Source organism: Loxodonta africana, chromosome 9 (assembly GCF_030014295.1).
Source record: "Loxodonta africana isolate mLoxAfr1 chromosome 9, mLoxAfr1.hap2, whole genome shotgun sequence".
Taxonomy (NCBI): domain Eukaryota; kingdom Metazoa; phylum Chordata; class Mammalia; order Proboscidea; family Elephantidae; genus Loxodonta; species Loxodonta africana.
The window spans coordinates 37,556,480-37,700,658 of NC_087350.1; the positions used below are offsets into that span (position 1 = coordinate 37,556,480).

Sequence of the window (144,179 nt, forward strand, 5' to 3'; positions counted from 1 at the left end):
GAGGAAATGGATTCCAGAGCTGCTTCAGTGGTTCTGAGAGCTGACTACTCATTAGAATTACCTGAGGCAGTTTTAAAGTTTATTGCTGTTGCTGTTAGATGCCTTTAAGTCCTTTCCAACTTATAGCAGCCCTATGTACAACCGAGGAAACTCTGGTGGTGTAGTGGTTAAGTGCTACAGTTGCTAACCAAAGGGTCGGCAGTTCGAATCCGCCAGGCATTCCTTGGAAACTCTATGGGGCAGTTCTGCTCTGTCCTATAGGGTCGCTATGAGTCGTAATCAACTCGATGGCACTGGGTTTGGTTTTGGTTTTTGGTTATGTACAACAGAAGGAAACACTGCCCAGTCCTTCATCATCCTCACAATCACAGCTATGTTGGAGCCCATTGTTGCAGCCACTACCCCAAACCAACTCATTGAAGATCTTCCTCTTTTTAGCTGACCTTCTAATTTACCAAGCATGATGTCCTTCTCCAGGGGCTGGTCCTTCCTGATAACAGGTCCAAAGCACACGAGAAGTTTCACCATCCTTGCTTCTAAGGAACATTCTGGCTGTACTTCTTACAAGACAGATTTGTACTTTCTCCTGGCAGTCCATGATATATTCAATATTCTTTGCCAACGCCATAATTCAAAGGTGTTAATTCTTCTTCAGCCTTCCTTAGTCATTATTCAGCTTTCTCATGCATATGAGGCCATTGAAAATACCATGGCTTGGGTAAGGCACACACCTTAGTCCTCAAAGTGATGTATTTCTTTTTAACACTTTGAAGAGATATTTTGTAGCAGATTTGCCCAATGTAATATGTCATTTGATTTTTTTCTCCCTTAATAATATATTTAATTTTCCAAGTCTTTAAACTTGTATAAAAGAAGTCATACATATTTTTCTCTGACTCGCTTTTTTCACTCATCATTCTGTTTCTGAGATTCATTCATATTGATATGTATAGCTCTACTGCATTTAAAAAAAAATTATTGCATTTTAGGTGAAAGTTTACAGTGCAAATTAGTGTTCCATTCAAAAATTTATGCACAAATTGTGTTGTGACATTGATTGTAATCCCCACAATGTTTCAGCACTCTCCCCCTTTCCACTCTGGGTTCCCCGTGTCCATTCCTTCAATTTACCTGTCCCTTTCTGCCTTCTTATCTTTGATGTGGGCAGGTGTTGCCCATTTGTTCTTGTATACTCAGTTGAACTGTGAAGCATGTTCCTCAGGTGTATTATTGTTGGTTTTGTAGGCCTGTTTAATCTTTGGCTGAAAGGTGGACTTCAGGAGTGACTTCAGTTCTGAGTTAGCAAGATGTCCAGGGCCAGAGTCTCAGGGATTCCTCCAGTATATGTCAGACCAGTAAAGCTAGTTTTTTTTTGTGTGTGTGAATTTGAATTTTGTTCTACTTTTTTCTACCGCTCTGTCTGGGACCCTCTATTGTGATCCCTGTCAGAGTGCTCAGTGGTGGTAGCCACGCACTATCTAGTTCTGGGCTCAGGCTGGTGGGGATTGTGGTTCATATGGTCCATTAATCCTTTGGACTAATATTTTCCTTGTGTCTTTGGTTTTATTCATTCTCCTTTGCTCCAAACATGATGAGACCAAATCTTGTATCTTAGGTGACCTCTCAAAAGCTTTTAAGACTGTAAACACTACTCAACAAAGTAGAATGTAGAACATTTTCTTTCTGAACTATGTTATGCCAGTTGACCTAGATGTCCTCCAAGACCATTGTCCCCAGCCCTCAGCTCTGGTAACTCAGTCCCTCTAGGTATTTGAATGTGGCGAGGGCGCTTCTATGACTTTGCTTTGATCAAGTTGTACTGCCTTCCCCTATATTGTGTGTTGTCTTTCCCTTCACCTGAGTTAATTTGTCTACTATTTAATTAGTGAGTTCCCCTCCCCACCCCTCCTTTCCCTCGTAACCATCAAAGATTGTTCTTTCTGTGTGTGTAAACCTTTTCTTGGATTTTTATAATTGTGGTCTCATACAGTATTAGTCCTTTCGTGAATGACTGATTTCACTCAGCTTAGTGCTCTCCAGTTTCATCCATGTTGTGAGACGTTTCTTGAATTCATCATTTCTTCTAGGATCTCAAATTTATTGGAGTACAATTTTTATTCTGTTATGATCCTTTTTATTTCAGTTGGGTCTGTCGTAATGTCCCCCAACTCATTTCTTAATTGGGTTATTTGATTCCTCTCCTGTTTTTCTTTTGTCAGTTTGGCCAATGGCTTGTCAATTTTGTTGGTCTTTTCAAAGAACCAGCTTTTGGTCTTGTTCATCCTTTCTATTGTTTTTCTGTACTCTTTTTCATTTGTTTCTGCTCTAATATTTCCTTTCTTCTGGTGGCCATGGACTTCTTTTGCTCTTCTCTTTCTATTTGTTCGAGTTGTAGGGCTAACATTTTGATTTTGGCCTGTTCTTCTTTTTTGATGTGTATTTATTGCTATAAATTGTCCTCTGAGCACTGCCTTTTATGTGTCCCAAAGATTTGGTATGATGTATTTTTATTCTTGTTTGATTCTAGGAATTTTTTTATTCCCTCTTTGATTTGTTCTATTTCCCAGTTGTTTATAAGCCATGTGTTATTCAGTTTCCATGTGTTTGATTTTTTTTTCCTTGTTCTTCCTATTATTGATTTCTATTTTTATGGCATTGTGATCACAGAGAATGTTTTGTATTATTTTGATGTTTGGATTTTATTGAGTTTTCTTTATGGTCTAAACTGTGATCTATCCTGGAGACTGTTCCATGTATGCCAGAAAAGAATGTACACTTTGCTGCTGTTGGGTGGAGTGTTCTGTATATGTCTATGAGTTGGCATTGGTTGGTTTTGTCCTTTAGATTCTCTGTAGCTTTGTTGAGTTTCTTTCTAGATGACCTGTCCTTTACTGAGAATGGTATGTTGAAGTTTCCTACTATTATTGTGGAACTGTCTATTTCTCTTTTCAGTGCTGTTAGAGTTTGTTTTATGTATTTTGGAGCCCTGTCCTTGAGTATGTAGATATTTATTAAGGTATGTCTTCTTGGTGAGTTGTCTTTTAATAATTATATAATGTCCTTCCTTGTCTTTTATGGTATATTTTGCCTTAAAGTCTGTTTATCTGAGATTATTATTGCCTTTTGCCATTTTTGGTTACTGTTTGCTTGATATATTTTTCACATCCTTTCATTTTTAATATACTTATTTCTTTGTGTCTAAGGTGTGTCTCTTACAGACTGTATATTGATAGGTCATAGTTTTTTACCCATTCTTCCACTCTCTATCTTTTTACAGGCACGTTTAAACCATTTACATTCAGTGTGATTATTAATAGATACAAGTTTATTGGTATGATATTATTGTGCTTTTTTTTTTGTGATGCTGCTGAAGTTTTCTTGGTTCCTCTTACTTTCCTGTGTGAGTTCCTCTTGTTTGTGAGTTTTCTTTTCTTTTCTTTCATTATTATAGATTTTGTGTTTACAGAGATTTTATGTTTTTCTTCTTTTTTATTCTGATGAGTAGGTTTGTTAACTTTCTTTGTGGTTACATTGAAATTTACCCTTATCTTCCTCAGTTTGAACCAGCCTTCCTTTACTTGATACCGCCTTGACTTCCTCTCCATTTGAAAGTTTTATACCTACACCATTTATTCTCCCCTTCTATTGTTTTAATGTTGTCATCATTTACAGGTTGATGTCTCTGGTTTATTATTGTCTTTGCTTTATTATTGAAAGCTCTTTACCTAGGTCGGTATCTAGCTGACACTGTTTTGTGCCCCAGACTCCAGTTGTTGTCTGATGTTGTTGGTTTTCTAATTGAAGGATTTCCTTTAATATTTCTTGTAAACATTGCTTTGTTTTTGTGAATTTCCTTCATTTCTTTATATCTGCTAATGTCCTAAGTTCACCATGATATTTGAGCAAGAGTTTTGCAGGATATTTTATTCTTGGTCTGGAGTTTTATTCTTTCAGAGTTTTATATATGTCATCTCATTGCCTTCTTGCCTACATGGCTTCTGCTGAATAATCAGAGCTTAGTATTATTGTTCCCCCTTTGTAAGTGACTTCATTTTTCTCGAGCTACTTTCGACAGTCTTTGTCTTTGGTTTTAGCGAGTGTGGTTATAATATGCCTTGGTGACTTTCTTTTGTAATCTATCCTATATAAGGTTCATTGAGCTTCTTGGATGGTCAATTTTTTGTCATTTATGATATTTAGGAAATTTTCTGCCAGCTAATCTTCAACAGTCTTCTCTGTGTTTTCCATTTTCTCCTCCTGTTCTAGAACTCTAATCATGCACAAATCTTTGCTCTTGATTGTGTCGTGCATAATTCTTAGGTTTTCTTCTCATTTGATTTCTTGACTGCTGCTTCCATAGGCATTGATTGTAGATCCAAGTAAAATGAAATCCTTGACACCTTCAATCTTTTCTTCATTTATCATGATGTTGCTTATTGGCCCAGTTGTGAGGATTTTTGTTTTCTTTGCGTTGAGGTGTAATCCATACTGAAGTCTGTAGACATTGATCTTCATCAGTGAGTGCTTCAAGTCCTCTTTGCATTTAGCAAACAAGATTGTGTCATCTGCAGGTCGTTAATGAGTCTTCCTCCAATCCTGATGCCACATTCTTCTTCATATAGTCCAGCTTCTCAGATTCTTTGCTCAGCATACAGATAGAATAAGTATGGTGAAAGGATGCAACCCTGACGCACACCTTTGAAAGCAAACTGTCCTCAAAACACTCCTATTGAATCGGAATCTCTGTTTTCTTTTTAATTTCCCCAGGTGATTCCAATGGCTTAAATGCACCTGTAAAAAGGCAGAGAGTGGCAGAATGGGTAAAAAAGCATGACCCATCAATATATTGTCTGCATACCTTAGACATAAATAGTTAAATATATTAGACAGGCTGGCTAAAAACCACAGTTTGGGTCATCTGATATTTAAGAGGTTAAAATATGGATTTTTGTGTAAATTTTTCTTATTTGTATAACATTGCAGGGTTCATATTATATATATATATATATGTAGGCTCTCAAGTTTGCCAATCAGGGTAGATGACTAGGTGTGACATTTACCTTAGGTACACAATTGTTGTTGTGTTAGTTGCTATTGATTTGATTCCAACTCATAGCAACCCGTATGTGCAGAGAACTAACTGTTCCATAGGATTTTCAAAGCTGTGACCCTTTTGGAAGTAGATCGCCAGGTCTATCTTCCAAGGTGGCTCTGTCAAGCTTTGAGCTGTCAAACTTTTGGCTAGTAGTCAAGAGCTTAACCTTTTGTACCACCAAGGGACTCCTAGGTACACAATAGGCAGCTGAAATGTAAGACCAGAGCCTGGAAGATAAATTTAGGTTGTGGTCATAGGTCTGGATATGTATGTGTAACTTTAAAATGTGGGAACAAATTCAAGCAAGCAAATCCAAACCAATTGTTTGATGTTGTCCAATTAAAATGATTAGTCAAAAAAAAAAAAAACTAATAGCTTTTACAACCTTCATTATTACCGCATTTTATATTTGAAGTATAATATGTATTTATGCATACTCATAGTATATTCAAGATGTAAAGCACCTGAAGAGTTTTTCATTCGAAGGTACAAATAGGAAGCTTCCCTTATTTGAACATGGATGTTCTGATATCATCATAATTTTGAATGATACCCACAATGAGCACGGTCAGTTACAGAACACACTTTCTGGCATCCCTGAACTTGTGCTTTCATTGATTAGTGTACTGATTTCCTATTGTTACTGTGACAAACAACACAAACTTGGTGGTTTAAAACAACACACATTTATTGCATTACAGTTCTGGAGGTTGGAGGTCCAAAATTAATTTCACTGGCCAAAATTCAGAGGTGGGTAGGCCATGCTCTCTCCTACAGGAGAATTCTTTTCTTTTCAGTTTCCAGCTTTTAGAGCTGTATTCCCTGTTCCTTGGCTCTTAGCCCCTTCTTCCATCTTCAAAGTCAGTAACATAGCATCTTGCTTCAGTGGTCACTTTACCTTCATCTTCTGAAGTCAAACCTCCTTCCTTCTGCCTTCCTAAGGACACTTATGATTGCATTAGAAGCCACTCAGATAATCCAGAATAATCTCCTCATCTCAAAATTCCTTAATTTAAGCGTATCTGCAAAGACTTTGCCATCTAAGCTAATATTCACAGGCTCCAGGGATATTTTTGGTGGCCATTATGCGCTGTGGTTAAGAGCTACGGCTGCTAACAAAAAGGTCAGCAGTTCTAATTCACCAGCCGCTTCTTAGAAACCCTATAGGGCAGTTCCACTCTGTCCTACGGGATTCCTAGGAGTTGGAATCTACTCAACAACAGTGGGTTTGGTTTTTTATTATATCTATCGTGATTAAATATAAGATAACCGAGGGAATCAAAACATTTTTGATCATGCACAAATTCAGGATGCCAGCAATGAAGCTGAAGTAGGAATTTGGGTATTTAGTTTTCCAAATGCTGAGGCCAAGTTCAAAGTCAAATTGAAGATTTTGGTCAAACACTAAGGAAGAAATTCATCCCCTATACACAGCACATAGATTATAACTCTTTTTATTAATTAAAAATGTACCAAAAATTTTTACTAGATCCTTAAGTATTTTTCTTCAATTATTATCGAATCTTAATAAATCTTCAATTTATTATTTGCTATTGTTTAACTGGGATTTATCTAACTGTTCACTATTTTTCTGTTTTATAAATAATATTGCATTCAAAATAGTGGTTCATAACTTAAACGTATTTGATTGTTTCCTTAAAATAAATTCCTTGAAGTGGCATAACCGGGACAAGGATCTGAATATTTTTATTGTTTTGATACAATTTGCCAAGTGTTCCCGCTAATTCTGTAAAAAAACAGGTTCAGTTCTCTGCACCTTTACACGTACTATTATTGGGATGAAAAAAAAGTGCCACTCTGCTGATAAAAACTCTAACATGTTGATGCTTATTTTGCGTTTATTATTTTATGTTTATTGGGGGATAATCAATTAACCATCTGGGTATATAGGGGGTGGGGTGTACTACCACCTGAGAAATTTTCTTTACCGACAACCATAGTTTCACTAATTTGACAGACTGACTTGCGCCTCTAAATTTCCTTTGTAAAAACAGTCCAACTGTATGATTTTGCTTATGTCAAGTTCAAAAGCAGGAAAAAGAATCTATGACATTAGAAATTAGGATACTGGTAATGGCGGGAGGAAAAAGGGGGTGGTGATTGGCGGGGTACACAAAAGGGGCTGTAGGGTGCTGATATTGTTCTATTTCTTGACCCTAAAGGTGGTTATTTTGTTTTGTTCATTTTATGACTATTTATTGAGATGTATACTTATGATTTTTTGCAGTTTTCTATACATGGTATACTACACTTTATTTTTTTTTAAATAAATTTAAAAAAAGCACACACAGAAATTAGTACACTTATATCAATGAATGCTCAGTTTAGGGCACAATCTGCTTATTGGCAGTCAGATCTCTTTGCTCTGAAACCTGATTACTCACTGGAACCTATTATTTTAGTGAAATAATTAAATTAAATGTTATTTAAACTGTCGAGTTATTATGGAGGAAAGGAGAGAGCTATTCCTATGAAAACTAAACTGAAGGCTTCAGAAACAATAACATCAAGTTGCTAGGCACATTGCTATCTAATATGTCCACGAGACAATTTAAAAAAAATAGGAAAGTATAAAAATCTCAAAGTAGTCTACATTCATGTTGCCTCATAGATGTCTTCTTCAGTGTCTTTAATTTCTCCTCTTGAAGGAAACAAACTGGAAATCATACACAACTCAGTGTGAGTGCTAATTTTACAAGATTATTACAAACTCCAGGCAGCAGACCCAGTTCCAAGAAATGGCCTGGGCCCACAGGTTTAGCAAAAACATATTCAGACTAAAACAATTATCTTAAACATACTTTAGCCTTCAAGAGGCAGTTGTTCAAACAAAACAAGGGTGTCTCAGTCATCTAGTGCTGCTATAACAGAAATACCACAAGTGGATGGCTTTAACAAAGAGAAATTTATTTTCTCCCAGTCTGGTAAGTTAGAAGTTCAAATTCAGGGAGTCAGCTCCAAGGAAGGCTTTCTCCCTCTGTGCGCTCTAGAGGAAAGTCCTTGTCCTCAATCTTCCCCTGGTCGAGTTGCTTCTCAGGTGCAGGGACCCTGGATCCAAAGGACATGCTCTGCTCCTGGTGCTGCTTTCTTGGGGTATGAGGTCCCTAACTTTCTGCCTGGTTCCCTTTCCTTTTATCTCTTTAGAGATAAAAGTTGGTACAAGCCACACCCTTTACATTGGATCAGAGATGTGACCTGGTAAGGATGTTACAATCCCACCCAAATCCTTTTTAAAATAAAATTACAATCACAAAGTGGAGGACAACCACAGAATACTGGGAATCATGGCCTAACCAAGTTGATACACACATTTTTGGTGGGACATAATTTAATCCATGACAAAGGGGATACTGAGTGGCTTAAAATCAGGAAATGTGTGCATCAAGGTTGTAACCTTTCACCACACTTACTCAATCTGTATGTGAAGCATATAATCCAAGAAGCTGGACTATATGAAGAAGAATGGGACGTCAAGATTGGTGGAAGGCTCATTAACAACCTGAAATATGCAGATGACACAAACTTACTTGCCAAAAGCGAAGAGGACTTGAAGCACTTACTGATGACAATCAAACACTACAGCCTTCAGTATGGATTATACCTTAAGGTAAAGAAAGAAAAAATCCTCACAACTGGACGAGTAAACATCATGACAAATAGCGAAAATATTGAAATTGTCAAGGATTTCATTTTACTTGGATCCACAATCAACACCCATGGAAGCAGTTGTCAATGAACCAAATGACATATTGCATTGAGCAAATCTGCTACAAAAGACCTCTTTAAAATGTTAGAAAGCAAAGGTGTCACGTGCCTGACCCAAGCGGTGGTTTTTTCAATCACCTCACATGCATGCGAAAGCTGGACCGTGAATAAAGAAGACTGAAGAAGAATTCATGCCTTGGAATTACGGTGTTTGGCAAAGAATATTGAATATGCCATGGACTGCCAGAAGAACAAATAAATCTGTCATGGAAGAAGTACAGCCAGAACGCTCCTTAGAAGCAAGGATGGCAAGACTTTGTCTCACGAATTTTGGATATGTTATCAGGAGGGATCAGTCCCTGGAGAAGGACATCATGCTTGATAAAGTAGAAGGTCAGCAAAAAGAGGAAGACCCTCAACAAAATGGACTGACACAGTGGCTGCAACAATGTGATCAAACATAGCAAAGATTATGAGGATGTCACAGGACTGGGTAGTATGTTGTCCTGTTGTACATGGGGTTGCTATGAGTTGGAACTGACTTGATGGCATCTAACAACAACAACATGCTTTAGTCTACTTTTCCTTTTAGTGACTTTACTAATCAGTTAGTGTCCTAACTGATTGTATCAGATAAGAGGTTCATCTGACACATTTTAGCATCACAAAACCAAAAACCCAAACCCACCACATAGGGTTGATTCCAACTCATACCTATCCTATATGACAGAGTAGAGCTGCCCCCATAGGGTTTCTGGGGCTGTAAATCAAAGGGTTGGTGGTTCAAATCCACCAGGCACTCCTTGGGAACTCTATGGGGGCAGTTCTACTCTGTCCTATAGGGTCACTATGAGTCAGAATCGACTCGACGGCACTGGTTTTTGCTGGGTTAAATCTTTACAGTAGAAGACTGCCACATCTTTCTGCTGTGAAATGGCTGGTGGGTTCAAACTGCTGACTTCTTTAGTTAGCAACCAAGCGCTTTAACCACTGCTCCTCCAAGGCTCTTTTAGTATCACAAAACAAGGAGGAAAACAATGATAGAATATATGAAGAGCAGGAGAAATGAGAGGTGAGGAAATTTTGCTAATTGGAGAAGTACGGCAGATGAACAGTAGGTAGCCCACAAATAGCCATGTTCACATACTCGGTGTCCTCAAATTCGGCCTTCCACCTCCATCTTCAGCACTGACTTGGCAGCCAAGCACGGATTCTCTCATCACATACGAGATTCACTTTATCCAAAGTATTAAAACCCAAACAGAGAGAAGAGCGACATAGTATCTTCTAAAGTTGTAGTGATCAAATTCAAAGGGATATATCCATTGTTGGGTTAAAGAATAGACAGACTAATCCAACCGTGTTTAATCCAAAATAGGAGGGTATGAGGAAAGATAGAGGAGATATGACTGAGAAGGACAGAAATTCAACTTCAATAACTTATCCAGGACTTCAAAATCAGAAAACGTTAAATTTTTTTCTTCTTTTTATATCATTATACAAGTAGTTGTCTTAGCATTTTTGAATTATTACCACTTTACCAGCTGCCACCAATTCATGGTGACCGCATATGTGTCAGAATGGAACTGTGCTCCTCAGGGTTTTCAATGGCTGACTTTTCAGAAGTAGATTGTCAGGCTTTTTGTCCAAGGTGTCTCTGGGTGGATTTGAACTTTCAACATTTCAAATATCAGTCGAGTGTGTTAACCATTTGTACCAACAATTTATACCTCACCTATTATCCCAAGTTCAGGTTCCAGCCCCTCCACTGCTGCGTAACTCTGGGGTACAATAAAAATATGCAACTCTGGATCATATCTTGAAGTATGTAGATCTCCTTGCCCCTGTGCTCCAAAAAAGTTGTTTTTTTTTTTTTCCTCCCTCTCTATAAAGGAAGGGAAGCAATCAGATAAAGACTTTAATCCATGCAACTGTTCTCAGGAATATATTCCATGAGTAAAGTTCTAGGGACAGGGTGATGCTTACCTCAAAAATTAAATCTCAGGAGGTAATAAAATCACTGTGGTTTTGGTGCAGAAAGGCATGCCCTTCAAATAAGGTTAAGGTTAGGAAATTGCTGGTCCTGTCGTCAAAATGCCTTACCTGTAAAAAATGCTTGGTAAATATTTGTTGAAATGAAATGGGGAGGGGTGGTAACTTGCCTCCAAGGCTGCTCCTTTTGCCTACATTCAGTAATGCCTGGTATAAATAAAAGGACTTGTCCTCACATAATTACCCAGTAAAATGTGATCAAGGATGAGCACAGAGAGTGAAACGACATGCCAATTGTATTATGAAGCCTTGAGCTGTTACTGCCTGGGCATCAAAAAACTACTGCTTAAATGCAGAAACAACTGTGAAGCTGGGAGAAGAAAGCAGCAAAACACAGCTGTCTGGGCAGGGCTGGAGCACCACTCTGTGAGTTATGTAACAGGTGTTGTGTAATTGTGCATTTAATTCAACATTATGCTGAGCAAAAGGACAAATATTATATGAGCTCACTTATATAAAAAGACAAAAAAAAAAAGGACAAACGTACAGACATCAAAGTTTATTAGTGGTTACCAGGGGCAGGAGGTAGGGGAAAAGGGGGAGTGATGAAAAAAATCACACTGATTAAGGGTAGGGTTGCACAACTGATTATTGTAATTGCTGTCAATAAGTTGTACTCTTGTAAAAAGTTGAACTGGCAAAAGCTGTGTGATATATTTACAACAATGACACACACAAAAAAGTATAACTGCTGATGCTGCTTATGTACAACCAAACACTTCATAGGATTTGAGTTTGGAAGTTTAGGGTCATTATTTCCTGGAATATCCCAATTAACTGGCCTAATAATGTGTTTAGTGCTTCTGTTCTACCTCCCAGTTTTTCGCATAGTGCCTGGGGTCTTAAAACCTTCCAAGCAGCCATCCAAGACGCAACAATTTGTCTCTATTCACTTGGAGCAACAGAAGAAGAAGGAGAGTCAGGAATAGGAGGAGGATATGAAATGTGTAGCTAACGCCTCCATGAACAACTGCCTCCTTCACCATGAGAGCAGAGCTGGATGGTACCTGGCTACCATGACCATTTTGGCCAAAGATCTGATAGAAAAATCCTGATCAAAAGGGGAAAAATGCAAAACAGAATTTCAAATCCTCATGGACTCTAGACTTTCTGGAGACATGGAGGGTGGATGAACCCCTGAAACTATTGCCCTGAGATAATCTTTAAACCTTAAACCAAAAATATACCCTGAAGCCAAAACACATTTTTGAGAGAGAAAACAACTAGATTTTCAGAGAGTAAGAGAAAAGAAATGAAAAGAAAGAAATAGAGAAAGGAAGGAAAGAAAGAAACTGAAGTAGAAATAACGCAGAAGTTTCTAGCAGGCCTTCATGCACGAGACACAGGAGAATCAAAACCTGGGGATGCCATTGCCTTAGAATCTAGGGGGGGAGGTTGGCAAACTACAGGCCATGGGACAAATCTGGCTCGCTACCTGTTTTTGCAAATAAATACTTATCAGAACAAGCCTATACCCATTCATTAACCTATTGTCTATAATTCCGTTCATGCTACTGCTGCAGAGTCCAGTAGTTGCAACAGAGACCATTCGGCCTCAAAACCCCAAAATATTTATTATTTATCCACTTACAGAAAACATTTGCCAATCCCTGCCTCAAAATGAATAAAAGATTAAACTTAAGTACTTGTGAGGGTGACTATTCACTTAGAGACCCAAAGCAGCCAATTCTTGATCCTACTGGGGAATTCTATCATGGAGATGAGGGCAGGGAGAATAAACAGGAATAAGAACCAGAGTTTTGGAGTCAGAATGGCCTGAGGTCAAATTCTGGTCTTGCACTGACTAGTTCTGTGATTATGAACAACTTCTTTACCCTCCTCACATCTGTAAACTGGGGGTCCCAGGTGGAGGATGGACAGAAAAGTCAGGCCCCTGCACCTGAGTTGGAGTAACTATTCAATAAATCTTAGTTCCCCTATTTATATCCAGGTGGAGTTGGCAATTTTCGCTGGGGCGGGCTGGGGGGATGCTATTCTTAATAAACAGAGTTAAGAGTATCCAAAGTTTTTTTTTGCTGTTGTTTTGTTTTGTTTTTAATCTTGTCCCCATTGTAACTTTTACCAGAGCTTCAATCAGTAAAACATTGTACTTAAAATGGTAGTAATGTAGTTTAAAAGAAAAAAAAAAATTAATGTTCCCAGCTTGAAACATCGAAGAATTTGAATCGTTTGGGAATTCTGTTTAAATGCTTTCTTTGTGCAATTGCCTATATCAATAGCAATAAATACAGACAAATTCCATAAAGAGAAGGTGAGTTTTAACAGATGGTATCACCTTTTTATTTTATCACCTTATTGGTAATTGTGGTAGTTTTGTATGACAGAGCACCTCCGAGTACCCTGGAACTCCTACTGACTGTTCTGCTATAAAATAAGATATGAAATAAAAATAATTCAGAGCTTCTGAAATCACAGTAGGTCTGCTTATGTAGCACTGAAATACACTTCATGGATTTGATTTTTTTTTTTTTTTTAGTTGACTTGGGTTAGGGTCTAGAAAGAGGGCCTTTCTTTGCCAAACAACACCCTGGCCAAAGTCCTGTCTTCATCAGCTTCTTCTGAGAACAAGTGCCCTTTTAAAGTCTTTTTTAATCCTTCTAGTCTCTGATTCCAAGTCTGTCAGAGAATGGAAAGTTACATAGTAGCATGAAAAGACAAAATGAAATAAAATAACAATAATAATAACTGGCCTTAGAGGCCAGCGCAGCTGCGCAGCATACCCTTATGGCAGGATTTAGCTTTGTAAATTAATTCGTCTGCAAATAGTGCAGTGTCTCCAGGTGCAGCGTCGGTGCTAGAGCGCTGGTTTCTTAAGGATTTAAGTTTAAAGTCAAAGGCTTCCTGCCCTAGGTGTTACAAATAAGCAGTGTCCTTTGCTTTTAGCTCTTAAGTTTGTTCATCCAATCATATCCCAGTATGCAAATTAACCATAGCCCGTTGAGATAAAAAGGAACAAATAAAGCCAAACGCTCCATCAGAACAAATCTCTGAGCCTGTCACCTGTATTCCAGGAACCGGACCAGAAATGTCGTCCTCAGACGTGCCCGACTTACCTGTCCCACTCACCAATTTGAAGATTCGGTACACTAAGGTTAGTACACTTTATATTTGCTGCTTTGCCTCGGGTTTATGAAAACTACATTTATTTAAAGCACCGAAGGTCAATTTAAGTAAACTTGTGTAGCAAACCCTTTGGAAATGCAGAAATGAAAAGGCTTGCAAAATGCAGATCTGGGTTTTGTGTTTTGCCCAAATAGTGAATTGTAATCATATCAGACAACTTCTAATGAATTCATTTCTTAAAATGTTTCCAAGTGATAGGAATTCTTTTCTGAGTTGAAGGTTCTAGTGCAGGGCTCAGTGGATTTTACTAAGCAGTTCTATTAACTTCGGTGTAGCCTGGGGGACATGTTTGATTAGAGAGGCAAATATTTAACTCATTTGAAAGAGGCATACAAGTAGGAAATAATAAAAAAGAAGAAACACAGCATGCTGTAATAACATGACTTTGTTAGATGCATAATTTAAACTAGCGTCAAAATTGAATGACCTAAGTCTGATAATTGGATGAAAGCTTCTGTTTCCAAAAACCTCAAATGAACTCAAATCATTTAGTGCATTTTGGGAAAGAAAGGATTCTTATTTAGTTCTTCAGATACCTTTGTTTCCATTGGGTGCAGATGGTGTCATTGTTAACAGATAAATATTTACAGAAACAAGAGCAGGAACCAGGTCCACACTTACAAACCCACAGCTAGAGAGAACTAGGAAATGGATCCTGCTTGAGGCGTTCTGAGATTATCTCTGAACTTTGCCTCTTTCTCATTGTTGCATGTCTGCCTTCCTGCCAGAATCTAGAACACACACACACACACACACACACACACACACACACACACAAAAAAATGTAGCCAGTCACTTTATCAAAGTTAGCTTTATGGTGTGATGCAGAAGGCAAGGTAAGACATGAACTGTTGCAACTCAGGAGAGAGCCATTTTGTTTTCTGTATTAACCAATGAAAAATCAAGAGCATTAGGGTTTAATGGTAAAGGAGAAGTCTCCACTGCTATTTACTCTTTTCCTTACTTGAAACTGTGGCTGGTTTTGAAATCCTAAGGTCTGTTATATCTTCATTTTCATAAGTGCAGCGAATGTGGAAGTTATTCAGCTGACTGTCTGTTTTCCTCAGGAAAGTGTCAGCAGAGATCATATTGTGCCTTTAACATGATTGACCAGAGCTATAAAGTTTATCAAGATATTATTTTCACAAGGTTTATGAAAGGAGTGTTTTTCCATTTAATTTGGTTACAAACGGGAACATGAAAAATGAGGTGAGTCCATACTCCCAAACAATGAATACTTGGCAAAGGTGTGCCCAAAAGATGGCAAGACTCCAGTCTCCCCCACTTGCTTACCTAAGGGTTGTCCTTCATAAGAAATGACGATTTAAAGTACAAACATTTAAAAAACATACAAAGATCAAAATTGGTGGTAATGGTTGGATTATTGCATTACTATCATTAGGGAGAATCTTTTTTTTTTTTTGGCTAAGCCACCTGGGAAGATCTTTGGTAGTCTGGACATCACTGTTTAAAAAAAATTGGCTTTGCAGAAGTTTACGTCTTCCTTGCTTGTGCGTCTAAGGCACCTTTAATGGGAATATTTTTCCTGCTGAATTACAAAAATAAGCCTCATTTAATAGTCATTAAGCATGTAACGAACAGTACTAGACAAATGAGATAGTCCTTAAAATTTCACAGGCACATGACTAATGTGGTTCCTTTACACAGAGAGATGTTTTCCAGTTTGAAATCTCCTGTCCACTTAAAAGTCATTGCACAAGAATGCCCCTCTAGGGAAACTGACTGACCTAAGTGTTCAAAAGAAGGCAAGATTCAAAGAGCAGACATTTGCTCTTGATTTTAAGGACATTTCTGGGTAAAAATACCCCATGCAAGCCAGTGAATTTTTATTGCCCACACATCTATATAAATCTGTTTTGCTCAGATGGCATTTTATTGTTTGATTTGTTGGCTTCAGCATTTTCACACTTGGAAGACCACCAGTTATTTATGTAATTAAATCTAAACGGTTGAGCTTTTTCAGATGTCAGGCACTTTCATTTTCTCTTTACTGTCCCACCAAAAGAATTGTTGTGAACTTGCACTTGCAAGAGGAGTTGAAAAAGTGATGGTTATTAACTGAGTTTCCTGGTTGCAAACCAAGCAAGCAAGGATTTTAGAGTGTCTGAGAAATTCCCATTTGTGGTTAAGCCCTAAACTAAATCCTAAATTATCTTTCTCTTAATATTTTAATGCCATTCCTTATTTTCACTAGAATAAAGTCGGTGGGCAATGGGGAAGGAAGAGACAAGCAGGACTGAGTAAAAAAAAAATATTAAAATGGGGTAGAAGAGCTACTTGTTCTCAACTTTAAACTGCTTTTCACCCAAACAAAAGAAGTTATTGATGCATTCCTTGGTGTGACTTATTCTCTAGTACTGTCTCATTATTTCTTTATTGGAGTGGATAGAACAGAGATCAAAGTTTTAAAACACTTTCTAAAATGATACTAGCGTTTTTGACATTTAAAGCCTCAGTAACATCATTATAATCAGGGACGGATTACCCAATAAGCAAGGTATGCGTGGGTTTACTTGTCTTTATTTACTAATCTGTAGTGCGTAATTTCACATGGATTTCACCACATTTTTGTTGTGAAAAACGTGAATTTGTGCACTACAGATTAGTAACTAAGCACAAGAAAACTTGTGCGTACCTTGCTTGCTGGTTAATTCACCCTCCTGATTATAATACACGTAAACGCGGCTCCATCCCAATCCTTGTTATTTCCCCGTTCCAATTCTAAATGGGGGCCCTGGTGGCGCAGTGGTTAAGCGTTTGGCTGCTAACCAAAAGGTTGGCAGTTCGAATCCACCAGCTGCTCCTTAAAAACCCCATGGGGCAGTTCTACTCTGTCCTATAGGGCCGCTATGAGTCAGAATTGACTGAACAGGTTTGGTTTGGTTTTTTATAATCTTTGTCGTATTCATTTTTTCAGAATCCTATGCAGTTTTTCCAGAATTTTCTCTTTTGTCCATCCTTTCCTAGACTAGTTTCCCACAAATTTTCCTCTCATCTCATTCTCTTCTCCTAATTTTTTTGTCACTCTTTCTTGCACAGTCATGTCCTATATAACAAGGATTGCACTGGAGCGAAGTTCCTAAGGTTTAGCCAGGATTTTAGGGATCAAGAATTTTCTCTTACAGCATTTGGTAACTTTATTTGTTTTCCATTCTCCCTTTACAGCATTGTCTTTTGCCTTAAAAAAAAAAAAGAAAAAAGGAAATCCAAGAGAACAAGTTTCTAAGACAGGATTCAACCCTTAAAAATGTTAACTCTTTAAACTTAGCTCTGAAACTTAACTCATTAAACAGTAGTTTGTTCATACTGGAATAGATCTTCATCAGCTAATGGCATTTCACACACACACACACACACATGCACACACACACACAGAGGAAATATATATGTTTTGTATTGTAGCTAAAATTCATTGTTTTATTCTGTGCCACGGACTGTATTAAACTCTTTGCAATGATTTTATTTCTTCTTCACAATAATCCTGTGAGGAGGCTGCTATTCCCATTTCACAAATAAGAAAACCGAGGAACAAAATCACTTCGCCACCAGGGCTCCTTTGAATGTCTAACTAATTTGTCTTAAGTTGGAGTCCTGGTGGCACAGTGGTTAATGCTAGGCTGCTAACCAAAAGTTTGGCCGTTGGAATCCATCAGCTGCTCATTGGAAACCCTATGGGGCAGTTCTACTCTGTCCTGTCTGGTTGCTATGAATTGACTCCATGGCAGCAGTAGCTAGTGAGAGGCAAAATTTGACGTTGAAAGCCAACGGCAATCTGAGCCCTCAGACCGAGAAGTAACTTGTTTAAGGTCTACACAGCTACTTGGGTTAGCACGTTGCCAGAATCCTGTTCCGTCCTTTATTCTGACTTTCATTTGTCCATGCTTGATTACTGGAGGGGCCATGACCATGAGCCTTTCCAGCTGCTGCTCAGCCGTTCTCAGGCCAGTGGGAGGAAGTTTTGCTGCCAGTTTAGAAAAAGGCAAACAATAGGGATGGTTGGAAGCAAGCATGCTTTCAGCTTTGATCCAAGAGGTGGAATTTGGGCTGGGAGAGGCTGTGGTACAGAGGACTTTGAAATAGGTGTACTGTATCTATGCAAACTACATTTCTTCAACTCCTATAGAATAAATTCTGGCTGGAGTAGGAGGTTACTTTCCTAGTTTTCCGATATTATTATTTAACCCACCTAGGTTAAAGGTACACTTTTGATAGCGAAGAGTTATGAATCATTGAGCACTATGGGTGAGGCATAATGTTTTTTTTTTTTTTTGAACCATTGTCTCTTATTAAATTCTTACAACAAATTCAGGCCACATGCGTTCCCAAAACCCATGCTCTTCACTCATTTCAGTCTACATCCTCCACCTCACCCTTTCTCCTTTTTTCCTTTCCCTTATTTAATAGCAAATCCTGGCGGCATAGTGGTTAAGAGTTCAGCTGTTAACTAAAAGGCCCGCCTTTTGAATCCTACCAGGCGCTTCTTGGAAACCGTATGGGGTAGTTCTGTTGTGTCTTATAGGGTTGCTATGAGTCGGAATCAACTCAACGGCAATAGTTTTTTTTTTTTTTTTTTTCCTATTTAACAAAACGTTGAATGGCTTTTCTATGCTAGGTCCCATATCAGAAGGCAAATATGTCTCTTGCCTCTTGGGGCTTATATTCTAGAAGCATGTAGGGGGAGGCATAGGACAGAAAACAAGCAACTGAGTGCTTTAATCACATGTTCTGATACATACTAAAAAGAAGAACATTGAAAGCTTAGAAAATATGAAGGGAAGAGCTTACTGTTGATGAGGTTGTAATGGAGGCTGTCTTTGGGGAAGGGACATTTCAAATGAAGCTGAGGGATGCACAAAATAAGATGGTCATGTAGACTGGGGAAAGCCACAAAGATTCAGATAACACGTGCAAAGACCCTGAGGACAATAGCTTGGAATGTTCGAGGAACTATCAAAAGGCTAATATGGTTGGAGTAAGAGAGAGACTGGGTGAGATGAGACTGAAGATGGAGGCAAGGGCCAGTTTAGTTGATGGATTTTATCTGAGGGAAACCACTGAGGAATATCAGGACAGGATTTATGTTCAAGGCAAAGCTGATTGTGCTGGGCACTGCTTTCATTTGGGACAACTTCTCAGCTCCCTTCTGAGGCAAGCAAATTCTGTTTGCTTGTGGCCTGGAAGCAGTTGAACAAATGGATGGCTGCATGGTACGGTAGTTTAATAAGATAAACCTGGCTTCGATTCCCTGCTCTTCTACTTACTTCACATTAAAACCTTGGCTGAGATTAAAATCTCCTTGAGTTTCAGTTCCCTTATCTGTAAATTGGGAACAATAATGACTGCCTTGGAGAGTGGCTGTGGGGGTTAAAGGAGGTAATTTGTGGAAAATGCCTGACGACTTATTCTCGTCTCCCTTTAACCTTCTCCTTCCCAAAATGGCTCCAAGAATTCTAAAATGATTCAGTTCCCCATGGTAGATGGGACTTGTATTGTTTGTCAGAGTTCAAAGCTGCTTTCATATAAAGTAAAACCTGCATAAACGGAACCTGTGTAAGGCGGAAATCTCTCAGAGAAGGGACACTCAAATGCTTTCCATTAAATAGAGATCTATAGAAAAGTGGTGACTGCAGCCCGTCAAAGGCAGAAAACTTGCAAGACCCAGGAAAACAAGGCAGTCCCGTCGAGTTCCAGCTCTCACGGGTTTCACTGTATTTATTTCATTTGGGGCCCATAATTACCTGATAGGAGGGAGCTAGAGAAAATGTTATTAGTATCCTGTTTTAAAGCTGAGGAAACAGCCCAGAGAACTTGAGTGGCTTCATCAAGTTCACAAAACTCCTAAGAGGGAACTGGATTCTGAATCTTCTCGTTTCAGATCTGATACTTTTCCACGTGATATCATATTTTTTCCCCTAAATACTAAAATTAGTGGTATTGAAATCTCATCGGCTGTCTCTAACGAGGGCTTTCACACTTATTACTTCACTTGTATCATCCATTCCTTACTCTGACTGAGGGAATGAAGTTTGGATGGTGGGAGAGAATAAGATGATTTGGGTAGTGGCTCCCCAGAGTGGATGGACCAACAGAAGAAGGCACTCTGGAGTAGTACTCACATTTGAATGTACATATGAGTCCTTTAGGGGTCTTGTTGAAATGTAGGTTCTGACTCTGTAGGTCTGGGAAGAGGTCTGAAATTCTGAATTGTTAATTAACTGCTGTAGGTTGTAGGTTTTTCTGATGCTACTGAAGTGGTGTGCTCACCAGCAGCAATGGTCTAAAAGTTTGGGGTCAGCCTTTTAATTTTCCTGCAGCGACCACTACCCCGTTATTTAGGGAAATGGTTTCTGGTTCCTCCCAGGAACTCAACCACACCCAGCCAGATTAGAACCATTTACCTTCCCCTTGAGAAAGTGCCAGAGCATGGTCACAAACGGGAGACCTCTGGAGTTATTCATTGATTTATCTCCTGGGAGATAATTATTCACTATGAATTTAATATTTTAATGACAGAAAAGTCTGTCTGTGATGTGAAATAGTTTTTATTTTAAGGACAAGTCTCTAGGAAGATTTTACATCAACCCATATCCGAGGACTGCTGTCTTGGCAAGTTGTTTTGTTCTCAGGGACCTGCCTGGCTTCATGAAAATCGAATCAACAAATATCCTAGAATAAATAACATACATCCTAAGAAAGGGTATCATCCGCATTTCATAAGGACTCTGGATACTACCACTGTTCATATGATTTCTTTTATATGAACTTCTCCCAGGGCTTTGAACTGGCTCATTCTGGTTCAAATCCTGCTGAGAGTTTGCATTTTTACCCCCAGATATACTGAATGAGAATCTACAATTTCACAAGATACCCAGGTGATTCTTGTGTATACACAGTAATTTTAACAATATGCCCAATTTAAAACAAATTCTTGTTGAAAAGTAGACTCTGATGCAGTATATCTGGGGGGTGGAAATGCAAATTCTCAGCAAGGGTTAGAACTGGAATGAGCCAGTTCAAAGCCCTGACTTCATCTAACAGATTTGTCACTAACTGCTTGCCAGAGTGAGATGACTGGGCAAGAAAAGTCTTAAAGAGCATTAGAAATAACTCTTTGGAAGAACAATCCAAAGTTAAGGGTTTCTCTGTGCGTGTGTTTTTTTAAGTTGCCGCCAAGTCATTTCTGACTCATGGTGACCCCTTGTGTGCTGTCAGAGGAGGGCTGCACCCCATAGTTCTCAGGAGATGATGTTTCAGAAGTAGGTCACCAGATCTTCCTTCTGCCATGCCTTTGGGTGGACAGACTTCCAACTTTTTCACCGACACATGATTACCGTTCGTGTAATGCCTTACAGAATGGCCTGGTTAATCTGTAAGATGATGTAATACCAGTCAGCATAAAAGAAACCTCGTGGGAATACAGGCATTGTTAAAATAGAAGTACGCTTGTCACAGAATAGCAATTATTTGGCTTAGGGCGGTGGTAGTGTTGGTTTGGGTTTTCATGTGGCCAGGGAATACATTGCGTGTTTACCAGATTTAAGTGGCAGATTAGACAGAGCCCTGTTCAAAAGAACTTGAGCAATGATTGCTTCATAATCAAATATTCAATTAAAATTCACTACTGAAAAAAATTTGAGAAAATTAAATATTTACATAAATCTGGGTTTTATAACACTGGTATATTTTGAGTGTGTGTGTGAAAAAATGATGTAGCATCAGCATCTGACCTCCTCTAACCTCACAAGGGGGAAGGAGAATCATGATCAACACCCCAAGGCTGATTCCTATGAGGTGAAGGTCAGACCTAACTCCTCTCTCCACCATCTTTACCAATTCTGACACCAACTGTCCCTCCCACAGCACTCTTTACTTCTCTGCTGGGTTCGATAATTTATTGCAATGGCCACACAGAACTCACAGACCATGCTCACAGTTATGGGGTTTATTACAGAAGTACCCACTGCCGTCGAGTCGGACTCAAGTAACAGGTTACAATTTAGATTCAGGAACATTCAGGATACAGTTCTTTGATCAGGACGGCCTCTTCTCATGTATGCCTGTAGGCAGGTGTCTCTGTGGCCCTCGACCCTCGGCCAACCTCTACCCTGCTCAGGCAAGTGTTAGAAAGCCCTTTCAGCTCTGCTGATAAGTGCCCAGAGGCACCCCACTCCATCAGTAAGCCTCGGCCCAGAGGTGCGTTAGCTCTGTGGGTTGCCAAGCCTAGCTCTACCAAGTTCCTGGAAACACCCTACTTAGCCAGCAAACCTTCTGCCCAAAGGTGCTCAGCTTTCTTGCTCTGTGGGCTGGGAAGCCCACCACTCTGTCTTCTGCTGGTCTCCTGCCTCTGCTATTACAGATGTTAGATCTCTCTCTTGGTGTCCTGTTTCCAGAAGCTTCTCAACGCAGGGACCCTGGTTCCAAAGGATGCACTTCACTCCTGGCTCTTCTTTCTTGGTGGTGAAGAGATCCTCCCTTGCCACCTCTGGGATTGTTCATTTTAAGCCTAGTGGGATGGCAAAACTGACCAATCTCCTCGTTAAGGTTCCATACATCTTGCTTGCATGGTCCCACCTCCATAGGGTGCCATGCACCTTATTTACCTTATTGCCAAACTATCCAATCCTCTTAGTGGGCCACAACCACCTCATTTGCATAGTCTCACCCAGTTATTTGGTTGGATTTACATAGACTATGCTAGAAAGGCCATAATTAGTAATTCACTGCACCACAGGATATGTGTCAAAAATTCCCCCAAATTACAGGCATAGCCTGTAAAGGATACAAGGTGTTGCTAAATATTACGGCTTCTAATATTGTAATATTTCTGATACCTTTATTATAATGCTGGAATACTTAATGGAAATTTGTTCGATGGGAATGTGTGCAAATATTGCAGCTCTCAAAACTATTCCTGAATAGCCACCTTCTCCACCTCAGGGCCTATTATCTGACTATTTCAATTCCTTCCCTGGTACTTTTTAAGAACCTGGAGGAATACAAATAAAAAAACAACTGAGTTATGCTCTACATTTTCATTAAAAAACATTTTCATTAGAACAGAAAATTTACATTCAAGCAATTGTATTATTAGGTTATGATACTGGTAAATATTAGATATGTACAGAAATTTCTGGTACTCCTACATCTTATCTCTTTGATACAAGGTACATTTAATATACCAAAATTGTTGACAATTATTTTTGTTATCTGTAGTACAAAGTGAAAATATGGCTCCAAACTGAACTCTTTGGCATCTTTTCTTTTTCCCTGGCTGAGTTGAAAAGGCTGGAGAAATTCTTCAAACAACAAGGAAGAAAGAGTATATGCTCATATTACTGAAGTCAGGTTATAATATAAAACAGAAATGAAAGGAAAACTATACTCCTCCTATTTTGTTTTGGTCACTCTATCATTTTGTTTTCATTCCTTTGACTGCCACTAAATATTTTTCTTCCCATCAGTTATTTCCTCCTTAATTTCCTTTTATATTTTTCTACATTGAATGCAAGTGTTTTCCTTAGCTGCATTGGATTTTGCTGAGAGTAATTCCAGTGATGTCCAAGGCTGTCCTTCCAGAGATGTCATGGATTGAATTATGTCCCCCAAAAATGTGTGTATCAGTTTGGCTGGGCCATGATTGCCAGTATTGTGTGGTTTTCCTTCATTTTGTGATTGTTATTTTATGATAAAGAGTATTAGGGTGAGATTGTAACACCCTTACCCAGGTCATATTCCTGATTCAATGTAAAGGGAGTTTCCCTGGGATGTGGTCTGTACCACCTTTTATCTCTCAAGAGATTAAAAAAGGAAAGGGAAGCAAGCAGAGAATGAGGGGACCTCATACCACCAAGAAAGTAGTGCTGGGCGCAGAACACGTCCTTTGGACCAGAGGTTACTGTGCTGAGGTGCTCCCAGACCAAGGGAAGGCTGATGACAAGGACTTTCCTCCTGAGCCAACAGAGAGAGAAGGCCTTCCCCTGGAGCCAGCACCCTGAATTTGGACTTCTAGCCTACTGGACTGTGAGAGAGTAAACTTCTCTTTGTTAAAGCCACCCACTTGTGATATTTCTGTTACAGCAGCACTAGATGACTAAGACAAAAGTTATAGCTTTGATTTCTTTAAATGTTTAATACCACACATGATTTGGGTCAGAAATTCTTTTACTATTCACCCTTCATTCCCCACCCTCCAAGGTTTTTGGAACCTTGGTGAGCTCCTAATGTTGAGGAGAGGAGCCCTGGTGGTGCAGTGGTTAAAGTGCTTGGCTGCTAAACAAAAGGTTCATGGTTTGAACTCACCAGCCTCTTCTCCAGAGAAAGATGTGGCAGTCTGCTTCCATAAAGATTACAGCCTTGGAAACCCTATGGGGTGGCTCTACTCTGTTCTAAAGGGTTCCCAGGAGTTGGAATCGACTTAATGGCAACAGGTTTTGGGGTTTACACTGAGAACAGACTTACACATTTACAACACTTATCACTTATTACCAGTGGAGTTCCTGGGTAGTGCAAATGGTTAACAAACTTGGCTGCTAACCAAAAAGTTAGAGGTTTGCATCCAACTAGAGGTACCTTGAAAGAAAGTCCCGCTAATCAATTTCCAAAAAAAATCAGCCATTGAAAATCCTATGAAACACAGTTCTATAGTGACACACATGGGATTGCCATAAGTCAGAATTGACTGGATGGCAACTGGTTTTCTGTTTGTTTTTGTTTTTCAATCACCCACTATTTAGCAACCAAGTATCTTAGGTTTAGAAATTCACAAAGATGACAAAAATGGAGAATCTCATCAGGCCCCTTCTCACTTGGCATATCCTAAAAGAAGTGCTTTGTGCATTGAAAATGTGATCTGTGAAAATCTCTCTGCCACCAAGAAAGTGTTAGCTTCTCTTACAGGATCTAGAACAACTGGGCCAGGTGTGGCCCTTTGGAGGTGATGTGAACTTGGAGCTCCTGCAGTATCTGTTGGAGGGATTCAAGGATTCTGCTTTTTAGTCAACAGGCTCCAAAATCCAATATCAGAAAATATGGTCTTTATTTTGCCCATTACCCAAATTTAGCTTAATCCAAGCCCGAGATGTTTTGATGAAAGTGCTTCTTTATTTAGAATTGTAGCTTTATACCAAAGACGTTAAGACATATTAGCTTTTACTTTGGAAACGTTTTTTTTTTTTTTTTTTTAAATTGTGACTTATTCTTGAATACTAAACTGCAACCAGCAAAGGGCTACTTGTTTATCAAATGTAATGTGATGTATCTTTTAAAATATGGCATATCTAAAATTTACAGAGTAAAAATCACTTCTTAAGTTATCACAACATCCCCATTAATTGTTTTCCCACATAAGGAATGCTTGAAGTCCAAGAGTATGCAATCAATTCCAACTCATGGCAACCCCATGTATGTCAGAGTAGAACTGTGCTCCATATGGTTTTCAAAAGCTTATTTTTCGGAAGTAGTTTTCCAGGCCTTTTTTCCAAGATGCCTCTGGGTGTACTTGAACTTCCAGTCCTTCCATTAACAGTGAATGTCTTAACCACTTGCCTACCTGGGGACACCAGAGTATGCATAAACCAGTTGCCATTGAGTCGACTTCGACTCATGGTGACCGCATGTGTGCTGAGTACAACTGCCCTCCATAGCATTTTCATGGCTTGACCTTTCAGAAGTAGATTGCCAAGCCTTTCTTTTGAGGTGTCTCTGGGAGGGTTTGAACTTCTGAGCTTTCAGTTAGTATCCCAGAGCTTAACTGTTTGTGCCACCCAGGAGCTCCTAGAGTATGTATAAACCCATTGCCATCGAGTCAGTTTCTGATTCACAGAGACCACTTCACTGGTAGATTCAAACTCCTGACATTTTGGTTGGCAGCCAAGCCCTTAACCGCTGTGTCACCAGGGCTTCAGGGCATGCATACGGAAAAGCCAAACCAAACCCATTGCCATCCAGTCAATTCAACTCACAGCAACCCTATAGGAATAAACCAAAACCAAACCCACTGCTGTCGAGTCGATTCCGACTCATAGAGACTCTATAGGACAGAGTAGAGCTGCCTAATAGAGTTTCCAAGGAGCGCCTGGAAGATTCGAACTGCCGACCTCTTGGTTAGCAGCTATAGCACTTAACCACTACGCCACCAGGGTTTCATAAAAAAAAAAAAAAAAAATAGGGTTTCATAGGCATCTATAATTTCCAGTCAATATTGTGAACTTAAAATTCATGTCTATTGTAAATGTGTAATATTCAAAAGTATCCTTACTCCAAAATTCATAACTAGAATATAGTCAATATAATGGCTAAGGACAGAAGAATTTTTGCTTTTATAGCATGATACGTTTTTCCCAAAACTCATTCAAGGCAAAGAGCAAATGGAAAAATGAATGTTGTCACCAGTGTAGATCATTCCCCAGGGCCTAAAATAGGTTTTATAATTATTATCATAAACATCTGTAAGCCTACACTTCTCCATGTAACCATTTTATATGACTACAGTAACGATGATTATCAAAAACATTGGGTCGCATGGTTAGCTGGAGGACAGATACCAAAAGTGAAGCTAATAAAATTAAAACAGAAAAAGAAAATTAAGGTAGTTTCAACCAATAAATTCTCTATAAGAAAGAAAAGAAAAGAGCAATACTTGCCATTCTAGCTCAGTATGTACGCTGAGTTGTGCTTTTATGCTGAAAGCCTTCTGTTTGTGGGAGAACATACCACACTTTGTGATTTGAAGACTGCGCTGCTGTGTCCCACTGAAGCCTTCTTATCTCACGGCTGGATTATTAAAATTGTCTCCAGACAAACCCCCTGAACTCCTTCACATCAATTTTGGGTACTTTTTTGGTATTCCTGAAATGCTTATTTGGTTGTTTTACTCTCTTACTATGTCCAGCATAAAGTAAGTCCAAACTTCTCACTGTGGAAGTCAACATCCACCACAAACTGACTTTGTTTTCTTTGTCTGACCTTATCTAAAACTTACTTCCACTGGAACTTTCTGTTTAGGGCTTATCTTTGACTGTGTTACAAGTATCCTAAGATTGTTCTCTTCCTCTGCTCATTGTTCTTCTTTTCCACTAATCCAAATCCCATTTTGCAGGCTGCATTCTCCCAACCCACATCTCTCTCTTCCATGAGTTCCTCTACTCAATGAATTGATTGAAGTACTGCCTCGGTCGTTTTGTTCTATGACCTTCTATTCTTTTACAGGCTGGTCTTGATAGAAACACGTTCTTCTCTTAGAGTGTAAGCCCCTCGAGAACAGCCATGGCTAATTAATCTTGAAATTTCTCTTAGTACCTTGTAGAGTATATCTCCTATTTCCCCATTGATTGATATACAACTTTCTGATAACACAAAAGTGACTGTGTGGGATTATGTGAATGTAAGCACAAATTCAAACAAAAGCTAGGTATCAGTGTTGTATATTAAAGGTTAAAACTGAATAATGCAAAACAGTTCCTGGTAATTTGGAATCCTCTGCAACCAATTTTTTCAGTTATCTTAAGGCTGCCAGATAAGCTTGCCTTATTACTTTCGGTTAACGCTCATTTGCAAAACATTCACTAGCGTTCATCTGAGGGGGGGTTATAGGTACAGTTTAGATGCAAGATTAATAAGGAAGATAGATAGTGCATACATATTGTAATGTAACTAGCCATTTTTTTCCCTAAGCAAATTTCTTTTAAAATTCTCCTGAAAGTTACCTTTCAGGCAGTAAAATAAGGTACCAGAAAACAGTCACTTATGAGACCAAATCATTCAGTAGCCCTAAATGAGCCTGTTTAGAATCTGAAGTGGAAACTAGAGAAAATGGTTTATAAGTATCCAGGCCTCCAAAGCTTTTACTTTTACCTCAAATTTTTTGGCTGTTTCAGATAAAAGCAACTTATTTGAGATTATATCCTTCAGTTTGTGTTTTCAAGTACTGAAACAATCTCATACTTTAATGAAATTTAAAAGTATTGCCTTATTTCAGTGTATGTGAGTGTGTGCACGCATGCCCGCATATGCGTGTGTGTGTGTGTGTGTGTGTGTGTGTGTAAGTAAAATGTCTTAAACTGCCAAACAAAACTGGGAAGAAAGGGAAGAAGTTGTAATGCTTTGGTTTGTTAAAAAAACAGTTGTGTCAAGTTGATTCCTGCTCATGGGGACCCACGTGTGTCAGAGGAGAACTGCGCTCCACAGGGTTTTCAATGGCTGGTTTCTCAGAAGCAAGTCACCAGGACTTTCTTCCAAGGTGCCTCGGGGTAGACTCGAACCTCCAACCTTTCAATTAGCAGTGGAGACTATTAACCATTTGCACCACCCAGGGACTCCTGTGGCTTATTAGACATTGTGTAATGCCAGCTCTGTAAACCATTTTTAAAATAGCTTGCATATTTAAATTCCTTTCTATTTATTTTCTCTCATCCTGGCAGATCTTCATAAACAATGAATGGCATAATTCAGTGAGTGGCAAGAAATTTCCCGTCCTCAATCCAGCAACCGAGGAAAAACTCTGTGAGGTAGAAGAAGGAGATAAGGTGAGTTTCCTAGCACTGGTTCCATTTTATGCCAGGTTTCTTTGTCTCTCTCCATTCTGAGGCCCCAAGCTCCATTGCCAGCTTAAGAAGGCATGTCATTTAAAATATGGCTTCTGGGGCTGTCTAAAGAAATTTTCTAAATCGTGCTTGGAGCATAGAGGGCCCTCAGTAGCCATTTAATGGTGATGAGCCTGTGCTTTGGGGTGCTCCGCTTGATTCTTTTTGTGCTTATTTTTCTTGCTTGTTTTTCAATTGAAAGAGTATCCAGGTTCACTGTACCAACTGCAAAAGACATGACTGACCATAGATTTAAAAATAAATCCTTTTCTCATATTAAATTATTCTTTTTAAGTTGCTAGATGAAACTTAAACAAAAACTTAATATGGGATTTTAAAAACAATACATCGCTAAAATTATTTCATTAAAATCATTGATTAATATGGATCAGTACCTTTAAAACTGAATTTTAAAAAATTTAAAATAAGTAAGAAGTTAAGTGTTGTCGTTCTCTAGCTAATAATAATAAGAACAAAAACCAACTTTTGTTAATAATAGCTAAAAAACAAACAAACAAAAAGCTCTAAATACTGTTTTAACTTCATACTCAAAGCAACCCTAAGAAGAAGATAACTATTCTCAACACTTTTTAGTAATCATGATGAAAGGGAAGAATAGAAAGGTTGTATAACTCACTCAAGGTGACTGTTAATAAGTAATGAAATCAGCATTCGAATGCTTCCTTCTGACACCAGAGCCTGTGACTGGCAGGGCTACTGGCTTACCTTGTGATTACTGTAAAAATAAGGTCATATTAAATGACCTCTGGGGAAAGGCAAGTAAAAGTCTACAGAAGTTTTATCTGAAACATACCTTAAAAGTATATGTGTTCCTAAATCTAATTTAATATATTTTTTTCTAGTTTTTAGTTATCCAGATGTTACCAAGCGTCAAGTCGCCATAACATAAAATACGGTCAGGTCAATTCTTTTTTGTTGTGTGAAAAGACCATTGGAAGATGAAGTCAGTAAAGCCTAAGGATCATACCATTCATTACACTATGTTTTAATTCATTGTAGCAATCACATGTTCTGGGCCTGTCTCTATTATTTCACTACTGTCCCCTCAATAATGAAATTACTAATTTTAATGCAAAGAGCCCTGGGGTGGCCCAAACAGTTAAGTGCTTGGCTGTGAACAGGGAGGTTGGTGGTTTGAATCCACTCAACAGCTCCCTGGGAGAAAGTCCTAGTCATCTGATTTGGGAAGATTTCAGCCTTGAAAACCCTGCGGGGCGGTTCTACTCTGTCACCTGGGGTTGCTAGGAGTCCACGCACCTAACAACAACAATCTTAATGCATTAAGCCATACAGACCTATTCCGTGACAGCAATAGACCAAAGGAGCTCTTCTGGATTTGGGGAAGGCCATCAGACTCAGGGTGCAGTGTGATCAGAATGAAGTAAGACTGATTTCTGAGGGGACAGGAGTGCAGAGTTCAGCCACAAGAGTCAACACACTGAGAAATAGAAACAGAATAGAATTGAGTCAAATGTCACTTGCTTACAGACTTCACTTTTTGTATATACCAAAGAGTTGATTGGTGCATAAATTCTTCAAGGGTTTCTCACTACTTTCAGAAAACAAATCCACGTGCAGTGTTCCTTATAATATTTTTCAGCCCTTGTTCCATCCACACCCCACCAATCTGAGATCCAACTGCACCCTGTCCAGTGCTGTCCCCCAAACATTGCATGCTGGCCATCGCCTCTCTGCTGGGTGTTCTGTACAGTCCTCAAGGCCTAGTTCATATCATCATCTGTAATAAGAAAATAGAGGTTCTACATTTTTACTTACCCTCTTTCAGTTTCTCTCTCTTTTTGTGTAAAATGAAGACATAGACAAACTTTGGGAAGTAAATAGGAAAATATGCAAAAGTCTTTAACAGTGCTGAGCACTTAATGAAGCCTCAATCATTACCAGGTCTTACGTTTCTAAAGCTATCTCCAATATTCCCAGATAAAATTGTTCTGCTTTGTAATGTTATAGAAAATGTCATTTGCCTATATTATAACCCCTGTATTTCATAGCTATTGGCTAATTCGATTGAAGGAATATGCTTCTTATAGAGATCAACACTAAAAAGCAGCTAAAAACAGTTGTCATCAACCTCGACTCATGGCAACCCCATGAGTGTCAGGGCAGAACGGTGCGCCAAAGAATTTTCAATGGCTTATTTTTCAGAAGTACATGGCTGAGCCTTTCTTCTGAGGTGCCTCTGGGTGGACTGGAACCTCCAACGTTTTGGTTAGCAGTTGAGCACATTAACCATTTGCACCACCCAGAGATCAACACTACACTTCACATTTATGTCCTCAGTACTTGGCGCACGATAGATTCTGAATCAATGTAACATTCTTCTCCACCAAGCTTTCAATTTCCATACACCCCACACACTTGGGAAGACACTTGAGGATCCAGTACTAAACTTACTATTAACTAAGGCAGTGACTGTCAAAATTTAGCTTGCATCAGTACCTCCTAGAAGGCTTGTTAAAACACAGTTCACTGTACTCCATCCTCAGAGTTTCTTTTAGTAATTGTTGAGTGGGACCCCAAATTTTCACTTCTAACAAATTCTCAAGCGATGCAGATGTTTCTGGGTGGGAGGGGACTATACTTCGAGAACCAGTGAACTGAGATATTGACCCATACGTTGAATCTCTTCTCAAGTGTTAGCATTTCATAAGGTTTATGGACTTTAACGAGGAAGGAAGTTGATGACTGGAAACTGTGCTATGGCAGAAACTCTACAACTCTATGAAATGTTCTAAGCCCAAACTTGGGCAAAAAAATATTGTTCATTCCTGGCAAGATGACATAGGAAACTCAGAAACTTGTGTCCTACAAGCCATTGCCAAAAATAAGAAAAAATAAATAAATAAACCAAACCCGTTGTCGTCGAGTTGATTCCAACTCATAACGACCCTGTAGGACAGAGTAGAACTGCCCTATAGGGTTTCCAAGGATTGCCTGGTGGACTCAAACTGCCGATCTTTTGGTTAGCAGCTATGGCACTTAACCAGAGTTTCTGCCAAAAATAAGAGGAACATTTATTCTTCACATTCAACTTTTATCAGAGATTTCTAGAGATCCACACATTCCCTGACCTCAAATGTCCCTCTAGTTGCTTGAGTGGCTCTGGGAAGCCTGGGAAATATGTGAGAAGCTTTAATAAAGGGCAAGGTGAGGACAGAGTAAGACCCTGACAGGTGTCTGCTCTTTATTTGCACTCAAGAGGGAGGCTGCAGATCATCTGCTTTCAGTTTGCAATTAACAAAAGAAAAAATATTCGTAATGTTTGAGCTCTGGAGTCTTGAGCATCTAGCTCTGCCACTGTCTTCCGGGATTAGTTTCATCAGTGAAAGGACTCTGAGCCTGGAGTTTCAGAGGAAATTGTGGAAGGTAGTCTGAGGACATTCTTAGCATTTGTGAGATTTGCCTTTTTGTCAAGTGTAGCAAGGGAAAGCTGATGATCGAACCCGAAGCTTCAAAATGTTTGTCATTTATTCGCTCTGTGCTTACTGACAAATTATTCCTGCTCAGAAAAGAGCAGGGCTGTCTGCCCAAATGTAAATTAAGCACACTCATTTATATACAGTAAAGCTACAGTTGGCAGGATATTTGATCACTGGGATTAAATTGTTCATGGTATAAACTGCCCACGGAAAGCCACAGTGTGCTTAACATTCGGCACTCCTGTTGCAGCCCGTTCCTTTTGGAGTGATCTACTAACTGTTCTTTTCAAATAATCGTTGCTGTTCTCACAGTTTTGCCGACAAATGTGCAGTAACCTCCAACAACGCTGCTCAGTGAAAGGTACAAATCTTGTAAATTACATGGTCACAGTAAACCCGATATTCTAGAACTGACGCTTAGAGAATGAGCCAAGAGGGTTTAGGGATTTAATTTAGGAGTAGGGTGGTGCGAACAATGGGCTGTATACCGCCTTTCAGTGGTATTAGAAAGAAAGGAGGAGGGGCAAGAACAAATGGAGGTTACAAAGCAAAGCCCAGATGTGGGTGGGAACTGTTTTCTTTTCACTTCAGTGATTCTTTTAGGCTACATTGACTAATCTAAACTGCTTTTAATACCAAAGCATGACCTAGCAAATGATGGTTGAGATTAAAAGCAAGAGTCCATTTAAGTTAAGTGCCTATGACAGGTGTAAAACTAAAACTGGTCTGATAGCTACTTTCTCCATTTCTGAATGAATTTAATATGGAAGTGTACAATCTAGGAGTAACTGAATAGTTAAGTAAGTGGTACTTTCTTCGCTATGCTTCAAAGGCATTGGGTGTTTCATCATCGTTTGAATTGTCTTCATACATTCAAGCTTGTGGTTCCTTACTTAAAAAAAAGTTTTAAACATTATAAGGCAAAAGTGTTATTGATGATGGCAAATCTTAGAGTTCATGTACCTGATTGTTTTCTGGTTAATTCACAAATTGTTATCCCTAGAAATACCAGACCCGAAATAAAAGTGTTAGTTCTAGAATAAAAAAATTAAAAAAAAAAGCCCTTGTACCTAATAATTTTGATTAATATAAAAACTCTTTGTCATATAATGGAATATATTAAAATATGATTTGCTATATAAATATAAATATGATTTATATCACCTTTACCATAATCTTATATAAAATCAATGAGTTTATAAGATAGTAAGCAAAATTATTAAGTGTTCATTACCTGCCTTTTGTTGGCCCAGAACAGTGAGAAATATTATAGCTTATAACAGAGACAGCAGTAAATACTCCCTGCAAAGAAGATCATTATTAGGAAACAACCTTGCACAGCTGTTTAAGAGCTGGATTTTAGGGTCAGATATAGGATCACACTCTGACTCTACCATCTGCTGGCTCAGACATTCAATATCAATGAGCCACAGTTTATTCACCATGAAAGAAGATCCATAGTACTTAACTATAGTGGTAACTTTGGGACTTGATGAGCTAATAGCTGTAAAAAGCTTAGCTTAGTGGCTGGAGCTTAGTGGACTCTTAACTAGTAGCTATTATCAAGCTGGATTAGTCTGGCAAGGGTTTAGGAAGATTGTGATATCTGAGGTGGGTCTTAAACAATGTGTAGGATTTTGAAAGGAAGGCGGTACGCTGGGAGAGAATTCTAGGGAAGGAGAATTATGGGAACACGGGAGAATAAGTTTCGGTAGATAAGTTGGGGCCCAAAGACCTTGAACTTTGCCTGGAATTCTTGGTATCCCAATCTCCAAAGAGTAGTGGTGAGAGAGCAAGGGCTCTACACGAACTGAGTTCTGCCACATTTAGCTATTGACCTTGGGCAAATCTCTTCTCTCCCTTGCTTCAGTTTCTTCATCTGTAAAATGAGGAGCATATTATCTCATAAAACTATTGAGAATTGAATGAGCTGATGTATATGAAATATTACAACATTACTGGACACATAGTAAGCAGATAGCAGCTGTTAAAAATAATTATTTGTTCTAGGAAATCAACCGCATGCTGCATTCATAGGCCCATCATTCTATAGATAAGGCATTGGGCTTAATTTCAACATACCGACTGTGTAAATGTGCTAGACTTTGGCCTAATGAAGATACAGTGACCACTTATAAGACGCTCCAGTCTATTTTATAGGGTCATTGCCATTGGATTTGCTGATACAGTTAGCCTACTGAATTGAATTACCATTTTTCTTGCAGGCAGATGTTGACAAAGCAGTGAAGGCCGCAAGACAAGCTTTTCAGATTGGCTCTCCATGGCGTACTATGGATGCTTCCGAAAGGGGACGGCTACTATACAAGCTGGCTGATTTAATTGAAAGGGATCGTCTGCTGTTGGCAGTGAGTATTAGCCACGTTGGACAGGTAGTAAGAGCTTTAGAAAACATTTACTGTTTGAATTGGAAAGTCATTAGGTTTTTGTAGTTACTATGTGTGCTGTACAAACAAAATATAAAACATTTCAACTTCTAGATTTTATACAGAAATGTTAACATCGAACTTATTCTCAAATAATAATCTGCACTCCAGGATGTAGTTTCTGCCTCCATAATTGATTCCCCAGTCCAAACTCTGCAAACACTGAGTTAAACCAAATTTCACAGATGTCCTTCCTTTACTCTAGAACTTGTCAGAGCCCTTAACAAAGTCATGTGCTGTATGGAACTCTTAGACTGATACCCTGGGTTCCTCAGACTTGCTTGATCACTGACCTCTTTTAGTGGAAAATCTTCTGGGGTTTGTTAAGATTTCCCAGAATATTTTTCTAAAATAAATCTTATTTCTCCTTAGTCTGTCCCACTAAGACGCTTAATAATTACTACTTTTTCCCTTCCGAAAATGTATCTGTTCATTTGATTAACTTAGGATCTTTTTACAGGTAGAAAAAAGGCAAAGAATTAAAAAATCCAATTATTTATGTATTTGTATAAGTTATCTTTTTATATATACTGCTCTTAAAAAATATTTTACCCATTAGATGAGTCAGCATTTAATATGGGAAGTGTGTGCATCCTTGTTTTCTTTTTCTCAGACATGTGTTATAAGGAAATCAGTTTAACCACATACCAATACCAAGATCAGGTTTCAGAATAAATGTTTATTGTCTTTAGAATCTTAAAGAGGCAGTAAAGAAGAAGCCTACAATCTTTTTTAATCAGCAGTAAAAGCAAACAAAATAAACCCATTGCCTTCAAGTCGATTCTGACTCATAGGGACCCTATAGGGCAGAGTAGAGCTGCCCCACAGGGTTTCCAGGGAGTGCCTGGTGGATTTGAACTGCCGACCTTTTAGTTAGCAGCCAAACTCTTAACCACTAAAGTACCATTTATTATACAATGATTTAGCATAATTCAAAGTATGCAGAAATACAGAGCCAGAAGCTATGTGCAATAAAACTACATTAACCAAAATGTCCTGCAGGAAGAAAGCAGGATTTACTAAAACTTGGCTTCTCTCATTTATCTAATCTGTGGTTTATAGTGTTGAATGCCTCTGTCAGCAGAAGTTTCTAAGGGAAAAAATAGCAGACATACAGAAACCATGTTTGATTTAATTTTGAGATGATAGACAGTATAATCCAAAGACAGAAGATGGTATAACAGAACGTGTCATTCCCTCAGCTGCAGATTCCTGCCAGGTAACCACCCCAGCAGAATATTAGGTCTCAAAGAGCTCTTTAAAGTTCTGCTGACTAAAAGAAGGAAAAGAGAAGATAGACTATTCTATAATAGTTAGTGCACCAGACTAGAAAAGGTTCAACTTTACAGCTTGGCCATTCAAATGATAATTATAACAATAGCAAAACTGAGAGTATCACAATTAAAAGGAAAAAAAAGTCTCATTTTGTGAAGAAAATTCTGTGTATGTAACAATTTGAATAATCATAAAAATAACCATATTTGAAACATTTCAATTCACCTTAATTCATTTCTAATTTATAATCTAGACACTATGGCTCTTATCCTAGACTGGAGCATTCAGGGATGAAAGGTCTAGGTGTTACTCAAGTTTGTGTGACTAGACTGGTTATATCCAGATGGACAGCAAAAATTAAAAAATAATTATTGAAGCATCATTAATAGTCACTGACACTAAATTGTCACCCTCGGTTGTGAAGCTGACAACTAATAGGTTCTTGCCCTGCAGACTAGCAAATTGAAGCGAGCCAGACTCAGGATTGGAAGAACAGAAAGGTTTAGTCAAAGTTTGCAAGCTGGGAGGCAGGCAGGGTCTCATGACCTAAGGCTACCAGCTCCCTTATATAGGCAGATTTGCTCCTTATATAGGGAGTGGCATACATATTTATGAACAGTGAGGGGAGGATCTTCAGTCCTACAATGTGTGCGCAGCGCACATAATATTTGTTTTTGCTTGCGCAGCTCTAAAAATACTGTGCACAGCCCTAAAAAAATGGTGATGGCTCTCTACTGCCACCCCAGGAAGGTCCTATAGTGGGTATATTTGGAGTTGGTGCACCTGCACCTCCGCCTCCTCCCAGAAGAGAGGAAACCTGGTGAATCAACCAATCATGGTAAGGGGTTGTGAAAGTTGTAACAAAAATGTAACAAGAGTAGGCTTTTCTAAAAAACAACTATTATGGGATGGTCAATAACCCTGTGCCCGCTTCAGTTGGATTATACAGTAAGTGAAATCCTGTTGGAGCTCTGATCTGCCTAAGGAAACTTGTCCTTAGTTTGTACAACAGAATTTTCCAAATCTTTAAGTTTTGTTTTCATTTTGCACAGTTCATTTTTAAGTCCATCTCTTTCCTCTCGCATTTTTACTATGAGCGGCAAGGAGAAACCACGTGGCAATATTAAGATTTTGGTTAGAAGTATCATCAGCCAGATATTCAAGTTCATCACTTACGAGTTCTACCTTCAACCAAATATTTGAACTTCTTTCAAACAAGTTCATTTCTACTCCATAAAAGCATCACCCACCTCCATTATCCAGGCACATGTTCATCATTTCCTTTTAAAGCCTCGCCAGAAGCACATGTAATGTTCACATTTCTAGCAACACTCTGTTACTAGCGCCATGTATATTCTCTAAGACGACAGAGACTTTCTCTGTCACTTCCTTCTGAACCCTCACCAGAATTGCCTTTGATGTCCATAATTCTACCAACCGTCTCTCAAAGGCAGTCTAGGCTTTTAGTATAGGTATCTTAAAACTCTTCTAACCTCTACCCATTACCCAATTCCAAAACCACTTCCACATTTTTGGCATCTGTTAGAGCAGCACCCCACTTCCAGTACCAAATTCTGTCTTAGTTATCTAGCGCTGCTATAACAGAAATACCATAAGTGGATGGCTTTAAAAGACAGAAATTTATTCTTCCACAGTTTAGGAGCCTAGTAGTCCCAATTCAGGACACCAACTCTAGGGGAAGGCTTTCTCTCTGTCTCAGCTCTGGGAGAAGGTTCTTGTCTGCTTTCAACATCTGTGGGCTCAGTATTCCTTAGAGATCTCCATGTGTTTTGGCTTCAGTCTTCCTCTGGGTTTAGTAGGTTCTCAGTGCAGGGACCCCAGATCCAAAGGACATGTTCCACTGTCAACTCTTCTTTCTCAGTGGTAATGATACTCCACCCCTCTCACTCGCTTCTCTCTCACTGGGCTGCTAACTGAAAGGTAGGTGGTTCAAACACTCCAGCTACTTTGTGGAAGAAAGTCTACTTCCATAAAGATTACAGCCTTGGAAACCCTATGGAACAGTTCTACTCTGTCCTATAGGGTTGCTATGAGTTGGAATAAACTCGATGGCAATGAGTTAATATAAAAGATATGATTCAAGCAAGGGCACTGTTTAAGTAAGGGTGTGATTTGAGTCATACCCTCTTGTAAGGCTGTGACTCAAGATATATCCCACACTGATCCTGCCTCACTAACATATACAGGCTAGGATTTACAACACCTCAGAAAATGGAGGGTAATTATATCAGATGACAAAATGGAGGACAATCTCACAATACTGGGAATCATAGCCTAGCCAAGTTGACACATATTTAGCAGACACAATTCAATCCATGACAATTGGTATTCTGGAGCACACTGATAATATGATAGGAGGAGCATTATGGTTTAGAAACCAGAATCCAATTACTCTTTCTACCTGGATCTTGCAACAAGACCTTAAGCAAGTTATTTTAACTGTTTTGTTTGTTTTCATTCTCCTCTTTTTAAACAAGGTTAGACAAGATGACTTATAGTATTTATTCCATATCCAAATTTCTATTGAGGAGAAAAACCAAACCCACTGCCATCAAGTTGATTCTTACTCAAAGCAACTCTATAGGACAGAGTAGAACTGTCCCGTAGGGTTTCCAAAGCTGTAATCTTTACAGAAGCAGACTGCCACATCTTTCTCCCTCAAGCAGCTGATGAATTTCAACTACTGATCTTTTAGGTAGCAGCTAAGTGCCTTTACCACTGCGCTACCAGGGCTACTACCAAAATTCTATAACACATAATTATTCAAAATATTGGAGCTATATATATTCATAAGGACGATGGTGGTGCAAGGTTAAAGCACTGAGCTGCTAACCGAATGGTTGGTGGCTGGAACCCATCAGGTGCTCCACGGAAGAAAGATGTGGCACTCTGCTTCAGTAAAGATTACAGCCTTGGAAACCCTATAGGGCAGTTCTACTCTGTCCTATAGGGTCACTATGAGTCGGAACTGACTTGATGGCAATGTGTTTTCTATATATTCTTTAATCTAGAAATTTTAGGGAAGTTTGGATTTGAGGTTTGATCTCTTTTTCAGACATTGGAGTCAATGAATGCTGGAAAACTATTTGCCAATTCGTATCTGATGGATTTAGGAGGCTGCATAAAAACACTACGCTACTGTGCAGGCTGGGCTGACAAGATCCAGGGTCGAACAATACCAATTGGTAAGTAGCTTTGAGAAACCACCAGGGATAGGGTATGGCAGAGGAAATTACTGCAGAGATGAATAATTCCAAACTCTTCTTTTAAAAATGCCAACCAAACAAAGCAAATTTATTTTCTCCTTGACTTTGAGAAAATTCAGTTCTGAACCTGAAAGCTCTGTTAAGATTTATCAAATGGCTTTTAAAATTGTTTCAGCATAATCCCACTGTATATTTTAGCAAACGCTGAAGTAAGCACGTTCTTTTGGCCACAACTACTGATTTAAGACAACTGGCTCTCTAAGGACCCCAACTTTTCAAAGGTGGTCTCTGAACTTATATATTTGGGTTGTATTCCAATAGTGACATTTATAACTATCTATAATGTAATTATTTAAGCCTCCTTTCTTGTTACAGAATGAGTCTGTTATAGTGGTCTGTACCTGGTCTAACTCAGTGTAATCAGACCAGGGTAATTCAACAAACTAATTCATGCTGATTTGTTTCAAATAGCTTTAGTCAGAACAAGATGGCACTGGGTTTATAGCTGACTTAAGAAGTCATGTGTGTGAATATGTGCGTATGTCTCATTTTAGTGAAGGCATGGGCATGCTGAGATAGAAATGTGAAAAAGCACCAACTTGGAAGACAGTATGGGTGGAGTTTAATCCATATAAACTTATTGACTGTAGGATTACAACAACCTCCAGTCTGGTCCTGATGTGCACTTCCAGACTAATCGGAGCATCCAGTAGGTTTGATGTGATATCTGGGAAGTTAAAAGGGGAGAGTGAGGCCATGGTGGTCCCAAGGAATTTGGTTCTTTCAGTAACTGTTTATTTATCCTTTGACAAAAGGGAGGTGCCATTTCAAGTACAAATAGACCTTGATAAGGAGAGTTCTTGCTGTGACGGCCAGGAGGCATCTGTGGGAAGGAACTAGAGCAGAACAGAAAATAAAGCACAATGTAAAAAGCTCAGGTTGACCACATCAAACTTTGAGGTTTATGACTCAGTCAAGTTCAGGTTGAAAGGAGTATCTTTTTTTCTGGCTTTTTATTTTATTTTTTCATGAATTAAGAGTGTTTGCTTCTGTTGTTCAGTAGGTACAAAAAGAACATTTTAGAACAAGCCACTAGGAAAGGCTATATATCGCATTGCTTTTAGGGATTTTTTTTTTTTCTACTATTTTCTAATTTTACTATTTTTTAAATTCTATTACTTTTTTTTTTTTTTTTAAAGCTTATTACTAGTAGAAGTTATAGCAGCTGTAAGTACATTTTATTATGGTTCTTCTCTTAGCCACACACCTCCTACTTTCTTTCTCTATAAAACTTTGAGAATAGAATAATATAGAAAGCAGCCCTCTTACTCAGTGAGAAATAGAATCAATTACCTTTCAGATCTGTACGAATAACTTCAAATATAAGAATCAGCACATAGTCAAATCCTATGAGGCAGAGGTCAGACATACCTTCACCCTCCAGCCTTCATTACCAATTCTGACACCAGCCGTCCCTCCCACAGCACTCTCTGCGTTTCTTCTGGATTCAATAATCTGTAGCAATGACCACACAGAACTCACAGACCATACTAATGGTTAAGTGGTTTATTAAGGAACAGGGTACAACTCGGAATCAGGATCAACAGGCTAGAACTCAGGGTCAGCATTAGAAAGCATGTAGGCAAAGTCTCCCTTCTTCAGTGTGGGATAGCTCTCTCAGCTCTTCTTGACCTTGCAGGCCTCCTCTTGGTCCTTTCAGAAAGGCTCCTCTCAGCCCCTCGGGACAGGCTCCTCTTGGCCCTGCCATTTATCAGTGCTGGCTCTGCCTCTGGGCCCCTTCTGAGCCTGTTGCTGTCTTCAGTGTTATAGCCCATGACCATGTTATAGCTCCTTTAGGAGATTCCTTGCCTCCTCTCTCTCTCTCTGCTTCTTCTCTCTTTTCTCTTCTGCTTCTTCATGCTACTTCTCTTCCTGCTTCTTTCTGCCTCAAAAACCTCTGTGAGCTTCGCTGCTTATATACTCCTTGTCAATTTCAAGGCATGGCCCCATTCAGCTGGGGCCACAAATTGGCCAATCCCTTCTTGGTAGGCCACAGACACTTCATTTGCATAGTAGGCTATAGTCACCTCATTTTCATAATCTATTGACTAATCCCACAAGGTGCATACCAATCACAGGGCAGGCTGTGGCCCAGGACCAGGCAAAAATGTATCAAAACCTGTCTACAGCTTCCCCAGGAAATGTCAATCAACCTGGACAAAAGTGACAAACCCTCTGGGGTAGAAAGCCAGGGCAAAGGTAACTCATCAGGGCTGAGGGGAAAAGATTTCTCAAGCAGTTTTTCCAAAGAATCAAGGTAGAAGACCACATAAAGAAATTCATTTCACCACAAGATATTTTCAAGTTTTAAGCATCTTTGCTTTGACCTCAGTTTCACAATTTGTATCATTCCAAATTACTATTAAAAAAAAAAAATTTAGGGGGCTCAAATTTTCATTTTGTAAGTACTGGGAGTCTTTTTTTTTTTTTAACTTTTTGCTTGCACCTTCCTCTCACATAAGCCTTAAACCATCATTCCATGAATGTCAAATATATTTGTCTAAATATGATTCTATGTTTTATTTTCCAGATGGAAACTTTTTTACTTATACAAGACATGAGCCTGTTGGTGTGTGTGGCCAAATCATTCCTGTAAGTTGGTCTCTGGTATAATTTTCAATCTTAATAATAAAATTCTGAATAGTTCTAAATCTATTCAATTTAGTGATGAAGCATCCTTCAACACAAATGGATCCTTATATATTTGCTACATGCAGAGCAAATTGTAGGACATGTTGAACCTGAGTCTTCCTGTGACTTAACTTTTAGGATATGAACTTGGTTGTCCAGAAACAGTGGTGTCACTAGGCTTGGTGTGACCCAGTGCTGAAACTCCTGGTGTCCACCCCACAGGGACTTTTACCCATACTAGACCACACAGAATCCTTAGTAATGTTTATTATCAATTTTAACTCATAGAATAATATGTGATAAATATAGTTTTAAATTGCTTAAGTGTAATGTTCTTGGAATCCCTGGTGGCGGCTGCTAACCAAGAGGTCGGCAGTTCCAATCCACCAGGCACTCCTTGGAAACTCTATGGGGCGGTTCTACTCTGTCCTATAGGGTTCTATGAGTTGGAATCGACTCAATGGCAGTGGGTTTGGTTTGGTTTTTTGGGGTAATGTTCTTAGATTATATGAATACTAACAAAACTGTTGTACAAAATCTACATTGAAGTACAACGTTATTAGCTACATTATTAGTGACTGAGCAAAAGCCTTCTTTTCCTTTAATTACTACTTCATTCTCAAAAAGGTTGTTGATATAGGTTCACAAATTCTGATTATTACAATATTTAGCTAAAGCACCAGAGAATTTGACAAAATCAGTGACTATGTAAAACCATTGGCAGCAACAAAAACAACAGCGAGTGCTCGTAACACATGCACACGAAACCACCTGATTCAAAGCATCGTTGTAATGGGGTAATAATGACAGCTCTGACCGGAGCATGTTAGAAAAGTTCAAAAGGTAAATTAGCATACAGTTTTAGCCTTGTAGGTATATTGATACATGTAAGCTGGGCTTCCTAAAAATGTTTTGTTGTTATAACTAAATACAGGGATATTTTTATTAAAAATAACAAATTTCTGCAGAAGAACTGCACAAAAATTTTATAGACAGTCATTTTGGTGTCATCCTCTCTCACAGTGTCACCTGGTATGGTCTATACCCCCCCTAGTGATACCACTGTCCAGAAACCTGTCTTGATATATCCCTGGAGCATGTTTCAATACTACAACATCAACAAACCTTAACCTTTTACTCTATGGGTTCTTTCGAAAAGCAAGTCGTATTGCATATTCTTTGTAAGATCCATGCTTTACATGCATGTGGCAAAGTGGTCATCGCCAGACCACCTATCGCAGGACACCATTTTAGGGAAATGTCCTAGGCCCTACTACTCTCCAGCACATTTTATCTCCATGTTGGGACTTCGCATCATGGAGAATAGTAGCAATCGGATTGTTCAAACCCTAAAAGAATTTCATTTTTGAATTTAAAATTCCCGAGAAAGTGCCAGAGGTATTTGGAGCACTATAGGGAACGTATCCTCCCCTTAGATAAGAAGCTCTGATGCTTCACATTCCTCTCAGAGAAGGTAGGATTCTAAGGCATCAGGACGATTTCCTTTTAAGCCCAAAAAACAGGAGATGACCTAAATGATTTCACTTTGGCTGGCATATCCAAAAATGCTAACTGAAAATATGGTAAGGGGTCCTGAAGTTCTTAGCGATGACTAATCTTTTGCTCCAATGAGATTGGAATGCATCAGCATTTTGAATTATTCATTAGTTCAAAAAAATCAATAAAAACTACATAAGCCTGAATACTAATAATAGCTAATATTTATTGTACTGTAGTGAATGGTGGAACCCTGGTGGCGCAGTGGTTAAAAGCTTGGCTGCTAACCAAAGGTCAGCAGTTCGAAGCCCCCAGCCGCTCCTTGGAAACCTTGTGGAGCAGTTCTACTCTGTCCTGTAGGGTCACTATAAGTCAGAATCGACTCAATGGCAAAGAGTGTTACAATGAATTGAGTTTTACAGTGAACTAGTCACTTACTGGAAACCCTGATGGCGTAGTGGTTAAGAGCTACAGCTGCTAACCAAAAGGCCGGCAGGTCGAATCCACCAAGCACTCCTTGGAAACTCTATGGGGCAGATCTACTCTGTCTTATCGCTATGAGTCAGTAATCGGCTCAACAGCAGAGGGAGTCACTGACTGGTCACTATATTCATAAGCACTTGGCCTACTTTCTCAATTAATTCTCAGGACAGCCTTCTAAGGTAGAGAGGACTGTTTTCAGCATTTACAGCATGACAACACACAGAGAGCAAATAACTTGTGTGAGTTCACATGGCTGGCCAGGGATCGAGCCAACCCTAGGCTTCTTGCTTTTTTAACAACGTATTAGTCTTAAAAATAAGTGCTATTTAATAATACTATTGGGTAAAGAATTACAGTAAATGACCTACTAGAAGAAGGGAATAATTACACTTTTTAAATGCAGGTAACTTACAGAATGTTTAATAGTAAGGGTGGAATCTCAAGCCATGCAGTGGTATTTTTCATAATGGGAAAAGAACTCAAAACAACAGCAGTTGAATAATTTCAGAACTCTTTCCTGCTCCTTCCCCATATCTAATTTATTTAGAGCTTTTTAGCATTCACAATTTGCTTTTAGCAATGAATTTAAGTAAACTATTCCAGATGATTACACAAAACTACTACAGTTACTATTTAACATCTACAAGGTGTGTAAAATGTAAAAGTTTGATTAGCAAATGTGCTCTCCAGCACTAAAAAGACTCTATTGTTCTATATTCATCATAGTGGAATTTCCCGCTGGTTATGCTCATTTGGAAGTTAGGGCCTGCCCTTAGTTGTGGAAACACCGTGATTGTCAAACCAGCAGAGCAAACCCCTCTCACGGCTCTTCATGTGGCATCTTTAATAAAAGAGGTAAGTGTCCTAAATCGAAATAGACACAAGAACTCAGGAGTCCTAATTTATAATGGAAAGACCTCCTTTGGCGCTATAGTAAACTACATTCTCAGCAAACGGCTCCTTGTCCAATGGTGGGGACGTCTTTAGCATGGTTACTGGCTTGGATTTCTGGCAGTCAACCCAAATGAACTGCTTCTCAGAGATGCCAAACTCCAAGGCTCAGTGTCACACAGTCATCTTAATGATCACTTTTCTCTTTCTTTTGCACATGTCTTGAGAACACAAATTCCTGTTGAAATTCATTTGGCTTTCTTTCAAATGTTAAAGTGTAAGTTGGTTTGTAACTGCCATGAATGCTCTGCAAAGTTGTTTAAACTAGTCCATCCAAGGAGTCTCTGGGTAGTGCAAAGAGTTAACCCTTATTTGCTCTGCTGCTCATTGAAAAATTGGTGGTTAGAGGCCACTCAGAGGCACTTCACAAGAAAGGCCTGGCAATCTACTTCCAAAAATCAGCTATTAAAAATCCTATGAAGCACAATTGTGCTCTGACACACATGGAGTCACTGTGAGTCAGCATCAGCTCAATGGCAGCTGGTTAGTCCACCCAGACGCTCCCTGGTTTGCAGCTGCAGCATCACATGGCTTTCTTCCTGTGTCTCTCTGCCTCTGTGTATCTTCTCCTCCTCTTTTATAAAGACACCAGTCCTATAGGACCAGGACCCAACCTGCTCCAGTATGACCATGTCACCCTAATTAATAACATCTTCAAAGACCCTATTTCCAAAAAGAATCACACTCACAGGTACAGGAGGTAAGATTTCAACAAACCTTTTTGGGAGATAAAATTCAATTCATAACACAGACCACTATCTTTTTGAGTTACTATTATGAGATTAAGGAGCCCTGTCAGTGCAATGGTTAAGCACTCAGTTACTAACTGAAAGGTCGGCACTTTGAACCCACCTGTGGCTCCAGGTTAGAAAAGATCTAGCAATCTGCTCCTGTAAAGACTACAGCGTAGGAAACCCTATGGGGCAGTTCTACCCTGTCCTGTAGGGAGCTGTGAGTTGGAATTGACTCAAGGCCTACCACCACTGCCACATTCTGAAATTTGAGACAGCTGTCATTAGAACAATGCCTAAGTCAAAAGTGGATTTATCATGAGGAGAAATGGTCCCTTGATACTGAACATTTGAGGTTATTTTATGTGGACTAAGAAATTAAATGATAATAATAATAAAATAATAAAACCACTTAAGTGAATTTTTCTTAGTCGGTTGCACAGTGGTTAAGCACCCAGCTGTGAGCCAAACAGTGGTGTTTTGAACTCACCAGCCCCTCTACCCTCCATCCCATAAAGGCTGCAGCCTTGGAAACTCTATGGGACAGTTCTACTCTGTCCTCTAGGGTTACTAGGGGTAGGAATTGACTTAAGGGTAGTGGATTTTGGAGGAAAATTTACAAGATTCGCACAGAGACAGCCTCAATCTCATAATCTCCTCTTCTTTCATAGTATTAAATTCTCTGTTCTGCTGTAAGTTTTTTGTTTTATGCCTTTTAGGCAGGGTTTCCTCCAGGGGTGGTGAATATTGTGCCCGGTTATGGGCCCACCGCAGGAGCAGCCATTTCATCCCACATGGACATTGACAAAGTGGCGTTCACAGGATCAACAGAGGTGAGATCATTTACTCAGCCCGGCAATAATGAATGCCAGCCTCTCCAGCGGTCAGAAGCATGCTTTGCGTAACAATTTTTGAGCCGACACTTCCTTAAAACAAAAGTGCTCTCTAGTGATTTATTCCTGATTCTCGCCTTCACGTATGTTTATAGAACATAAGCGGCTGTGATTTGGAGGAGACGAAATATCTGCAGCAAACTCAGGAGACCAGAGTAAATGGTTCTTAGCGTGTTTATTATCTTCTCTGCCAGTTAGGCCTTGGTGTATGATTAGTAAGGTTTACGGTAGAAAATATAAATTAGGCCACAGTGATTTGTATGAATGAACGTAATTTTATTATTGTGTAGGTTCTGAAAATTAAATAGCAGAGCCTGACCCTCAGCTCCTTATTTGGGGGCTCTCACTTCCCTGGACATCCTGAAAGGGAGCCAGAAGCCCAGCTGCCCTGGATGTTCCTTTGGGCCCAGCCTCACTTCTCTGCCTTCTTTCTGGCTCCAGCTTGATCATCCAGAACTTGAAAGAACCCAGCCATGGGCACTGCGAGGAAAGACAGGAGGAACAAAGAGAGAACAGTTTCTTTCTCTGTTTGGGAGAATGAGTTCCTATCTATTGAGATTTTCTGTCCTAAGCAAAGGAATGGGGTGAAATGACACTGTATCAAGCAGAAACATTCTTAAGTCATTCTGTTAGACTATGTGGCATTGTTAAATGTTCAGTGGAAGAAATAATGTGTGCTTCTTTTTGTATGCAGTATAGAGGATGAGTAAATCCTGGTGGCGTAGTGGTTAAGTGCTACAGCTGCTAACCAAAAGGTCGGCAGTTTGAATCTGCCAGGAGCTCCTTGGAAACTCTATGGGGCAGTTCTACTCTGTCCTATAGGGTTGCCATGAGTTGGAATCGACTCAATGGCAATGAGTTTGTTTTTTTGTTTTTTTTTAATAGAGGATGAAGGGTCAAAGTACCCCCATCTCATAAAACTGCTAACACAAATCAGAAACAAGGCAGCATGGGGTAAGTGCACTAAGATGTGTAGAGAGTGCTGGGAGAGGGTTCACAGGATGGAATGATGATGTCTAACTGTGTGCTAAAAATTGCTCTGGGTTTTGAAAAATGATTCAGACAGAGTCTCTCCAGTGCAAATCTATGTTTAGTCTGCTTTTATTAATTGACTTTTAGGGGTTTGTTTTACTCCCACAAAATCTTTAGAAAAGATGAAAGCATTGGCAGATTAGTTAATACTCTGTATTCACAGTAGCAGGAGCCCTGGTGGCGCAGTGGTTAAGTGCTCAGCTACTAACCAAAACACAGGCAGTTTGAACTCACCAGCTGCTGTGAGGGAGAAAGATGTGGCTGTCTGCTTCCCTAAAGATTACGGCCTTGGAAACCTTATGGGGCAGTTTTACTCTATCCTATAAAAAAAAAAAAAAATTTTTTTTTTATAGAGTCACTATAGGTCAAAATCAACTCAATGGCAATTTTTTTTCTTTAATGTACAGTGGCAGGTAGTTCAATGACCACATAAAATTTAAATATACACTCGGTAAGCCTCTATTTATCTTTTGTTCAGTCTGAATGGAAACTTTTTATTAAGATCTGATAGGAGTTTCTATGTTAATGGGTTGCTATGTTCTTAAGCCAAGTCTAATTTGAAAAACAAATTTGAAAAACATTTTGCTGTGTTACCTAAATAAAAACAAAAAATGCAATCCTCTTCATTTTGGTTGTTACACAACAAGCTTATGCAGCTGAAATCCACATCTTTTAGCCTTTGAGAAATCCTAATACTTGTTCTGTGGTATAGTAAAAACAACCCAAAGAATTAAAATAAAATAAATCATTTTTTAAAAAAAATCATATTAGTGGATTGAGGTTTCAACTAAAATAATGAAGAATAATTAATTTTAAAACAGGCCAAGTTTTAGAGACAAAAAAACCAAAAATAACTACAGAAAATAACCTTGATGGTAAGAGTTCCACAAAGGAAAAAAAGAAAATTCTAGAAACAATGTCTTTCTCTGAAGAGAGGCAACTAGCATTAAAGAAAAATCTAGAACAGTAGATTCCAGCCAACTGAGACAGAAGCACAGAGTACAGATCCAATTTCTTACTTCTAGCTATACTGTTCAAAGTTATAGCATGAGAGAGAGAAGTGTGTCAGCCACCACAGAAGGGAGCCCACAGTGGTAGATCCTACTGAGGAAAGTGTATGGTGGTAGGACATTGTCACTGCTACCAAGGAGCTAACAATCTGTTGGGAAACTTTTGTGTACACAAATGACACAATCTGAGACAGACTCTGAAGTAGTCCTTACAAAGGTGCCAGATCTTGAAAGTTTCCATTATGAATGGTTTTCCCAAATGAAATTTAACTGTGGCACACATTTCCTATAAATTTGAAACTCTAAATGAACCTGTCTTCATGAAAGCAGATTAAACCTCCCCTTTGTCTCGCTCCGTTTCAGGTGGGCAAAATGATCAAAGAAGCTGCCGGGAAAAGCAATCTGAAGAGGGTGACCCTGGAGCTGGGTGGAAAGAGCCCCTGCATTGTGTTTGCTGATGCTGACTGTAGGTATCAGCCGCTGGGCTAACTTTTCACCCGGCATCTTTGGTGGTATCTGATAATGCCATACAGTGAACTTGAATTTTACAGAAGGGCTTGCTTTGAACATCAAAGCATAAGGCATGAATCAGAGTCCAAAATTACTCTTGAAAAATCTCATAAATAGTCCTAAAGTTATAGCCTAAAGGCAGGTCTAACAAATACACCCTTTCTCCCTGGTTTGGAAGAGATTACTATTTCCTCAGCAGAACCCCAAAGTAGATGGTTTGCATTTAGGGGTTGTATTAGTTTCCTAGAGCTACCTTATCAAAGAATTGCATACTGGGTGGCTTAAAACAATAGAGATGTGTTCTCTGAGAGCGCTAGAGGATAGAAGTCTGAAATCAAGGGGCACAGGGCCATGGCCACTCCCAAATCCTCTAGCAGAAGATCCTTGCCTCTTCCAGCTTCTGCTGGCCCCACGTGTCCACTGGCTTATGGCAGCACAACTCCATTCTCTGCCACTGCGGTCACACAGCCATCTTTTCCCTGGGTCTGTGTCTCTGCATCTTTTCTCCTCTTCTTGTAAGGACACCAGTCATTATGGGTCAAGGTCCATCGTAATGACCTCGTCTTATGCTTTATTACATCTGCAAAGACCCTGTTTCCAACTAAGGTCATGTTCAAGGGAGCAGGGATTAGGATGTCCACATATCTTTTGAGGGGACAAAATTTAACCCACAATAGGGGCCACGATGTTTGTTTTGGTCTTTAATTCTGTGCTGTTACTTATTAGCACGCATTAAGCATGATGGGATAGATGCCCATCCTCAGACACATTGAACTGGGCCCAAATGTGGAGACAGCCGCTGCACATTTGTCATCTCCCTTCACTCTGGGCTGGACGCTCATTAAATAAATGGCCAGAAGAAGACGGCTCGTACTATTTAAATAATTTCTCTTTTTTTTTCCTAGCAAGCATAATTGCTTTCACATGTGTTAAATCTACAGTTATAATGGCGCTCCACTATGCAATAATATCCTAGGATCATTCTGATTATAGTACCAAGTGGACCCCCAAAATTCTCTCTCTAGCAGTCAATAGACTATCAAACATTCATCCAATCTTTTCTTTAATGACTGCATTATCAGCATGAGACTATAAATACAATGGTTTACGGAAGTGCCAGTGTTGCTGCTGTGGTCTTCACTGAATTTTTTTCTTGTAGAAAATATTACCTTATTATGTTTTCTACAAACATAGCAAGATTCCTGATTTTACCAAACGTTTCTGTAAGCTGTGTCTGCTACAACTTAAGCGGGTGTGACTAGTTCACAAAATAACTAAATAACATAAAAAATAACTAAAACCACACCCAGCTGCTATAATGCTGAATTAAATCTTCAGTATTTAGAGAATTAAATACAATGAATTTTTTTTTTTCTTCCTGTTTAGGACCTGATGAAGCAATCTAAATCATTCTTTTAAGGAACATTTTTCACCATCTCAAAAAATTAGATAAGAAGTGTTTGTAGGCATAAATGAAATAGTATGGCATTCTTTAATAGTAGTAGATTTTGAAAAACATCTTTCCTAGATAAAGTTGTAAGGTGAGGGAGAGACTGAGTATTAGATTTTTTTTTTTTCATGTATATCACTTGTCTTATTGATTAGGGCATTTAAGAACTCTCTAAATTATTTAATGTAATGAAACCTTTCAGATTTTCTTTGTTATCTAATTAAAACCTGAGGCTGGAAAAAAATATTCCACCATAAAACTAGTTATAAATGAAAATATTTATAAAGTACACTTGCAACGAGATTTGACTTTATGAAACTTTCCATATTCTTGGTAATGCTGACATTAAATTTATAATACCGGCTACCATTTTTTCAGATTTTCCTATGTGCTGCTATCCTTTCCATAGCAAATAAAGTATCAGAAAGATTAGCCACCTGGCTGATAAGAGGTAGAATATATTGAGCCCGTGTCTGACTACCCAACTCACAATCTTTCTATGCCATCATATTGCCTCTTAGACATACACATAAAAATACATAATCTTTAGAAAATATCACTTCTTTAACATGCTGTCTTCTTTGCAGTGGACAATGCAGTCGAATCTGCCCACCAGGGATTATTCTACCACCAGGGCCAGTGTTGTATAGCTGCATCCAGACTTTTTGTGGAAGAATCTATTTATGACGAGTTTGTTCGAAGGAGTGTTGAGCGGGCTAAGAAGTATGTTCTTGGAAATCCTCTGACCCCAGGAGTAAATCAAGGCCCTCAGGTGGGTATAAAATAGAAGGAATTCCATTATCAGGAGACAAGAATAAAGTACAGGCAATCCCGGAGTTACCAACATCTGACTTTTGGGCAACCCTTTGCCAAAAAAAAAAAAACCAAACCCGTTGCCAACAAGTGGATTCCAATTCATAGTGACCCTATAGGACAGAGTAGAGCTTCCCCACAGGGTTTCCAAGGATGGTTGGTAGATTCAAACTGCCGACCTTTTGGCTGGCAGCTGTAGCTCTTAACTCCCATGCCACTAGGGCTCTGAGGACAACTCTTACTTGCCCTGTAACGTTATGTAAATTTGAAAGGATTGAACCAGCCCCTACTCACAACAAATTCTTCATCGCACTCACCTTCACTGGTTGCATGTGTAGCTTTTCAATCATTGAAAAGGCTTAGAGCCTTTTCCTGCGCTAAAGTAAGGCTGGATAAGACCCTAATGCACCTGTTACCAACTTACAAATGTGACTTAAAGGCACAGCTAGAAACAGATCTCGTTGGTAACCCCGGGGCTGCCTGTATCCTCTTTTTCCTTCTTTCTTTGGCCTAGTTTTTTTATTGAGTAAGATTACTTCATGTCTCCACATCTTTCTAGGTAAAAATACTGTACCCACCTGGTAATTAAAAACAATGCATCTATCATGCAACAGTAAAGGAAGCATCCGGCTTTTGTGTTGCCCAGTTTTCATGCCTAGGAACAGTTTGAGGCATGCTGGGTATTAAAGGTGTGAGGAAAAATAAAAGAATGCTCTAAAAGTCTTATTTTCCTCAATCTTCACCCCTCCTGATCCCTGTACACAGTTGTCTATCCACTGGAAGGTGGGGGCACCAGTAGTTCCGTGGGAGGACTCTCGCCTTCCGTGCTGGGGGTCCCCTGGATTCCTGCTAATGCGCCTCCTGAGCGGCCACCACCGGTCTGTCGGTGGATGCTCGCGTGTTACTATGATTCTGAACGGGTTTCACTAGAGCTTCCAGGCCAGGACAGGTCAGGAAGCAATGCATGGTGATCAGCTTCTGAAAATTAGCCCATGAAAAGCCTGTGGATCACAACGTCTGATCCCCAGCCGATCATGAGAACGGCACGGCCCTGAGCAGTGTTTTGTTCCGTAGTCCACGGGGTCACCATGCGTCAGAGGCCAACTCAACAGCAGCTACCAACCATGCACTTGGAAATTCTTATGCAGTTGTATTATTTGTTCCCCGGAATCAGCCCTTTGTCTTAGCTGCCGTCCCACAGATCTAGACAGCTATCACGTCTCTCAGTCCTCTCCAAAGTCTTCAGTTATTCTGACCTTCTTATGGTATGAAGGGTATCCTAAAGGATCTCAGTTCCTGGGTTTGAGGCAAACTCCACATTGTACTTGTTAAAGCCCACTTATTCCTTAGGGCTCCTGATTTTCTTATGTATACTAGCATCTGTGAGGGTGTTTCCTTCTTACCCAGCTTTCACTTTTCCTTCTTCCTCACACAGCTCTCTGTTCATTGTCTGTTGTTCAAGCTCCTGGACCTTTGGTTCTGAATTTTCTCCTGCCCTTTGGAGTTCTGTTCTAGAGCAGCGGTTCTCAATTTAGGGTAACTTGGGCCCCCAGGTGATGTTAAGCAGTGTCAGTAGATTGAAAGAGAAATATATATGAGATGAGGAGAGGAGAGGGGAGGGGAAGGAAAGGGAGGGGTGGGGAGGGAAGAGGAGGGAAGGCAACATCTAAGTTATTGCTTACCCAATGTTCAAGGGTGTTGAACTCTGAGTAGGCAATACTTTCCTCTTATAGAGCATCTGCGGAATTCAACCAGAAGCTCAAAAGTTGAACTAGAATACCTCATTACTGCTACGAGAACAGAGTTAAATTACACTTTTAAAAATTCCAATCCATAGGATTCTTAAGTACATAATCCAGTGATCTAACTGCTTAACAGAAGACTTTATCAATTAATAGATTTTTATCATGGGTGGGACTGAATAGGTAGGTATGTTAGGATTTTGAGAACTAAGGATTGTGAAAAGCCCCCAGGGCTTCTTTAACCTTGAAAATATTCGTCCCTTGTTAGGAGAAAAGAGCTTCTGGAAAAGAGGCTCCCCCTTCACTGAGCTTTAGCGTATTGCTTCACCCACTGGTGGAGGAGCAAACTGGGGCTTTTTAAATATATTCAAAATCTTCCTCACTGTAACAAAACATTGCAGAGAAAATAATCACCGATGATATTTGTTTGGGAAAGAAACATTTAATGAAGTTTGTTTTTCTTTTGAAGTTTGCAATCTTAAAGCATTTGGGGATTAGAATAATGCAAATATATGTGTATTTGTGTGTGTATATGACATATATATATACACATACAGACATACATGTATGTTTGTGCATGTATATGTATGTCGCCAGGTATCTACTCTGGTCACATGCAGAGAAAAGTTATGACTTGGGAAACACATATCGAACAAAAACCCAAAGTCATGATTTGGTGGACATAGTGAGATTAACGTCTCATAATAGACCAGGGAAGCCTCACGGGGAGGTCCGTGGATTCTTGACTGTTTTCTGACAAACCAGAATATCTTAACTGGGCTGAGAGCACCTAACACCAACCTCTTATTCTGAGTGTATGAAGAATTGTGTGATAGATTAAATATAACTTCTTATTAAACTAAAACCATTTGTCCTGGAGTCAGTCCCGACTCAGGGTGACCCCACATGTGTCAGAGTAGAACAGCATGCTCCACAGGGTTTTCAGTGGCTGATTTTTCAGAAGTAGCCAAGTATGGTGCCCAATTATAGAAAATGTTTTCTGGTTTCAAGCAGCACTTAATACAGTTTGAATATGGGAGCTGGGAGCTAGGCGTGTGCATTTAGGAATAACTTTATGGAACCTTTCTCTGGGCCTTGGAAAATGGGGGAAGTGTGCAGAAGACAATGAAGATGGTGAAAAGCACCTGTTTAGGTAGTGAGAAAGGAGTAAACTGCTAAGCATCCCCCACCTTTACCCCCTGGATCCCCTAGTCTTTTTTTCTTTTCTTTAAGCCTTAGCCCCACCACATCTGAGACAAAGAGGCAGCTGTCACCAGGGATTTGGAGTCAGGGAGTCACACAATCTTTCAATCTCCCAAAGTAAGAAGTAAGGCAATGATGGTCATTGTTGTTGTTTTAATGTGCCCTAGAGCCAATTCCAGGAACCCTGGTTACGCAGTGGTTAAGAGCTACAACTGCTAACAGAAAGGTTGGCAGTTTAGATCCACCAGTCACTCCCTGGAAACCCTATGGGGTAATTCCACTCTGTCCTGTAGGTTCGCTATGACTCAGAATTGACTGGAAAGCAATGGGGTTTAGAGTCAATCCTGACTCATACTGACCCTATAGAACAGGTTGAAACTACCCCATATGATTTTCAAGGCTGAAATCTTTACTGGAGCACCTTACCAGGTCTTCTGCAGAGCCACTGGAGTGTTCGACCTTTCAGTTAGCAGCCAAGTGTTTTAACCATTGTCCCACCAGGGCTCCTTTGAGGCAATGGGTGGCCCCCAATTCTACTGCATGGGGAGAAAGTCGTGTTCCTAGCTTTCCCAGCTGAAACTCTGGACCCATTTTTTTTCCTCATAAAAAACATTGTTTAAGAAACCATCTAAGTGGTGTAATACTTGCCATATATTTAGATTTAAATAACATTAAGATGGTGACAGTCAGGTCAGGCCAGAAACTGCAAACATATCTCCTGACAGTTCCAGAGGGACCCGAACCAAGGAGGATGGGCAGGCTGTGGTCAGAACGTGGCGTCAAAGGGCATGGACCGGGCCAGAGGGCAGGGTTCAGGAACAGAGCCCAACAGAAGGATAAGAGTCTTCTTAAAGTACAAAAGGATTTGATTTCCAACTGCTGTATCTGATTAAACCCAGCACTGATGTTCCCTTTTTCTTCTTTCACTCCTTTCATTTGAGTTAGGACTACAGTGTCCAGGTAAATATATTCGAATGTTAACAGGCATTTATCCTAGAGTAAATAAATAACCATTGTCTGAAAAGGTTTATCTGTTTTCTCTATTTGCTTTTCTTACATAACTGTAAACAAATGCTAAATACAAATATCTTTAAGGTTCCTTTCCAGAAAAGTCATGAGGATAAAATACAACCAAAGAATGAATCACAGCACCCACCAGCTGTTTTTGTTCAATATTTGACATAATAACAATAGTCTAGCATTTTTGAACCCTACATTAACAGACCAGACAATGTGTTATCCTCACAAGTTGCTAACCTCTCTCATCTCCCCCTTTTCTGGTGATGTTTTTCAAATAGATTGACAAGGAGCAATATGTTAAAATACTTGACCTCATTGAGAGTGGGAAGAAAGAGGGAGCCAAACTGGAATGTGGAGGAGGCCCGTGGGGGAATAAAGGCTACTTTATCCAGCCCACAGTTTTCTCTAACGTTACAGATGAGATGCGCATTGCCAAAGAGGAGGTAAATGGTTTCTTTCTGTTCTGTTCCCTTGTTGTGGTGTTTTGTCTGCATGTGTGTATACAAAGTGTCTGTTTGAAATTCTCAGCTCTTTGAATATCTTATCAGGAAATGTTACTTTTCATTCTGTTATTGATAAAGGTTTAAGGTATTTGGGATCAAGACTAAAAATAGTAAAGATTCCATTTAGCTGGCCAAGAATTTCCAGCCAAAGATGGATCAGGAGGGGTAACGCTTTCTAGGTGTTTCTTTCACAGCATTAAGGTAATGAAAAGACAATTCCATCTTCATGTGGCTTTTTCTTTTGAGATAATATATTTGAAAATAATTTTTAAAGGATAAAGTGATATGCAGTTACAGGTTTTGGGGTTTTTTTTTTTTTTGAACTTTTTTTTTTTTGCATGATAATTGTAGGTTCACAGGTTTTGCGTAATATAAAAAGGTCTCCTGTAATCACCACACTGTTCTCCTTTATAGCCCCAGCCAATGGCAGCTGGTGTCTTTAAACATCTGCAATTTTTTGAGAAATTTCCGTGTTGGGACAGTGCTGATCATTAGAAAGTTCTGCCTTTGGCTGGCTAGACTCTCTCCTCTTATGTTGTGCCTGCTGCTTCCATATTTACCTTCTGCCCTTTTTCCTCATACTAGCCATTCATATATTCGAAAAGAACATTCATCCTCTTTATCACTCCCCACCTTCCATGTACTCTTGGCCCCATATTTTTTAGCTCTTATACTTTCTAATTTTCCTAGGCAAATACATTGTAGTTTAATATTGGGTGATCACAAACTATTTAACATCAGAAAAAAACAAAAAAGATCCAGAGATTTGATAAATAACTAGGAAAAGACAGCTTGCATTTAGAAGTTATAAATAATCTACCCCATGGGCACTAGGGGGTTTTAATAAATGTATAGATTGATTTACTGGCTTTGGGCCATGAAGGTGATAAAATAAGAAGGCACTGACAACTCGGATATATTGAATCATAACCCTTTCATTCGTTAAACTTGTGTTTAGCATCTCTGATACGGCAGAAGACCTGGGAGGGTTATCTTCCTTGCCCAGACATTAACATCACATGAGGGAAAAAGTGCAGAATCAGGTTTGCAAACAGGAAAAAGAAAAGTAAAAGCAAATGCATAGGGATAATCAAGCGTACTTAGTTTCTCAATGTCAGTTCAGTCCTGTAGTTTTGGCTTTTATTGACAAATAGTTGTCTGTCTGGTGAGATCTGAGGTTGTATATTTTGATTAATTTTAGAAAAAAACTAAGGGAAAAATCTTCAATGAAGGAAACATTTGTTGTATTCTTACAACGTACGTAGTAGAACAGCTTGCTTGCTACTTCAAAGTAGTACCCTGGAGCCATGCGATGTGTTCAATTTAAATTTTGTTTTGTTAAGCTACTTACTGCAGTAAAAAAAAAAAAAAAAAAAAATTGCAGTAGCTGCTGTATATCTGGTTCTCAGGTTGTAATATAATGATTAGATTTACAACTTTTGGATTTTTACTTGGCTCCATTGACAGCAGGCCTTACCCCCATGACTCTTTGCTCAATGGCGAACACCAAAAAACATTTCTCTTTTTTGATTTTTACCTTCCCTCATTCACATTTCCCAGAAGACCCTGTTCAGTCAGTAACACTCAGAAAGCCCTCTTTGTTTTAAATTTTAATAATTGGTTTAGAGAAATTTAATATAGGAATTTAATCTTTAAAGGAAAATCCAGTTCTTTTTCTCCCACTTGGGCCTGAGTTGGGCTGCGCTAATTCAAGATCTGGTGAAAGTGAAAGAGTAGCTGAAGCTGGAATAAGCCAAGTGTGATTTCCGTTTTCTGTTCCGTGATTATAGTCGTTGCCAATGAACTCATGCTTTGATTAGTACAGGGTGACTGGGGATTTAAGCCCTTGTAGTAAGGAGCCATTCCTTTGGTATATGAGAGTTGCACAAGATTTGAGTACAGAGTAGCATCAGGACAAAAATTCATGTTGCCTTACTAACTTGGTTTCCCCCAACACTGTGGTTTCTCTGGCACCTAGCTAATTATGGAAAGATCTAAGTCCAATAGACTGTATCAATCCATCACAGGTACACTGATATTTAAAACACAGTATTATTAATCATTGCCTATACAATCGTTTATCTGGTAGAACAAGCATTGCTTTCTCTGGATTACTGTTTGTGTAGTAATTTGGAAGATGAGGAAAACTTGGGAGAGAATTAAAAATGTTCCTAAACAGGAAAGAAATTCTGAAGCTAATGGCTTAATGTACCACCATGAGTTCTTCGAAGCCTTCATTCCAACATCTAGAAAATGAATATTGCCATTTTTGTTTATACCCACCCTGTTCCAAAGAGGATGTAACACATGACTTACTAGCAATCTGGCAGTTACCTGCTTTGATTGTTACACACAAACTTGAAATAAGTAGGAAACTCTTGATCATTTTAGGACAGCTTGCAGGGGAAATTAAATCCACAATACAATTTAAAATATTTAGTCTTAACCTATTTGATTCATTTCATTTGTTTCCTGTGGTATAGATATTTGGACCAGTCCAGCAAATCATGAAGTTTAAATCTTTAGATGATGTGATCAAGAGAGCAAACAACACTTTCTACGGTTTATCGGCAGGAATCTTTACCAACGACATTGATAAAGCTATAACAGTCTCCTCTGCGCTGCAGGCTGGGACAGTGTGGTAAGTGAACCCTAAGTAACACAGCCTTCTCACTGGTAACCACATTAACAGGTTACCTTGAGCCTCTTCAGAGCTGGATTTTTCATTTGGAATCACATAACCTGCTAGAAACTCAGTTGATGCCTTAAAAAAAAAAAAGGAAATTAAAAAAGTAAAACAAAATCTTCTTATCCAGTTACTTGAAATTGCTTGCCCAAAATATTTTATTGATGGGGTCTTTCTAGCCAAAGGAAGAGAATCAACATTTAGTTAATATTTCCTCTCTGCTAGGCACTGGATTCTGTACATTCATTAGCTCATGTTATCTTAGAACTTAACAGTTCTTCCAAGAATATAGAATGGCAACATGTTATCTCAAATTTATAGACAAAAAAAAAGTTTATTGCAGTTAAGTAATTTATCAGGATCACACAGTAAATGACAGAGCAGAGACTCAGAAGTATTTCAGACTCTAAAGGAGTGGTTCTCAGTCCTAGTTGCACATTAAGATCACTGGGGAGCTTTTAAAAGTAGTTTTTAAATAAAAGACCCAAGCCCAGCCTCAGCCATAGAAATTGACATGATCCACGTGTTTTATGCATTCTCCTCCTTAGCCCCAAATCAGTTTACATATTTTTAAAGTCCATGATTCTGCTGGTCCCTGGTTCTTCCTACAATAAGATGTTTCTTTCAGGAACTCTTAAAAAAAACAAGCAAATTATTAAATAATCCGTACGGCTTTTTTTTTTTTTTTTTATGGCTAGTGATTAATGCAGAGTTCTTCTATATGGAAAAATCATTAATAAAATTCAGCATTACTTTTATATGTATGTATGTATGTTATTTCCACTTATTGAAGCCTTACCATGTACCAAGCACTGGGACAAACACATTTTATACACATCCTTGCTTAGGCTTTAAAACACTATTGAGTATTATCTCCATTGTGCAGAGGAGGAAACACAGGCTCAGAGAGGCTAAGTGGCTTTCCCAAGATCACACAGCTACTAAGGGGCAGACCCAAGGTTTGTAACCATAGGCCCTCCCTTCTTTACCACAAGGAAGAAGGATCACAGAAGAGTCAATCAGCAGGGCTGATCATTTTGATCTTACAGTTTGCTCTCACTGGATATTTCTCAGCTCTCTGTTTACCGGCACTGAAGTGGTTTCATTTCCATTGTAGAGCAAAAAGTGCAAACTGATTTTCTGTACTTTTAACAAAGATAAGTATCATTTTTTTTTTTTTAATAGAGAATATTATATGACCGTATGATAGAGTAGCTTATTATGACATCTTTCCACTGAGTGTCTTGGGAATCCCATTAGAAACGTCTATACTATCAAAACGGAGGGGACCATAGTCTCATCCAGTTATGTCCTAGAACATAATAACATTCTGGCACTGTTCCAGAATATAATAGCTCCTTGGGGTTTTCAAGACAACTGTTTAATTCCAGAGTGGCTGAGATTTTACCCAGTAAATTCAAAAGTAAAGATCTTATTATGCAGTTTAAAGAACAATTAGATAACCTGTCTTTTTTTTTTTTTTAATAATATTTATTGTCTTTTTGGTGAAAGTTTACACAGCAAATTAGGTTCCCGTTTAACAATTTCTATGCTTATTGTTCGGCAACATTGGTTATGTTTTTCACAATGTGTCACCATTCTCAGTATTTCTACTCTGTTTGTTCTGTTTCCATTAATCTAGCTTCCCTGCCCCCCGCCCCCTTACCGTCTCATCTTTTTTTTTAGGGTAAACGTTGACCGTTTGGTCTCATATAGATGATTACTTAAAGAAGCATTGTATTCACAGGTGATATTGTTTATCTTATGAGCCAATCTGTTATTTGGCTGAAAGGTGACCTCCAGGAGTGGTTCCTCCAGCTCCAAGTTTAAAGGGTGTCTCAGGGTGATAGTCTTGGGGGTTCTTCTAGTTTTTACCAGTCCAGTTAGTCTGGACTTTCTTAGGAATTTGAGTTTGTTCTACACTTTCTCCTATCTGTCACGTTCTATAGCATCCCTGGTCAGAGTCGTCTGTAGTGGTAGCTGGGCACCATCTAGATATTCTGATCTTAGGACAGATGAGGCTGTGGTGCCTGCGGGCTATTAGTCCTGTAGATAGTTTCTTCAAGTCCTTGGTTTCCTTCTGTCTTTTTTGTTCCAGATTTGTACAGGCCAAAAGTTGTAAACTGTCTTTTTTAAATGTACATTTATTTAAGTGACTATCTTCCTAATGGAAAGACATGGATAAGATGTACTTCAGGAGACTAAATGCTTTAACTGAGAAAACGCTGGAATATTATCTTAGTGCTAAAGTAATGACCAAACTCTCCTAATACAATTGATCTGGAAGTCACACTTATTATACTAGCATGAAAGGAGGAAAAAGTATAAAAAGATAACATTTTGCTCCTTTAAAAATATTTTTTCTCTTCTCTACAATGAGAATCATGTTGTTAATTAGATGTTACTGTTCACATTGACCACCAGGAAATTTAAAGAACAAGAAATAGTTCATGGCCCTCATAACTGCATTCTAACTTCCCCCCTAGTTTTGATCTTCTATCATAATTTTTTCTTTAATTCAAAATATTCAAGTGCTCATACTTATATGTACTCAAACATCTTTAAACACATTCTGAAGTATGTCAGGGCATAAAGAAATTACTAATCAAATCCAATTCCTACCAAGGTCTCTGTTGAAGAAATTTATTGAACCAAATAATTTAAAAAATGAACTGAGTAATACATGTTGCAATTGCAAAAGAATATTGATTCTAGCCTGTTAAATACCCAAGCCTCAACAGAATTAAAAAGCTTACTGAATGTAGAGAGTAAAGAACACCTATCCAACAGCCTCAAGACTCTAGCAAACTGTATTCTTCCTCTTGTGACATATTGACTATTCTTTCTTTTATAATCCAGACTACTGCTTCCCAGGGACATGATGCACTACCAGAATGTCTATCCAGGTGCACCACCCTATTTGTTTGTAGAGAGTACAGATACACAGACTTAGACTTCTGCATTCTAATTTACAGTGATACTTTCTTATTGCACTGCAAAAAAAAAAAAAAAATTTTTTTTTTTTTTTTTTGCACTAAATGTGGTATATTGAAATTAATGGAATTCTTAAGATGCTCTTTGAATTTCTAAAATTCCAAACTTAGAAGTTATTTCATAGGTTAAGTATTTGTTATAATGGACCTCCTTTCTTTTCAGGGTGAATTGCTATAGTGTGGTAACTGCCCAGTGCCCCTTTGGGGGATTCAAGATGTCTGGAAATGGACGAGAACTGTAAGAATACCCTTCTGTTAAAATAAGCACTTATATTCATAAAAATGCTTGCCACTCCTAGGGAATTAATGCAGAGTCATCTTCTTAAATAAAGTTTGCCTTTATTCTTTTTTGGAGATCCAGACCACCGAATAGTTTATTGGATGCTGCTTTTAACCAATAGGTTCAAAAAGGTGATGGTAGAAGGGAAATGTAATTTATTAAGGTCCTACTCTTCACAAGTGACCACATTAGGCACTTTACACGAGTGATTAAAAGATGTTTCTGCTTTTAGAACTGTTTGTTTTATATATGAATGTAAATCTATTTGGAAACCATTTTCAGAAAAGGGATGGAAACTATAAACTGACGATTATAAGAAGTGTGCAAATATAAGTGCCTATAACTCTTAAATAAGTAAATTAAAAAAAAAATTTGAGTCAATTCCAACTCATAACCTCATATGACCCTATAGCACAGAGTAGAACTGCCCAATAGGATTTCCAAGGAGTGTTTGGTGGACTTAAACTGTTGACCTTTTGGTTAACAGCCAAGCTCTTAGCCACTGTGCCATCAGGACTCCAAGTAAGCAAATTAAAAAAAAAAAAAAAATTTTTTTTTTTATTAGGTGCCTTTATTTCAAAAAACTTTCAGTGTAAGGCAAGTGATTCTCATTTGTTGAAATATTATTGATGTATATTCAAAAATTTTGATTTATCTGAATGAATAATTTTTGGTACTAAAATCTAAAGTGAAATTTTACTAAGAAAGCAATATATTTTATAGTCATGACTAGATTGAAAATATGTATAAAAATGCATTTATACACTCTCAATTACTTTTGAAACCAGGATATATAAATATTTTTTAATGTGCACCAAAACCAAAAAACCAAACCCATTGCCATCCAGTACAGAAGGCAAGCCATATCCTTGGTTAATTTTGTTCACTGAATTTTGGCCATTTGATTTTTTAAAGCTTTTCTTATGCTTACTGATACATTAAGAAGCCATGAAGAAAAAGACACATCATGTATAAACTTTGTAGAATCAAACATACTGAAGCTGCCTGTTTCTTAAATAGCAAACAAAAAGGTGGCTTTCTCAAGTTTCCAAAGGTCATGAATACATTAAATAGCCATGTACTTCATTATTTATCTTAATAAATCAACAAAATTATCATGAAACAAGTATCTTTGTGGAGCCAACCTCTTCTTCAATATACATTTAAGTACTTTCTATTACACACGGTCTTGGAAACTCTGGAGAGGAGCCCTGGTGGGTAGTGGTTAAATGCTCAGCTGCTAACTGAAAGGCTGGTGGTTTAAACCCACCAGCTGTTCCTCAGGAGAAAGATGTGGCAGTCCGCTTCAGTAAAAATTACATCCTTGGAAACTTTATGGGGTGTTTCTATACTGTCCTATAGGGTAGCTATGAGTCAGAATCAACTCGATGGGAATGGGTAGGTACCCTAGAAATATAATGCCCACAAAACTGTGGTGGCAGGAGGATATGTAAAAAAGATAGTACAAAAGAACCTGCACTAACTATGAAATATATAGTAACTCATTGCTGTCTAGTCAACTCCGACTCATAGTGACACTATAGGATAGAGTAGAACTTCCCCCATAGGGTTTCTAATACTATAATCTTTATGGAAGCAGACTGCCACATGTTTTTCCCACAGAGTGGCGGATGGGTTTGAACTACTGACCTTTCGGCTAGCAGCCAAGCAGTTTTACCACTATACCATGAGGGCTCCTTGAAATGTGTAGTAATAGAAAATCCATACCTCATGGAAGCAGAAAAGCAATTAATCTGTAATGCGAAGTATTGAAGGACAGAAAACTTAGGCATTACCTGAGGGTAGTATGACATCCCTCTGACCCTCAGTGTTCATTAGTCAGGGATTGTGGGTGGAAATGGGTATTGGAGAAAGAAGTTTAAGGCCTCTACGATCCTTTTCAGGTTTTAAGATTCTATGGTTCTAACCCAGTGAGAATTCAGTGGATAAAAACTTAACGGCAGTTAATAGAGTAAGAGAAGACCTCACAGAAGGAATGGGACTTGATCTAAGACTTTAATAAGTAGAGAAGAGGATGTACTTAGAAGGAACATTATTTATGGCATGTTGAGGGGACTTTTGAGTTTGGTTGGTTGGTTGGATCTATGGATATGGGAAGCATGATTTCAGAGTTAAATATGAAACAGATTAAGAAGTCCTAAACTTAAGCCAGTTGGTTGGTATTTTATTAGTGAAGCAGTGAAAAGCCATGGATATCTTTAAAATCTTGGTGGAGAGGTAGAGAGGCAAATGATCAGGCAATAAAAATTACATGATATTGTAGAGGAAGTAAGCTTTGGAGTCTCACACACCTGAATTTGACTCCTGGCTCCCCTGCTTGCTTGACACACAACCCGGTTCAAGTTACGTAAAATTGGAGCCTCTGTTTTTTTCTCCATGTTCAAAATGGAGATGTTGACACTTCTCTTGAGAAGGCTTTGAGTTAAATGACATAATGCATGGAATTACAACAAAGTGGGGATTCCTTCCTTACTTCCTTTTCTTTATAATGTTCTTTATTGGAGAATCCCTTGGCTGAACTAAGTACTTTGCACAAAAAGCTAGAACAAAGTTCAGATCTCTGTGAAAGGTTGTTCGTTGCTGGCCCAGCTATCTAACAGTTCTATCTGGGAGTATTAAAAGTAACATAATCAAAAGGACTAAATAACTAAAGTAGGCCACACATGTCAGTTAGGTCGAATAAAATTTGGCCAGACTTTAACTTTGAGGCACAAGGAAATCAAAAAGAAGGACTGAAAACAGAATTCAGCCATCAGTAATTTCCTAAACATCTGGACTGTGGGTATTGATCATTCTCTTCTTTAAGACACGAAGGAAAAGGTTATGCTGCAATTTTTTACTTCAATAATTCCAGCTGAGAGTGCTATAGTCAAAGTCTACCTGAAACCAAATTTGACAAACTTAATAAACAAGTCATTTACTGCAAGGTGTTCAAAGAGAATCACTGAAGCACTAACCTCAACTGATCTGCGAGAGTTCAATTACAATTTGTCTTCAAATGTAGAAAGGCAGAATAGATCAGCTGGGAGCAGAGTCCTCAAACAGCCACAGAGGGTGATGTGCGGACCCCAAATGGGTTTGATGGTGACACAGTGCCCAAAACTGGATTTTTCATATCTGATCACGGTGCTGGCACCAGAACAAGTTCAATGGCAGAGATTCCTCTCTTTGAGTGACTGACCTAATTTTCACTTAGATTAACGTAAGATACTTGAGACTTTGCTACTATGCCATTTCAAGCTGAATTTATTCTCAGAACCTCACAAGATCCTTTTTTCCTGCTGCTCCTTTCAGAAAAGGAGAGTATAGAAGGGGTATGTGACTGGGCTTATACGGAGAACTCAAATGAGTATTTTTTTTCCTGATTGTATTTGCCAGGTCAATTCAGGGCACATTATTTCTGTGCCCACTTAATTAGTGCCAGGCTCAGTGCTGGGTACAGAATGAAAAACAGATGTAACTTGTTAATACCAGATTCCCAGTGTGGTCCCTGGTTGAGGAATACGGGGCATTATGTGGGAGTTTGTTAGCAATGCAGAGTCTCAGGCTTCACCCCAATCCTGCTGAAGCCGAATCTTCATCTTAATAAGATCCCAGGTGATTTATGCACTGAAGATTCTAGAAGCACTGATCTAGTAACTCATTGACTAGTAAGAGAAAGAAAAATACAAATGAATGTTTTTATATTATATCATAAATATATATGTGTGTACATAGGAATACTAAGCAGCAGGACCTATTTTAACCCAGGTATGACAATAATCACACTTATTACTCTTTTGAGAGTTTCAAGTGTCCATTAACTCAAAATACAGTAAAAAACCTGTTGGCAAAATTCGTGAGTTAATTTATGTAACTCGTTGAGCTAAAATACTGGTTAAATTTTATACTTTAATGGATTTCAGACAACTGAGGCTAAGCCCTTTAATTCCTTTAGAGAGCATGCTCATTGCAGCTTTTAGAAGGCATTTGCAGCAGTTCAATTGGCCAAGAAACTACTCAGTGTAAGGGGATTAGGTTACCCAGGAGAAAAGGTGTCTTCTGCATACCTGTCTGCATCACAAGGAGGGAGGGGTAAAAAGGATTAAGATCTTTTTCTTCTTTAAGCCTACATGTGCATGGGTTTTATCATTTTAGGAGTACATTTATGTACAGTAATTTGATCCTCTCATCAAAACAATAAAGAGAATAATTTAGCCCAATCCTTTTTTGTTATCTCCTCCACAAAGGGAAAATTGAAGTCAGCTTCCAAAACTGGTAGGAGGTCCCCATAAAGATAATTGATAACAAGGTGCCGGAGTTCAAATTGGTTGACTTGGATTTTGGACTCAAAAGTTTTATAAGCAGATTGCAGGGTATTGAAGAGATTGCATAAAGGGGAAAAATCTAACAACTGCAAAAAGCCCAAAGGCCTGAATTTAAGCCAATCTATTAGCAAAATAATACCTATCATCATCATCATATTTTTCAAAGCTAACAATAAAGGTCAGGTTTTTGTTTTGCCAAAAATAAAATATATTGTTAAAATGACAGCGAGAAAACATATTTTTGAAGCCATAAGAGGGCATGCTGGCACTCCTGAGCAGGAAAAGAGAAGCAAGGTCCATTTTCCACCATCTCACAACTTCTGTGCCCGTCACACATGGTACATACAAGCCGTACTTGAGCGTAGAGTTTTACTGTACTTCTCTTGGGTGATTATATATTACTGCTTCTCCTCTTGTACTGTATCTGTCTTACTTATTTGAATCTAAATAGAAATTAGAGAAATTCTTGTTGAACCGAACCATCTTTTGTGGCTAACTTCAGTGGTCAGCTCTTTTATAGTCAAGTAGAACAATGTAAAGAACGGGTGATTTCTGTGACGGTCAACTCAGAGTCCATGATTATTTAAAATGCAAGAATGTGCCTCACGGAAGGATTTCTGTAAGGCCAGATATCTTATGGTTGACTAGTCACTATTTCAAATTCCTTTGTGCTCTGCATATATTTTCCATTGACTCTAGCCAGATAAGCAGGAACTAACTCGTACCAAATCATGGACTGCAAAGTACATTTGTTTGCTGTGCTAAATTCTCTCTATGCCCCCCTGCCTCTCTCTAGGGGAGAATATGGCTTACATGAATACACAGAAGTCAAGACAGTCACGATGAAAATTTCCCAGAAGAATTCGTAAAGAAAACAATGAGAGGGAAGAGAAGAAATTTCAACTGCTAAGCATCTCCTACAGTCGTTGATAATAGTGGAGTTTACATCCAAAACTTCTATCCTTGATTTTTTTTTAAATAAGTAAATCATGTTAGCATTAATATCGCACATAGAAAACTTGACATCTAGCTTATTCTGAAAGATTCATTTGCCTTGTGATATGGGACCCTAACTCCTGTCCTAGATAGGTAGGATGGATTTGGAAGAAAGATCTCTCTAGCTCTGTAATCGTCCGAATAGCTCTTTTCTTTGTAGCTACTTGTCCAGGATAATCATTTTCTAGAGGAGGACCAGTTGTCATTTAGCATCTTTTCCTTAACAATCCCTTGAAGTACTTAACATACATGTTAACTGCAAGTAGGGGTGCTCTGTGCTCAGTAGTTGTGAAATCATTGCTGTCTCTTGAAATGTTTCCTAGAATGTGCTGTCTGTCTGTCAAGAGAAGTAATGCGTGAAATACTTAGCTGTAATCTGAATATAAACCTCAATAAAAACAACCTTGCATGATTCTTGTTAAGTCTGAATTCTTTAAGCAGAGTTCTGGTTATGGTGATTTATTTTCCCTGTCACTCAAAAGCAGTATTACAGTTAAATTGAGCATAAAGATGGCTTTAAAAATAAAGGCCTAATCCACCCATTCTCCAAAGGGTGAAGAAACATATTTTACACTCCTGAGGAAACATATTTCACTTTGCTGAGAAACTCTTGAAGACCTTTGTTTTCACATTTGAGATGAATGGCTTTAGTCAATCAGCAATTATCTTATTGAGTACCTACGAGTTCTGGAGGCTATGTTAGGTGTTGTACCAAACAGATGACAGTGGATGGTCTATTATCTCAAGATGCTTTCATGGTGAAGAAATACACAGTCCCAAAAAGGAAAGGAAGGCAGTAGAATGGAAATGAGAATTCTAAGAACAATATGAGCCCAGTAATATACCAACAGGGTAGTAATGGAATCTAACTATGGAAATAGGGAATGACCTTGTGAAGGAAATTTGACTGAATAGGAGCCTTACTGATGAGCAGGTATGAGGAGAATAATGAACATAAATCCAAATCCCCACTTTCTATTTCTCTGCTACAAACTGCCCGTGTAGCACTTCTTCCTCTGATCAGAAGCCCTTGGAGCTAGGTCAGGTCTCACAAGTTAAAAGACACAAACCTCCAGACTGTAAGTAGGCCCAAGACTTCATACCCCAGCTGCAGTTTTGGGAGTCCCAATGACACCCTCGCTTCTTACCTTCTGGCTTCAAATTTGGGGTTTTCCTACTATCTCCTTCAGGATATCTGCTGTCAACTCGGGGATCCTCAGCACCCCCTCACTTCTGAATAGTTTGCTCCACTACTCTCTTGGGTTCAATAGTGCACTAAAACAACTCACAGGACTCATGAAAAGTACCATACTTACAATTATAATCTTATTATAGGAAAAATGATACAAACGAAGGCAGGGCAGGATCTGGGAGGGTTCCCAATGCAAAGCTTCATGTCCCAAAAAAGGACACGTGACCCTCCCACTCACATGGACATCTTTCACCAACCAAAGCCCATGGAGCTTCCATGTCAAAGCGTTTATTAGGGCCTCATTATGTATTCGTAATTGATTGAATCAACCCACCTCCCCTGAGGTTGGTCAGATGATAGCATATGGTGGTCTTTTTGGCCGGTCAGCCCCTAACTGAGTCAGTTCCTTAGGATAAACTCTCAGGGGTAGTCTGGAGGCTTATAGAGAACAAAGGCACCTCAATTACTCAGGAAATACCAAGGGTTTAGAGTTATCTCTCAGGAAACAAGGGCGAAGACCAAATTACTTCGGGTAAAGGTAATATAAACCCACAGCAGGTTTACAATAAATAAAAAGGAAAGCGTCTCTCAACATAGTCGTTCAGGACATCTTCCATTAGGAGGAAATGAACAACAACAAAAAAAACCTTGGAAAATCCTGTATATTTTCCTTACTGAAGTATCAAAGTGCATATTAACATAGCCAAGGTTCTGAGAAGCCCTGCAACTTGGTTTGTTTGGTAGAGTGTTTCCCAAATGTATGCAACCAGAGAACTTGCTTTTCCCCATCCACATGTGAGAAGATGCTACTTTATGCAACGAGGTATCGCTGACTGCTCTGAGGAGAAAGCTCGGCCCCAAAAGGGAACAGTCAGAAAAATGCCCTTTTTGTGAAATTGGCTGGCCCATACTTACATACTCATGTCCTCATACAAAGAGGTTCTGTTGGTGCTCCCATTCTTCCTTTATGAAGTGAGACGCTCAAGTGAAATCAAGTATAATTGTGTATTTCCATACCCATTGCCATCCAGTCGATTCCGACTCATAATGACCCTGTAAGACAGAGTAAAACTACCCCATAGGGTTTCCAAGTCTGTAATCTTTACAGAAGCAGACTGCCACACTTTTCTCCCACAGCGTGGCTGGTGAGTTCAAACTGCCAAACTTTTTGTTAGCAGCCAATTGCTTGACCACTGCACCACCAAGGCACCTATTTGTGTGTTACTATATATATTCTGAAACAGTCTTAGATCATTAATGTAAAATTTAAGCCAATTAATTTTTAGGATATAGGAGATCATTGGTGGTTCGGTAGTAGAATTCTCGCTTTCCATGCATGAGACTCAGGTTCAATTCCCGGCCAATACACTACATGCAATCTACCACTTGCCTGTCAGGGGGCTTGCATGTTGTTTTGATGCTGAACAGGTTTCAGTGGAGCTTCCAGACTAAGATGGGCTAGGAAGAAAGGCCTGGCAATCTACTGCTGAAAAGCAGCCAGTGAAAACCAATGGATTACACCTGCCTGATCCAAAACCAATCATGGGGAAGGCACAGGACCAGGTAGTGTTTTGTTCCACTCGGCACAGGGTTGCTATGCATCAGGGGCCACCTCAACGGCAGTTAACAACAACAATTTTTAGCATAATTTTTTTTCAGATTCAGCTTTCTATAAAAATAATCAAGTTTGTTGTTTTACATTTGCAGATACTTCAGTGCTAGTGCTGTTAGAACACAACGTTAGCAGTCACAGTCGAGTACCACCATCTGAGAACAAACTAAATTCACTAGACAATGAAATTCATTAGCTTCTTTGACCTTAAATAATTATAACTCCAATTAAAATATCTTCTCAAACTTGTGTGGGCCTATAACATTTGCAATCTGGACTATCTTTAAGATGTAGAACATAATTACTATTTTGAAAACTGGAGGAATCAAAACCTTAGAGAAAAAATGACAGAAGTTTGGACGTTGAGAAAGAAAAATATCCAAATACAGAAGAGGGTTGTGTTTTCCTAAAACCAGACCACGTCCACCTTTTTCAAAGATTTGTTTAAAATCACGTACAAATAAATTAATAAGCAGACAAGTTAATATTGTAATGGCACCCCACCAGAACAGTTTTAAATGTATCACAAAGAGAGCCGAACACAGAGCAAGACAAAAGCCAGAAGCAAGTTTAAATATTTAAAAATGAAATCCCCGTTGTATAAATAAGACATTGCAGGATTAAACAGAAAATTATCTGTTTTATATTGGCTCATTCTGAACCTCTCGACATTATTTGTACTTCTTTACCTCCAACTTCTAAAGCCATATTGGCAATAAATCCTAAAGCCCTGACTTTAGTAAGTTAAAGAATATCTTAATAGCATCTGTGCTAAAGGAAATACAGGAAGGATCTTTATCATGAAGAATTCAGTTCTGTAGTCTTAGTAGGTACGATCTCATTGCCCTCAATAGCCACATGGTAGGAAGTGTTTTCATCTCAACAAAAATCAAACTAAGTCACAGAAGTTGGGTGTAACTTGTTCAGGCAGAGACGATGTTAGGGCTTTCCAAATATATGGGTTTCCAAATATCTGTCTATTTTTTTTCCAATTTTCACAACAAATACAAGGAGAAATAGGTTAAAAAACTGGAAATAGCCAAGGAGAAATAGATATTTTTTTTTTCTTAAATCCTTATGAGACAGTTTCACAGAGCCAACTCAGAATTTTAGCCATTTCTTTGTATGATTTGTTTCAAAGGGAGTGATAAACCCAAAAGACTTCTTTCTCTGGACAGCACATATAATTCTTTTTAGGATCTCATTTCACTGGACTTTTAGCAGTGCAATCCTACACAACGCGCCAACAACTAAACTCTTTTCTTTTGGTGGTTTGGGGGAGGTATGACAGAATAACCAAGTTACATTTTCACACGAACCACAAGATCCCAATCAGAGTTTCATTTGATTATTTACTTTTGGGTTGTTGAGTTTTCTAAAGCTGTTTTGAGCCTTCCCATTTTGAGAGTGAAGGAGATGATGCCAAAATTTCCTGGATACCAAAATTCTGTCATGGCCAGGAGGGATGAAAAGCTTTCTGGGTAGCACCCTGGGACTCTGGGACTCTGGAAGATATCATCCTGAGTCAAGACAGGAATAAGAGGGAAGCAGCCCAGTTCTCACATTGACATTCTGTAGGAGAGTAGAAATGGTGTCTCTCTGACAAGTCCACAAAACTCTCTGTGGATGCTTGGGCCAGCTCTAAATCATGTCTCTTAACTGGCCCTCGGGTTCCTGGTGCTGCATGTATCCCAGAGAGAAAACAGTCACATCCACAGACATCTGGGTAGTTCCCAAATCCCTAGAAAGTCAGCTTTATCTCTTGATGAAATGTCTGTGCCGAAGACATAGCAACTCTTTTGGTACGTTTACATTAGTTAACAATTGTGTTGACTAGTTTCAGAAGCATTTAGTTAAAAATAATTGGTTATTTTTGAATTTCACAGATATGTTCATAGAAGACTCAACTGTACTATCCTGAAGAGATTTCGCCAGAGTTTTAGGATTTGGTTTTTATTTTGTCAAGTCACTTTCTTAAGGAGTGATCAATCCTTGTCTTGAAAAGTATATTCAATATGAAAACACAATACCGATAAAACTGGCAACTGATTTTTTTAGTTTTATTATAAAATAATAATTTCAAACTTTTATAGGAGATATAATAATAGCTCCTTTATTCACTAATTTTTGACATTTACCTACATTTGCTTTGTCACTCTTATTCTCTACATTAATAACATTTTTTTTCTTGAGAGAGTTGAGCATTACTTTCAAACATCATGTCCCTTTACCCCAAAATACTTCAGCATGATTTTTTTTTCTAGATTTTTTCCTAGATTTTCTAGATTTTTTTCACAGGACAGTACAATTATCTAATTCAGGAGATTTAACATCGACAAAATACTAGTATATAATACATAATCTTTTTTTCAATTTTCCCCAGTTACCCTATTAATGTTCTTTATGGAATTTTTTTCCATGATCCAAGTCTTACTCCAGTGTTACATATTACATTTAGTTATCATGGTTTCCTTTTGTTTTAATGTTATTTAATAATGAGAATATAAATGAGATGGAACTAATATTCAATCAGATTGGCTGGTACAGCCTTGGCCTGAGAGGAAAACCTAAGGCACATACCAAACTTAGTTCAGAGAGTTCTCGAGTTAACTAAGAACCAGAGTAAAGGAGGCTGAAAGGTTTTAAAGAATAAATACATCATATCAAAATGTGGTTATTAACCATCTACTACCATGATAAACAAGATGACAATATTTATGGAGGCTGAAAAAAATAATGTATCTTCTCCTTGGACAATTTTGAAGACAAGTTATGTTTCTCTTGGGGATGTCTGTCTACCCCTGTGTGTATTTCTGCAATATTGCCCTTAGTTATATCATTTCCTAGCTTACTGATTTGAATATTTTTTTTCTTGATAACATTTAGGTTGCATACATTTTGATGACATTTGACAACCTTAATTTCCATTAGTTTCTAATCCCTTAGCCACTTTTATTAGCCACATAGAAACACTTTAAATAACTTCCCTTCCAAAGTACATATAGTAGAAAGATCTTGATCTTTGAAATTAAAAGCTAACAAATTCTGGTTCCACCACTCCCTAGTTGTATGATCTAAGGTGAATTACTAAACCTTTCTCATACACTAATCATCCAAAAGATTACGGCGGCAATTAAATTTTGAGAAGCAATATAATACTCTCTATAATCACATGGTGCTTTGGAACCCAGCAGTCTGGTTACAAAAGTTCTGTACTCACAGGCCTTGGGATTTGGGACAAATTACTCAAAGTCCCTAAGTTAGTTTCTTTAGTTGTAAAAAGGAATTAATAACTGTGCCTATTTAATGGGGTTATTCTATTAAATGAAATAACATTTGTAAAATGCTTAGCAGTGTCCCTAAAAAAAAAACCCATTGCCACAGAGCCGATTCTTACTCATAGTGACCCTATACGACAGAGTAGAACTGTCCCATAGAGTTTCCAAGGAGCACCTGGTGGGTTCAGACTGCCGACCTTTTGACATAACAAGTACCTGATAAAGGTTACCAATCTGCTGACCAATGTCTTGGAATTAATAATAGCATCAACAAAAACATTAAAGTTTCTTATAGGCGCCAAGGTATCCTTCTCTTGGCCTTGACTTTGTGTCTTTTACAAGACCTTCTCTCCATCATCCTCTGTTCTAACTTTTAGGCTAATAGTTAACCAGTTGTCAGGAGCAGATTATCCAATAGACAAGGTAAGCATAGTGCTTACTTTGCTTACCAGGTCATCTCTAGTGACCATTTCACATTTATTTCACCACATCAAAGATTCTGCTTCTAGGTATGGCTGGCATCTCTTTCCCAACCCCACAGCTCTTTCCTACAGAATCAAAGCCTTTTTTCAAATTTACAGTCCCTGACAGGGATGGATGACCCAGTAAGCAAGGTGAACATGAACTTAAAAAAACCAAAACCAAATCCACCACCGTTGAGTTGATTCCGACTCGTAATGACTGGGTTTACTTGTGCATATTTACTAATCTGTACTACAGATGATCTGGTAAGCAAGGTAACCACCATGCTTATCTTGCCTATTGGATAATTCGCCACTGTCAGTTGTCGTCACGTTGACCTTTACTCATGGCAACCCCATATGTGAGCTGTGAGAAGAACTGTGCTTCATTAGGTGATTCATGACTGATTTTTCAGAAGTAGATCCCTGAGTAGGCACCTCTGCGTGGACTCGAAACTCTGACCAAGCCTGCTAACCATTTGCACTACTCAGGGACTCCTCACTTAGGACCCCTTAGTTTTCTTCAGACAGTGTGGTTTGTCCCTCTCTTCCATCTTTTTTTTTTTTTTTTTAAACACTCCCTTGAGATAAAGGTTGAAATTCATCATCAAAGAATGAACAGGGTGGAGAAGAATGTGAGCAAACAACTTGGCTTAGAGATTAGACATTGAAATACATTAATGCCAACATAGGGTTAGTTCTAATTAAATGAACTCAACTGCCTTTCATCCTGAGTTGCCAGTCATCATCATTAACCTTCAAGCTAATCGTCAGGGACAGCAGGACTAAGTGAGCAACAAACAGAAAAGGCTGGTTTCAGATTCAGCCCAGGAGCCCACAATGACATTGGTTGCTTAATGATTGATTCCGGGACTCAGCCCACATGAATTCAATGGAAAGGATTAGCAGACTTAAAAGCCCAAGGCTTAGTATTTGTGTTCAATGTTCAGTCATCCCAAATTCACTTAACCAGAAAATGTCAGAGCCAGAAAAGAGCTTCGTGTTCTTCTAGCTCAATAACTTCATTTCACAGAGACATGGAGAAATCAAGTGACACTTGAAAGATCACTAAATTATCAGTGGCAGAGTCTGGCTAAATATGCTTTGTGGTCTCACTCCTAGTTCTGAGCTACTGCCTTTGTCCCATGTAACATTCTAGGAGTTTAATTAAAATTTCATTAAATCGGAAACACCCATTGCTGCATTTCATTTGTAGGTATTTTATTTATCATATCTTACTCCTTTTGTCTAAAAAAAGGAATAGTCCTCAAACAATGCAAATTAGCTTCACTCACTTGCAAATCTGATTGCCCTGATTTAGGTACAAAAATGAAAATTGATGCTTTAGCTACAAAAATGCAAATCCAGCATATTTATTAGTCAATAGTTATGGAGATCCTACAGTGTACAAAATATTCTGGGGTGAAAAATAAATAATGGGTATTAGGCCCTTATTTTGTGCAATTTGGTTCTAGGTACTTTTACAGAGGTCATTTGCATCAAATAAAAGTAAAAGATCCCACCCTCGAAATGCTTAAATCTAATAAAGGGGAAAAGACGTACAAACAAAATCTTGAGAATAAAAGAATAGGCAAAGTGTCATCAGATTGATAATAACAAAAATATGCAATAATTTGGAGGAAGGACAAAGGCTTTTCCTTAGAGTGGCTTTCACGGATTTAGCAGCATTTGGCCCAATCTCTGATGTAGGGTAGGACTTGAACATGTATAAATGAAGCAGGCAGGATGTTCTGGCCTAGAAAGAAGTAAACATGGAAACCAAAAACCAAACAAAACCCATTGCCTCCGAGTCAGTTCTGACTCACGGCGACCCTACATGTTATTACAAAGTAGAACTGTGCTCTATAGGGTTTCCTTGGCTATAATCTTTATAGAGCCAGATTGCCAGGGCTTTCTTCCATGGTGCCCTTGGGTAGATTCAGGCTGCCAACCTTTGGGATAGTAGCTGAGTGCAAACCATTTGCACCACCGAGGGACTCTTAAAAGTAAGAAAGCTCAAGGTTCATATGCTGAACAGTGAAGATTGTATTTGATTGGAAGATAAGTCTGGACAGGCAAGATCATGGAGACCTTGGATTGATTCCAAGTTAAACTATAAAGAGTTCATTAATCAGACAAAGTGGAATCTTAGGATAAATGGTAAATTCATTGAAGTTAAATATTTTTAATTAAAGTTTTTATTTTGAAATAATTTTAGATTCACACTCAGAGAAATAATAGAGATGTCGTGTATCCTTTACCCAGTTTCCCTCAAAGATAACATCTTGCAAAACCATAGCACAACATCACAACCAGGATATTGACATTGCAAAAGGCAAGGTACAGAACATTTCCATCACCGTATTGATAGCTTCTGTTGCCCTTTTATAGCCACAGTTACATTTTATTTATATGCATTGTATTATATCTTATTCCTTCCCGTCCTCACCCTCTCCTTAACTCCTGGCAACCACTAATCTCTCCGTGATACCTAAAATTTCATCATTTCAAGAATGCTATATAAACGGAACCATACAATGTGTATGCTTTGGGGACTGGTAGTTTTTCACTCAGCATGATTCTCTGGAGATTCATTCATATCATTGTATGTATCGAATCATAATACAGAATCACACATGACTGTATTTTACTTCTTGCTATGGGAATTCTTCTGGCAGATCTAAAGACAGATATGTTTAGAGAGAAGAAGTTCATTTATTTTTTTTGAATAACATCTGAATAGAGTTGACAGATATTATCATTGGGCCCCAGTCAGATATAAGTACAGAAAGATAGTGAAGAGGTGGGTGAACGGAAGAATCTGTTGGTGAAAAAGTGGGAGATTTTATTTCTCTGCTTCTGGAGGTGCAATGACTCACTTCTGAAGTTCTGAGTTAGACCTGAAAAAACAGAAGGGACAGCTCTTCCAGAATCCATGTTAGAAACAAAATAAAATCTTAAAGGGCACAGCGCAGAGCACCCATGCGAGAGAGACAAGCACAAACAGGTCAGGAGGTTTTCAACCCTGTGTCTTCTTCACCAGTTTCCTTTCATGAGTCCTTCTCGGAAATCCAGAAGCAGAAAGCATGGGACTTGTTCACTGGGACCTTTTGACATATTTGTCCTCACCCTACAAAACAGACCGGTCCTTTCCAGCTTCTCCTTCAGCTGGAAGAAGTTGGTTATCCCACACGAATCTGGTTGTTTTCCCCACTAATTACTGTATTAGATTCAGAGTCTTTGGGTTGTGCAAAGAGTTAACATGCTCAGCTGCTAACTGAAAGGTTGTTAGTTCGAACCTACCCTGAGACACCTCGGAAGAAAATCCTGGCAATCTACTTCCAAAAAATCACCCTTGAAAACCCCATGGAGCACAGTTCTATTCTGACACACGCGGGGTCACTATGAGTCAGAGTCAACTCCATGGAACCAAAAAAAAAAAAAAAAAGAAGCCAACCCTCAGAGAACTCAGCAGACTCCAGACCCTCCCTGCAAAGCCAGAGGAGAAGAGCCCCTTGTCATAAGCACAGACCAACAGCAACCCTTTCTGAACATTTAGTACCTGCTGGGAACTATTCTAAGTGCCTTCAATGTATGATTTCATTTTCTTCTCACAATTACCTTGTAAGACTAGCACAGTTTTCCTCATTTAGTATATGAGGGAGCTGTGGCTCAGAAAATTTAACTAACTTGACTAAGTTACACAGCTGGTAAGTAGCAGAGCAAAGATTAAAGTCACGCAGTCTAACTGCATAATTCCCACGTATTCAATAAATCATAGTAACTGGGCATCAGGTCCAGCCAAGCAATAATAAACTACAGAATATTGTAGTGAAATTTTATTATTATTATTTTTTTTACACCAATGTTTCATGAAAAGTCACTGAGGTTTTTCCATTTTCGAATATATTTTATTTCTCTCCTGTTTTTAGTATTTAAGTCCAGACTACTCAGAAAAGTCTATTGTATTCTTACTGAGTTGTGCTGGGAAAAAGACCCATAAATTGGTGTTTCTGTTGGCAGGTAAATCCCTAAAAACATAAACTGCTAAAGAAGCCCTTTCATGTCTTCTTTAGTGCCCATCTTCACAAAGAGACACATGAAGGAAGACGGTGGACTTCTCAGGCATTGACCCTACCAGTTACAATTTACCCAAATGACCCTCTGTCCAGCAACACTCAAAACAAGCATCTCTACAACTCTAAAGCTCAAAAAAAAAAAAAAAACGCTCAAGGTCTTATTAAGTCAAGTAAAGTGATCATATGCAAACAGTTAAGGTTGGAGGTTTAAATCCACCCAGAGGAAGAAAGGCCTGGCAATCTACTTCTGAAAAACCAGCCATTGAAAACTCCTTAGACCACTGCTCTACCCTGACACACATGTGGTTGCCATGAGGAGTTGACTCAATGGCAAAAGTTTTTGTTTTTATTTTTTCTCATAATATTTCAATACTTTTAAGCTACCCTTAGCGGAATTTCAAAAGTCAAAGAATTTTATGAGGGATCTTCTCTTCCAACAGTAAAGAGAGTGCCAGTTTGGGGGCAAATTGTGCCTTGAGAAGAGGATGGAGGAGGAAGTCCTCAGATTTAAATTTTTTTTTTTTTTTTTGTATCTGTAGTTAAATTATGACTAAGAGAAATATCAGGGTATAGTTTGGAGAAAGAAGGAATGAAGACAGGGAGATTGTAGGCACAGATATTGAAGGATGAGGAAGAAGCATATTTTATTATAATGGCAACACTGATGTTTCTTCTTTAAGACTTTGGTCAGTGGTCACCTCTACCCAGAAGCTTTCTCTATAGCCCTCTTCTAGTTAGTTGGCTCGGTTAACTGAGCTAATAAAAATTAACTCAGTTAACCTTTCAACTAGAGCTTATCATTCTCAACCTTCACTCTCTGTTTACTTACCTGTTTAACACACTAAACTAAGAAATGGCAACCCAACAGCTGAGGCTAGGCTTTTATTATATATTCCTAGATCTAGTGCAGAGCCTAGCACTTGTTAAAAGTTTAAATAAAATATATAGAATGGACTTGTCCTCTGGCATCCTGGTGTTTTGCAAGTTCTTGGTTACACTTAAAAAAAAAAAATGTTTTCTGTGTAAAACCCAAAATCAAATATGTTGGATTTGCTGTGACTCTGATTTTTTGCCATTTGCTCCTCCTGACCCTCTAAACCTAGAGGCAAAGGAAAAGGATTAAAGAGTTGAGGCTAAGAGAGAGGCAGAACCACTGAGTATCTTGGCCTCATTTTTCTCATCACCCCTTAGGCTGCAGGTGAATAAGAACGATCTAAACAGATTAAAAATGCATCCTTCTTAACACAGGCAGGCATGCTGATTCTTAATAAAAATACAATGTGATTTTTGCAAAAAAGACCTAACTTTAGTATCACACAGACTTCTTTCGAAGAGCCAGCTCCTGACTGTGATGTGAATTATTGCGCTACTACCGATAAAATAATCTGAGTTTTACCTGATTCATCTCATCAGTAAGTGGGGTCACAATAGTGCCAACTTGAGAAGATTGTAAGAATTAACCCCTGCAAGTAATTAATTTAGCTTATAACTAATTTAGCATGGTATCTGGAGCCCTGGTGGCACAGCTGTTAAGAGACTGACCACAAGCCAAAAGGCCAACAGTTTGAATTCACCAGCTATTCTTTGGAAATCGTATGGGGCAGTTCTATTCTGTCCTATAGGGTCGCTGTGTGTCAGAATCAACTTGATGACAGTGGGTTGTGGTGTTGTAGCACGGTATTTGGATCATTGTTCATGATTCAAATTGACCTTCAACCATTTCAGGAGGTAGAATATAATCAAGAACCAATGGTTCTGAAGGAAGAAGTCCAAACTGCACTGAAGGCATTGGCAAAAAACAAGGCTCCAGGAGTTAACAGAATACCAACTGAGATGTTTCAACCAACGGATGAAGAGCTGGAAGTGCTCACTTGTCTATGCCAAGAGATTTGGAAGACAGCTAACTTGCCAACTGACCGAAAGAGATCCATATATATGCCTAGTCCAAAGAAAGGTGATCCAACTGAATTTGGAAGTTGCTGAACAATGTCATTAATATTGCACACAAGTAAAATTTAGCTGAAGATCATTCAAAAGTGGTTGCAGCTGCACATTGACAGGAAACAGCAAGAAATTCAAGCTGGGATTCAGAAGAGGATGTGGAATTAGGGATATCACTGCCAATGTCAGATGGATCCTAGCTGAAAGCAGAGAATACCAGAAAGACGTTTACCTGTGTTTTATTGACTATACAAAGGCATTTGGCTGTGTGGGTCATAACAAATTACGGGTAACAATGGGAATTCCAGAATACTTAATTGTGCTTATGAGGAACCAGTACATAGATCAAGAGGCAGTCATTAGAACAGAACAAAGGGATACTTCGTGGTTTGAAGTCAGAAAAGGTACGTGTCAGAGTTGTATCCTTTCACCATATTTATTCAATCCATATGCTCAGCAAATAATCTGAGAACCTGGACTATATGAAGAAGAATGGGGCATCAGTATTGGGGGAAGACTCATTAACAACCTATGATATGCAGATAACACAACCTTGCTTACTGAAAGCGAAGAGGACTTGAAGCATTCATTTACTGTTGAAGATCAAAGACCACAACCTGCATTATGGATTATGCCTCAACATAAAGGAAACAAAAATCCCCACAACTGGACCAATAAGCAACATCATGATAAATGAAGAAAAGACTGAAGTTGTCAAGGATTTCATATTACTTGGATCTGCAGTTAGCACCCATGGAAGAAGCAGCAGTCAAGAAATCAAAGGATGCATTGCATTGGCCAAATTTGCCGCAAAAGACCTCTTTAAAGTATTGAAAAGCAAAGATGTCACCTTGAAGACTAAGGTTCGCCTGACCCAAGAAGCCATGATGTTTTCAATTGCCTCATAAGCATGTGAAAGCCGGACGATGAATAAGGAAGCCCAAAGAAGTATTGAAGCCTTTGAATTGTGGTGTTGGTAAATAATATTGGTTATACAGTGAACTGCTCAAAGAATGAACAAATCAGTTTCAAAAGGAGTATAGCCAGAATGTTCCTTAGAAGGGAGGATGGTGAGACTTCATCTCACACACTTTGGACATGTTATCAGGAGGGATTAGTCCCCGGAGAAGGACATCATGCTTGGTAAAGTAGAGGGTCATCAAAAAAGAGGAAGACCCTGAATGAGATGGATTTGACACAGTGGCTGCAACAATAAGCTGAAGCATAACAATAATCGTGAGGATGGCACAGGGTTTTGTTCTGTTGTACATAGGGTGTCTATGAGTCAGAGTTGACTGGACAGCACTTAACAACATAATTCCTAAAAGTTAGCTCAACTGTTGTAGAGAACATTTTTACTGTATTTTTTATGACACTTTCATGCACATTATTGTATTTGATCTTTGCAACATCTCGAGAAGTGAGCTGGGAAGGTATTGTAATTCCCCCTGGATATATAAGGAATCTTAACTTATAATAGGTTTACTGTTTATGCAGGTCAAGTTAACACAGGTAAGGAGTGATGGCACAAAAATTATGCTGATATCTTCTGATTTCATTAGTCTAAGCTGATAGACAGAGCCCTCAAATCAGCAAAACGGGCACCAGGCAATGAAAGATCTATCTAAAAATAAAATACAGTAAATTGTTTTTTCAAAACTTTGCTGTACTTATAAAGCCAGAGTATGTGGGTGAAGCAGCTAAGACAAAGTTCACTATTAGGGTTGGGAGGTAGGTGTGAGGGGAAGGGAGAGGAAGGGAGACAGCAGCAAAGAAAGAAAAACAAGTATGAACAGAGGAAGGACATTTCTTTTTCATATTGCTCATAGATTTCAAAGGAGGTCTGCCTGGGGAGGGGAGGCAGGTAAGGGTTACTGGCTCATCCCTATTGAATGAAGACTACGTAATATCACTTGCAAATGTTTTCCCTTCAAAAGTCCAAGTTTAACCTCCTAACTCTTGTTTGTTCCTTTGTTGTTATTAGCTGCTGTCAGCCCCGACGCATGGGCACCCAGGACCAAATGAAGGCAAGTGAGGGCCCTAAGCATTGATAATCTGGGCTGCACCCTCCTATGCTTACTCAACGATTTGAACAGGATATATGAGTTACATGCATACATGTATATGTGTGTGCGTGCGTGTGTGTGTGTTATCTACTCATGATAATTAACTTCTTTTTAAATGCAACTATACAATTAGCAATTGAATGCAAAAGTTGTGATTGCCATCTTAGCAGAATGTCATCACTGGATTATAAAATTTTAGTGAATATGGAGCACTAACATTCTTGCTATATGCTACATTTTCTACGAAAAGAATAAGCAGGTTGGGGAGTAGCATTTGTGAACAGCTCAGAGAGCTTCTTGCTTGGTGCCTGAGAATTTGATACCAAATCCCTTCATATTTGATAGATGGGCAAAGACTTCTAAAGAAGGTCTGAATGGTGTTGGCAGTGGGACGCTACTGAAGTTTCTGAATCTTTCATCCAAACAAATGTGAGAAGTAAAATGGTCATTATTAAAATGCCGTAAAGCATTCCTAGAATGGGATTTACAGCACAGAGCATTCTAAAAGGTAAATGTTAGCCCACAACCTTGCAAACCTAGAGACCTTTGCATATCACTGAAACAGAGGTCTGTCATCGTCTCTCTCCAGGCAGAAAGGGCTGGGGATAGATGAAAATGTTTAGCTACAACCTGCCCCTGGGGTGATTGCATGTTTCCAACAACATCAGATAAAAAGGCAGTCCTGACTTTATTGGCACAAAGTGTTATTAGGTTGTCAGGAATCCTGTGATCTCAAACTGCAAGAAAAGACAGAAAATAACTGTGCAGATGATATTAAGGGCTTGCAAGATATTCTCTCCATTGGTGTGTTATCACTTTTTCCCTATTCATTTTGAGTCACACTGTGGAGGAGAAAAAAGCTAGATATGATATCCCCACAAGGCAGATGGTACAATCTAAAGAAAGGGAGGCTGTCTTAGTTATCCATAATAACCGAAAAAAAAAAGTGCTGCTATAACAGAAATACAACAAGTGGATGGCTTTAACAAACAGAAATTTATTTTCTCACAGTGTAGGAGGCTAGAAGTCCGAATTCAGGGTGCCAGCTCTAGGGGGAGGCCTTCTCTCTGTGCTGGCTCTGGAGGAAGGTCCTTGTCTCTTCCGAGTTTCTGCTCCTCGACAATCTTCATGTAGCTTGGCATCTCTCTTCACTCATCTCTGCTTTTTAGCTTGCTTTTTCAATCTCTTTCACATCTCAAAGAGATTGACTCAAAATACACCCTACACTAATCCTGCCTCATTCATGTAACAAAGACAACCCATTCCCAAATGGGATTACGACCAAAGGCACAGAAGTTAGGAATTACAATACACATTTTGGGGGGACGTAATTCAGTCCATAACAGAGAGGTTTTACCAAGCTTATGAAACAGCCCCATCTCCTCTTCTGCTGCTCTATTTTTTTTTTTTTTTTAATCTACGGCTATGAAACTTTATTTTTTTATTGAACTTGAGATGAAAGTTTACAGGACAAACTAGTTTCTCATTAAACAGTACACACATTGTTGTATGACACTGGTTAACAACCCCACGACATGTCAACACTCTCCCTTCTCAACCCTGGGCTCCCTACTATGAGCTTTCCGCTTCCCTCCTACCATCCAGTCCTTGCCCCGGGACTGGTGTGCCCCTTTTGTCTTATTTTGCTCCGTGGGCCTGTTCAATCTTTGGCTGAAGGGTGAACCTCAAGATGGCTTATTTTTTTTTTAGAAGCAAAGAAATGTAGGCAACTATGAGTTGGAATCGACTTGACAGTAATGCTTTTTTGTGTTGTTTTGTTTTTATGACATAATCATACCCGACAGGTAATAGGGAGACTTTTACATTACATTTCCATAAATCATCTAAATTTCAATTAATTTTCTAGAGCTTTTTGGTTGTAACAGGTTATTTGCCATACATTTGAAGAGGAAGTCAGAATAAAAACCTGCCAAGTCAAATGCCTCCATATAGAAACAAACATCGACTTTCTGCTTATGTCGTAAAGCTATAAATGGGAAGAGATCTTGTCTACATTTAACCCAGTCCTGTCATTATGTAGATGAAGACATTGAGCTCACCAGAGGTTAAGTGAGATGGCTGCTGTCCCACAGCTAGCTAGTGACAGCTAGTCATGACTAGAATGCAGGATTGCTGATTGGTAGGCTTAAGCAATTGGCTACTAACCAAAAGGTCAGCAGTTCGAACCCACCGTCCTCTCCATGAGAGAAAAGACCTGGAGATCTGCTCCCATAAAGATTACAGCCTACGAAAATGTATGGGGCAGTTCTACTCTGTCATATAGGATCACCATAACACATAATCTACTCAATAACACACAACAACAACATGACTTTTTCCAGAACCAAACTACATTACCACCTTTATAAACATAAAATATTTGCATTTGCAGGTTGGAAGTGGCTTGAGAGTTTTTGGTATACATGTTGTTGGTCATTGTTTTGTTTTTTCCATTTAGCGAGTGTTTAGGAAATCACCTTTTGTCCGTTCTCATTTCACATGGTATGGGAAAGTCTATACCCATCCTCCTCCTCCAACTCCAGGAGTGGCATGTAACCCAGTTCTGGCCAATCACAGTTCTCATCTCCTGGGGCTTGGTGATTGGTTAAGGGTTAGGCACATGGTCCCAGCTAAGCCAATTAGATCACTATCCAGGGCTCTTGCTGGGACTATAGAGATCAATTGCTAATAACTTCCGACATGTAGACTAAATGAGACTAAGCAAAGTAATTGCTACACAACTTTAATTTTGCCTCTTATTGGCCCCTAAAATCACCTTTAGTGAGAGAAGATCTTTTGACCCTACATGAAAAATCCAACAGTCCAGGTGGATTTATTTTCACTCTTAGGGAATAAAAAGTCCTTTGTATCTTTAAGATATAGTTCTGTATTTAGAATGTCAAGTCCCATTTAATATTCAAACTCCCACCTTTCTTCAAAAGCACAACTATTTGTTCTGCCCTAACAGGAAATCGTGGTAGACAAAAAGGAACAGATTGGAAGTGTGAAAGCATGGTGTTTCCTTATTTCTCTCTTTCCCCAATTTGTACATTTACTTTCTCCTCTGCTGGTTAGCTAAGAGGTTCAATGTTCAGATCGAGGTAAGGGTGGAATGAAAGGAGAAAAAGAAGCATGGTAGCAGAAAGCTTCTTATTTGACTGATATTGTTGTGAGCCGGCTTTGTGCTCTGCTTCTGGGTGATATTTAAGGCTGATTTAACCTTGTGGGGGAGCTCCTGGGTGGTTCAAATGGTTAACACAGTTAACTGAAAGGTTTGAGGTTCAAGTTCACCCAGAGGTACCTCAGAGGAAAGGCCTGGAAATTTACTTCTAGAAAATCAGCCACTGAAAACCCTATGGAGCAGTTTTACTAACATATATAGGCTCAACATGAGTTGAAACAACTAGACAGTAACTTGTTTGAATCTCCATTTTTTAATTTTTTTTTTCCATTTCATTTTCATGGGTTCTTTGGTGATCTCCAATACTGGAGGTCTCATACCTTCCATTCCCTCCACCAGTTGCCATGAATTGGCTTTAACTTCAACGTACTACGGGAATATAGGAAAACATACAACAGTCTGACTTAAACTTAAGAAATTTTATTATAGCCCATGCCACCATCACAGAAAAATTCATTATATTTCAAACCCAGATCAAAGAAGTAATTTTACTATTACATAAGCTTAGACATTGTTTTTCTTACAATATTTGTCCACTCTCCCATCAGCATACAACCCACTTTCCACAACATACAAATAGAATTGTTGTCAACATTTTAAAAGAGGAAAGCTTTTGGTGATTATAATTTGGGGTTCATCAGGTGTTTATCTCCTCTTGTGGGCACTAGGCTTCTTGTGACGTAAGAGATCTGTCAATAACCCTGAGTCATTTGTGTGTTTGTCATCTCAATGCCAAATATGACACCTAAGTCTTTGAATAATTTCCCAATAACCTCCCAATGTCCAGCATCTACACATAAAAACAACAATCAAATTTTATAAATCATCCAAAGCTACTTGGGAAAAGTAAAGAATCTATAACTTTCTAACTGGACATTATCCACAAAAAGCATTGTCAAACAAATAAGGGTAAAGAAAGGCATATAGATTCTATGAAATTGGCCTCTCCTTCAGTAAGGAAACACAGAGCGTTTGAAAACTGCTTTGCCAGAATATAAGTGGAAGAGAAAGGCAAGCTGCTACTCTGAAAATTATTCGCTCGTATTAATCATGACAATTCTATCGGGATACATCCCCTTTGTTTTTGCTTTCTCAACCACAGTAAGTCACAGCAGTGCAATGGATTTCTTTACATGAACGTTCTGGCCGTGGGTTTATTATTCTCCCAGAATGATTGGTCAGGCTGCAATCTTGCAAGTGATTGGTCAGTTTACTATCCACTTTAACCACAAAACCCAGTGCCCTGGAATCAATTCCAACTCACAGCGACCCGAGGCGTGCAAATCCCCTCAATAAGGTTGGTTGGTTTGTGATCTGCCTAAGGTATTGATCAGCTTACGAAACGCATGCCCTGAAATTGACGAGAAGTGTTCCTATTTAAGTGGCCAATCTCACAGAGGTTTTAGGGACTTACTGATCAACAAAAGCCAGGAGATGAGTGCATCCTTTGGACATGGGGCCCTGTGCAGCGAATCTACTAGAAGAGCTGAAATACAGGTCAAGGGCTATTGCACTGAGCTGTTAACACCCACTGACCTGATAAAATTGATGATCTAGGGAAATGGAGGGAAGTACAACAAAGCCAAGCACCAGAGTGCTGACAGCTGGTCCATAGTGTGTCCCGCACCCCCCCCCGCCCCCACCCCTGTCCCAGTGATACAGAAATGGATGTGGGTAATTTAGGAAGAGTGAATGGGTCTCCTCCAAGACTTAAGTGGGTTTCTCCCCTATGATGACCCTAAGTGGTGTACTGGTAGGGATGGAGAGGGGAGTTCACTTTAATCCCTTCTTGTTTACTATTTGCTTTCTTTAATCTGTTCATGTTGTTGACTATTTACCTTCTAGAAATAATTATAATGGCTTTAAATTGCCAACGCTATGTAAGTGTCTTGTGTGTCGAGTCTTCATCTCATCAGTCCTATCACTGCTTGTAATTTTGAGGCAACTGGCAAGTGTTTATATACATAGTTCAATGACAGATACATTTATTGGGCAATAGGTATGGTGCTAGGCAGTGTATGTGTTTGTGTGTGTTCTGTACAATTTCTAATAATCCTGGTAACAGTACAAGGGAGTAAAGAATGTCCAATATATAGTGAAGAAAACTGAAGCTCAAGGAGGTTAGGTTATTTCTTCAAGTAACTAGCAAGACTAGTAAGTTGCAAAGCTGAAATTCAAACCCCATTTGGGAAGACTTCAAAGAGACCTTGCTTAACCAGATTTCAAGAGGGATGTGCAAGACCTCCTCAAACACCTCTTAAACCATCCAAATAGACAAATATTATTCTGCTGCACCTGGACCAGCCTCCATCTTGCAGAAATGGGCAAAGAGAGTGGGGAGCAGGGACCACTGAGGCTTTTCTCTCCTCTCCTCTCAGCAGAGCCCTGAATAAGAATCAAGACAAGTTACCGGGGATAAATAATGTGCTCCCTCTGCCCTGGAATGCTTTCACTCGCCAGCTAAATCATTCATTTATCCATTCACACGTTTGTTTATTCATTCATTAACTCAACTTTTTTTTTCTTTTTATTCTTTGCACTACTCCTGACAGCTCTCCCATTGCCCCTCCTTACACAACCTCCACATCCAGAGGGACTCTTGAGCTCAAAAGAATATTCCTGCTCCAAGCTTCTTAGTAATGAGGGAACTAGACCCACACTGCCACACCCAGCTCCCAGTTACTGTAACTGCTACTGCTAGCTTTATAACAGGATGATGGGAGTATACCAACCAATAATACAACACTTGACAAAAATCTTGGGAAAAGATTAGTTTTATTTCAGTTGAAGCTTTGCAAATGAGGAAATAGGTTAAAAGCTTGAAGCTTCTATATCCAGGCAGCCTGGGTTTAAATTCTGGTTTCACCAGTTCCAGTTGTGGCACCTTGGGCAAGTTGTTTAAGTGCAAGTCTGTCATTTGTAATGTGGGGATAAAGATGGTAAACAACCATAGATCAAGAGGTTAGATGAGATCATGTAGAACAGTACAAATGGCAAGGCTCAGCCGTCTGCCTTCTAGGTGTTGGTGGTACAGCAAAGAAGAAAACCTAAAAATCCATGCTCTTAAGACCTGTTGCCTTTGAGTCGATTCCAACTTAGAGCGACTCTATAGAACAGAATAGAACTGCCCCCCAGGGTTTCCAGGGATGTAATGTTTACAGGAGCTGACTGCCACATTTTCCTCCCAAGGAGTGGCTGGTGGGTTCAAATCACTGACCTTCCATTTAGCAGCCAAGTGTTTAACCACTGGGCCATCAGGACTCTTTCCCCATGCTCTTACTGATGATCTATTGTAGTGGTGGGAGAAAGCCAAAACAGAGTTGACAAATAAATATCAAATCTTTTGAGTTGTGATAAGCACTAGGAAGAAACATGCAGAATAAATGTCTGAGAGTAGTTATGCAGCAATTAGGTCACTCCTAAGGGGACACAGAATAAGAAACATAGAGTGATCACCAAAGCACCAGCTCCCAGTTTGTGCTACTTCAAATGTCCATGGAAAGTCACATCTCTCCATAAAAACCTGTTACTGTTAAGTCAATGCCAGCTCCTGGCAACCATGTGTGTCTGAGTAGGACTGTGCTCCGCAAAGTTTTCAATAGCTTATTTTCTAAAGTAGATCTCCAGTTCTTTCTTTTGAGGCATCTCTGGGTGGACTTGAACCATCAACCTTTTGGTTAGCTTCTGAGCATATTAACTGTTTGCATCAAACTCACAGTACCATTGTGGAGGAGAGAAATCCCATAAACTCTACTTTAAAATAAACTGTAAAAACTGTAAGCTCGTGTCAATTCTTTCTTTTTTCCTGTATGAAGATGATTTATTAAAATCCCTGAATATATCTGGCTGGATTTTTTTTTCTTTTTTTAATAATGTCTTACTAAGCTCCCTCTTTCAAGAGGGAGGAAGAAGGAGGGAGGCAGAGAAGAAAGGAAGAAAAACAAGTAGAGAGGCCAGCTTGATACAGCGAACAAGGCAACAAGATGAAGCAAATGGCTCCCTCTTGCTTTCTGCCATTTCCTCAGCACAGGTAAACATCATGGACATGACGGAACTCTCAGTGTTTCACCAAAAATCTCCACTGCTCTCAGACCACCATAGGTTAAACCAGTGCTTCTCAACTGGGGTGGCTTTGTCTCCTGGGGACATTTGGCAATATCTGGATATTTTTGGTTGTCACAACTAGTAACAGGTGGGTGTGGGTACTACTGGCATCTAGTGGGTAGAGGTCTGAGATGCTGCTAAATATCTTACAACACACAGGACAACCTTTGTGTCTCAGAGGAAAAAACAAACTCAGCTGACATTTGGTTTTCATTTAGGTCGGACCTTGAAAGAATAATAAGATTTAGATTTTTTTTTTTTTTAAATTGCTATTTTGAGAAAGAGGAACTGTATGAAAAAGATTATAGGCAGGGATCCAATAAAATCTTTTATAAAGAAAAGTCATGGCTATCAAGACCATCCTTTCCAACTTCTCCCCTCAGCATTACTGACATTGGCTAGTTTGTCTATAAAAACGGAGCACGGGCAGGAGCTGATGATAATCATCACAATTCATGTTTCCCTCTCACAGGTCCTAGAAAAGGAGCAACTCTTTCCAGAATAACTGAATACTTTGAAGAACAACCCAGAAATACAAGTAAAGGCCGTCTGTGCCCTCTTCCAGCCAGTAAAGCTACAAGGACAAGGGTGTCCAAGTCTTCTTTTAAATAATGCTTTCAATTTCTCTCACTCTTTCTGAATATGTGGAAAATATGTTTAAATACCTCCTCTTTGGTTTCCTTGTTTTATTTTTTTCGTGTTGCTCAGAGGGAGTGTGAACAGAGGGGATATAAGTGAAAAGGACAGAGCCAAGAACTATTTCTGTTCTTGAGTTTTTGCCACTGAAATCAAACTGTTGCTGTTGCTAGGTGCGGTTGAGTCGGCCCCGGCCCATAGCGACCCTATGCACAATAGAGCGAAACACTGCCCGGTCCTGCACCATCCTTACAATCGTTGTTATGCTTGAGCTCATTGTTGCAGCCACTGTGTCAATCCACCTCATTAAGGGTCTTCCTCTTTTCCGCTGACCCTGTACTTTGCCAAGCGCGATGTCCTTCTCCAAGGACTCATCCCTCCTGACAACATGTCCAAAGGATGTAAGACACAGTCTCACCATACTTGCTTCTAAGGAGCATTATGATTGTACTTCTTCTAAGACAAATGTGTTCGTTCTTTTGGCGGGCTATGGTATATTCAATATTCTTCTCCAACACCACAATTCAAAGACGTCAATTCTTCTTCGGTCTTCCTTATTCATTGTCCAGCTTTCACATGCATCTGATGCGACTGAAAATACCATGGCTTGGGTCAGGCACACCTTAGTCTTCAAGGTGATGTCTTTGCTCTTCAACACTTTGAAGAGGTCCTTTGCAGCAGATTTGCCCAATGCAATGTGTCTTTGATTTCTTGACTGCTGCTTCTATTGGTGTTGATTGTGGATCCAGGTAAAATGAAATCCTTGACAACTTCAATCTTTTCTCTGTTAATTGTGATGTTGATCACTGGTCCAGTTGTGAGGATTTTTGTTTTCTTTATGTTGAGGTGCAATCCATACTGAAGGCTGTGGTCTTTGATCTTCATTAGTAAGTGCTTCAAGTCCTCTTCACTTTCAGCAAGCAAGGTTGTGTCATCTGCATAACACAGGCTGTTAATGAGTCTTCCTCCAATCCTGATGCCCCTTTCTTCTTCCTATAGTCCAGCTTCTCAGATTATTTGCTCAGCATACAGATTGAATAGGTATGGTGAAAGGATACAACCCTGACGCACACTTTCCCAGTATTTGTGGTTGTCCTCCATTTTGTGATTGTAATTTTATGTTAAAGAGAATTAGGGTGGAATTGTAACACCCTTACTAAGGTCTCATCCCTGATCCAATGTAAAAGGAGTTTCCCTTTTATCTCCCTTTTATCGTACAAGAGGTAAGACGAAAGGGAATCAAGCAGAGAGTGGGGACCTCATACCACCAAGAAAATAGTGCTAGGTGCAGAGTGTGTCCTTGGACTTGGGGTTCCTGTAAAGAGAAGTCCGTAATCCAGGGGAAGATTGATGACAAGGACCTCCCTCCAGAGCCGACAGAGAGAGAGAGGGTCTTCCTCTGGAGCTGATGCCCTGAATTTGGACTTCTAGCCTACTAGACAGTGAGAAAATAAATCTCTCTTTGTTGAGGCCATCCACTTGTGGTATTTCTGTTATAGCAGCACTAGATAGCTAAGATACCTCCTCTGGACCAGACTGTGGACTGTACACTGCAGGCATGGCAGTGAAAGAAATGGACCCAGATTTTCCTTGCCCTCAAGAAGCTCACAGTTGAGGAAGGGCACAGAGTAAAATTAGATTACAGAGCACATAGTCACACACTTATACAATACACACCCAGTAAAACAGAGACCCACTAACTGCTAGGGCAGATTCTCAACTTAAGTACTATTGACATTTTGGTCTGGATAAGATTTTGCTGTGACAGACTGTTCTGTATATTGTGGGATGTTTCACTGCATCTCTGAATTCTACCTAATGGATACCAGTACCACTTCCTCCACCTGTTATGACAACCAAAAATGTCTCTACACATTGCCAATGTCCCCTGATGGGCAAGGTCACCCCCAGTGGAGAATTACTGCCCTACAGGTACACTGCGACAGAGATAAACGATGCAATCACAGGCTGCTGGTATTGTCATGTGCTATTTTGTTGTTAGGTTAGGTGCTGAGTCAATTTTCGACTCGCAGCAACCCCAAGCAACAGAGTAGAACTGTCCCATAGGGTTTCCTAGGCTGTAATCTTTACTGGAGCAGGTCACCAGCTTTTCTCCCATGGAGCTGCTGGGTGGGTTCCAACTGCCAACCTTTCAGTGAGCAGCCAAGCGCTTAACTGTTGCATCACCAGGGTTTTTAACAAGGGCTTATTGTGTGCTGGGGAGTCCCTGGATATCACAAAAGGTTAATGTACTTGGCTGCTCACTGAAAGGTTGGTGGTTCGAGTCCACCCACAGGCACCTGAGAAGAAAGTCCTGGGGATCCATTTCCGAAACACCAGCCATTAAAAACCCTATGGGGCACAATTCTACCCAGACACACGCAGGGTCACCATGAGTCTGAGTCGACTGGACAGCAACTGTTTTTTTTTTAAGGTTCCAAGTGCTTTAGTGACATGATCTCGTTCCATCCTCACAACAACCCTCTGATGTGCACAAACTGTGATGCTGCCCATTCTATAGGCTAGGACACTGAGGCACAAAGAGTCTAAGCAATTGACCTAAAGCTGCACAATAGTGACAGGTAGGCCTGTCCTCTTAGCCAAGACGCTAAGGTGGAAAAGGCATTTTTAATGTTTTGCTAGGCTCACGAATTTTCTTTATGCACCATATACTGAAGTCAAAACTACCAAAATCAATGGATGAATATTTAAAACTTTAACTACTGTATAATCCTTTTGCGAGTATTTTGTCTTATTCATCCCGGACCTAATCCATCCACTTTGGATGATTTGTTTATGGGAGTCTTGCCCATATACCTAGAGAAAATAATTTTCAAATCTGAAGCATGGAGTAAGTTTTGTATCTTGGTTTCCCTTTTGAAGTCTAGCCATTGACTAGGGGATGGGTGGAGGTGCAAAAAAATGACACCTAAAAGCAATAAAATGCAATTGGCTAAGACTGACTACATCCAGTTATTTCTATCAGAGTGACCCCAAAACAGATTTAAAAACAGCAGACCCAAAGTCTCTATTCCTTTGAGTAAACAACTGCCAGGGATCCACATGGCAACCTCCCTGGTACATATGAAGGCTCAGAAAGAATGAGGACGGTATGTCAGACATCTGACATTGAAGTATATACCATTGTGCACAGTCATTACCAGATGCCTGGTGGGTGGTACCCTGTGGACTTTTAATGATTGATTTAAGAGAAAAATACTTTGTAGGTAGGACATTGTTTATATACCTGGCTCAAGTTTGCTTTTATGCCATTTAAGTGATGAGAAAAAGAGCCAAATCTCTAGCTAATGTAATAAACAATCCACAAGGAACAGGGATATTGGCCAACTTAAAATACAAGGCAAATTATTTTCACACACTTTTAGATTACATTAAGGACACGTCTGGGGAAGCATTGTGCTGTAACACATCTACAATGCTTACCTTCAGCCACTACCAAACAACCAAACCCTTTGCTATCTAGTCGATTCTAATTCATAGAGACTGTTAGCGACTCTATAGGACAGAGTAGAACTGCCCCATAGAGTTTCCAAGGAACACCTGGTGGATTTGAACTGCCAACCTTTTGGTTAGCAGCTGTAGCACTTAACCATTATGCCACAAAGGTCTCCACCTTCAGCCACTACATAAGGAAGATATAAAATATAGAACTACTCTAAATGTAATAAACTATGTGTCTTTTACAGATTTCCACAAGAAAGATAGGGTTTCCTCATTTGCCACAAATATATTTACCCCATTAAGTAATTGCTATTTAAATTCTATGGGGCAGTTCTACTCTGTCCTATAGGGTCGCTATGAGTCGGAATCGACTCGATGGCACTGGGTTTTTTTTTTTTGCAGTGTTCATGTAACATATGGTTTAAATGGTTTATGATCAAACTAAAGGTTGGTAGTTTGAACCCACTTAGCAGCACCACGGAAGAAAGGCCTGGAGAGCTGTTATTGTAAAGATTACAGCCAAGAAAACCCTACGAAGCTCAGTTCTACTCTGTAACACATGGTATCACCGTGAGCTATAATGGACACATCAGCAACAGGTTCAGTTTTGTTTTGTTTTAGTGCTCATGTGTGCCTAGGGAACTCTTAAATTCTTCCTGCTTCAAACCTTTTATAACTGATCAAAGCTCTTGCCCCACTCTCATTCTGGCTAATGCCTGCTCATCTTTTCTGGGTTATGCTTACATGTCACTGCCTGAAAAAGGTTTTCCCTAGTGCTCTAATTGTAATTAAGTTCTCATGTTACACTCACACTTTAAAATTATACATCTTATTCACAACATTTAGAGTAATTTATAATTTACACGTTTGTGTTCATTTGTTTAACATCTGCTTTCCCAATTAATGCCTCATCTAAGCCCCAGCCCCATTGGAGGCTCATACTGGGAATCGGTGCATATTTAATGGATGAATAACAAATACATACCCAAAGCAGAAATAAGAGTGACCATGTGTTCCCTGAGGAGCACACAGCAGCCCCAGCTCCTGGTAAGCCCTGGCTGCTTTTTGTTTCTTTTTCAAAAATATCTGTGATACTCCTTTTTCTATATTTATAACAAAATCCTTTTTTCTTAAGCCAGCTGGAATGAGTCTATGTTTCTTACAACACTCTGGCCATAACGGGAGAACAGGACACATTGAGGGTCAAAGTGAATATGATAATAAAACGGTAACACTCCGGCAGGAAACACTGGAGAAGAGAAGTACCCCCTTGATGTTGTTTATCTTTTTGTCATCCAGTCTGAAACTGAACCGCTCAACCAAATTTACCTCCTAAGTTTAACCCTTTAATAAACTGGCCTCTGACTCCACCTGGTGGCGAACTCTAAACCTAGAGAAACCAAGCCAAATGAAAATAAAGAGACACCAGAGGTCCTTCATGTCTCCAAAAGAAAAGATGAATATTGACCCAAAAAGTCCAACAGGCGACCTTCTGGGGTGTGTTACATCCACTCAGAGGCCCTGCAGAAGAAACAGGTTGGGGTCATTGTTTGCCTTTTGTTCTTCGCCCCCATTCCTGACCATGTAAGTTCTGCCAGGTACATTAAGAGCCCAAGGAACCCTCCAATCCCATTTTCCCAGTGACTTACCAGATGGCTTTTGATGAGTCTCTACCAATGGGAAGCCATGGCAGGGATTGGGAAGGAAGGAGTGGGGAAAAGGAACTGTTTCCTACTCAGCTTCTGCTGGCATTTCCCAACAGCTAGGGACAGCTAGCGCTCCATCATCACTTGGCACTTTTGCCACTCACAGCAAGGAGCTCATCAGTGCTGAGAAGCACCCTCTCAGCAGCCCCAGTAGTGGGAGGTGGCACTTCCTTTGTGGATTTGAGACCGGCCCAGGCAGGCACCTTCTCTATGAGCCTGGACTGTGGTGATACCATCTCCCCCATTGACTTTTTCAGCCAGGGGGCTGTAGCTAGTCCCGGTAGTTGCTCAGCCTAGAGTCCCCTGGGCAATACCAATTTTCTGTATCACATTCATTCTGTTGAAAACCTAGGGTGGTTTCTGATCTACATTTGTCTTAAGGCCTGGGTATTCTGACTCAGGACAATTTTTAAAAATGAAGAAAATGACCTTAGAAATAAATGTATTAAATACTTTCTGGAAAACCACAGAAGGCAAAAGAAGAAACTGGAAGTTACGTGTATATATATATATATATATCAACCAGGCACCTGTCAGTTTGTCATACTCTGGTGGCTCATAGGTTGCTGTGACTCTGGAAGCCATGCCGCTGATATTTCACATAGCAGCAGGGCCATCCATAGTGGACAGGTTCCAGCAAAGCTTCCAGACTAAGTCAGACTAGGAAGAGGGACCTAGCGGTCTACTTCAGAAATACTTGGCCAGTGAAAACTTTATGAATAGCAGCAGAACACTGTCTGAAATATTGCCCGAAGATGAGCCCCTCAGGTTGGAAAGCACTCAGAATACGACTGGGAAGAGCTGCCTTCTCACAGTAGAGTCGACCTTCATGACGTTGATGGAGTCAAGCTTTTGGGGCCTTCATGTACTGATGTGGCACAATTCAAAATGAGAAGAAACAGCTGTAAACATCCATTAATAATCGGAACAGGGACTGTGCAAAGTATGAATCTACGAAAATTGGAAGCCATCAAAAATGAAATGGAACCCATACAGATTGGTATCCTAGGCATTAGTGAGCTTAAGTGGACTGGTATTGGTCATGTTGACTCCAACAATCATACGGTCTACTATGCTGGGATTGACAAATTTAAGAGGAATGGAATTGGAAGGACATATACATATATCTATCTTAAATTTGTCAGTATTAGGTGCTGTCAGGTTGGTTCTGACTCACAGCAAACCTATGTACAACAGAATGAAAACAGTGAAACACTGCACAGTCCTGTGCCATCCTCACAATTGATTGCAGACAGTGTGTCAATCTATCTCGTTGAGGGTCTTCTTCTTTTTCAATACGCGTCTACCAAGCATAATGTCCTTCTCCAGGGACTAATCCCTCCTGATAACATGGCCAAAGTATGTGAGATGTAGTCTCACCATCCTTGGTTATATATATACATATATGTATAAAACCCATTGCCATACAGTTGACTCCGACTCATAGCGACCTTATAAGACAGAGTAGAACTGCCACATAGTATCTCCAAGGAGCAGCTGGTGGATTCTGAAGGCTGACCATTTTGTTAACAGCCTGAGCTCCTAACCACTGCACCACCAGGGCTATGTATATATACATGTATATGTGATATTGGAGAGGAATATTGAATATACCAGGGACTGCCAAAAGAGCGAAAAAATCTCTCTTATAAGAAGTACAACCAGAATGCTCCTTAGAAGTACAGATGGTGAGAATACATCTCACATACTTTGGTCCTGTTATCAGGAGGGACCAGTCCCTAGAGAAGGACTTCACACTTGGTAAAGTAGAGGGTCATTGAAAAAGAGGAAGACCCTCAACAAGATGTATTGATACAGTATCTGCAAAAATGGGCTGAAGCATAACAACGATTGAGAAGATGGTGCAGGACAGTGCAGTGTTTTCGTTCTGTTGTACATAGGGTCGCTATGAGTCAGAGCCAAATCCACGGCACCAAACAACAACAAATATATATATATATATATATATATATATATATATATATATATATATATATATATATATATATATATGAAGGTACAGGATTAATTACAATAAAAGGCCAGTGCTGACTGTTACGAATTGAATTGTGTCCCCCATAAATGTATGTGAACTTGGCTAGGCCATGATACCCAGTGTTATGTGATTGTCCACCATTTTGTCATCTGATGTGATTTTCCTTTTTGTTTTAAATCCTGCCTTTATGATGCTAATGAGGCAGGATTAGAGGAAGTTACGTTAATGAGGAAGACCTCAGACTATAAGATTAGGCTGTGTCTTAAGTCAATTTCTTTTGAGACATAAAAGAGAGGGCCGAGCAGAGAGACATGGGAATCTCGTACCACCAAGAAAGTAGAGCCAAGAGCACTCGTCCTTTGGACCCGGGGTCCCTGCACTAAGAAGCTCCTCAACCAGTAGACGATTGACGACAAACAAAGACCCCAGGGCTGAGAAGAAAGCAAGCCTTCCCCTGGAGCTGGCAATCTGAATTTGAACTTCTAGCCTCCTAGATTGTGAGAGAGTACATTTCTCTTTTTTAAAGCTATCCCCTTGTGTTGTTTCTGTTATAACAGCACTAGATAACTAAGACACTGACATATTTGCCTAACAGACATTCAAGTCTATTTAAACTTTCATATTTAAATAAAGAAGAAGAAGAAGAAAAAAAACCTTACACATTCAAACGGAGATCTGAGACTGGAAAAATATTTTAGTCACTGCCTTAGTTCAGGCATTTATCAATTGCACTGTGGCAAGACCCTCCAAACCATTGTCTCTGCTTTGACTCTCTTTCCAAACCATTCTGCATATTGTTGTTTAAGTTATATTTCAAAAGAGCAAGTTAAATATTGTCTCTACCCTCTTTTGAACTACCACCCAATACAGAAAAAATTAGTTACCTGTACAGTAATACAAGAAATGTATTTTATGATAAACTGTGTCTTCATATGAGAAAAAGATATGACTATGAGATAGCATGCATTGCACAACTATTTATTTATTATAACTATTTATTGGAACTGAAGCACTGGCAGCTGCATGCAGGAGGCAGTCCCCCACAGCAGGAGGTCTTTGCAAGGCAATTGGTGCAGGGAGCCACCTAGAGCATGAAAACTCCCAGGGAAGAGGAGATGGGAGCAGGGCAAGGTTTATGTGTCCCTACACAATGTCCTTTCGCAGCAAGGTGGGGAGTCTCTGGGTCAGAGCGCTCTGAAGAACACCTCCATTCTAGGGTCCCTATGTTGTTGTGTGCCAAGTAAATTCTGACTCATCCTGACCTGACGTGACAGAACGGAACTGTCCCGTAGGACTGAAATCTTTTTAGGACCAGATCACCAGGTCTTTTCTCCTGAGTAGTGGCTGGTGGGTTCGAACCACAAACTTTTGGATAGTCAAGTGCTTAAACATTATGTCACCAGTGATCCTTAGGGTCCTTATAACTACAGGATTTGATCTTATCCATGGTTAGCAGATGTTGGGTATAGTTTTTTGGGGTATGTAAAGCAGGCAGGTTCTAACTGGCTAAAAATCTGCTTATCTGATATATTTTTAAGACAGTTGGATGCGTACAAATGAATTTGGTGCTGGCAGGCTTTCCTCAGCTAACGAACCTCAGCACGCTGTGAAGAACATCACGGGCCAACACGCAGAGGCACATTTGACTCACTTACACAGCAGCTCCGCAATCCGACTAAGAGTCAATTGATCAGGAGCTCAAATCCTAGACTTTGGGAAGCCTGAGAGAGGATGCTTTTACATTTGGGTTTGGAAACATTATTTCCACCTTTAAAAAGACACAGAAATCAGTATCTGGTAAAAAGAATACAATCTTGGGAAGGCAAAAGCATAAGAGCAAAAGTAAGAACATAGATACGAAGTGTAATAATTCATAAACCTAAACCAGCTGCCCTTGAGTCGTCCTTCCTCCTGGCGGCCCCGTCTGCGTCAGTGCAGAGCAGCACTCCGCAGTGTTCCCAAGGCTGGTTTCTTGAAAGTAGGTCACCAGGCCTTTCTTCCAAGGCACCTCTGACTGAACTTGAACCTCCCACCTTTCCGTTAACCATTAAACATGTTTGTACCACCCAGGAACTCCAATTAATGAACACAGTTAATACTAATTCTGTTATTGCCTTTATGACCATTTTAGTTTTACTATAATAATTGAGTCGGAATTGATTGGACAGCAATGGGTTTGTTATGTTTGCAACTGATGTAATGCTTTGTGTGGGTTTTATCTGCTTAAATTCTTTAAAGCATTTAAGATAATTTTTTATGTTTTCATTTTAATTAAATATTCAGAAGAGTAAAATTAAGTCAGTTCATAATTGCTTAAATATTTGGGACATTTTAACTTAAATTATTAAGTTTTGATGTATTAGTCTTGTAAGTAATCTAAAAATACTTAAGAGGGATTGTGATGGTTCAATGTCTAAGTAAATGTTAAATAACAAAAAGGTTTTAAGCTTAATAAACTGTGCAGTAAACAAAGTAAAAATAGAAACATGCCTTTCCCACGGCAGGGCTGAAGGACCTGTCAGCCCTTCTGACTCACCCTGTGCAGGGCCACACATTGACGGAAGTAGGTGTCACTCGCTGGGGTGGGGACGGCCTGGCAGCGCACTCGTCTTCCCCAGCACCAACGCCGAGCCGGAACACGGCTGCTGTTGAGGTGACTCCTGCTGATGGCAGCCCCGCGTGTGCAAACTAGAACTGCCCCGCTGGGCTTTCAGGTCTGCGGCCTTTAGGAGGAAGGTCACCAGGGCTTTCTTCCAAGGCACCTCTAGCTGGCTTTGAAGCACCAACCTCTTTTTTTGTTATTATTGTTATATTTATTGTGTTTTCGGTGAAAGTTTACACAGAAAATTGCACTTCCTTCTAATAATTGTTCAGTGACATTGGTTACGTTTTTCCCAATATGCCAACATGATCATTACTTCTGTTGTGGTAGTTCCATTTCCATTAATCTAGTTTCCTTGCCCCCTTGTCTTAGTTACCTAGCTGCTATAACAGAAATACTACAAGTGGGTGGCTTTAGAAAACAGAAGTTTATTTTCTCACAGCTGAGGAGGCTAGAAGTCCGAATTCGGGGTGCTGGCCTGAGGGGAAGGCTTTCTCTCCCTGTTGGCTCTGGAGGAAGGTCCTTGTCTCTTCAGCTCCTGCTTCCTCGTTCCTCAGAGATCTCCATGTGGCTTGGCTTCTATCTTACCCCATCTCTCCTCTGCTTGCTTGTTTAATCTCTTTTTATATATCAAAAGAGATTGACTGTAGATACATTCTACACTAACCCTGCCTCATTAGCATAACAAAGACAACTCACTCCCAAGTGCAATTATAACCACAGGCATAGAGGTTAGGATTTACAATACAAATATTTGGAGGACGTAATTTAATCCATAACACCCCCTTACCTTCTCATATTTGCTTTAGAGTAATTGTTGATTATCTGGTCTCACATAGATGATATTTTTAAAAGAGCACAGTACTCATGGGTGGTATTTTTTATTTCAAGAGCCAACCTATTATTTAGCTGAAAGGTGACCTTGGGAGTGGTTTCAGTTCAAAGTTAAAGAGCATCTCAAGGTGATAGTCTCAGGGGTTCCTCTAGTCTCAACCAGTCCAGTAAGTCTGGACTTTTTTACGATTTTGAGTGTTGTTCTACAGTTTGTTCTCATTCTACCTGGGACCATCTATAGTGTCCCTGATCAGAACAGCTGGTAGTAACTGGGCACCATCTAGTTTTTCTGGTCTCAGGGTAGATGAGGCCATCCAGGGTTCATGTAGACTATTATTCCTGTAGACTAGTTTCTTCTTGGAGTCTTTGGTTTCCTTCTTTCTCTTTGCACCAGACAAGTAGAGACCAATAGTTGTATCTTACTTGGCTGCTCACAAGTTTTTAAGACCCCATATGCTGCTCAACAAACTAGGATGTAGAGCATAAACTTTGTGAACTATGTTATGCCAATTGACCAGGTTGTCCCGTGAGACTATGGGCCTAAGCCTTCAAACCCAGTAAGCCAATCTTTCGAAGTGTTTGGTTACGTCTTGGAAGTATTTGTAACTGTGTTTTATTTTATATGTAAATATATATGTGTTTTATTATATATGTAAATATATATGTGCTTTCTTATATATGTAAATATGTATGCAGCACTCACATATATAGACATTTGCCTACAGATACACCTGTATGTGCACACATGTGCACATTTATACAACTTCCTATACGTATATATACACACATATTTACCTATGCAACCACACACCTATTTGGTTTTTTTTTTTTGGTTGTTATTGCTGCTGTTGTAAAATCGTATATGTTGTAGCATTGACCGGAAACCCTGGTGACGTAGTGGTTAAGAGCTACGGCTGCTTGGGAGTTCAAATCAACCAGGCCCTACGTGGAAACTCTATTGGACAGTTCTACTCTGTTCTGTACGGTTCCTGTAAGCCGGAATCAACTGAACAGCAGCAGGTTCTTTTTTTTTTTAATAGCATTTATCAAAAACCTTCCTTATTCTATTGTACTTCTTAGTGTCATCATTTATCTTGATTAAGTTGTGCACAGTACGCCCACATTCAGTATTGCCTTTTCCATCACCAAAAATAACAAGTATCCACTGTCTAGAGAGTGATTCCCACTCCTTCCCCCTTCTATCCCTGGTATCACAAATGAATGTTGATTTCCATGTGTATGCCTAATCTTGTCTTTTTATAAAAGTGGGACCATATATTTCCTTTTGTGATTGACTTACTTTACTCAACATAAAATCAAACCAAACCCATTGCCTTCTAGTCGGTTCTGACTCACAGCGACCCTATGGGACAGAGTAGAACTACCCCATAGAGTTTCCAAGAACGCCTGGTAGATTTGAACTGCTGACCTTTTATTTAGCAGCCATAGCTCTTAACCACTACTCCATCAGGGTTTCCTTAATGTCCTCCAAATTCATCCACGTTATATTTCATGAACTCGTCATTATTCTTCATAGCTGCTTAATATTCCATTGCATGTATGTACCACATGTTATTTATTCATTCAGTCATTAACACACGTTTTCTGACTTTAAACAACGCAGGATCCCCTTGTTCTGTTCTAAGACTGCCTCTTGGTCTAAGTACAGGTTCCTTGTGAGCACAGTTAAGTGCTCTGGGATTCCCATTCTTTGCAATGTTATCCATAATACGTTCTGATTCACACAGTTGAATGCCTTTGCATAGTCAATAAAGCACAGGTAAACATCTCTCAGGTAGTTCCTGCTTCCAGCCAGGATCCATCTGACATTGGCAATGATATCCCTGGTTCCATGTCCTCTTCTGAATCCAGATTGAACTTCTGGCAGTTCCCCGTCCATGTACTGCTGCAACTGTTTTTGAATACACTTCAGCAAAATTTTACTTGCGTGTGATGTTAATGATATTGTTTGACAATTTCAGTATTTGGTGGAATCACCTTTCTTGGGAATAGACATAAATATGGATCTTATTCAGTCAGTTGGCCAGTTAGCTGTCTTCTACATTTCTTGGCATAGACAAGTAGGCACTTCCAGTGCTGCATCTGTTTGTTAAAACATCTTGGTATTCTGTCAGCTCCTGGAGTCTTGTTTTTCGCTAATGTCTTCATCGTAGTTTGGACCTCTCCCTTCAGTACCATCGGTTCCTGATCATATGCTACCTCCTGAAACGGCCGAATGTTGAGCAATTCTTTTTGATACAGTTACTCTGTGTATTGCTCCCATCTTCTCTTGATGCTCCCTGCGTTGCTGAATATTTTCCCTGCAGAACCCTTCCGTATTGCAACTCGAGGCTTGAATTTTTTCTTCAGTTCTTTCAGCTTGAGAAATGCTGAGCATGTTCTTCCCTTTTGGTTTTCTAACTCCAGGGCTTCGCACATGTCAGTGGAATACTCTGTCTTCTCGAGCTGTGCTTTGAAATCTTCTGTTCAGGTCTTTTAGTTCGTCATTTCTTCTATTCGCTTTAGCTACTCGACATTCCAGAGCAAGTTTCAGAATTTCTTCTGACATCCATTTTGGTATTTTCTTTTTTTTTTTTTTCCCTGTCTTTTTAATGACCTCTTGCTTTCTTCATGTATGACGTCCTTGATGTCATTCCACAACTCATCTGGTCTTCAGTCCTTAGTGTTCAATATGTCAAATTTTTCTTGAAATGGTCTCTAAATTCAAGTGGGATATACCTAAGCTCGTATTTAGGCACTCGTGGACTTGTTCTAATTTTCTTCTTTTTCAACTTTAACTTGCATAGGAGCAATTGACGGTCTGTTCTGCAGTCAGCCCCGGCCTTGTTCTGACTGATATTGAGCTTCTCCATGGTCTCTTTCCACAGATGTTGTTGATTTCATTCTTGTATTTTCCATCTGGCAAGGTCCAAGTGTGTAGTCACCATTTATATTATTGAAAAAAGGTATTTACAATGAGGAAGTCGTTGGTCTTGTAAAATTCTATCATGAGGTCTCCGGCATAGTTTCTATCACCCAGGCCATATTTTCCAACTATGGATGCTTCTCCTTTGTTTCCAACTTTTGCATTGCAATTACCAGCAATTATCAATTCATCCTGACTGCATGTTCGATTAGTTTCAGACTGCAGAAGTCGGTAAAAACCTTTGATTTCCTCATCTTTGGCCTTAGTGATTGGTGCATAAATTTGAATAATAATCATATTAACTGGTCTTCCTTGTAGGTTTATGGAGTTTATCCTATCACTGACAACATCGTACTTCAGCATTGATCCTGAAATGTTCTTTTTGACAATGAACACAATGCCATTCCTCTTCAAGCTGTCATTCCCAACATAGTAGACCATAACTGTGCAATTCACCATGGCCAATACCAGTCCATTTCAGCTCGCTAATGCCTAGGATATTGATGTTTATGCCTTCCTTTTTTTTGATGATTTCCAATTTTCCTAGACTTATACTTCATACATTCCAAGTTCCAATTATTAATGGACATTTGCAGCTGTTCTTCTCATTTTGAGTCGTGCCACATCAGCAAATGAAGGTCCCAAGAGCTTGACTCCATTCACATCATTAAGGTCAACTCTACTTTGAGGAGGCAGCTCTTCTCCAGTCATCTTTTGAGTGACTTTCAACCTGAGGGGCTCATCTTCTGCACTGTATCAGACAATATTCTGCTCCTATTCTTAAGGTTTTCATTGGCTAATTCTTTTCAGAAGTAGACCTTCAAGTCTTTCTTCCTAGTCTGTCTTAGTCTGGAGTGTTTTAAGTGTGTGTCAGAGCTGTATCGTTTTACCATAATTATTCAATATGTATGCTGAGCAAATAATCCAAGAAGCGGAACAATATGAAGCAGAACATAGCATCACGATTGGAGGAAGACTTATTAGCAACCTGCTTTATGCAGGTGACATAACCTTGCTCGATGAAAGTGGAGAGGACTTGAAGCATTTACTGATGAAGATCAAAGACCATAGCCTTCAGTATGGATTGTACCTCGGCACAAAGAAAACAAAGCTTCTCACAACTGGGCCAATAAGCAACATCATAATAAACAGAGGAATTACTGACGTTATCAAGGATTTCATTTTATTTGGATCCACAATCAACATCCATGGAAGCAGCAGTCAAAAAATCAAATGACACATTGCATTGGGCAAATATCCAAGAGACTGAAGAAAGACCCCAGAACCAGCAATCATGACGTATGTACGGTTTATTTGGGAAGCTTACTTACAGGACCATGGCCCAGGGTGGAAGCTGGACCACCTTAGTGCTCTGAAACCACCTAGCAAAGGGACACAAGCTTATATAACATTCCAGCTGGGACCAAGGCTCATTGTTTTCCTCTCATGTCCTTGGGCTGTCAGTGTTCCCAGGGACTTCACGTCCAGGCCCAGATATTTTCCTTCCTGTTGCTAAGGCATTCCTTGGCCATGGCCACTGGCCCAGTCATGCCCCTCCTGGCATTCTACCTTAGCCTTAGTCCATCCCAAATTTATCCCCAGCATGCTTCGGGGAAGAGGAAAGCTAATTACATTAGGAGGGGATGCATATACCCTACAATCCACCCCTACATAACCTCCTAATGTCCTTAAAATCTTACCTCCACCCTCCTCTGCGATAGCCCTCAGACTTGGTATGCAGAGGAGCTTGGCAAAACCAGATCACATACTCAGTATAACCATCAACACAGGAAAAGACATAGTAATAAGAGTCCCAACATCACCCAGAACCCTGTCCGCCAGGCAGTTGGGAGGGATTGCAGCCAGCTGGAGACAAGTGTCAGCAGAGTCCTGTTTGATAGAAGTGTGGTGTTGTTGAAAGTTCTGGAGAGCCAAAGACACATTTTTAGAGGCACCAGGGCTATACATGCAACATTCAGTTTTTATCAGGGCACAGGTGCCACCCTGGGTGGAGGTCAGGATGTCAAGGGCCATCCTACCCTGAAGGACGACTTTCTGTATGTTGAGTCTCCACATTCAGAAGGGCCTTAGCCCACCTGGTGTTGCTAAGTACAGCTGTGGTGTGTCTGACTAGTGCCTCTACCTGCCACTCCACATCTATAGTGGTGGCCATGATGTGTGTTGGTATCTGTGCTGGGCTGTTACAGTTTGCCAATTTCTGGGAACACTGTGGAGGGTGGTATAAATATCAGCAGCTATGTACAGCCACCCCCAGGTGCAGCACCCCACCCAGTTGTAGGGCAGTTACGAACACTCATGCAAGCCACACATCCAAAGTCACCCCTTGGGTGATGGATATGACCCTGTGCGTAGGCTTTCCTTTTGCTTCCCTAACCAACTATTGGCAACAACTAGCAGCGTTCTAGTACACTGTTGTCAGGGGTCCAACTCATCACCCTGAGGGGGCGAGAGGTATTAGTCTTATTCCGAAACTCACATCGAAGGGGAACTTGGCCCTTTATAAGGACTTGCTTCCACTTGCAGTAGAGCATTATACACTGCTTATGGCTGTTTCTCAAACATGTTGTACCTCTCTTCTGCTCCTCACTACAACTGGGACAAAAATCCCAGTGGCACTCTCTTGTTGCTTTGCCATTGCCACAGGCCCCACTCATACCCCTTAGGGTAACAGGCTATGTCCAATTCACACAGCTGACCTTGTATTAACACTCCTAAAGCCTGTATTCATTTTACAGCAACCTTCACCTGCTGGAAGGCCTCCTCTTCCTTTGTCTCTCAATCACACACTGCTCCTTTCTTCACATTCTCTGTGTCTCTCCCTTCTCTTATGGGCTCTGTCTTCTCACACATTCACTTTCTAGAACTCTCCCAAGTTTCACCTGTCTCTCTCTCTCACCCATTATCTTCCCCTCTACCCCTGTATCATTTTCTCATCCATTCTTTTTGTTCTTGCCCCTTCAGTCTCACTTTCTTTCTTCACTAACCTATGTAGGGGCCATAGGGTGTGGGCTACATGGGGTATGAAGGGGCACCAATGCCCTAGGAGCCTGACAAATTCCTATAGTTGCTTCAGTTTCTGTGTGGGGGTAGCCTTGGGTTTCATCTATCACCGTTTCAGGCATCACTTGGGTCTTACCGGACCAGATAACACCCAAGTATTTGACCGACAAACCAGGCCTCTGCATTTTTCTTTCATTCACTGCCCATCCCCACAACTGCAGTCTGCAAAGAAGCAAACGAGTCAGAGGTCAGCATGACATCATCAATATAGTGGAATACAGCCACCTCAGCAGGAGGAACCCACCGCTTGTGGTCAGTTGCAACCAGGCCATGTCATATGGTGGGGCTATCCAGGTACCCTTGTGGGAGCACAATGAAAGTCCACTGCCTCACCTCCCAACTGAAGACAAACTCATCCTGGCTGTCTGAGTGTGGAGGGATGCTAAAGAATGCATTAGCCAAGTGGTAAATGCCCAATCCCTCCCCCATTTGCCCCATCAATAGCTGTTAGTGGCCCTTTAAACCTATTTGGGTTACCATACATCAGGGTGCATTCTGCTCCCATGTCCACCAAAGCCAAAACATGTTACTTGTTAGTGGGGGTCCAGTGTATGATCATTTTAGTGTGTGGCCTCCGGTCTCCTGCACCCAGCGGAGGGCACCCTGCACCTGTGGTGCACCCTGGCCATGCCCCTAGTCAAGGGGTGAGGGAGACTCCCACTCCTCAGCAGGGGAGCTGTAGGCTTGGCCTCCTCTTGTGGGCTCTATTCAGTGTCTGTGTGGAACCCCGATCTTTTGTCAGGAACAGTCCTACACACACACACAAAATGCATTTTATAAAATAGACATTTGATCAAATGTACTGCACAAATAAGAAATCCCCTTGCAGGGAACTGCTGCACTGAGACCCCAGACTGCTTGTCTGAAATGCATGGTCCAGGCTGGGGTTGTCTTGTCCCCTCCCATCAGCCATTTAAACCTGTCCATTGAAGTGCTCAACTGCCCCTATGTCTTGGGGTGATAAACAGTATGAAGAGTTCATTCAAGATCCAGTGGAATCCTCAGTATAGGATAAAAAGTCCCGATACAATTTGCCTGGCAAGAACATCCTGGCCTGTTGGCTCGGGAATCTGTCCCTGCACAGGTTTTAGCCTTGGCCAGGGTCTCATAGGTGGGTCAGCTTTCCTGTGCTGTCCAGCATTTTCTGATGACAGTGGCAGTCCATGCATGTAGGTGCAGTCTAGGATGGTGTGTGAATCTCCATGGACAGTCCGCTCTTAAATCCAGGGGATGGTTGATTGCACATCTCTTTACTCTGGAGCAGACAGTGCTTCAGCCTCTGCAGTCAGCTGGTAAGATCAGTCTGCTCGTTGGCTGTTTTCCGCTCTCAGCACAGGGGCTTTTCTGATGACTACCCACACGAGTAACAAAAGCCTATCAGGAGCAGAATAAGTTTTATTTATTTATTTATTTACTGCCCAGATGTCTCATCTCTGTAGGGGCTTGCTTTATTTGCCAGCCAGAAGGTTGTCAGTGGCCAGATTGAATGGCCAGACTATTAGCTATAGCCCATGTCACAGTTTCTTTGTGCCCCTCTAAAAACGGCCCTAACTACAGCAATTCCCATCAGGACTTGGAGGTGTGTATTAATACATCAACATCATCAGTACATACAATTAGGATTTGTAGGGGCCCCAAGGCACTTATCCATAGTCAGGCTGGGGCAAGTGTCTCAATGATGGTGACCTCAGACCCAAGTATACCTCATTGGCCTTTGCTCCTCACTGTTGACAGACAAAATAGGCTTAATCCTCGATCTTAATTATTTCTAAAAAAAGATTTGGTCAAAGTTGCAGAGCCCTCACTCATTTGTGGAGCCACTCCTCCACCACACCAAGTGCAAGCATGGGTCCAGCCCAGTTGCCTCGTAACCTGGAGATAGGTCCCCTGTTTTAGTTTTCCCTTTACCTTTGCAGTGGCAGCACGAAGTTGTAGTTCAGTTATCTTGGCGGGGGCAGCTATCAGAGAATTCAGAGGTCTCTTCAACGTCGCTCAACACAAGCTATCTTAAAGGGCTTTTTACTCCTTTTTTTTTCCCCCCCCTGATGTTTTAACTCTTGCTTTGCACTGGGTGTTACAGGGTGTTCTCAGAGCCAGGGACTCCTCCAACTAACTCCAGTCCCATGCTCTACCGATTGAGCTAGCTGGGCTTCTCTGGACAACCTGGAATTTCTCCTATAGAAAAGCATACGGGCCAGACCTCCTCATGTAGAGGTCACTGGCCACCCCAGGATTTCCCCCAAAGTTCCCCCTTGCTTCCACAAACAGGACACTAATGTTTCAGTGGAGGAGGAATATGCTGCCCACAAATCCTCCAGTTGCAGCTCTGCTTCCAGCTGCCTAATTAGGGCCCTAGCAGCTGGTTCCACATCAGACGTCCCTCTCAATGCTGCCAGTAGAAGCCACCCCACACAAGCCGCCACAGCACAGCAATCTCCCTTTTGCTTTGGGACCTCCAGCTGACACAGCATATCTTCAATGCCCTTAGGCATTTTGGGGGCATCTCCGTACTCACACAGTGGGCTCCAGCTATCCAAGATAGCTGCAACCCCACCCCTGCCACATGGAGGACAGGGGCATCCCAGGATTCACCCTGGCAAGGTCTCTCTCCTCACCATATGGCCGGTGCTCTTGGAGATTTCCTCGGTCTCCTGGCTGGCTCAACAATTGTTGGGTAACAACCCAGTGGCGCCTGAACCCAAGGTCACCAGCATGTTCAAGAGACTGAAGAAAGACTCCAGAAAGAGTGATCATGACATATGTATGGTTTATTTGGGAAGCTTACTTACAGGACCATGGCCCAGGGAAGCAGCTGGACCAATTTAGCTCTCTGCAACCACCTAGCAAGGGACCCAAGCTTATGTACCATCCAGCTGGGACCAAGGCTCATTGTTTTTCTCCCATGTCCTTGGGAAGTCAGTATTCCCAGGACTTCACATCCAGCCCCAGATGTTTTCCTTCCTGTTGCTAAGGCATTCCTTGGCTTTGGCACCTGGCCTAGTTATCCCCCTCCCGGCATTGTATCTTAACCTTAGTCCACCCCAAATCTTCCCAGTATGCTTCTGGGAAGAACAAAGCTGATTCCATCAGGAGGAGATGCGTATAGCTGAGTAGCATTACCCTACAGATGGTAAGAATTCATATAATCTAAAAGTGGTAAGAATAAGAATGTATTTGATACAAAGAGGTGTCCTTTTGACATATTAAGCCAACAAAATATAACCTGTTTTCTAAAAAGTTCATATCCTTTGATGTAGTATTGATAATGATGAGGAGAATAATAATTGCTACTGTAAACAGCTACTGAATGGCTTAATAAGTACCTAGTGACTTTAGTAGATTTTAATTTTGCCACAACCCATTTAATCTTCACAACAACACTAGGCAGTGGGTATCATTTCTATCACTTTACAAACGAGGAAACTTTGCACTGAGACAGGTAATTATTTGCTCAACATGAAACAGATTAAACGTTGTAGAACTAAGGAAAGGAACTCAGGTTTTTAGCACTTCAGAGCCTATTTATTTAAGCCCTATTTTGTTATGCTTTTCAATCTTTAGATTGTATCATAGAAAATAGTGAAAAAGAATGAAAAGGTATGTATATGTTCCTGCTTATTGCAGCATTATTTACAAAAGAAAAAATTCTTCCTTCAATTAAAAAAAGAACACAGCCCAACTCATTTAAGAGACCAATATAACCCTGATATCAAAACCTGACAAATGATTACATAAAAGGAATATAAAGTGTGACCGCGGGAGCTAAAAACAAGATGGAGTCACTTACGCCCAACCAGAAGAGCATGGCTGCTGTGTAGTTTCACAATGCAAATATTTAAGACAATAAGTAAGCTGACACTTAGAAAGAGTAATTAGCTTGTTCCTGTAGATTTATGTATAATCAACAGTTTCTACTCTTTAACTCCTGCAGTCCAGACAAGCAAATGCCCAGTTATCTGACAGTCTGCTTGGCAGGCATTTACCCGCAGGCCTGCAGCATTTGTCTTCTCAGCCAAACACAATTCTGAGGAAGAAAGAATTTCAAGGGGTAACAAATATCTGAAGGACTCATCAAAACTTTTTGGACTTCCCTGGCTTTCTTTGTTCCTTGGGCTGTAAATACCCCATACTGCCTCATCTTTGGTGCAACACCCAGTCTCAGGCTGTGTACTGTCCAATTTGCAAATTGTATGATCAAATAATCTGGAGTCCTGGTGGCGCAGTGGTTAAGAACTCAGGCTGCTAACCAAAAGGTCAGTAGCTTGAATCCACCAGCTGCTACTTGGAAATCCTGTGGGATAGTTCTACTCTGTTCTGTAGGGTCACTATGAGTTGGAATTGACTCAATGGCAACAGGTTTATGATAGAATAATAAATCTCTAGTGTTATTTTTAACTTTGTTTTCATCCTCAGAAGTTCTTTTACAAGAGCTAATCAAATATGCAAAATTCCTAGGCAAAACATTGGCAAACGGAGTACAGGCAGCCACCAGGTTACAGACGTCCAACTCTTGTACAACCCGTAGTTACGAACCAACCCCTATAAAGCCCATTATATTAAAAATTCAAGGTACATACAATGGTTCATAATAACAAGCAGGTGCTACTTTGCAATGCACATCAAAACATTATTGTTATTATTACTGCGTTATTATGTTAACAGTGTTTTAGTGTATCTGGAAGTGTTTCTTTAATTTTTTAATGCATAGAAAGGTACACTATTATACTAAGACAAACATTTGACTAAAGTTAGATACAAACCATACCTAACTGTGGCAACTATTGTATAAATTTGACATAAATACAGACTTAGGAATGGAACTCATTCATAGTGTGCGGACTGCCTATAAACAGTAGTATAAAAATGATTCTATGTAAACATGTCATGCAATATAAAAAGGATGACATCATCCAGGAATCAAATCTGATGCAGTCAAACATATAACAAAATAATGGAATTTACCAAATTAATGAAATAGCAGAGAAAAAAAATAGCTCATCATTTCATTAGATGCAAATATCATTTTATAAAATTCAACATTCATGACACAAAAAATCTCTTATCTAAAACTCGAGGAGAGTTTTCCAAATGTGATAAAGTTCATATACTGAAACCCTATGGCAACTAAACACAGTGGTGAAATACGGAATGTTTACTCCTCAGATAATATATGAGACACAGATATCCACAATCACCAGTATTAGTCAAGGTTTTAACCAATGCCCAAAAGAAAGAAATCAAAGGCTTATCAATTGGAACGTAAGAGATAAAACATTATATGCAGATGACATGATAATGTATGTTGAAATCAGTCCCCCCAAAGAGTCTACAAATAAACTTTCAAAATCTATAAATGCATTTAGCAATGTGGTTGAATACAAGGTAAGAATTCAAATATCAATTAAAATTCTATTTACAAAAAACAAATACATAAAATAAAAACAAATATATGTTACATCTAAATGGTGGTAGCATATAAATTGAAGAAAAAAAAGGTAAGGAACATAATACTTTGTTATATGCCTAGCATTCCCCGTAACTTTTCTAGATCAGAGAAAAACACAAACTATTCCCTAAAGTTAGCCTTCAGTGAAGAATTTCATTTTACTTGGATCCACAATCAACGCCCACTGAAGTAGCAGGCAAGAAATCAAACAATGTGTTGCACTGGCCAAATCTGCTGCAAAAGACCTCTTTAAAGTGCTGAAAACCAAAGACGTCAATTTGAGGACTAAGGTGCACCTGACCCAAGCCATAATATCTTCAATTGCCTCATATGCATGGGAAAGCTGGACGATGAATAACGAAGATCAAATAATTAAAGCCTTTGAATTATGGTGTTGGCAAAGAATATTGAATATAACGTGGACTGCCAGAAGAATGAACAAATCTGTCTTAGAAAAGGTACGACCAGAGTGCTCCTTGGAAGCGGGAAGGGCAAGAATTCATCTTCCGTACTTTGGACATGTTATCAGCAGGGACTGTCCCTGGAGAAGTAAATCGTGCTTGGTAAGGTAGAGGGTTAGTGAGGAAGAGGAAGACCCTCAACTGGACGGACTGACGGAGTGGCTGCAACAATGGACTCAAATATAGCAATGATTGCGAGGATGACGCAGAATCAGGCATGGTTTCCTTCTGTTGTACATGGGGTCGCTATGAGTCGAAACTGACTGGACAGCGCCTAATAACAACAACAAAGCATTTTTCAATCACATTCAAAAATAAAAATCTTTTTAACACTAATTTAGTAGAGATAGCACTACCTATCCAGGTCAGAAAAACAGAAGTTTGTTCCAGTGTTATCAACTAGCTTTGGAATCTCGAGCAAATCATTGAAACTCTCTGGGTCTCAGTTTACTCACCTATTAAATATAAATCTTAGATTACATGAATTCTATATTGATGAGTATTTCAAGTTTCAATTTGTATGTACATAAATCAAGTAGAAACAATGTTGACTTGTTAGAAGAATTCTAATACTAGTGTTTAGAACGACTCTTCAATGTAATCACAAGCATACCCACTGCCATTGAGTCAGTTCCAACTCATAGTAACCCTATAGGACAGAGTAGAACTGCCCCACAGGGTTTTCAAGAAGTGGCTGGTGGATTCCAATTGCTGACCTTTTGTTTAGCAACCTGAGTTCCCAATCACTGCACCACCAGGGCCCCATAATCATAAGCATAATCATGTATATAACTGTTTAATTCATGGATGATTTATTAATACTAATCAAATGCAGATATTTTTTGAGTAGTTCTTTTTCCTGAGTAAGAAAAAAACAATGTTAAAATAGAAAGTGTTCCTGATTCCTGAATGTTTAAAAAGTTATATTTATATAACTTTTCTATATACATATATTTCTCTTCACACATACTTCTCAGAAACCACAAGAAATATACGTCTTTCACTGTGTGTATTTTAATTTAACTCTATGTCGTCAGTGGTCAGTCAAAACAACGTGGGAATAACTAACAAAAATAGCCAGAGGCCTGCTGAGCTGAAGATCTTTCCCACAAAGCAGCCCTGGTTTAGCTCTACCTTACATCACCAAGGTAAATCCATTTTCTGTAAATGAAGTAGGTCTAGTAAATGCATTTTGTTTTGTTTTATGCTGATTTGTATAGAAACACACAAGCCACCACACGACAAGCTGTCAGACAAGTGACGGTGTATAGAAACAAATGTACATAAATGTAGACAGATATTTTAGGAATATAGGCAATTCTTTAACATTTACATACTGAGTTAAGTAACATCGATCTGAGCAATATTATAAGTTTCATCTCAGAAACCCATGTAAATAATATAAACAAGAATATGATCTTCTAGTAAATGTATAAAAACAAGCTCAATAACAAAGACACATTGTAGTGTTCCTTTGAGAGATATGTTCTAGACTTATGAAACTATCTAAAACACCAGTTCAGCAATACTTGAATGAAAGATGGCACTTTTTTTTCGACCTGGTACATCTCACCTGTAAAAGTAAAGGTATTTCTCATTAACAATGTTGAATATATTCCAGATTAGTGCTATCTTGAATTTTTTTTTATTATTATTTCAAAATTGATAGGCAAGAATGCATGTGAGAGTAATTGAATAATGACTAGGGTTAGGATTGTTAGGGTATTTTCCATTATGAATTCTTAATGATATTATTTAATGATTCTTTACTTTTCCATTTCATTAAGATCTTCATCACTGAGCTACTTGCATTGAGATATTAATGATTTAGTCAAGTCTGTAGAAGAAAGTTCTAGTTTCAGTTGCAAAATCATACATTTTTCTCCAGGATAGCTGTGGACCAAGCCAGCGGAGTCTTTGTTGCCTCACTCTATGAGGTGTAGCCAAATGCTTGGTGCAGGTTGCGAACAGTCATAAATACATGTTTTGGTGGTTAATGTGGAGATTCACTTGAAAAGCAATAACAGCCTCACAAGTCAAATTGGATTATCCTGTCATTGTACATAACGTGTAGTAAAACATGGAATATTGCAATAGTGACGGCCAAAGGCATTTACAATCCCAAAATTCAAGAACACCACTGTATCACCTTCCAAAATTTCCCAGAATGGGTATAATTCACATCTAGTTTGGGAGGAAAAACTGAGGACAAATATAAACAAGAACATGTCAGGGAAGTCGATTGAGTTAACTAGTTAAAGTTTGAAGCCTGGGTGATTTCAAATTGTTTAAATTCATATATCAGCAAAATCGCATGATTACAGATTACAGACATTTGGCGTGACTTGGAAAAATAGAAACTTTGAATGATTCCTGGAATTCTACTAGATTGATGTAGAATACAAACAATCATATTTTCTTTTTCTGATTTAATTTAACATTTTCATTCATCATATGTCATGAGATGAAGGTGAAATATGTCTGATATCTTTTGAATTATTTTGTATTGAGAAACTCTAATTGTTGATATCAACAAATTCTCAGCTTTGTGGTTGCTGCATTGTATTTATAAGTATACTTAAGCCATGTTGGTTATATACATATATAAAATCTTCCATAATAAAAATAATAACACTGCATCATCCTTACAATCATTGTTATGCTTGAGCCCATTAGTGCAGCCACTGCATCAGTCCACCTCGTTGAGGGTCTTCCTCTTTTCCACTGATCCTGTACTTTGCCAAGCGTGGTGTCCTTCTCCAGGGACTGATCCCTTCTGACAACACGTCCAAGGTATGTAAGATGCAGTCTCACCATCCTTGCTCCTAAAGAACATTCTAGTTGTACTTCTTCCAAGACAGATTTGTTCGTTCTTTTGGCAGTCCACGGTATAGTCAATGTTCTTCGCCAACACCACAATTTGAAGGCATCAATTCTTCTTCGGTCTTCCTTATTCATTGTCCAGCTTTCACATGCATATCATGTGATTGAAAATACTGTGACTTGGGTCAGGAGCACCTTAGTCTTCAAGGCAACATCTTTGCTTTCCAACACTTTAAAGAGCCTCCACAGTACGACAAACTGACAGACACGTGGGGGCTTTTTGCTTTACCCATGAATATTTCCTTAGTATAAATTTTCAATACTTTCTCTTGACCTTTTCACTTCTGTTATTACAATTTTAATTTTGAAAAACTGTTTTCCTCTCCAATTGTTCTTTTAAAATATAGCACTCTGTTTTGTTTAATGGCTACAATAATTTTGTCTTCATGAGAATGTTAATCTTTTTCAAGTTTCTTTCCCTTTTATCATCTTTGTTTTATCCAAAAGTTTTGCCCTTTTTTATTGCCCTATTGGTCTCTCTCTTTTATATTAGAGACTTTCTTCAGGTGCCTTGTGATTCTTTGCTGTCCACTTCTGTTTAAGGGTGGAACAGGAAGGCTTCGTTTGTGTGGCTGGAAGGATGTTTACTACAGAGCTCTGCCTGAGCTGTCTGATAAACCCCCATGTCAGTGTCTTTCAGCTTTTCCTACTGGGCTGATGAGATTTCCTAAGAAAACCACTTCCAAACTCCTGCCTGGAAAGTAAAGCTTGTCTAGCTGTATTCTAGTGCCCGAGTGGGACACAGGGCATGGTGTATTGGCTTTCAACTTACAAATGCTCACTTACACCTCCTGTTTTTACTATGGTAATGCTTGTAGTCATCTAGCCCACAGACATCCCTTTTTCACTATCTCTGGAGAAAATCCTTCTAGTCTTCTACTAGGACAGGGAAGAGGGGAGTAACTCATCTCTGGCAAGTGAAAAAACAGATCTGGGACTATAATTACCTTTTAAATAGACATTCAAAACATCCTTCTATTTTGGTTCCCTAATGCTAGATGTACCTGTGGTTGCCAATTCCCAAGTCTTTTAGAAAGTTTCAGTGTAAATTATGTTGCTTCCTAGTTTTTCCTTCTGCTGGCTTGAAATTCTAATTTGTCAGAGCTGATCCGTCACTTATCATTCATCCATCTGCTTTTCAGCTTCTAAAATTTCATCATGGTTCTATCTTCTGTTCTCCCCATCCTTGGAGGTTTATGCCTAAAAAAAATTCCTTTGCTGTTATGTTTAAACCAAAACCCGTTGCCATTGAGTTGATTCCAACTCATAGCAACATGATAGGACAGAGTAGAACTGTCCCATAGTGTTTCCAAGGAGCGGCTGGTAGATTTGAACTGCCAACCCTTTGGTTACAGCCAAACCCTTAACCACTGCGCCACCAGAGCCCCATGCTGTCATGTCTGAGAGGGAGCAAAAGTTCAAACCAATGTAACACCACAGCCTGGATAAATCTTCCTGTCTCCTACACCAAGAGGAGCAGTGGTTTTACCCATGGTGGCGTAGTGGTTAAGTGCTATGGCTGCTAACCAAAAGGTCAGCAGTTCGAATCTACCAGGTGCTCCTTGGAAACTCTATGGGGCAGTTCTACTCTGTCCTATAGGGTCGCCATGAGTTGGAATCAACTCGACAGCACTGGGTTTGGTTTTGGTTTTGACAGCCTAATCTGTTCATTCTGTAGTGACTATCTGGGTTATTGTGTTGAGATTGAGTCTTGAATTAAGCCCACCTCACCAAGAATTGATTAGTATTCTCAACCCTTTGCAAAGGTTAGGAAATAGAAGCATGTGGGTCACTCATACGAGCAGAGCTTTTGTATATCATTGAGATTGTGGCTGTAATTCAACAATGCCAAATTAACGTGAAGAATGATGAGTGAGAAGTTCTGACTGTTAAGATTTGAATTCTAAGCCGTATTTCTTGTTTTAAATATTGATAAAATGGTACAGCATATTATTTCACTGATGGCTTCCCACAATCTGTGTTTAAAAATATTTATAATCTCTGTTACATTGTTGTTTCCTCAAGAACTTAATACAGAACTTGACACATAACAATCATTTAGTAAATATCTATTGAATATCTACTGGACAATAAAGAACTCTTTTATTTGAAAACTTTAAAAGGTATATATATTAATGACATAAAAAGTAATGAATAAAACCTGTTCTTGTTGAGTCGACTCTGACTCATAGCGACCCTATAGGACAGAGTAGAACTGCCCCATAGAGTTTCCAAGGAGCGCCTGGTGGATTCAAACTGCTGACCTTTTAGTTAGCAGCCATAGCTTTTAACCACTACAACACTAGCATTTCCAAACAGTAATGAATGAATATTATAAAAAGCAGAACTTCCATTCTACATTTTAAAATTTTCTATGGGAATTTTGTGAAATAAGAAACATTTTGAATCTAAAAATGCAAAACATTAAGCCAAAATGTAGAGCATCTGGAAGATACAGATTTTAGGCCACTTCTTTCAGAACCGTCAACCAGACTAAAAGCTAAGCTAAGCTTCATTTTCTCCTTCACCCTCTTCTGTTTTTTTTTTTTTTTTTTTTTGGTAACAGCTGCAGCTGCTGGTGGCCAGTAAGTTTCACAGATATGCCTGGGGCCCAGAAGTGCTCCTTCCTGTCTTTCTGTGCTGTTCATGGGTAATGAATTATGTGAAGACCCAGAGAACACAGTGTGGTGTTGTCCTGCCCCTGATGGATTATCAAGTTCATGCTGGTCAATCCAGGCATCGCCAATCCCAGCTCGACAAGAAGAAATTCCAGAGTATCCTGCAGTGAAGATTTGTTCCTGCACCGCCACTTTCTCCCCTCACCCATTTCCCTGATGTTTTTCCCCCCAAAAAATGAGTTTAAAGGCAGGTGTGATCCAGCAATATTAGCCATTGGTTTACTTGGTGTGTCAATTCAAAAACATTTTGCTCATATGGACTTCTATTTTACACATTTCTTCTTCTTTAATTTTTCTTGGACTGGGAGCAGGAATATGTCACCCTCTTTTTTCCCTCTAAATTCAAAAAGTACCTTGAGAAAGCACTCATTGAAATTATTCATTTACTTACTATTTGAAACAAACCACTCCTTACCTTCCTTTATCTACCTGTCTCCCCACCCACAGCCCCCACAAATAGACACCAAAGACCTTTTTATTTGATGCTGGATTCAGCGTGAACACAAATGGGCTTTTCAGAAGAAAAATCCTAAATGAATTAGGGGCCTGATCAGCACTAGGTTGAAGGTCTCTCACCTTGAAGAGACACAGGCCTAAGACAACCAAAGTGTTTATGAGTTTTTTTTAAAAAAAAACTTATGTAACTACTGTTCTGTCATGGTCTGCTCACTTGACCTCCGTGATCTTATCTCCTGAGTTTAGATTCTAATATTCTACAATTTTTCTTTGCTTTTGTTGTTAAGGTTAGGGAAACACACATTTTTCCTGGGGCTTTAGTTTTTTTTTTTTTTTTTTTTAGTTAATAGAAGCATTTAAGCATTATTATTTATTTAAAGTTTCAATTAACTTTGAATTGTGAGGTGACTTCAGTTGCATCTCCTAACTCAGTGTCCTTTTCTGGAGCTAAGCCAATTTGCCTGCCATTTCCTGCAATTGACTTGCCGATTTTTGTCTTTGAGTTCCTCTTTTTAATCTTCCACTAGCCACAGAATGTTCCTCTGTCAATCCATGTGTTCATCTCTTCCATCATACCAAATCCAAGGCTTCCTTCCTTTGGTGAGATTTCCAGAATAGCCTCCATTCCCAATTGTATCACTCTCTTGAGAGGCTTCCTTTAATTCTTTATTTCAGAGTCTACTTTTTAGATCGATTGTCATGTGATTTTCCAATGGTTCTTTTTTGCTTCCTGTATGCAGGGACCATCTTTCCTAACTAGATTGTAAGCAGGGATCATACCTTCTAACTCTTCTGTATACCGTCTATTGCCTAGTATATTGCCATGTACAGGCAGGCACCCCCAAAATTGCTTGTTAATTCAGTTGAATCAATTTAACTTGAAGCAGCTGCATTGTGAAACCAAATCTTCTGTTACCTGAGTGAAAAATGTTACCATAAGAAAGGGATTGTCCGCTGAGATGCTGCGTTTATTATCTCGTTAGATTATAATACAGACGAAAAAGTACAACTGGTGTCTATTTCCACTTGGATCACTTTTGCGCTGTGTATTAATTTGATAAGAGAATTGATTTATATGTGTTGTCAGATTTACAAAGTGAATGATACCTCCTTGCCTTTGATCTACTTCATAAGGGTGATAACCAGAGATGACAAATTGTACCCCAAGTGCACTCATCCCCTGAAGGCAGTGTACTTTCTGGACAAATGTTCAGGGTATAAGCATTCAGACATGATACATTAGATTTCAGTGTTTCCATGAATTAAGAAAAAAAATACAGCGGATTTTTATAGAACCTAAATATCCATCTGATTGAAATTTTTACAAATGTCACCGTAGAGTTGTTGAATATATTCCCATACTGCTGCTATATGGACAAGGATCTAAGGTCTGAAACAGTGATGACCACTTCCAAAGTTGTCTGATGGCTACTCAGGGAAGAGCCTTGCACTGGGAGGATCTGATCGTTATGATTTATTCCTGTATCTTTATTTCCATATCTGATGGTTAAAGCCACAGAAAAAATTTAGAGGGCAAACAAGCAGAAAAGAAGCTACACATTTTATTCTTTTGGAGAGGGAATTAAAAATATAAGCTCTGACAAATATATGGGAAAACCAAGATTACTTGTCTCAAAAACTTCACCATCCATTGACAGAGTGAAAAACTACTTTTCAGCACACTCTTTGAATTATCCCCTTTGTCTTTTAAGAAGAACACATAGTTTAGGCCATATTAAGGGGTTATGAGTCAGAACTGACTCGATGGCAATGAATATACAATGGTATATACCTTAGTATGAGCCATAGTAAGGGGTTTATCCCTGGATGGCACAGTGGTTAATGCTTGGCTGCTAGCCAAAAGGCTGGCAGTTCAAGTCTCTCCAGAGACGCCTAGGAAGAAAGCCTTGGTGACCTACTTCTGAAAAATCATCCACTAAAGACCTTATGGAGCATAGTTCTACTCGGATGCAAATAAGGACCCCATGGGTTGGAATTGGCTTGATGGCGACTGTCAAACTGGTGTACTAACAAAAGGTTGGCCTGAGCTATGCTTTCGTATCTTGATAAAAATCTGCAGGTGCCAGAGCTTACATTGGCCATGTCTGGAAATGTACTGGCAACTTGAGTCTTATCACATGGTGAGATTAGGATAAGCCTTGCTGACCAGTGGCAGAGGTTGAACCCTTGTTCCTGAAGCTGCCTTAGAGTATAGCTTTCACTACTTCCATTGCTTATTGGATGAGTTTATAGGGATAGATTTTGTCTTATTTCCATACCTAGCTCTCCAGTGAATTTTACAGAATACTGAAGTCCTGCCCTGAACCCAGTCAACTTGACTGGAACTTAGAATACTTTGTTTTACCAGCTCCTTCCCAAAAGGGTGTCTGCAGATGATGGGGTAGAGGGCTTATAATAAACACTGAGAACCACACTGGGTGCAGTATCACCAGGAACCACAACGAGGCCAGAACACTGTCATCCATATGCTCAACATTTATCAAATACTTGCTCTGTGTCTGTATCACAGGTATCATCTGCTCTCTAAGATTCCTCCCACTGTTTTATCCCATCCACCATATTGGTCTCTTTAGTTTCCAGCAACTCCTGTAATCATACTGGAACTTATAAAGCTATTGTAGGATTGAACAAAGTTAAGGCATTTGGAGCAAGACTCTTTCTTCACAATGACACAGATATCGCACAATATGAAGAGACAGAAATTGGCCTAGAGGTTTGCTCTCTCTTTTTCTCCTTCAAAAGTAATGTCAAGCAAAATCCACATATTATCCTCCCCTTTTCCAGCCCTCTCCTGAAGTGAGGACTCTTGGATGAACAAATAACCCTGGACCTCAGAATTGGACTTGTTTGCTTGGTGAATGGAATGCAAACCTAGGAGTTTAACCTGCAATTCGAAACCAAGTCCTTGTAGGGAAAACCAAAAGCGTGGTTCAGCAAAGGTCAAGAGAATGGGAGCGAGGGCAGGGGAGGGATACATTGAATTTTATTGCCTCCTTGAGGCCAAAATATGGGCCTGTGGTAATATCCAGTTAGAACTTTCTTTTGCTGTATTTGGTTTATAAAGATAAAAATGTCTCCACAATGTAATTGTAAAGAAATAAATATCAAAAGAGTAAGTACGCAGGGCTTCAGATAAAAGAAATGTAAGGATGGGGTTTGAAGGTGTTCTCACCTGTTGATGCAGATATTCACTAAATTTTTTGGAAGGAACATTGAGACTTAAGCATAACTTTCTGTTGTTTGTTTTTGTTTAAATAACCAATAGTCATGCCCTTTATTCCCATCTACTTTCTGCAAGAAGGAAACATCATTATGTGATGCTGTCAGGTCTCTGGCACCCATTTGATTGTTCTTTTCCTCAAAGTTCTCTTTCGTTGGATCGCCTTGGATGTTCGGCCTTGGATGGTACAGCTGTCTTTGAAGGCCAGTCTCGATGACCCAGTAATTATGAACAATGAAAAAAATGTGTACACAAAACACTTGACATCTTCTGGGAGCTTAAACAGGATGTAATACACACCTTCTTCATACATATATACCACCAAGAAGTTTTCATAGAAATTATCATAGTTATTTTACACTTATAATAGTAGTAGTACGTGCTCATGATAGCAAAGTTAGAAAGTATACAATAGAATAAAAAGTAAAAGAAACGCCATAATCTCACTACCCAGAACACGTTTTGTTAACATTTTGCTGTGTTATTGTTTTTTTTCCAAATTCATACACATAGAGACTCAGTAAAATATTTTTGATCTTATGACCTATCTAGTTTCTACCCTTTTTCTTTTAACTTTTCCCCATGTTATTAAAATTACTTTAAGGCAGTTTAAATGGTTATAAAATAGTCCTTCATATCCATATAGCATAATTAGTTTAACCAATCCACTATTCTACATTTCATTTGATTTTGATAATTGCATTGAATATTTTTGACCATAACTCTTTGACTAAAGCTACAATTATTTCTTGAGGGGGAAAGTTTTCACAAGGAATTAATGAGAAAAAAGTAAAACCATTCTAAAAGTTGTTATATGATCAGATTGTTTCCCAGAAGTATGATAGCAATCTCTATTTTTATATTATTGCATTTAATTATTAGCTTTAAATTTGGATCCTCTTAGAACACATTTTTATGTACAAGTATTATTTTGTCAGAATAGACTTTTCAATCAATGTATACACATTTGAAAGCAGTTTTAGTCAACTTAATTGATGCAGATATATTACTTTCTATTGCTTAAGACTATGTTTCCTGTTTTGGAACAACTAGCCTAAAATGCCACTGAATTTTTTTCTTAATTTTTTTTACTTGCAGCTACATGAAAGCTCTTTTTAGGAACTGTCTCATTTATTTAGATGTTTTTAACTTAAGGAAAATCATTTTTTGGAAGCCTAATTTCCCATTCTGTATCAAATTAAGAATCCTTCAGATTTAATAATTAATCTGTAGTGCCACCTGGGAAGTTAACATCATTCTCCTAGTTTATTTGATTTACTAAAGCTTTGGGCATAGTTATTATATTTATGTTTTCATTTGGCCACTAAAAATAATGGGCCTGAGTTTTTTTTTCTTCACGTCAAAGAAGCCAGATAGATTCCATCATATTTTATGAGAAGTTTAATTTGTATATGGATGTTGAGAACCACATTTCTTAGGTTACCATCACTATGCAATAGAAAGTCCTGGATGTATGACATTGGTATCTTAGTCATTACTGGTAGGATGCCAGTCAAATCTCTTCTGGATCACTCACTTTGTATCACATAGAAACCCAGAGAAATTCCCCAATTCCAAATGAAGCCATACAGTATTCCATAACATAGCAAACCAGCAATCAGTCATGTCAAGAGAATCATGGCGTACCCAAAAGTACCTAGGCTAAATTCAGAGTGTGAGTTAGGCTCTGAAAACCCTGATCGACCATTTAGGGATTTCATGAAGAATTTTAGTGGAAAAATACTATCTTAAATCAGGTTAGAGTACCCATGCTCCTTGTGAAACTCTAAAATTGTGGCTCTACATAAATGATTCAAAAACAACTGATCAAGTTCATCAATTACTTCCTCATCACCAAAGCTATTATTGAGAGCAGTTAAGATCAATGGATAAAGAGGTCGAAACGGTACAAGATCCCATTACTGTCATCCATCTTCTTTGTAAGGAAAATATTCTGCACCAACCAACACATTATGCTTAAATCAGTGCTGAGGATGTACTGGAAAGAATCATTAAGAGATCATTTAGTGATTTAGACAGGAAAAAAAAAAAAACAGTGATTTTCCAGATAATTATTACTAGTAATGTTGGGTGCTTGATTTTCAAAAAGGAAGGCAAAGTTCTAACTTTATGATCACCATTGAGATTGGGTATAATTATACTCCTTTTATATACAAAGAAACTGAGGCAGGCACCCGTTAAATGACCTACCTGTTGCAGTATGTGGAAGCACCACGAATCAGAATTGCAAGCATCCTAGAATTAGTCTTCAGCTCAGATACTGAAGGGGAGGACAAGACTGTGCTCAACAAAGCACTGGACCAAAGGTTAGAACACCCTGTTTTACTCTGTTCTGCATTGTTTCTACCAAAAGTAGGGATAAAATTTTTGTAACATAAAAGAAAGAAAGAAAATTGGGTCATACAGTTATTGAGGCCTTTGAAAAACCTTGGGTTTTTGGAGCTAGATAGTATTTAAATGTATTAAGTGGCGCATTCTCACATAGCATGAGTTCATATTCACAGAGTTGAATAGTGTCCTCCCGAAATTCCTGTGCACCCAGAACCTGTGAATGTGACCTTATTTGGAAGTTGAGTCTTTGCAATGTAACCAAGTTAAGATGAGGTCATACTGGATTAGGGTGGACCATAAATCCAATGACTGGCATCCTAACGGGAGGAGGAACTTTGAACACAGAGACACACACAGGGGGAAGATGGCCATGTAAACCTGGAGGTAGAAATAGGAGTGATGCACTGCAAGCCAAGGAATGCCAAGGATTGCCCACAAGCCACCAAGTGCTAGGAGATCCTTCTCCAGATTCTTCAGAGGGATCATGGCTCTGCAGACCCTTGGATTTTGGAATTCTAGCCTCCATATAAATGAGATCATAAATCTCTGTTGTTTTTAGCCACCCAGTTTGTGATACTTTGTTAAGGCAGCCCTAGGAAATTAATACAATATCTATGCATCTGATTGACTCAGCTGGGCTTGAGGTTCAAGGCTGGCCTGTAATATAAGTGGAAAATGTGTCCAAATGGACCTGAAGAAGGCTTCTGCTGCTTTTCATTGGTTCTGTAGGTCATGAGGCACCAAAACATCATTCCTTTTGGTTTTCACTTGTTCTTTCATTTATTCAGAATTTATGCCTTGATTTTTTTTTTTTAATGTATTAGTTAATCAACCAAGTATGGTAATGTTCATGCTCGTTTAAAGCAGGCAAAAATTAAAGTATGTTGTGTTGACTTCGTTCAACCTCTCAAAACTTCCTGTTTCTCAACTCTGCAAATGGTGGTAATAGCGTTCCTACTTCATAAAATTATTATCTGGGATTAAGTGAGATAATGCATGCGGAGTACATAACATCATACCTTACACATAGTTAGTGCTCAATAATAGTCACAGTTGCCATTCTCAATGTTATGGAAACTAAGTATTTGTTTTTGTGGTGTGAATAATTTTCCTGTTTGACCAAACATGAGAATTAGCCTCATCCTGATCATAGTTTTTACATGCCCCCAACACTGCAAATAGCATGGTGCTTCCCAACATCCAACTTAACATAAAAGCAATACCTGCCTTAAAACACCAAACTTATATGTGTGCTGAAATCAAATGCTGCTTTCTGGAAAAAAAAAAAAAAAAACAAAAAACCCTGCTTTGTTGATTTTGTAATCATCTGTTTACTTGTTCTCTCATGGAATCCAGCTGTGGAATTAGCAATCTGTGATATCAGTGTGCTTAGAAATTAGAGTGAAAGGCTCTATAGCTGTGGTTAATATCTTGCAGGAATTCTATAAATGGGCTAGATGTATATGGATGGAGAGTCAACAGGAGTACAGAGTCTCACTGAATTGAGTGCTAAAATTCTAAAATATACTCCCCTTTTTCCCTCTTTTAGGAACAAACTTTTTTTCAAAGGAATATAATGCTGATTTGATCATAGAAGTCGCTGGGGAAAACAGATTCAGTATAAATTTTTGAAAATGGATTTTATATGTTGAGAGATCAAGAAGAATGATATCAATCAAGAAAAAGGTTGTGTGAATGTCATCTTGCCATGCACGGTGTGAGGATAACCCTGAATAAGATAATAGATAGGGTAACAGGTCTGAATAAGTTGCTTGGGTCACTGATGTCCAGAATTAATAAATGCATTTGTAGTGGGATTCGATATTGTTTAAACAGCCTGCTGCAAAAGGAGCCATGGCTGGGATTACAACTGATCTCAATGAAACATGAAATGAGCTGGTTCTATGGGGAATCCTTGCCCCTAATAGAATGATAAGGCCCAGTGGAAATACTCAGCCTTTTGGACCTGTATCACAGAAAAGACTTCATGTCTCTCAACTGAATAGACTGCGAGGTGTCTACGGTGGTGGCTGAGTGGTGGAATGACGGAGCACTGGCCTGGGAGTTAGGACCAGGGTTGGAATTTGAGTTCTGTACTTGACTGAAAATGTTATTCACTGGCCACATGGTTTGGGGACACTCTTCTACTTCTTGAGGTATTAGGCTCCTCACCTGTGAAGGGGCTGTAACAATCTCTTAGGACTCTCCCAATATGACTGTGCTATTATCAAGGGCACTAGGTCTGGGTTGGGATTAATTACAGGAAGTTAAACATGGCATTATGCGATTAGCTTCTCAAATATATTTCTAAACTCCACTACTCACTAGATTAAATAACAGGTGAAAAGGTATTTTAAAATTCCTGGTCCAAAGTAAGAGCTTAATAAGTATTAGCAGCTATTATTATCATTATTAGATTTTTGATCTGGGCTAATTATTAGCCTCACTAAGCCCCAACTGGAAACTCTGGTGGTGTTGGGGCTGAGAGCTATGGCTGCTAATCAAAAGGTCGGTGGTTTGAATCAACCAGGGGCTCCCTGGAAATCGTATGGGGCAGTTCTACTCTGTCCTGTGGGGTGCTGAGTCAGAATCAACTGGACAGGAAAAGGTTTCTTTTCGTTTGTTTAAGCCCCAATTACCTCATTTTTAAAATGAATTATAATCATCTCCGTTCAAGTTGCTGCAGGGACTGTATGAGATGATGCTGAAAACCTTTGAGCATGGGAACTAGCAAATAGGTAAGAGGTGGATAAATATTACCCACAGTTTTCCTTCTTAGTGTTGATCAATTATTTTTATTTGAAAAATTTAGTCATTTCTTAATTAAAAATTTACAGTGATTTTAATTGATCTAATTGAGACAGTTATCAATCAAAAACCAATTGCAAGGAAGGCTTTACTCAATTGGAAAAGCTAAAATTTTTAACAGGTTCAATAAAAACACCTATCTGGATTATATTGGCACATTCTTTTTTTTTAGATGAGAATGTTTTAGTAGCAGAACGGCTTAACAAATTTAGGAGAAGCACTGCTTAGTCATCCAGTGCTGCTGTAACAGAAATACCACAACTGGGTGGCTCTAAGGAACAGAGGTTTATTTTCTCATAGTTTAGAAGGCTAGAAGTTTTCGAACTCAGGGCACCGGCTGCAGGGGAAGGCTCTCTGTCGGCCTGGGAGTAAGATCCCTGACCAGCTTCTGTAGCCTCAGCGTTTCTCCCTTTCTTGTCAATCTTCACATGGCATCTGCCTTCTCCCCATGTTCGCTTGTTCCTGTGTCTAATCTGCCCTTTTATGACTCAGAAATGATTAGGTTTAGTGCACACCCTACAATGATATGGCCTCACTACACAACAAAGAAAACCTCGTTCCTAAAGCGGATTAAAAAGGAATTATATCCATCGGTATAGGGGTTAGGATTCCAATACATATTTTGGGAACAGAATTCAACCCATAAATAAAACCAAACAAACAAACCCATTGCCATCAAGTGGATTCTGACTCATAGCAACCCTATAGGACAGAGTAGAACTGCCCTACAGGGTTTTCAAGGAGCACCTGGTGGACTGGAACTGCCGACGCTTTGGTTAACAGCGGAACTCTTAAGCATCACACCACCAGGGTTTCCCAATCTATAATAGCAACCCGTTAAATGAATAAAAATGCATGTAATTGAGCATAAGAGTATTAGAGCCTCAGTGGTCTCTTCTAATAATTAGCTGCTTGTCTCTTGGAAATCATATAACCTCTTTGGGTCCTAATTATCTGTTATTAAAGGGGCCTCAATTATCTATCAGGTAAGGGGGTTCATAACGTGATTGCTAAAATTCCTTCCTTATGCTCCAAACTAGAGTTGTTCAATAATATGGCTGTTCAGTACTCGAAACATGGTGGAGAATTCAGATGTGCTGTAAATATAAACAAAGAGCACTGGTGGTGCAATGGTTAAGCGCTCGGCGGCTAACTATAAAGGCTGGCGGTTCAGATCCACCCAGTGGCTCCATGAGAGAAAGACCTGATGATCTGCTCACAGAAAGATAAAAACAAAAAACCCACTGCTGTTGAGTCGATTCTGACTCATAGCGACCCTATAAAGATTACAGCCTAGAAAACCCCGTGGGCCAGTTCTACTCTGTCATATGGAGTTGCTCTGAGTTGGAATTGACTCCATGGCACCTAACAACAACAACTTAACTCTACATACAGGTTGGATTTTAAACACTTCATATGAAAAACTAATGTAAACATGTCATTAATTTTTTTTTTCACTTTGATTATATATTGGAAATATACTATTTTGGTATATTTGGTTAAATAAAATAAATTACTAAACTTAATCATTTCTTTTTCCTTCCTTGAAAGTGGCTACAAGGAAATTTAAAATTACTTTTGTGACTTGAATTTGTGGCTCGCGTTACATTTCTGCAGGACACCGACCACTGAAAAGTGTTTCCTAAGTGCTGGTACAGAACCTAGAAAGGTTAATTGTTGCCTCCTTCCTTAATAATATCACCTAGACTTCTATGACTCTAGCTCTTCCTTTTCTAATCCTCCCGGAAATAACAAGCTCGAATACAGAGTGCTTACTAGTCTTCAGAATAGACTGGAAAGTATTATTCTATGAGGCACAGGAATATTTTGGGGCAGTTTGTACCAGGCACTGTACTAGACTCTGGCAACCCAGCATTAAACACAATAGATCTATTTCCATAAGAAACATCCAGGCAATAAACCATTAAAAATGACATAAACTGAATACATGTATGAATCAATAAATAAATAAAAATAAAGCAACATCTGCTACCGATAATGGCTAAGAAAAAAGGTAAAAAAGATAAATGTAATAGTGTAGCTGGGAGGGCTGATTTAGGAAGGTGACTGGGGAAGCTTGTACTAGAGGGCGACATTGGAATTGAGGCATAGCTGATGGAAAGGGGACAACCAGAGGGCACTTATTTGAACGTTTTTGATTACTTAGGATCCCTGGGGAAACCCTGGTGGCATAGTGGTTAAGTGTTACGGCTGCTAACCGAGAGGTCAGCAGTTCGAATCTGCCAGGCACTCCTTGGAACTCTATGGGGCAGTTCTACTCTGTTCTATAGGGTCGCTAGGAGTATGAGTCAGAATTGACTCTGTGTCAGTGGATTTGGTTTGGTTTTGGTTTTAGGACCCCTGGAGGTGGGGATGGAAACTGTGGTAGCGTAGTGGTTAAGAGCTACAGCTGCTAACCAAAAGGCCGGCAGTTTGAATCTACCAGGTGTACCTTGGAAACCCTGTGGGGCAGTTCTAACTGTCCCATAGGGTTACTATTAGTCATAATCGACTCAATGGCAGTGGGTTTTGGGAGTGAGGGGAGCTCATAAAAAATGAAATTTCCATGAAAACAAATTATTTAAAAGCAGCCATACCAGCCATTTTTAAAAATCATTTAATTTTCTATTGTGTTAAAATAAAAGTGGAGCAAAATTCTACCTTCTCAACTTTAACTTGAAACTTTTACTCAGAAAATGAATTTTCTTAATACTCATCATTCTCTAAGTAAGTAATTATGTTCCCCAATGCTGAGGTTTTATCATTTTTAGGGAAGTCTAATTATTCTGATATTTCCAGGAGCCTACCTATATTTCTCTGTATTTGTAAAATCACACTGAGTTCTCCTTATATAATAGAGCAATGTCCTGCTCACTTAGCTTTTAGAAAGATGTCAAATTACTTCTATTTTATGATCTTTTCCTTTCAGTGACACACACACACACACACACTCACGCAGGCACCTTGATTTATTATATAAATCCAGTGTATGTATCTGTCAAAACTCAGATCTTTAGAGACTTCTGTTTTGGTGGAGTAAGCCGCTAACAAACCAGTCCTCCCGCAGATAACTGTAGATGCTGACCAAAATACGAAAACAACTATTTGATGGTTCTGGAGAAGAAAAGAAACTATGGATAATTTGAAGGGAGTCAGAACTTGGAGGAGAAACCACTGGAGGTGAATATTTCACTTTGTGTTTTCCAGCGTAGGCCTAAGGGTGGGCCCCGGTGGTGGCATGGCACAGGGCAGCCAAATCTATGATAGAAAGCTGACCAACTCTCTGTCCTGCGGAAGCAGAAATGGAGCCCAAGGTAACCACAGCCAGTGAGAAGGAGGAGGAAATCCCAGAAAGGAGACAGCAAGGCAAGGGGAACCCCAGATTCTGTATAAAAGCTCTCTCCAGTATTAAGCTGCCTCCTGAACCATCCACACACTAGGCAGACTCTAGAAACTTCAGCTGAGATCAGGAGTGGGATGGAGTTTCGAGCTGCCGCTTGTTGCAATTTAACTTTAACAAGGTTAATTGCCTGTTAAAACATCAAAACTCTCTAAGGAAATAAAACAGATTCTAAAGTCTCCAAAACATAACATACATGATGAATAGGACATATAATCTAAAAAAAGAGAGAGAGACAAAGAGAGAGAAAAAAAAAAACACAACCCATTCTCAAGTGGAAAACAATGAACTGAGGCCAGATGATGGAATTATCAGGTAAAGCTTTTAAAGCAGTTATTACACCACACTTAATGAAACTTATTTTTAAAAATGCTGGCAAAGGAGTTCCTGAATGGCTTAAAAGAAAAAAAAAAAAGTCGTTAAGTGCTCAAGTGCTAACAGAAAGGTTGATGGTTCAAACCTACCCCTAGTCACCTCAAAACCAAGTCCTGGCAATCTGCTTCCAAGAGGTCACAGTATTGAAACCCCACGGAGCATGGTTCTACTCTGCGCACATGGAGGTGCTATGAGTCAAAATCGACTAGAAATCAACTGGTTACTGGTTAGTGAAAGAAAAGAGAGGGAATCATAACAGAGAAATACAAAAAATAAAGGAGAACCAAGTGAAAATATTATAACTGAAAAACACAATATCTAAAATTAAAAAACAACTCAGTGGGCTTAATAACAGAGTGGAGATACCAAAAAAAAAATTTAGTAAATTTGAATATGGATTAATAGAAATTACTCCATCTTAATCAGAGAAAAAATTGAAAAAAAAAAATGAACAGACTCTCAGGGACCTTGTGAGACTATGTCAAAAATTCTAATATACATGTAACCCAATTCTCAGAGGAGACGATAAAGAGGTAGAAAAAAAATGTGATGAAATGATGGCTGAAATTTCCCAAGCTTGAGGAAAGTAAAAAATGTGTAGATTCAAGAAGCTTGGCAAACGCCAGACAGAACAACTACGAAGAAAGCCACACCTAAGCATACAATCATCCGACAGCTGAAAACCAAAGATAAAGGCATGAAAATAAGCAGGTCAAAGAAAGTATATTACATAGAGGGAAACAATTCAAATCCATTCATTTTCTTTTAGAAATTAGGGAAGCCAGAAAACAGGGGAAGAGCTCCTTTCAAGTTCTGAATGTAGCAATTTTCAACCCATAATTCTATAACCAGCAAAAATAAGCTTCAAGAAAGATGGGAAAAAATTAGATATATTTTCAAATAAAATTAAAAAAATTAGTTGTCAGCAGACATGCACTACAAGAAATGATCCTGGAAAGATCAAGGAACATTATACCAGAGAGAAAATCAAATTTTGAGGAGTGAAGGAAAGGCATAAAAACCAAACAAAACAAAACCAAACCCAGCGCCGTCGAGTCGATTCCGACTCATAGCATAGTCAGTGGTAAATATACAATGTTAATTTTCTTCTTAATTTAAAAAAATACACACAACTGTATGTATTTATGTACGCAAAGAGGCACCAAGAAACTTTTTGGGGTGGTGGAAATGTTCTGTATCTTATTTGCAGTGGTGGTTTCATGGGTGTATACATCTCTTAAAACTCATTTAACTGAACACTCCAAATGGTAGCAGTTGTTTTGGATCGAAATCATGCTATAATGAAGTAGATTTAACAAAAGACCTTGAGAAGAAGAAGTTATACATGCAGTAGATTAGTGTATAAGCATACAAATAAGTAGATAATCATAAATGCAGTAAACACTGGTCTTTGTGTGATTCTCATATGCTCTATTTCCTCAAGTATTTTCTTCTTCCAAATTCAGAGCCTCTTTTAAAGGTAGGGAACAATGCCATGACACACCACTGCAGAAAGATAAGTCAGGAAGATAGTTTATTTTGTTTTATTTATTTATACTCCTTTTTCACAATGAGCTTAGAGTGAAAACTAAGAGCCATACAGTGGTGGAGAGATGCCTTCACGGACTCCAGGCATGCACTCTCTCTCTCTCTCTCTCTTGCTCTCTATCTCTTAAACCTTTTACTCTGATATTCCAAGAAGTGTATTGGCATTGCGGAAACCTCAAAACCCATTGCCATCCAGTTGATTCCGACTCATAGCGACCCTATAGGACAGAGTAGAACTACCCCATAGTGTTTCCAAAGCTGTAACCTTTTTTTCTTTCGTTTTACTTTAGATGAAGGTTTACAGAACAAACTACCTTCTCATTAAACATTTAGTGCACAGACTCTTTTATGACATTGGTTAACAACCCCACAACATGACAACGCTCTCCATTCTCGACTTTGTATTCCCTATTACCAGCTTTCCTGTCCCCTCCTGCCTTCTAGTCCTTGCCCCAGGGCTGGTGCGCCCCTTCAGTCTTGTTTTATTCCATGGGCCTGTTCAATCCTTGGCTGAAGGGTGAACCTCAGAAGTGACTTCATTACTGAGCTAAAAGGGTGTCCAGAGGCCATACTCTCAGGTTTTCTCCAGTCTCTGTCAGACCAGTAAGCCTGGTCTATTTTTGTGAGTTAGAATTTTATTCTACCTTTTTTTTTAGCTCTGTCCAGAACCCTCTGTTGTGATTCCTGTCAGAGCAGTCGGTGGTTGTAGCCAGGCACCATCTAGGTGTACTAGACTCAGTCCGGTGGAGGCTGCGGTACTTGTGGTCCATTAGTCCTTTGGACTAATCTTCCCCTTGTGTCTTTTGTTTTCTTCATTCTCCCTTGCTCCAGATGGGGTGAAATCAGTGCAGCATCTTAGATAGCCATTCACCAGCTTTTAAGACCTCAGACACTACTCACCAAAGCATAATGTAGATCATTTTCTTTATAAACTATGTTACACCAATTGAGCTAGTTCTTCCCTGAGATCATGGTGCCCACAGCCCTTAGCCCAGTAATTTGGTCCCTCAGGGAGTTTGAATTTGTCTATACAGCTTCCATGACCTTGCCTTGTACAAGTTGCGCTGGATTGCCCAGTACTGTGTACTGTCTTACCCTTCACCAAAGTTACCACTTGTTGCTGTTGTTGTTAGGTGCCCTCCAGTCGGTTCCGACTCATAGTGACCCTATGCACAACAGAACGAAACACTGCCCGGTCCTGCATCGTCCTTACAATCGTTAAGCTTGAGCTCATTGTTGCAGCCCCTGTGTGAATCCACCTCTTTGAGGGTCTTCCTCTTTTCCGCTGACCCTCTGCTCTGCCAAGCATGATGTCCTTCTCCAGGGACTGATCCCTCCTGATAACATTTCCAAAGTATGTAAGACTCAGTCTCACCATACTTGCCTCTAAGGAGCATTCTGGCTGCACTTCTTCCAAGACAGGTTTGTTCATTCTTTTGGCAGTCTATGGTATATTCAATATTCTTTGCCAACACCACAATTCAAAGGCGCCAACTCTTCTTCAGTCTTCCTTATTCATTGCCCAGCTTTCACATGCATATGATGTGATTGAAAATACCATGGCTTGGGTCAGGCACACCTTAGTCTTCAGGGTGACATCTTTGCTCTTCAACACTTTGAAGAAGTCCTTTGCAGCAGATTTGCCCAACGCAATGCATCTTTTGATTTCTTGACTGCTGCTTCCATGGCTGTTGATTGTGGATCCAAGTAAAATGAAATCCTTGACAACTTCAATCTTTTCTCCGTTTATCATGATGTTACTCACTGGTCCAATGGTGAGCATTTTTGTTTTCTTTATGTTGAGGTGCAATCCACACTGAAGGCTGTGGTCTTTGATCTTCATTAGTAAGTGCTTCAAGTCCTGTTCACTTTCAGCAAACAGGGTTGTGTCATCTGCATAACACAGGTTGTTAATGAGTCTTCCTCCAATCCTCATGCCTTGTTCTTCTTCATATAGTCCAGCTTCTCGGAATACCTGTTCAGCATACAGATTGAATAGGTATGGTGAAAGAATACAACCCTGACACACACCTTTCCTGACTTTAAACCAATCAGTATCCCCTTGTTCTGTCTGAACAACTGCCTCTTGATCTATGTAAAGGTTCCTTATGAGCACAATTAAGTGTTCTGGAATTCCCATTCTTTGCAGTGTAATAATCCATAGCTTGTTATGATCCACACAGTCGAATGCCTTTGCATAGTCAACAGAACACAGGTAAACATCCTTCTGGTATTCTCTGCTTTCAGGCAGGATCCACCTGACATCAGCAATAATATCCCTGGTTCCACGTCCTCTTCTGAAACTGCCCTGAATTTCTGGCAGCTCCCTGTCGATATACTGCTGCAGCCATTTTTGAATGATCTTCAGCAAAATTTTGCTTGCGTGTGATATTAATGATATTGTTCTATAATTTCCACATTTGGTTGGATCATCTTTCTTGGGAATAGGCATAAATATGGATCTCTTCCAGTCAGTTGCCCAGGAAACTGCCTTCCATATTTCTTGGCATAGACAAGTGAGCACCTCCAGTGCTGCATCTGTTTGTTGAAACATCTAAATTGATATTCCATCAATTCCTGGAGACTTGGTTTTCACCAATGCCTTCACAGCAGCTTGGACTTCTTCCTTCAGTACCATCGGTTCCTGATCATATGCCACCTCTTGAAATGGTTGAACATCGACTAATTCTTTTTGGTATAATGAGTCTGTGTATTCCTTCCATCTTCTTTTGATGCTTCCCGCATGGTATCTATTGTCTAGTCAGTGTTTTTCCATCCCCACCTCTCCCCTCCCTTGTAACATTAAGGATTGTTTATTTTTGTGTGTAAACCTTTTCATGAGCTTTTTGTGTGTGTGTGTGTGTGCTTTAGGTGAAAGTTTATAACTCAGGTTAGTTTCTCATACAAAAATTTACACATATATTGTTATGCGACCCTAGTTGTTATCCCTATAATGTGACAGCATACTCCCCCTTTCCACCCTGGATTTCCTGTGTCCATTCTACCAGCTCCTGTCCTTTTCTGCCTTCTCTTCCCACCTCTGAACAGGAACTGCCCATGTAGTCTTGTGTATCTACTCGAACCAAGAAGTACACTCTTCAAGACTATTATTTTATGTGGCCCTTTTTGTCTCTTGGGCTAATTGGGCTAATATTTTCCTTGTGTCTTTGATGTTCTTCATTCTCCTTTGCTCCAGGTGGGTTGGGACCAATTGACATTTCAGATGGCTGCTCGCTAGCTTTTAAGACCCCAGATGCCACTCGCCAAAGTGGGATGCAGAAAGTTTTCTTAATAAACTTTGTTATGCCAATTGACCTAGATGTCCCCCGAAACCATGGTCCGCAGGCCCCCAGCCCTGCTGCCTTTTGCCTTGATGTGTTTGGTTATGTTCAGGAAATTTCTTAGCTTTTGGTTTAGTCCAGGTGTGCTGACTTCCCCTGTATTACGTGTTCTCCTTCCCTTCACCTAAGATAATTCTTGTGTACTATCTAGTCAGTGAATTCCCCTCTCCCCCTCCCCACCCTCGTAACTATCAAAGGATGATTCTTCTCTGTTTAAACCTTTTTTCAAGTTCTTGTAATAGTGGTCTCATACAATATTTGTCCTTTTGCGACTGACTAATTTCACTGAGTATAATGCTTTCCAGATTCATCCATGTTGTGAGATGTTTCACGGATATGTCATTATTCTTTATTGCTGATTAGTGTTTCATTGTGTGAATTACCATAATGTGTTTATCCATTCTTCTGTTGATGGGCATCTAGGTTGTTTCCATCTTTTTGCTTTTGTGAACGATGCTGCAATGATCATGTGTGTGCATATGTCTATTCGTGTGATGACTCCTTTCTCTAGGACATATTCCTAGGAGTGGGATTGCTGGATCATACGGTATTTGTATTTCTAGTTTTCTAAGGAAGCAGCATATGGTTTTCCAAAATGGTTGTAACATTTTGCATTCCCACCAGCAGTGCATAAGAGTTCCAATCTTTCTACAGCCTCTCCAACATTTGTTATTATCTGTTTTTTTGATTTGTGCCAGTAATGTCGGGGTGAGATGGGATCTCATTGTGATTTTGATTTGCATTTCTCTAATGGCTAGTGATTGTGAGCATTTCCTCATGTGTTTGTTAGCTGCTAGAATGTCTTCTTTGGTGAAGTGTCTGTTCATTTCCTTTGTCCATCTTTTAATTGGATTATTTGTCTTTTTGTTGTAGAGGTGTTGGATTTTTCTGTAGGTTTTAGAGATCGGACTTTTTCGGATTTGTTATAGCCAAAATTTTTTTTCCCAGTCTGTAGGTTCTCTTTTTACTCTTTTGGTGAAGTGTTTTGATGAGCATTTAATTTTTAGAAGATCCCAGGTATTTATCTTATCTTCTGGAGTTTGTGTGTTAGTTATGGTTTTTATCCTGTTAATGCTGTGTATTATGCCTCTAGAGCTTCTATTTTTTCTTCTATGATCTTTATAATTTTTGGTTTTATATTTAGGTCTTTGATCCATTTTGAATTAGCTTTTTGTATGGTGTGAGGTATGGGTCCTGTTTCATTTTTTTGCAGGTGGACATCCAGTTTTGCCAGCATCATTTGTTAAAAAGACTGACTTTTCCTCATTTGATGGATTTGGGCCCTTGTCGAAGATGAAGTGACCATAGGTGGATGGATTTACATCTGGGTTCTCAATTCCGTTCCCTTGGTCAATGTGTCTGTCATTGTACCAGTACCAGGCTGTTTTGACTATCGTAGCTGTATAGTAGGTTCTGAGGTCAGGTGGTGTGAGTCCTCCTACTTTATTCTTCTTCAAATAGTGCTTTAATTATCCAGGGCCTCATCCCTTTTCATATAAAGTTAATGATTAGTCTTTCCATCTCTTCAAAGAATGTGGTTGGTATTTGGATGAGGATTACATTGTATTTGTAGATTGCTTCGGGTAGAATTGTCAATTTCACAATGTTGAGTCTACCTATCAATAAACAGGGTATGTTTTTCCATTTATGTAGATCTCTTTTGGTTTCTTGCAGTAATGTTTTGTAATTTTCTTTGTATAGGTCTTTTACATCCCTGGTTAGATTTCTTCCTAAGTATTTTATGTTTTTAGGGACTATTATAAATGGTAATGGTTTCCTGATTTCCTTTTCATCATTCTCTTTATTGGTGTGTAGGAAGCCAACTGATTTTTTAATGTTTACCTTGTATACTGTTACTCTGCTGAGTCTTTCTATTGCTTCCAGTTTCGTCACGGAGTCTTTTTGGTTTTCTGTGTATAGTATCATATCATCCACAAATAAGGACAGTTTTACTTCTTCATTACCAATTTGGATGCCCTTTTTATTTCTTTTTCTTCCCTATTGCTGTAGCTAGGACTTCCAGAACAATGTTAAATAAGAATGGCAATAAAGGGCATCCTTGTCTTGTTCCTGTTCTAAAGGGGAATGTTTTCAACGACTGTCCATTAAGAAAGATATTCGCTGTTTGTTTTGTATAGATGCCCTTTATTATGTTGAGGAATTTCCCTTCTATACCTATTTTACTGAGAGTTTTTATCAGGATGGGTGTTGAACTTTGTCGAAGGCCTTTCCTTTGTCAGTTGAGATGATCATGTGATTGTTTTAATTTATTTATATGGTGGATCACGTTGATTGATTTTCTAATGTTGGAGTATCCTTGCATACTTGGCATGAATTCCACTTGGTTGTGGTGTATTATTTTTTTGATATGATGCTGAATTCTACTGGCTAGAATTTTGTTGAGAATTTTTGCATCCATATTCATGACAGGCATTGGTCTATAATTTTCTTTTTTTGTATGGTGTTGGTATCAGGGTTCTGCTGACTTTATAGAATGAATTTGGAAGCATCCCTTTCTTTTCTATGTTCTGAAACCGTTTGAGTAATACTGGTGCAAGCTCTTCTCTGATTGTTTGGTAGAATTCTCCAGTAAAGCCATCTGGGCCAGGGCTTTTTTTGTTGGGAGTTTTTTAAATGACCTTTTCAATCTCTTCTCTTGTTATGGGTCTGTTCCGATTTTCAACATCGTTTTGTGTTAGTTTGGGTAGGTAGTGTTTCTAGAAATTTGTCCATTTCCTCTAGGTTTTCAAATTTGTTGGAGTATAGTTTTTCATAGTACTCTGTTATGATCCTTTTTATTTCACTTGGCTGTGTTGTAATATTCCCTATTTCATTTCTATTTTGGGTTATTTTCATCCCCTGCTGTTTATCTTTTGTCATTTTGGCCAGTGGTTTGTCGATTTTGTTGAGCCTTTCAAAGAACCTCCTTTTTGTTTTGTTGATTCTTTCTATTGTTTTTCTATTCTCCATTTCATTTGTTTCTGCTCTGATCTTTGTTTCCTTTCTTCTGGTGGCTGTGGGCTTCTTTTCCCATTCTCTTTTCATTTGTTCAAGTTGTGCAGCTAATGTTTTGATTTTGTGCCTTTCTTCTTTTTGATGTGTGCATGTATTGCTATAAATTGACCTCTGAGCCCTGCCTGTGCTGTGTCCCAAAGGTTTTAGTGTGATGGCTTTCATTCTTGTTTTATTCTAGAAATTTTTTGATTCAATCTTTTATTTCTTCTATTACCCAGTGTTTTTTAAGCAGTGTATTATCCAGTTTCCATGTATTTGATTTTTTTCCTTGCTCTTCCTGTTCTTAATTTCTACAACAGTCAAGCCTCACCAGCTGTAAACACCTCTTTCTCCCCCACCAGCTACATTCTGTGAGTTACTAGTTCTAGTAATTGAGTCTTCAAAGTAGCTAATATCTCTTCTTTTTTCTCTTTTCCTTGCCTCTACTTTTTTTTTTTTTTTAACGTGACTGTTAACCAAAACCCTATGGGGCAGTTCTACTGTGTCCTATAGGGTCACTATGGGTCAGAATCTACTTGATAGCATAGGGTTTGGTTTTGGTTTGGGCTCATGGTCTAGTTTTATCACCTTGATAGGCATGTAATTGCTCTCCTCACCTCAGGCCTCTTGCCTTTCAATATAAATTTATAACATCAACAAATATTTATCTAATGCCCACTGCTGCCTTAGGAGTTAGAGATACAGCAGTGAACAACAGTGAGATTCCCTACCCCTGTGGAACTTGGAGCCAATGAGGAATACAGGCAAACAAAAAAACACATACATAATAATATAATTTCAGGTAGTGACCAGTTACATGAAAAAAAGTAGAATAAGAGGATAGGGAATGACAGACTGGAGAGGTGCAATTCTTTTTTTTTTTTTTTTTTAATTACTAAGTGCAACTCTTTTAAGGTTTAAATGTATATGCACTTAAATTTATTGCCTACAGTTTCTCAGATTAAATGTCCTGACACATTTACCTTCATGTCACTTCTCTATTCAAACATACTCCACAATTATTCATTTATAAAATATATGGGATAAAGTCCAACAGACTTAGTTTAGAACAGGGCTTACAACAGGCTGGTTCTGGTTTGAACATCTTTTGAAAATTTGCATTTCTAACAAGTTCTCAGGCGATGCTAATGCTGCTGGTTAGGGACCAATTCTGAGGACCACTATCAGAGTGGTGGTTTCGTCACACATAAGAATCACCTGGGATCCCATTAAACTGTAGGTTCTGATGCAGTATTTCTCGAGTGGAGATGCAAATTCTCGGCAGGGGTTCAAACTGGAACGAACTGATTTAGAGTTGTTTAATCTGGCCCCAAGTACTGTTTCTTGCTTTTAGTTTATAAACACAAAACTCTAGCAATATTGTTTAACTTCTTGTCCTTTATGCTTGTCCACTTGATTGGCCTATTGGCATTTTACATCTGTCTGAGCACACCTATTTTTCATGGTCCGGTACAAAAGCCATCTCTTTGGGGAGTTTTTTCTTAGTCACCACAATCTCTCTACTTTAGGCCATCCAGTATGACACAGAATCTGTTGTTTATGTTAGTGGCTGTCAAGTCGGCTCTGACTCATGCTGACCTTATATGTACAGTAGAATGAAATAGTGCCCAGTCCTGCTCCATCTTCATGATGGTTGGTATGTTTGAGTTCATTGTTGGAGTTATTGTATCAATCCATCTCATGGAGGGTTTCCCTTGTTTTCTTCGGCCCTCTACTTTACCAAACATGATGTCCTTTTCCAGGGATTGGTCTTTCCTGATGACATGCCCAAAGTAAGCAAGTCAAAGTCTTGCCATCCTGTCTTCTAAGGAACATTCTGGTTGTATTACTTCCAAGAATGATTTATTCATTCTTTTGGCAGTCCACGGTATATTCGCTAATCTTCGCCAACACCAAAGTTCAAATGCATCAATTCTTCTATCCTTTTATTGTCCAGCTTTCACAGGCATATGAGACTATTGAAAAGACCATGGATTGGGTCAGGTGCACCTTACTCATCAAAGCAGCATCTTTGCTTTTTAAAACTTTAGGGCGGCCTTTTGCAACAAACTGGCAATGTCTGTGAACACAGAATCTACTACTTTGTAATTAGCTGGCTCCTTGTGATTGTTTTACCTTCCAAGATAGATGGCCCTTTTTGGAGAATAGCTGTCTCACGTCACTTTGCCTTTGTCTCATAACCTTACAGAACACCTTGCATACAAACATGTGTTTGTTGAATAAGTGTTGACTGGCCAGTTAATTATATGCATTGATCAAAAATCAGCTTTTACGAGCACATAAATCATCTGCCCCTTTCTCTTGGTAGCATGATAGTTGTACCCGATATAGAATTATCTCTTGAATTGTCTACATACTTATTTTATTTCCCCTTTGAAGGCTGTGTGTCACTGTAATCCAAATAGATTTTATAGCTGTTATTTTTTTCTCCAGAATGAAACGTGTTTCTTACTAAGATGTCAGCTGTCTACACTTGCCACAAGGGGGCGCAGCTGTTCTTTCCCAGGAACCAGAATGATTCCACAGCTTCATTCTCCTACAGTTGCCACCTCAGTGTTTTGCTCTCCCCATACTTGTTCTCATGATTTTTTCTATCTATGCTTTTTTCTTTTTTATGCTTAGTTTTTTCTGCATGTATTTCCCACAACTAAAGGAAAATTCCCTCTTCACCTTAAATAGAAACTTCTAGTTTGCCTGATTCCATTCCCTAACCACTACTGAGAGTTTAATTTGTACCCAGATTCATAATTCCCTGTTCGTAAACATGTGAGTATCTAAAATGGCACCAGCACTTTTTGGAAAATATCTATTGTTGGCAATAGCAATTAAAGTTGAGGTCAGAAATGATCATTCGATGAAAATCTGACATGCACAGCAGGTAACAAAATTATTTTTATCCCCTGGTTTGCCTACAGTATTGAGTGTTCATAGTTATTTAACATTTGCCAAGTAGGAGGAAAAAAAAAAAAGCTTGACTGAAACTTGAATTTCTAATACTCTACACATCTAAAATTCTAGAGATAGATGGATATTAGAAATAACCTAGACCCAAATCTTCCACTTCACAAATAAGGACATTAAAATCAAAAAGACATCATATGACTAGCTGAGCTAGTTCAAGGGCTCATTCTGGTCTAATGCTCTTTCCATTAAGCTCCATTGCTTCTCTGGTGAACTTGCTACAAAGTCTAAGCCACAGTTTAAACTGAGAGCTAAAAGGCTGTTGAACTTGTTAGAAAAAACAATGGCACCCATTATTTTCCCATTGGAAATATAGTCAATCATTATACTTACTAGCTTAACTATTAGAGCTCAAAATTCAGCCCAAAGGGTAGCTTCATACTGAATCATGACTAACAGATAATGGATTTGTTTTGCAGGAGTGATTTACAAATTTCTCATGAGATACTTTCTAGTGCACAGAATTACATTAAATCCAGGCAACTGGTTCTACTGTTCTCCATCGTGAACATCTTAGAGGGATAAAGGCATCTAGACCTTATTACTCACTGCTTGTAAAGTTTAGGTTCAGAGGTTTTCACTTTCTATCAGTACTTTGAGGATGATTCTAATTACCCATATGGAGTTAAGACTATGAGAATGGCTAAGCCTTTTTACTGAGTTAGTTCCGTTGAAGACACAGGTTTCAGGGGCGTTGTACTAGGTCCCCAGAAGCTACTTCTAGGCAGCTCTCTGTAGATTTCTTATTGTTGTTGTTGTGTGCTGTTGAGTCGATTTCAACTCATAGTGATTCCTGTGACAGAGCAGAACTGGCCCATAAGGTTTTTCTAGGCTGTCATCTTTAAGGTATGAGTCGAAAATCATCTTGGTTGTACCTAATGACAACAACAACAACAACAACAACAAATCTTTACAGGAACTGATCACCAGGTCTTTTTCCCGAGGAGCTGCTGGTTGGGTTCAAACTGCCAATCTTTCAGTTAATAGCACCAAGATCTTGGCATTGTGCCATGTAGTCCTGACTTTCAGAAGCTTCTTTTCTTCCTTCCGCGGAAGAATGCCTGCATAGGAAATGTGTCCACGCAAAGGCTATCTATGCATAGTTCTGAGTCTGGAATGGGCAGGCAGATTTGGGCCAGCATGTAAAAGAATTTCAAGAGTGAATACTTCTGTTTATCATTTCTCATTTTGTCCTAGTTGAAAAGTCATACTATGTTATGCAGTTAGATAAATAAATAAAATTCTTTACTTATGAAAAAACTCATGGCATTCTTGGGCCTGTGCTCACTGTTATAATCACAGATAAGAATTTGAAAGCACAATGGCCCTCAATAATCTCTTCCAGATACATAATTTTCAAAACATTTCTTCAGTAGTCTTGCCTATATGTTATCAACTGAGAAGACAAACAACTGAATTTTGGACAAGAGCCAATCAACCAACATCAATTATTGGCTATTGCCATCTTCCCTGGGTGTGACATGTGAAAAGGATTTATGAGAAACCAAGTGTAAGGTGAAGCCTAAGACCCATGATAAGGAAGGGTCTGCATCCTGAACACGAAGTTTGAGGTTTCATATTAATGCTAGATGGTTCAGGGATACAGGAGTTGCATAAGCTTGCATTGGCAAGTAGAAACAGAAAACAACTCATTCACCCAAATCACTTGGAGATAAACAAAGGGCAAGTTATGGAGGTTTCTGGAAGGCTTGGTTCAGTACTTGTTTCTGGGAGAAGAACTTTGATCACATCTGAGACTATGCAAAGGCAGGGATTGGCCACCAAGTCAAAGCTGAGCAGAAACAAAATATTAAGCCATTGAATTGACATATAACTTCTGGATTGGGGGCGTGGGGTTGAATCTGAAATAAGTTTGTAAACTTCAAAGGACTCCATGTGTAAGGAGAATTTATATTAATACCATTAATATTTATAATAAAAAAATTTTTTTAATAGAATTACATAAAATAACCCATACATGTAGAATATCAGCATGTGCGTAGTTACCTACAAGAGAGCACATTGGAAAGGTGGGCCCTGAGGAAGAAACACTCAGAAATGAAAAGAGTATAAAATGAGACCTCAGGAAAGTAGAAATAAAATACGGGTTCCCTAAAAAAACCTGCTTTTCTCTGTCAGTGGCCAATGAAAACCCTATGGATCACAACAGTCCAATTCACAGTCTATCATGGGGATGACGGGACCAGGGCAGCATTTTGTTCTCCTTCTTGTACGTGGGGTTCCGATGAGTTGAGGGTCAACTCAGCAGCAGCTAACAAGTTTCTTATCACATTTATCCCATATATTCACCACTTTTCTTGATTTCTGTAACTTTCTTTTAGCAAATACACTCACCTTGAATTTCACAGAAAAAAACAGAATCACCAGGGATGACTACCCAGCTTGCCTACCAGCAAACAGATCTGAAACTGGAAACATTTGGCATCACTGGGTGAGAAATCCCCTCTATCCACCGTTAATGCTTCTACCATGTTACAGATGCCACACCTTTCCATCTTCTCAGGGGACTTTTTCTATCAATAAGCTTCTCTCTCTCTGTGTGCATGTGTGTGTATGTCTGTATGTATCTGTCTCTGACACACACACACCTTCACGTTTTTCCCCTCTCTGTTAGCTATTTTATTGCAACAACCAACATGATCAAGTCTCTCCTATTAAAAAGAAATGCCTCTCAAGATCCGTATCCCTTACCAATACCAAAAAACCTGTTGTCGTGGAGTTGATTCCGACTCATACTCGTACAGGCCCTACGTGACAAAATAGAAATACTCCACAGGGTTTCCAAGGCTGAAAAATCTTTATGGAAGCCAACTTGCACATTTTTCTTCTGCAAAGCAGATGGTGGATTCAAACTACTGACCTTTCAGTCAGTAGTCGAGCACTTAACCACTGTACCACCAGGACTCCTTATATCCCGTACTGCCTACTCCAAAATTAGGAAATGAGAAGTAAATATATTTTGTCCCCTCAACAAAAAATTTCTTGACACATTTACCAAAATGCACTGCTTTTCCTGTTTAAACTCATATTCACTCACCGGCCTGCTATGATTTTTCTACTCCTAATTTTCTTTTTTTTCCAATTATATCCAGGGAACTTCTTTTACCCAAATCATCAACTACTTGACATCCCAATCCAAGTTTGTGTTATAGGTTGCATAGAAAATATACCAAAACCTAGTGGATTAAAGCAACAACAAAAAT

The 144,179-nt window shown here is 39.3% G+C and overlaps 1 protein-coding gene across 1 annotated transcript; it reads left to right on the forward strand.

The window, feature by feature from the left end:
* Positions 1-13,710: 13,710 nt before the first annotated feature.
* Positions 13,711-67,262, forward strand: LOC100661242 (aldehyde dehydrogenase 1A1). Its single transcript, XM_003407389.4, has 13 exons — positions 13,711-13,985; positions 28,456-28,560; positions 34,301-34,441; positions 38,871-39,000; positions 41,612-41,673; positions 44,419-44,547; positions 46,094-46,207; positions 48,673-48,775; positions 50,857-51,041; positions 55,326-55,490; positions 58,034-58,191; positions 61,393-61,467; positions 66,634-67,262. The coding sequence occupies exons 1-13, from the start codon at positions 13,920-13,922 to the stop codon at positions 66,704-66,706; spliced, it is 1,506 nt and encodes a 501-aa protein (XP_003407437.1). The 5' UTR covers positions 13,711-13,919; the 3' UTR covers positions 66,707-67,262.
* The last annotated feature ends 76,917 nt before the right edge of the window (positions 67,263-144,179 follow it).

Bases quoted from the DNA above. Each gene is read 5' to 3' on its own strand.
- LOC100661242 (XM_003407389.4), top strand. From the start codon at position 13,920: ATGTCGTCCTCAGACGTGCCCGACTTACCTGTCCCACTCACCAATTTG. The intron at 28,561-34,300 runs GTGAGTTTCCTA...TTTTTCTTGCAG, and splicing joins AGGTAGAAGAAGGAGATAAG to GCAGATGTTGACAAAGCAGT. The intron at 61,468-66,633 runs GTAAGAATACCC...GCCTCTCTCTAG, and splicing joins TCTGGAAATGGACGAGAACT to GGGAGAATATGGCTTACATG.